This window comes from Jaculus jaculus, chromosome 5 (genome assembly GCF_020740685.1).
Source record: "Jaculus jaculus isolate mJacJac1 chromosome 5, mJacJac1.mat.Y.cur, whole genome shotgun sequence".
Lineage (NCBI taxonomy): Eukaryota > Metazoa > Chordata > Mammalia > Rodentia > Dipodidae > Jaculus > Jaculus jaculus.
This window is the reverse complement of record NC_059106.1, coordinates 144,847,446-144,991,624: the sequence shown is the minus strand read 5'-3', so window position 1 is coordinate 144,991,624 and position 144,179 is coordinate 144,847,446. Positions and strand designations below refer to the sequence as shown.

The window sequence follows — 144,179 nt, the reverse complement described above, 5'->3', positions numbered from 1 at the left end:
AAATTCATTAGATAAGATTGTAGTTTAGGTACTTCCATAGTACATACAATGAAGAAAACACCTTAATTTTTAAGACAAGTTAAGAAGGTTTTTCATTAAAATAAAGATGTATTTCAGTTAGGACAACAAATATAATCTGTTCCAAGGATTGACATATTGAAGCCCACTGGACAAGTTTTGGCCACTTCTTATGCATTATTTTCTGTATCATTAATGGCTGAATTTATGCTAAAATGACAAATTAGAGTAGTTGTAACAGAGTTTTCATGCGACAGGAGACTAAGGTAGTCTATACTTGGCTCTTCACAGGATATTTTATTAAATACTACTCATCAGACATTTTAGCTTATGCCAGCTAGAACATATACCAATCCATTTGTTTTAAGTAATATTTATAAAATGAAAACATTTGCTTTTATAAATAACTGATGGGGCTGGAGAAATGGCTTAGCTGTTGAGACATTTGCCTGCAAAGCCAAAGAATCCCAATTTGACTCTCCATGAACCACACAAGGCAGATGCATAAGGGGGCATATGCATCTGGATTTCATGTGCAGTGGCCAGAGACCCTGGCATGGCCATTTTATTTCACTCACTCTCTCTCTCTCTCTCTTTCTCTCTCTCTCAAATAAGTATGTTTTAAAAAGAAGTAATTTATAAATAATTGATGTAATGTTATCCTACACATTTGAAGACAGCCAAAATAAAGATGGTATAGGGTACAGGTCTATCTTTTTTGTTAAATGTGGACATATGTTGACTCAATCTTGAAAAATCTTAATTTTTATTCATCTAATGGTAATTAATATTAGGTAACTTGTTAAATTCATAATGATTTTTCATTGTGTTAGAGTAATAAATTACACATGCTAAATGTAATTAATTCCATCTTGTTGTTGACTTTTAGTTAAATATTTTAATAAACATATTTAAAATTGATTTTGAAAGACTGTATTTGATAAATTTTGAAACACAGTTTCCCTGTAGCCTTGGGTGTCTTGGAAATCACTCTTTGGCCCAGACTGATTTATAACTCATAATCCTTCCCTTCCTAGTGCTGGGATTACAGGCAAGCATGAGTCATCCCAGTTTGAGTGTTTTAACTGTTGTTAGAATATAACTCATAATCTCTTCCCTTCCTAGTGCTGGGATTATAAGCAAGCATGAGTCATTCCAGTTTGAGTGTTTTAACTGTTGTTAGAATGTTGAGTAAAATTTTACTCTCTTGTATATGCTGAGTTAAATTGAATTGATTATTAAAAAACATCTTGTGTTTCTTAATTATCTGCTCTCTCATATCAAAAGAAAGGGAGAAGTCCTTATTTCCACTTGCGTTTCATCTTGGCTCATCTTGTTGTTTGAACATTTTAACCTGCTTTTGTGCTTCATCTTCAACCAGTTCAAGTTATGTACCTTTGGACAGATACCTCAGACGTGGTGCTGACTGCTTTGGAGCACACTGTCTGAAGACAGACAGCATCAATTCATTGCATTATGTTCACTTTATCATTCAATTAATACATCAAATACATCAAGTAGGTTTCTTCAGTATTTGTTAACTCTTATCCCGAAAGTTAGTTACTGTTTCAAAAGGATATAGTCTGTCATATCAATTTTTAGGAAACTAACTTCTTGATTGTTTATTTACATTTTCAATGAGTTTATTTTTTCAGTGGATCATACTTCGCAATTACTTATCTCAAAACTCGAATTATACTAAATGTAGTCAATGTTAGCATTTTCATATTGGCTTCTGTGTCCATTCAATGTATTCCCACATATCCTTGCTTTTGACGCAAAGTGATATTTTTCTAATATGATTTTCTTTTCTTTTTTTAAAATTTTTTTATTTATATATTTGAGAGTGACAGACACAGAGACTTTTGTCCAAAAGTCTTTGAGAATAGGATTTAGTAAGGTATTGTACATAATATGACTCTGAGATATCTAACACATGTTGAGTTATGTGAAAAGTGTTGAAAATTTGCACAAATATGCTACAATAGATTAGTGATCTAATTACATGTTCTATAAACTTGTAGTAAAATGCTGAGGAAATATATATTTATATACATTGGAGCACGAGTTTTGACAATAAAATGTGTGGATATATATATATTACCATGTGCTTTCACATTTGCATGGATTCTGAAGGGAGTGTGTATAAGAGACAGAGGTAGTAAAAGAATGATGAATAGAGAGGAAAATAGACACAAAGAACTAGTTAAATTACAATATCAGTTTAACATCTGCTATTTGTATGGGAATTGAAACAGAATTACCATGATGACTTAAAAATGTGACAATTCATTTATTTCCCATTTTCTCTTCATCCATTAGGAACTCTACTGCAAACTGGATGTTATTTTAAATTCCATAATTGTAAAGCCAAATTGTCAACCAACTCAGTGTGATGTTTGACTACATAAAAAAATGTAATTAAGATGTAAGAAACTTTATAAAAAGTTTCCCATACTTTCCATATATTTGTATTTCTGTATAGTGTAATAATTTATCCTAGTATATTGAAACATAAAGATGATCCATGTAACTATATATGTATATGTATATTTATATATGTATGTATATCTAAAGTAGTATAATTAATTAAAATTATAAAGTACAGAACTGAATTCAATCATTACTACTTAGAGGTTACTATTATGGGAAATACAATTGAACTAATATCAGTACTTAACAGCAATATCTGTTGTTTTGATTCACATAATTTTTTGTCTTTTTTTTTGGTTTATTTTTATTTACTTATTATTTGACAGCAACAGACAGAGAAAGAGGCAGAGAGAGAGAGAGAAAGAGAGAGAGAGAGAGAGAATGGGCACGTCAGGGCCTCCAGCCACTGCAGACGAATTCCAGATGCGTGCACCCCCTTGTGCATCTGGCTAACGTGGGACCTGGGGAATGGAGCCTCGAACCGGGGTCCTTAGGCTTCACAGGCAAGCGCTTAACCGCTAAGCCATCTCTCCAGCCCTGATTCACATAATTTTTGATTGTGCAACTCTTAAGTTTTCTAATTTCACACTCAAATTTAGTTAATTATACATAATACATGGCAATAGTGTTTTTAAGTAAAACTGAGAACTGTGTACTTTGGTTATGATTTGTCAAGATTTGAAACATTAATGATCCTCAGGTTCGTATTACAAGTAGAAAAGTAATATAACACTAAACAGACAACTTAGAAATTAAATGCAAGAATTTCTATAGTAAAATGTATTAAATATATCTTATAATTAAAACAATGTCTTAGACCTTGCTTTTCAGACTAGTAACATTTTTTTTAAATTTATTTATTTATTTATTTGAGAGCAACAGACACAGAGAGAAAGACAGATAGAGGGAAAGAGAGAATGGGCGCGCCAGGGCTTCCAGCCTCTGCAAACGAACTCCAGATGTGTGCGCCCCTTGTGCATCTGGCTAACGTGGGACCTGGGGAACCGAGCCTCGAACCGGGGTCCTTAGGCTTCACAGGCAAGCGCTTAACCACTAAGCCATCTCTCCAGCCCAAGTAACATTTTTTGTTAGGTAATGATTTTAGTTTTGTTTGTTTTTATTTTTTGGTTTGTGTTTGTTTTTTGTTTTGTTTTTTGAGGTAGGGTCTCACTCTGTCTCAGGCTGACCTGGAATTCACTATGTAGATTCAGGGTGGCCTCAAACTCTCGGTGATCCTCCTACCTCTGCCTCCTGAGTGCTGGGATTAAAGGTGTGTGCCACCACATCCTGCTTGGTAATGATTTTAGTTTTATTATTCCCTATTACAACCGTAAGAAATCTAACATTGTAGTACATGGCAAATATCTACTAATATTTCAAGAATATATATATATATATATATATATATATATATATATATATATATATAAATAAAATTTCTACATATGTTCTTACCAATGCCAAAACTGGTATAGAAGTTTTCATATAAGAATGATCACTTGGGAAATTTGTCCTTGTATTGTCCAGTGTTTAAAGAAGAGGAAGGTTAAAGAGTCTAGGAAAGTATAGGATACTTTTACAATCTTAGGATTTAGATTTCCCCATTCTTGATATTTTACACATATATTTCATCAAACTCTGATTAAATATTATTACTATTTTTTTCTGATCTATATAAAGGATGCTAAAAATATCACAAACATTTTTTTTTTACTCAGCAATTCAGAGGAATGTCGAATGTAATGTTAGACTAAATTCAAAAAGTACGTATTTACATTCCTCAAACAAGTTAGGTAAAAATCACAGAATCTTGAAAATCCTATCTATAAATTATAATTATGTTATGTTTTGATTTTTCAAGTAAATTTTTCTTTCCTTTCTCTCTCTCTTTCTTTACTTCTTTCCCTCTTTCTTTCTTTCTTTCTTTCTTTCTTTCTTTCTTTCTTTCTTTCTTCCTTCCTTCCTTCCTTCCTTCCTTCCTTCCTTCCTTCCTTCCTTCCTTCCTTTCTTTCTTTCTTTCTTTCTTTCTTTCTTTCTTCCTTTCTTTTTTCTTTCTAAGGTAGGGACTTGCTGACCTGGAACTCACTATGCATTCTCAGGGTGACCTCAAACTCACGGCAATCCTACTACCTCAGCCTACAGAGTGCTGGGATTAAAGGGGTGTACCACCGTGTCTGACAAATAAATTTCTTGTATTACTCAGTTCTGCTTTCCTGTTTTGCCCCTTGGAATACGAAAGACCCTTTAGCATGTCTTTGAGCAGGCTTTGCTGTGATTTAGTGCTCATGATTATACTAAAGGTACAAATTTATTAACATGTACACTACTCAGGGCATTAGTTTTACTCATTAAGTACATGAAGTAGAATATAGAATGCCATTTTCCTTGAAGAGTAGAATGCTGCTGTGCCTATTATCATAATGCAATAACTTTGTAGATAGATACCAACCAAATTCTCTCTGCCAGCTGCTGATGCAGGCCAAGCAATACCTTAGGAATGGCTGTATTTGTTTGAAATGGCTCTGAGGTTCTGAACATGCAAAATACAAAAATACCGTTATACCAAAGCAATGGATGCTGGCTGAGTGATGTTCAGATAATATGTGTATACATGGTGCACGTTAGTATGAAGGCCAGAGGCCTATCTCAACTGGTAATATTTAAGCACCATTCACGTTTTTTTTTTTTGAGACAGGTTTTCTCCTTTCTCATTGTTTTAGAATTGGAGTACACTAGAAATTTATTTGTCTGTATACTTGAGCACTGTGCTTGGATCACAAGTTTGCCAACTTGTCCAGCTTTTTCACATGGGTTCTGGAGATCAAACTGAGGTCCTCATGCTTTTGAGGAAAGAACTTTACTGACTTAGTTATCTCCCTATCCCTAACACCATCACCCTTGAGTTCTTATTATACGTAGATGGTATTGCTCTTCTGTCCAGGTGACATTTCATACCTTTTAGAACCCTTCACTTCCCTCTGAAGACAGACTTATCAATGGTATTACATCTACTTATACCCACAAGCCCTTGTAAAAGTAGCAATCGACTTCCACACCAATATTTAGTTTCCTTGCTTGTTTTGATAGCAGAGAGATAAATATCTTGGAGGAAGGTCATACCAAAAGCATAAGGGTTTCTCCTCTCTGGCCAAAAGGTCTACGTATATTACCTCCAATAGTGAATCTCCACCATCGTACCAGCAGTGAGTAATCTAGTGGGTTAGAGAAGACAGATATTTCTTACACCACATTTTTACCCTTGGAATATAGATTTTGTGTTTGTGGATTTTGCCAAAGTTTTCCTTTTCTCATTATTTAAAGACTTCACAAAGGGATCTTTGCCTTTTCCTAGCATTTTACCTGAAACTCTATTTTAGGATTTGTTGTCTCTTGCATAAATCTAGACATGAATATTTCTTTAATATATCTAATCTCAAACTGTTCCTTGTTATAACATTATTTACATCTTTTCAGGATTCTCAATTCTTCCTAAAGCCATGTGTTTCATGTTAAGTATCATATACATAGAAAATCAGCAAAGTGATGGGTGACACTAATTACCTTTTTTCCATCAAATTTGCTGGTATGTCTATAAATACTTCAAAAACAAGGTTAAAGGAGCAGGTTAATTGATGAACCCTCTTCAAATTAATTGCCTGAAAGTTGCTTTTAGGTTAAAAATATCACATGAAAAATACTGTATAAAATTCTCTCATAAAATTGAATATATTCGTAAAATGTTAGACTAATTTGAAAGCATAGATGAAGATATAGAAAATAAATGTATGTATTTGACATGCTATTGAAAGTACTAAAATGCAACCACATGTTTATAAAGGAAAAAATTAATTTGAAAGGACAAACAATCCCTGAGTTACATAAACTCTTCATAAATGAAACGAACAAATATGCAACAATAGCAACTTTCCAATAAAACTAATATTGATACTCAAGAGTAGGATAGAACAGAAAAGGTAAGTTAAGGGCTGGAGAGATGTTTCCGTGATTAAGGTACTTTCCCACAAAACCTAAGGGCAAGGATTTAATTCCTGAGTACCCACATAAAGCCAGATGCACAAGATGGCACATGCATCTGGAATTCATTTCCAGGGTCTAGAGGCTCTGGGGCACCCATTCTCTCTTTCTCTTGCTGTCTGCCTCTCTCTTTTTCTCTGACTATCTCTCATGAAATAAAAAAAAAAAGAGACAGAAATTATAAACTCATCTTCTAGGATCATTTGAGCAATATTAAGCTAACTTTAGACAGACATCTTATGGTAATTTAAAAAATAGTATTGCGGAGATCCTTCCCGCTCAGGTAGTGCCGAGGGAAGGACCAGGCCTGCTGGTTCCTCCCTAGGGGTTGAGGGGATGATGAGCGTCGGACGACTCAGAAACCTCTCCTGGCCACCAGAGAAAAACCACACTGAGTCGGGAGTCTTTTCCATGCAGAAACAACTTGCAGAAACAACTAAGTATAATTTTGACATATTATTATTCAGGCATATATATGGATCCATGATGACTCAGGAGACCATAGGTTCCTCCTACATGAGGAACTTCCTACTGAGAGGAAGACTCCTTGTTTCATTTCAGCCCTGTCCTAAACTGATGACTTAAGAGCCAAGAATGATACTGTGGCAGGTCAACTCTTCTCCGCACATTACAAGTCAGGACTACAGATGAAAATTTAGAGAAAAACATGTGCTGACTTAAGGAAAAGAACATAACTGCTTTAAAAGAAAAAAAAAAAATCATTAAAGTGCTTATATTTCTGACAATTATTTTGATAATTGCATCAGTGTTGTAGGATATTTAAAATGTGGTACTTTCAAAAAAGAGAAAATTATTTAATTTTTGTAAATACACACATATTTGTGCATGCCAAGGAAAAATTTGAAACCATATTTTTCTTTTTATCTCATGTATATAACAATTTTCAAAAATATGTCAAAATGTTTGTAGCTAAAATTCAGTTTATCTTCTTATATAGGCTTTCATTTCACTTTTAAATGTAAAAGTAAAGATTATATCATCTTTTAATTTGTGAGTCCAGGAATTATGCATTAATACAAAAGTGTCTTTGCCTGAAATACTTTTCAAATAATATTACTAAAATTAATTGACACATTAAGTAGATGAATTGAACAGAAAAGTTATAATATTCTTTTATATTTCTCATAATTCTTGTCTAAATAGGTGACATTCCCATTGTAGTAAAACCCTAAAAATCACCTAAAGTAATAAATCTAATAGGATGTATATATTATACCATTATTTTAATGTAAATTTTAAAGCTGGAAACTTTCTACCAGAATCTGCCAGTCTGCCACATCCTAATGTAGACTATTCCTGAAAACCTTAAAGTTCTGAGTAGCATTCTTTTCATTACATAAAGTATCTTATTCTTCTCTTCACAAGTCATTTTCCTGACAAGTCTGACTAATCCAGAAGGTATGTAAATGATGCATGTACACACTGGTGTGCATGCAACTATATCTAAATATTTATATGCTTGATGCTATATTGAAAGCAAATGCTAGGAGAATTTATGTTTTGCTATAAACACATATGCACATAATATAAATAATTAGCTATTTGGGAATGAATGTACTTAGACCTAGGAATGTATAAAAGATTGAATTTTGTTACCCCCCCCCAAAAAAAAAGGTATATTGGAGTTCAAAATAAGGTGTGGTTAATATGACTGGTGTTCTAATAAAAAGGAAGGTTTAGACATAAGCAGATATGTATCCTAAAGGGGTGAAGAGACTCAGGAAACAGAAGGAGCTGGAGTTGATTTCCTTCACAACCCTCAGGGGAGCAGCTCTACAGACACCTTGATTTCTGACTTCTGGTCCTCCGAGCGTCAAAACAATCAATTTCAGTGAATTAACCCATTCCCTTTATTTCATTTGTTTTATGGTAGCACTTTTCAAATAAACTCAAATACACATAAATTCAAATACATAAGACAAAATATTACATTATTATTATTATTACCACCCTTGGGATCTCTGCATGACTTTCTTTCACAATGGAAATGAAATAGCTATTTTATGTTCTAATAATTGTTGCAAGTATAGCAAATCAACTTATTTATATTTCATATTCAGCAAGTTCTAGAGTAGTTAAATATGAAAACATGGTCTATATATAAAAAAAAGTAGATACAGAGAACTCAACATTAAATCATACGTCCCATAGGCCAACCATGGATCAGGAAACATTGTGGAAGAGGGGGCTGAAAAATTGTGTCAACTTCCTGTAAAGACGGTGGTGTAGGAACCACGCCAAAGCATCCTAGGGGTAAAAAGCCAAAACAACCCAGCAAAATAAATTCTTCTACTAAAAAGTGCGGTGTAGAAGAAATCAACTGCAGCAGAGAAGTGGGAGGGATTTAGAGACCACAGAAGCAGGCAGAAGCAGCTCCAGCAACACCGCACCAGGTCTGCAGAGCCCCAGCGGCAAGGCCCAGCCTGAGCAATAGAAAAAACCAGGTGAGGCCATTTTCCACTGACACCAGCCTTCTCACAACCTCAAGAAATGTGAAGGGAGGATGGTAGGGACCAATAGAGCAGCTTGTAAGGAAGATAATTGTGAGGAGCAGCTGAAGAACTTCAATCATCATCCATAGCCTCCCCTCCTCCACGACCAGCACTAGAGCCAGCAAGCACCAGAGACCTGGGGAAGGGAGTTCACCTACTCAGCACACAGCAAATGCAATCAGAGTAGTGACCCACTGACCCAACAGCCTACCTGAGCCCAAAGCACAGCAAAGAGGGACCCAAGTGGGTGCACAGCATAATTGAGATGAAAGCCATTCCAAAAGATAACTGAGATTACACCAGACCAGTACCTGCTAAATAAGCCAGGTACATAGGCTTGAATTGGAAATGCTAATTGCACCTAACATGTCAGGGATTATGGAAGAAATTAATGAAATAGAAACAAACAAAAAAAAATCCAAAGTATCAATGAAACAAGGAGTTGGTTCTTTGAAAGGATAAACCAGGTTGATAAACCCTTAGCAAATATGACCAAAATAAAAAGAGAGGAGACACAAATTAATATTTTTCCTTTATTAATCCAAATAGTCAAAGAAGTCTCTCCTAAAAGTTTTTGTTGGCATTTGATTTATTCCAAGGGCTATTTTTGTAATTTTTTTTATTAATTAGTTTTAATTTATGTACTCAGTGAATTTACTGTACTCAGTGAATACAGTTAAGTTGGTACCATTGTTAGCCTCCTCCATGTCCTCCCCTGACTACTCTTTGTTAGGCATATGGGTCATGCATTAGGAAATGTCTCTATGTATCATGACCCAACATGTGGCTCATATATTCTTTATGCTCCCTCTTCCACAAAATTTCCCTGAGCCATGTTGGGTTCATTTTAGGTCTGCTTCAGTGGCAAGGTCTTGGGAGCCTCTGTGTCTCTGGATATCTGATTTGGTAGGAGTTGATTGTTCTCTGTTTTGACCTCCTTTACCCTTGTGCTGGTACCAGGTTCACCAAGAAAACAGCACCATTGCTTGTTTCGACAATTATTCTTAGTTTAAGCTGGGGCCCTTTGGAAGTATGATAGGGTGCTTCTCTCCTTAGGATCTGCTTCTATGTGAAAAAGAGAAGCAGATTCTCCAACAGAGAGTAAAGTTAGTACCAGATAAATGGGATAACCCTTATTTTTTCAGAGAGAATTTAATAGGTGTAAGCCCTCTTTTAGCCCGTGATTGGTGGTAGCTTGACAATGGAGAGTGGGCTCATTTGGATATGGTTCTGACTTGTTTCCCAGCTCTAGCTATGGGTTCCATTCCTCTGAGCAGATAAGTTAGCCAAATCAAGTACAATTGGTTTCCCACCATGGCTATATACCACTATTGCACTTGTGTGAGCATCACAACAGGTTATTTGCTGCTAAGTAGGTTATACCATGAGTTGCTTGGACAAACATTGGTCATTTTCCCCCAGTCGCCCACGTAGCACCTTCTGACACTAGATGCACTGACAGTCTGGGGACTGACTCTCTTCCAGCTTCCAGCCATGACACTCTATGTTACGTGTTAACTGCATATGGTATCTTTAGCAGTAGGGTCTTACCACTAACCTTTGGGTGGTCATCATGTACTCTGACAGAAATCTTTCATTCTTTTAGGAAACCTTGTAGATCTTTCTGATGAAAAGCTCATTGTGGATGATAGAAAATTAGAGATGAAAAGGGCACCATCAAAACAGATACCAGAGAAATTTTAAAAAATCACAGGGACCTACTATAAGAACATATACTCTACCAAGTCTGAAAGTAATGGATTTCCTTGATTTATATGTCCTATCTAAATTAAATGAAGATGAGATCAACCACTTTAAAAGACCTATAACAAGTATGGAGATCCAAGCATTTATAAAAAGTCTCACAACTAAAAAAAGTCCAGGCCCATATGGATTCACTGGGGAATTTTACCAGACATTTAATGGAAGAACTAACACCAAGGTTTCTACACTTTTCCATAAAATAGTAAAGGAAGGAATCCTACCAAACTTTTTCTATGAAGCCAGACAAAGCTAGAAAAAAAAAAAAAAGAAAGAAAGAAAAAAGATAAGAAAATTACAGACCAATCTCCCTCATGAACATAGATGCAAAAGTTCCCCCAAAAATATTGACAAATTTGGCAAACAGAATACAAGAATATATCAGAAAGATCATTCATCCCAGCCAAGTAGGCTTTATCCCAGAGATGCAGGGATGGTTCAGCATATACAAATTGATAAATGCAATATATTATAAACATGAACTGAAGGACAAAAATCACATGATCATCTCATTAAATGCAGAAAAAGCATTTGACAAAAATCAAACATCCCTTCATGATAAAAGTCCTACAGAGATTAAGAATAAAAGGAACTTATCTCAACTTAATAAGGCTGTTTATGACAAACCCACAGCCAACATAATACTACATAGAGAAAAAATGAAGATTTTCCACTAAAATCAGGAAGATGAGGGTGTCCACTATCCCTACTTTTATTTAATGTAGTACTGGAAGTCTTAACCATAGCAATAAGGCAAGAGACACACACAAAAGGGATACAAATTGGAAAAGAAGAGATAAAGTTATCATCATGTGCAGATGACATTATTCTATACATAAAGGACCCTAAAGATTCTACCAGAAAACTGTAAGAGCTGATAAAAACCTATAGCCAGGTACTAATATACAAAATAAACACACAGAAATCGGTAGCCTTTCTATGTGCTAAAAGAAAAGAAATGTACACAGATATGAAATCAGAAAATCACTCCCATTCACAATTGCATAAATAAAATAATATGCCTTGGAGTAAACCTAACCAAGGAAGTGAAGGATCTCTACAATGAGAACTTGAAACCACTGAAGTGAAAAATTGCAGAAGACACTATGAAATGTAAAGACTTGCCTTGTTCTTGGATTGGAAGAATCAATATTGTGAAAATGGCAACCTTACCAAAAGTAATCTACACATTTAATGCAATCCCCATCAAAATTCCAATGGCATTCTTCACAGAAATAGAAAAAATATTTCAAAATTTCATTTGGAAACACAAAAAGCCCCTAACATTTAAAACAATTTTGAGCAACAAAAATATGGCTAATGGTATCACTATACCTGATTTTAACCTATATTGCAGAGCCACAGTGACAAAAACAGCATGGTACTGGCAGAGAAACAGACATGTAGATCAATGGAACAGAATAGAAGACCCAGATGTAAGTCCAGGTACCTATTGCCACTTTATCTTGGCTAAAATGCCAAAAATACTCATTGGAAAAAAGACAGCCTCTTCAGCAAATGGTGCTGGAAAAACTGTATCTTTAGAAGGATGAAAATAGGTCCTAGTTTATCCCTATGCACAAGAATTAAGTTCAAATGAATCAAAGACCTTACTCTCAGCTCTGAAATTCTGAAACTGCTAGAGGAAAAAGTAGGGGAAACCCTTCAACATATTGGTATTGGCAAAGACTTTCTGAATATAAACCCACTTGCTCCAGAAATAAAAACACAGATCCACCACTGGGACCCGATGAAGTTACAAAGCTTTTGGACAGCAAAGGATACTGTGAATAGATCAAAGAAGCAACCTATAGAATGGAAAAAAAAAAAAATCTTTGCCAGCTATCCATCTGATAGAGGATTAATATTTAAGATCTATACAAAGAACTCAAAAAAGTAAATAATAAACAATCAAACAACCCAGTTAAAAAATGGGCTATGCAACGCAATAGAGAGTTCTCAAAAGAAGAAATACAGATGCCAAGTAAACACCTAAAAAAAGTGTTTCACAATCTTAGTAATCAGGGAAATGCAGATTAAAACTACACTGTTGCTGGAAATACAATCTGGTCCAACCATTGTGGAAATTAGTGTGGAGGTTCCTGAGACAGCTAAAAATAGATCTATCATATGACCCAGCTGTACCACTCCTAGGTGTATCTTAAGGACTCATGTCATTCTATTCACAATAGCTACAAAATGGAGCCAGCCTAGATGCCCTTCAACTGATCAGTAGATAATGAAGATGTGGCACATTTATACAATGGTGTTCTACTCAGTGGTAAAGAAAAAATGAAATTATGAAATTTGCAGGAAAATGGGTGGATCTGGAAACTATTGTAATTTAGTTAGGTGTCCCAGGCCCAGAAAGGCAAACATCACATGTTCTTTCTCATATGTGGATCCTAGCTACAAATGATTGGACTTCTATGTGAGTAGGAATAAAACTTAGTAGCAGAGGCCAGTAAGCTAGAAAGGAGATATAAAAGGAATAGAAAGAGAGGAAATGTACTGAATACATGTAAGTAGAAGAAGAGATTAATGGGAGGAAAGGGCCTAAGTGAGGTCAGGGGAAGAGATTTAGTAAAGGAAAGGTGGAGGATGGGCTAATAAAAATCTAAGAGGATATAAATAAGTCATATGGAAACCTACTTTTTTGGACAATGGAATAATCAGAAGCCACTGATTGTTGCTAGAAAATGTTCAGTACCAGGATTGAGATACCTTCCAGTGAATTGTTGGCCAAAGAGGTCCCTAATATCCCCAAAACATTACAGACCATTGCCAAGGACCTTGGTTTCCCACCAGGAATAGATGGTAAGTCCCTATTGCTGAAGACTCCACATACTTGGGCTGAAAGGTCACTTAAAATCCTGCTGGAGCTGAGCTGAGAACTTCCTCCATGTAGACCAGCTGACAGAAAGTAGAAAAAGGTATGCTGTATTCTGTTCAGTGGGAGAGAGAGAAACCACCAGTGAAGATACTCAACAGTGGACACTGGAAGCCTTATATTTGGCCAACAGGTGCAATAATGGCATGTCTGTTATGGGGGAAACCAAGCACCATATAATTGAACTGGAGGCCCACCCCATGAGAGAGAATACATCCTTCATAATGAAAACCAACAACACGGGTAGTCATGAGCCCCAGGGGCGTAACATCACTGGTGTCTGGCAAAATGTACATAATATGCTCACCAAACTTCCCAGTAAGCACTTCTCTTAATGTTCATACCAATATATTAATGCTACTCTCACTTTTGGTTAGAAAATCTTCTCTTTTCAGATGTCAGTAACCTTGGGATGACTCAAAATGCACCATGGTGCTGAGATGAAGTGACAGCAGAGTGCTCAGCTCTGAAATATCTCTATTACACCTTCCAAGGCTCAGGGTCCATTGCTGAAGAGGTGGTGGAAAGAATGTAAGAGTCAAAGGAAGGGTAAGACTCCTTACAATGTGCTCCTCTAGACACAAAATGGCCTGAATATCCATGACCTAACAGTGCCTGACACTACCCACACAAGACCATTATAATAGGAAGAAAAGATCATGAAATCAAAATAAAAGAAAGACCAATAAAGAGCAGGATCTATGATGGAGAGTAGAGTTTCAAAGAAGAAAGTGGGGGGAGGGAGGGAATTACCATGGGACATAGTTTACAATTATGGAAGTTGTCAATAAAAAATAAAATTAAAAAATTGTGTTACACAGTGGCTAGTAATACTCTGAGGTTCCATGTCCCTGTTACCACATAGGAATGGACTAAGACCTGCAAGACTCAGCAGTGAGTGCCATAACCCCTACTCATGGAGATTCTGAGGGGATTAATTTAAAAGAATCATCACTCAATTATAAAAGGAGGGCCAAATGGAAATAATGAAGGGAGAAAAGAAGGGAGGGAAGGAGGAAGAAGGAGGGAGGGTGTCAACTGCTGACAAGGAGTTATAATTCTAAATATCTGTCTCAAAACAATTCTATGTGGAAATAAATGACTTCTATGAGGAAATTAAAACTAAAATATTAAAATGTTAAAAAATATAATGCCAGAATTTTTTTATTTGGGGCAAAATTCTTTCCTGATATCATCATTTGCACTAAGAAAAGGAGTGCAATCTTCTAAATCTTCCCCCATCCTAGAAAAAAAGAAGTCTTGCACACCTCTCAGAAGGTAGTCATGAAATCAGTATAATCAGTCTGTATTTAGTACATGTTGAAAATTTAAGAACTGATCAGTTTTTCTTCTTTAATAACAAGGACATTTTAGACAAAAATAATTTCATTTATGAGCAAAGAACATTGTTCATAATTTTCATATATCAAAGGTGGCTATTGCTTATCTAGGATAATACTGTCCATGATTCATTATATATTGACAAACTGACATATGTATTGATAATTTTATATATTATGTCTGTTCTGTTTGACTAAACACTAAAATCTACTGTGGACACATTGCAGGTATTTGAATGGGAGCAGAAGTCATAAAATCTATATACTTAAATATGTTTACTTTTAAAATTGATTTCTAATTAATTTTTAATAATCATCACTAAAAATTGTAATCTACTTGTAATTAACCCATAAAAATCACAGCACTAAAAGATGCTTAAAAAATAAGTATTTGGGGTGGAGAGATGACTCAGCAGTTAAGGTGATTGTCTGCAAAGCCTAAGGACCCAGATCCAATTCCCCAGCACCCACAGAAGGCAGAAGCACAAGGTGGCACATGAATCTGGAGTTCCTTTGCAGTGTCTGGATACCCTGGAGTGCACATTTCCTATGTGCCTGTGGTAGTCAGGTTCACATTGTTGGTCGAAATTTCCTGACCAAGAGCAGCTTGTGGGAAAAAAAAAAAGAGGTTTATTTTGGCTTATGGGCTCGAGGGGAAGCTCCACGATGGCAGGGGAAAATGATGGCATGAGCAGAGGGTGACATTACCCCCTGGCCAACATAAGGTGGACAATAGCAACAGGCCAAACACTGGCTATAACACCTATAAGCCCACCCCTAACAATACACTCCGTCCAAGAGGTGTTAATTCCCAAATGTCCATCAGCTGGGAACCTAGCATTCAGAACACCTAAGTTTATGGGGGACACCTGAATCAAACCACCACATTGCCTTTCTCTCTCTATTCTTCTCTCTCTTTCAACTAACTGTACTAAATATTTGTTTAAAGATGCACTAAAGTTTGTCTCTGAGTAACTTTAATGTTTATTCATTGCTGCCAAATGAAATTGTACACATTTGGACTATGGATGAGAAATAACCACAAAACATTACATTTTTTTTCAAAATTTTATTTCATCAATGTGTACTTCGGTGTCATAAAGTCTAATATTATAGGAATTGTTTTCATACATACTTTGTCACAGGCTGAAGAGATGACTTAGCATTTAAGGTGCTTGCCTGCAAAGCAAAAGGACCCAGGTTCTACTCCCCAGGACCCACATAAGGCAGATGCACAAGGTGGTACATGCATCTGGAGTTTGTTTGCAGAGGCTGGAGGGCCTAGTGTGCTAATTCTTTCTCTATCTGCTTATTTCTCTCTCTCAAATAAATAAATATAATAAACGTATTTTAAAAATACTTAATTACTGGGCTGGAGAGATGGCCTAGTGGTTAATCGCTTGCCCGTGAAGCCTAAGGACGCCGGTTCGAGGCTTGATTCCCCAGGACCCATGTTAGCCACATGCACAAGGGGGCACACACATCTGGAGTTCGTTTGCAGTGGCTGGAGGCCCTCGCGTGCCCATTCTCTCTCTCTCTGCCTCTTTCTGTCTGTCACTATCAAATAAATACATAAAAATAAGCAAAAAAATTAAAAAAGATACTTAATTACAAATGCCAGTGCTTGATAAATACTTTATTTAATGGACATAATCACTGGTATTCAAGAATATCTGGAGTGCTTATTCACAAATTTTGCAATCATTATAATTTTCAAAATTAGAATGCAGGTATGTAGAATGAAATTAAAATGCTTTTCACATCACCTGTTGAAAAATTACACTTCTTGTTGGTTCTAAGAACATGATCTTAGATCTAATAACATCTTATAATCTTTGAATTCTTTATTTATAATAGCTCTGACAGAATCAAATTTTAAAATACTATTCAGTAGTACGTAATTGTTTAATATTTAATATTTTTGGATAATTTAACAATAATGGAGGCAAGAGATAGACTATGTTTGACTGTGTACCTAAAGTTAGATGTAGAAATACAGAAATAAAAAGTACAACAAGAGGAATCAAATGTAAACAAGGATGCAGTAAGTTGAGAATGGTATTAATAATAAGCTCCTTAGTTTAAAGTAAGGCTGTTTCCATACTTTCCTAAAAATGTAGGCTTAGATACATTATTACAAAGGTTTGCCAATCTATAAAGGAGAAGAACTTTTCTTCTAACTTGGTACCAACATGGTACTTATTTTATATTTACATTTAGACAGCACTCTAGGATAGGCAAAATGTACCTTGGCAAGAGACTCTCTTACTCTTTAACTATTAGGTTCTATTTAGATTTTTAGTAAACACTAGGTAAAAGGGAGGTCCAGCAAGAAAGCATTTTATTTTTTTTCTTTTTGGTTTTTCGAGGTAGGGTCTCACTCTAGCCCAGACTCACCTGGAGTTCACTATGGAGTTTCAGGGTGGCCTTAAACTCATGGCGATCCTCCTACCTCTGCCTCCTGAGTGCTGGGATTAAGGGTGTTTGCTACCATGCCCGGCAAGAAAGCATTTTTATCCCAGAAATTAAGGTAAACTGTAATATTTTGGTATGGCATTAATTTATTATTTTTAATACATGTTCAACTTTCATGCTATTTTTGAGTTGCTAAGGAATAAAAACAGCAACCACTTATATGCTAAAATGAACCTTATCACTGGGTTATAATGCCAGACTTCCCCAATATTATTTATGTATTAATTTATTAGACAGAGAGAAAAAGAGAGAGAGAGAGAGAGTGAGAATGGGCATGCCAGGGCCTCCCGCCACTGCAAACAAACTGCAGATACATGTGCCACCAAGTGCATCTGGCTTACATGGGACCTGGAGAATCAAACCTGGGTCCCTAGGCTTCACAGGAAGCGCATTAACCACTAAACCATCCATCCAGTCCCACAATATTATTTTTATGATTTTATATACGTACTTATTAATAATGTCAATTCATCGTGTATATGGTCAGGCTTAACTCCATTCTAGTTTACCTTGTATCTTTATATTTTTAAATACAATTTCACTGAAATTATTTTATACTCACCTTTGCCAGCAACATTTGATTTTATTGGCTATTAAATATTTATAAAATATTTAACCATTTAAATACCACTGTGAACATAAACATCCCTTGTATTGCATTAGCACAATGAAATACTTGAGGGAATTAATAAAGGCAAATGGTTTATTAAAGACACATTTGTATTGTTCAAGAAAAAATTGGGATGTGCTTGTTGGTTTGGGCCTCTAGTGAAAAGGACCAAAACCCATAGATCTCCCTGAGCAGAGGATGGGCATATGGTCTTATAATATTCTTCATGTGAATAATTCCAGAAACCTAAGGACGTCTCATTTGGCACGACTACTATGGAATGTCCATTTTCCATTCTACTACTACAACTCAGGGAGTAAGCACATGCATAAAGATATGCACACTTCCCACAAAATATTGTACTAATATACTCATAATTTCAGAATGACAATACTAAATTTTATATTACAAGATGTGAAAGGAGTATATATCATTTCTCTAACTTTCTGATTAGGAGGAATTTTCCCACCTCTGTGTGCCTTAGTGGGTGGGCCTGACCTGCCTCCAGAGACCTGTAGCAGTGCTGGATACACTATAACCAATCAGGTCTCTCACCGTCACTCAAGTTGACCAATCATATTCTCAGGATGGGCAGGCGTCCCCCTTTCAACAAAGATTCAATTCTCACAGAAAAGAGTTTTTTACAGCTCTGGAAGCGGCTCTCTTCTGTGCGGAGGTCACTTTCTACCCCCTTTCACCATTTTACTCTACCCTTTCCTGCCTCTTACTTCCTTAATAGGCAGAAAACATGGACCCGATATCCTTAGACTGTATCATATTGAACACATCAAAACATAAAATTAACAAGGAATCCATTCTTTGTATATTTGTATGTAATACAGAATACTTACATTCTGTAAAATAGGAGATATACAGATCAGTAGCTGTTATTTTTTTAGACCTAAAAGTCTTATATTAAACCTAAATATTTCAGTCATCTGTTATTTATTTTTAGTTTTAATTTTTTTATCTCTTTTTAAAAATTTTTCATGTTCCAGATGCTGAATTTAAATAGGCAAGCCAAGTGCTTGGGTAGAAGTGGGACAATTAAATATCGATGAATGTGTTTGTGTACACGGTGCATATATGTGTATATTATATGCATTTTTCATCTTTGCACATACTTAATGAACTATGGAATTTCTCTCTAACATTTTTGTTGTTGTTGTTGTTTTGTTTTTGTTTTTTGGTTTTTCAAGGTAGGGTCTCACTCTGGTCTAGGCTGACCTGGAATTAACTATGTAGTCTCAGGGTGGCCTAGAACTCTCAATGATCCTCCCACCTCTGCCCCCAAGTGCTGGGTTTAAAGGCATGCGCCACCACGCCTGGCCTCTCTAACATTTAAAAAGAGGACAGAATCATGAGCATAGGGTGTTTATTTCTAGTCTTCATTTATTAAAGCATATTACTTTGATTTTTCCCACTAATAAATTGAAGTGTTTATATTTCATAAGTCTTGTATTCTATTTCTAGAGTTTTGGCTCAGCAAGAGTTTATCTGAACACATAGAATATAAAAACACAAAATATGGTTGCATTATCAGATAAATTAAGTTCATATATATTTGGTATGGCAATAATACTTTCCCTTCTTTCTTATTACCAAAGCTTGAATTTTTTGCCAAGTGTCTATAATACACACAATAATAATGGTTTATGTACTTCAGCATAGTCAAGATTCCTGGAAGGTACCAGTTTGATGGAAGCAATGTGTGGAGGTCTGCTAAGAAGTGGTTTAGCTTTCTTTAGAAGCCCTTTTGGTCTTAAAAATGTAAGACCATACAATATTTATCCTCCTCTACAAATGACTATGTTTTGATCTATCATCTTGCAAACATAATGAAAAATAGGCTGAAGCTCAAACCAGCACATTGAGTGCAAAATAGTAAGAATGTTTGGAAACACTCTTTATTATATCCAAATACTAACAAAAAGTACTTTTTGTGACTAAATACCTGAAAAGAGGCACATGAAGGAAGAAAAGGTTTATTTTAAATTACAGTGCCAAGGGCTGCTTTCCATGATGTCAGGAAAAACATGGAAACTGGTAAGAGTGGACAGATGGTCACATTGCACTCATAGTCAGGAAAGGGAGAAATCAGTAGAAGAGTTTGGGCTAAAATACATCACAGTGCACCCCCAGTGAATCACTTCCTCCAGCAAGGATTCACCTCATAAAGGTTCCCTAATCTTCCAAAACAGCTCAACCTATTGAGGGCCAACTCTCTTACAGATGAGTTTATGAGGGCCATCTCAATTTAAACCACAGTATCTTACAATTTTGGTTAATGTCAATGTTAATTCTTTTTCTTTGCATTTTCTGCTACATGCAGATAAAATTCTGTTGTTGAAATATCTCTTCTATATACTAGTGAATTTCTTGGTGCAAATGTACAGGTAGCATACAGAGCCACATATGTTCTGTTTTTAAAGATTCATTCTCTGTATGTCACTATATTCTAATGATTAAGTGAACATGACCCAAAATGCCATCATGAGAAATAACTTTTGAAAATGAGAAAAATAGAGACCAATATGCCTTTAATTCCAGTGATCTGTGAAACTGAATTCACTGTGAGTTCAAAGCCAGCCTGGGCTACAGAGTAAGTTCTAGGTAAAAATGGACTAGACTAAGACCCTGCCTCAAAAAAAAAAAAATAAAATAAATAAAAATAAAATAAAATAAAAAAGAAACTTTAAAAAAAGTTATAAAATATTTCATTGGTTGTACACTGATTTTGAATAAAAATAATTTGGGCCCAAAGCAACCAATTTTTTTTTAATGTTTTGTTCATATTTATTTATTTATTTGAGAGCAACAGAGAGAGAGAAAGAGGCAGATAGAGACATAGAGAGAGAATGGGAACGCCAGGGCCTCCAGCCACTGCAAACGAATTCTAGACGCGTGCGCCCCCTTGTGCATCTGGCTAACGTGGGTCCTGGGGAATCAAGCCTCGAACCGGGGTCCTTAGGCTTCACAGGCAAGTGCTTAACCGCTAAGCCATCTCTCCAGCCCCGAAGCAACCAATTTTGAACCTGCAGCCGCCAGACTCAGCGACTAGATCTCCGTGGCCGTGCTCCCCAAGCCTGTAAGTGGAGAGGCGGGGTGTTTATTCTTCCTTGCTCGCAGTGTTCTGCCTTTACGCTGTCTTAATTCGCGGCATACTTCTGCTGACCATGCGAACTGGGTGGAACGTCAGCATGAAATACGGAACACAAACTTGTTTTCGAACTTTGCTCCATAAGGCTTTGAAAAATTAAAAGTACTTCCTGAAACCGTAAGGAATAAAAATGGCTGTAACATTGCATACAGATGTGGAGATATCAAAACAGAAATCTTCTGAGAGGACACCCAAAACACGTGAGAATTTCTTGGCTCTTTGTGCCATTAATTCCTACACTAGCTGTATATTTCATAGGTATATCAAGGGATTCATGGTTCAAACAGGAGGTTAACAGGCACTGGAAGAGGAGATAACAGTATCTGGGTCAAGAAGTTTGAGGATGAAGACAGTGAATATTTGAAGCATAAGGTTCGAGGTGTTGTATCTATGGGTAATAATGGCTCAAATACAAATGGATCTCAGTTCTTTATCACCTATGGCAAGCAGCCACATTTGGACACGAAATCCACAGTATTTGGAAAGGTAATAGATGGTCTGGAGACTTTGAATAGAAGAAGTTACCAGTAAATAAGAAGACATATCGACCTCTGAATGATGTGCACATCAAGGAAATAACTATTCATGCCAACCCATTTGCTCAGTACTGTAATAGACCAGGATAGATACTTGGCAAACTCTTTACTAGAACATGCATGTTATGGGTACCCCAGGTTTTCTTTTTTGAGGTAGGGTCTCACTTTAGCATTATGAGTGTATTTATTTAATGTTAACATAACATAGTGCCTTATTGCCTGTAAATATTCTTGTGTTGTTTAAATGTTTTTATTGATTTGTGGGCAGAGAAAGTGAATATGGGCACACCAGGGCCTCTTGCTGCTGCAAATTCCAAATGCATGCACCACTTCATGCATCTGGCTTTACCTGTATACTGGAAAATTGAACCTTGGCCAGTAGGCTTTGTAAGCAAGTGCCTTTAACCACTGAGCCATTCCCCCAGCCCCATTTACTATGTTCTGTTTATTTTCTGAGGAATGATGCCAATACATTTGCTTTTCAGTTCTTTTGTTTGAATCAGGTTCTCACTTTATCCTAGGTTGACAAGGAACTCACTTTATAGTCCAGGTTGGCCTTACAATCAGAGATCCTCCTGCCTCAGCCTTCCATGTGCTGGGATTAAAGTATGAGCCACCATGCTTGACTGGCATTTTGGTTCATAAGAATTTATTCCTGAGCTGGAGAGATGGTTCAGTGGTTAAGGTGCTTGCCTGAAAAGCCTAAGGATCTATGTTTGATTCCCCAGTACCCACATAAGGCAACATGCCCAAGGTGGTACGTACATCAGGAGTTTGTGGTGGCTACAGGCCCTGGCACATTCACCCATTCTCTATCTGACGCCCTGTCCCTCTCTCTCTCAAATAAATAAATATTTTTAAAAAATAGTGAAACTTACATTAGCAAAACATGCTGTTTTTAGTAAACACTAAATTATTTTTTATGATCAGTTACTATTTTTCTAGTTATAAGAGAAATACCCCACAGCCAAAGTTATAAAAACAATATAACCATTAGAGCAATTTAATAAGTGTTTCTTGAGTTTTATTTTCTTCTTACTATGTAATAACACAGCTTGACTAACTTTTTTTTTTCTGTTTTTCATTTACTATAAATTATTTTATAAAAATTCAGATTCTTTGTCCTCTGGGTAGTTCATATCCTTATCACAAAATCCTCAAGAGTGGAGTAAAGGCTCATTTGTCAAAATCCTTGCTATACAAACATGAGGACATGAATATGCATTTCTAGACCCATGTAAATGTTGGGTGAGTGTTATGCAAATCTGTAATCCTCCTGCTGGGAATGAGGAGGTGGTATTGTTGGAACAAAATGAACTGGAGGGCTCTGGGCTCTAGAGAGAGACCTTGCCCTAATCAACTAGGGGAAAATAATTAAAGAAAACACAAACACCATCTACCTCTGGCTTCCATCTGCATGTACACATACAGGTGAACAAGAGTGCACAAATGCATACATACCATGCAATATGCACATATACAGGCAAAAATTGAGACCCTCAATATTCCTCGAACTCCATAATTAGTTCTCATTTTGCATGTTAAATTTACTCATATAATGCTGCATTTATAGTAATAGGACCACAGAAGCTTTTCAAAACATCATAGAGGGAGCCAGGCATGATGGCACACACCTTTAATCCCAGCACTCGGGAGACAGAGGTAGGAATTCAAGGCCACCCTGAGACTCCATAGTGAATTCTAGGTCAGCCTGGGCTAGAGAGAGACCCTTCCTAGAACCCCCCTTACCCCAAGAGGAAACATAAAACAGCATAGAGGACTGCAGAGATGGTTAATCAGTTAAACATACTTGCTTGCAAAGCCTAACAGCCTGAATTCAATTCCCTAGTATCTATGTAAAGCAAGATGCACAAAGCGGCACAAGTCTGGAGCTTCTATGTAGCAGCAGGAGGTCTTAATGTGCCAATTCTCTCTCGCTCTTGCTCATAAAAAATACATTTTTAAAAGCTTTGTAGAGACAAAAAGAAGCCTTTTAGAGAATGATTGTTTAAAGATTTTTAAAAATATTTAATTATTTATTTATGTGATAGAGAAAGAGGGAGAGAGGGAGGGGGGGGAGGGAGAATGGGTGCTCCAGGGCCTCCAGCCATTGCAAAGGAACTCCAGACACATGCGCTCCGAGTCCTGGAGGATCGAACCTTTAAAATAATACCAGTATTATTATTATTATTGCTAAGTTATTTGTAGTATTTCACTCCATGGGAACTGCATAATTTTATTACAGCCTTAAAATCTTCTCATTCCATTCCTGTTGCTTCACTTTTGTCATATGACATGAGGAAAGCAATATATATCTTAAATGACAGTCCTTCATGTGTCAAAAATCAGTTTCATATTTATCCTTAATCTATATTTTCTAGAAAATTCATCAATACTATTACTAAATATTCGTCTACAGAAACAGTTGACCAAAATTATTCTGAAAGCCTTTTCACATGAATTGCTTTATCACCTGCTTATTTTATAGAACATCATTTGTAGATTTTCCACAATTCTGCTGTTTCCAAAAGGTAGTTTACATTTCCTACATAAACCACCAATGTGTTTTTAATATTTTATATATTATTTATTTATTTATTTATTATGAGGGCTGAGAGAATGGGTGTGCCATGGCCTCTAATGACTGCAAATAACTCTAGACACGTGGGCCAACTTGTGTATATTATTTACAAGGGTACTGGGGATTCAAACTTGGGTACTTGGTTTCATAGGTAAATGCAGACCTCAATATTATTATTAAAGAGATATAATACAATGGCTCACTTAGCTACCAGCTTATGAAAGAATAACATTCTAGGGCTGGAGAGATGGCTTAGAGATTGAGTGCTTGCCTGTGAAGCCTAGGGGCCCCAGTTAAAGGCTCGATTCCCTGGACCCACATTAGCCAGATGCACAAGGGTGCACACGCATCTGGAGTTCATTTGAAGTGGCTAGAAGCCCTGGCCCGCCCACTCTCCTCTCTCAGTCTCTTTCTCTCTCTTTCTGTCACTCTCAAATAAATAAGTAAAAATAAACCAAAAAAATTTTAAAAAAAGAAAAACATTCTCCCTTTGAAAGTTTATCCATACTCTTTATCAAACCAGGAGCACTTTCTCTTTTTTCTCCCATTTTGTGAGCCCATATATCCTGACACACCAGACCTGTAAGACCCATTGTTCTGAAGCCTGGATGATGCCTTCCTTTTTGTTCTCATTTACATCTCATATTTACCTCTAACTCTTTCTTCTTCTCCCTCTTTCTTCATGAAAACAAATTTTATAAAGGGAAACAAGCTCATGTTCTCTTCTTGCCTTTTTAACTCCATGTAAAAATCCTACAAATCTTGGCATGGACTATGTACAGAGACTTTAGCTAGTATAAACACAACTAAAAGCTTCTTCATTTATGGACAAAGGAAGGACATTTCAAAAACAGGGAACACTGAGAAAGAATATTTATCTGTTGTCCTAGACTATTACTTCCAAAACCTTGACATTTAAAAAAATCACTTATCAAGCAAAAAGAATTACCTAATGTTTAGTAGAGAAGTGATTAAACTCTAGAGTCTGTACATTCTGTAAGGTAAGACCTTTCTTCCTGACCCAAATGTATTGTGATCAATAAACATGATGCCTAGATACAGGGATCACCATACTTAAGTACCCTTTCCCATTTATGCCATCATTTATGTGCAACGGGATCTATGCTCATTTGCTAGATGGACCCTGTTAACTCTATATTTAAGTACAAACGAAGAGCCAATTTTCCTAACCATGGGGAAAAATCAATTTATATTCATAGCATAAGAACTGCTAATAAAGTATTTTCTGCCTGGTAGATGTCATGAGTTAAGTACTGTATTGCGTGTCCCTCATTAAATGCCACCACCTCAAATGTCATTTATGTAAGTAGTGATATTGGAAATCCTCCAAATTGTAAGTGAAGCTATCTGTAGCTCATACCCTGCATCCTGTAAATGTCAGCATCTTTGCTGAACCTACAGAAAGCTGATGCATTGTGTTTGATTTTAAGATGTGTCCTAGGTCTGTCTTATTTGTAGTTCTACTGAACAATCGTAAGTTAAGTGATAGGACATTGTACCTTCCTTTGATTTTTGAAACTTACTTTACTGTTTGTAAAGTGGAGACAATTTTCAGTATTTTATCCATGTTGGTTGACTAATTGTAACACTGACTTGTTATGAAACATTTCGCGGTACATATGTAGGCTGAATACTATGAAAATTTGTATATTCACATACATATTTTAAGGAAATTGAGAAGATATATAATTTGAAATATTACACAGAAGAAAGACACTAAATCCCTCATAGTTAGCCTATCGCTAACAGAGATTATATGGTAGCTTGACTATTCCACCAGAGAAGTATGACAGAGATCATCATTTAAATTTCCTGGCAATTCATATATAATTTTGGAGTCTTCTCTGAGATTGTGGTGAATTTTATTTTTATTTCTCTGTATCTGTTTACCAAATTTATTTGAATTTCCCTTTTTTTATCACAGTTCCATCTTTCTTCAAAGGACCTATAAAAATTGCATTGTAAAATCTACAATCATATCCTGCAGAGATTTGGTTGAGGCCATTGTACATTATGTCATTCATTGTCACTGGAAAAAAACAGGAATAGTTCTAGGAAAACTTATTGTATTCAGAATATGACATCTTTACTCTTTGAGCAATCTAAAAAAAATTTTTTGGAGTTAAGGTCTCACTCTAGCCCAAGCTGACCTAGAACTCACTATGTAGTCTCAGGGTGGCCTCAAACTCATAGCAATCCTCCTACCTCTGCCTCCCTAGTGCTGGGATTAGAGGCATGTGCCACCACACCTGGAGAGCAATCTAAATTTTATTAATTTTTTTCTGAACCTTTACAGTTAGGGTCAGTGACATAAAACTCAAATATGTGACTCAGTCCTAGGCATCCTAATGCTCTCTGATTGTCACTCATGGTAAATAATTGAAGCAGTGATAGGTCAACTTGTTTATAAATTCACTTTTTCCAGAAGGAGACAATTGAAACCCCAATGTCACAAGACGAAGTCTTCTGGAAAAGTGAAGCCAAGCCCAATGGGCAAAGAACCACAGGTGATGCATTAGAGGGTGGAAACTAAGGTGCTGTAATTTCAGGAGCACATGGAGCTGTTGGTTTCAGTTGCTAGGATTGTGTCTCTGACCTTCTTCCCCCAACAAACACACCCATTTTTGTCATGATACATGAACTTCTGTTTCACCCTTAGATAAGTTAAAATTGCTACATGTCAGTGCAGATGGTTAGACACTGTCACCCTTCATGTGACTCAGCGCCTGGCATTACTCCAGATATGCCCTTAAGTGTTTTGTTTACTGAGAGTTCTGACTATTCTGACTTTCTCATTCTTTCCTTCCATGTTATATGTTATCATATAAAATTTGACACCAAATTTTAAGTTATATATTTTAGCATTTTTATATCATTTGCAATCACTCATAAAACTTTTTATTCAATTATGTTGTTAATATTCTTGATGTAATATTTCTCACAGATGATTGATAGGTAAAAATCTATACTATTATTTCCTGGCTGATCTGTTTCTGTCTCTATCTGTAACATTTATTTTCACATAAATCCATAGGTTATGCCTGATCTCATCCATGAAAGTCCTGTACTTTAAGTAGTCACATATTGCTGACATTTTGTTCATTGTAATATCTTTGTCATGTTTTACTTTTTGTTACCCTTGGCTAGAACATCTAAGTAAATTTGGTTTAAGTCTTCAAGTCATTATTTGTGGAAGATCTTTTTACTTTTTCTACCCTCTATTGTCACCATATATTCTCTTAATATCCAAAAAAGATAAATTTCTTCATGATATAGCTTATAGCTTATTGTTTTATAGTCATTTCTGACATTCCCTTATGCCACTTTGTAGATTATTAATTCCCACTGTAACAATGCCAAGTCTGAAATTTGGTTATAATACATAGACAAATGAGGCAAATACCAAGACAAATGATAGTACTAAAATGAATCTTAGTTATTTGAGTGTAAGTTAGGAATAATATAGGTGTTTAATTTCTGATAATATTTTTAAGCACTGTTAAGTATATGAAATAGATATGTCAATTTCATAGTAAGGAAACTTCAACATGACTTGGCAATTTAATACCTTGGCAATTTAATAATTACATGTTTAATGTTATTTAATCTGAACCAGATGCTGTAGAAAATATACACATGCACATGTTCAGAAATCCAAAATGAAATTATACAAAAAGATGGAATCTCTTACCCCAACATGTCCAGAGGCTGATCCTGAAAATATGGCTCTGTTATGTTTCATGGAGAAAGGAACTTTACCAGTCTATAAAACAGGGAGATTTTCCTGCATTGGGTTTGAGGGAAAGATCTAACTACAGAAGTTTTTGAACACAGGCAAATTTTTCCAGGTAGAGTTAGCAGATACGAGGCAGGAGATCAACAGAGAAGATGCATGAAGAAGAAACTAAACCCAGTTTTTCTGGCATTGATGGTGACAGGCAAACTGAGCCATGGAGCTCAAGATATTTCAAGAGAAAGATTACCCTCAACAATACACCTCTAAAAGGAAAGAGCCTCATTCTTACAGATGCATGAAACTGAAATCTGCCAGTAACCTGAATATGTGGAAGCATGTGAGTCTACCAAAACAAATGCAGCCCTGCTGATGTATAGACCTCTGCCTTGTGAAAGTACGCAGAAGAACTGGTGAGCCAAGCCCTAAATGGGCTTCTGTTCTTCAGATCCACAAGCAATACGTTGGTATGATTTTAAGTTTACATTTTTTGGTAATTGATTAGAACAATGATTTGTGCATGTGATAGACCTATTGGAGTTTACATTCTTATGGAAAGAAAAAGAGAGGAAAGGGATGGAAGGATGGTGAGGAAAGGAAAAAGGGAGACAATTGATTTTGGTATATAAAAGAAAGCATTATGATTGTCAAAAGGCATAAATCTAAAGAGAGGTTTATGGAAAGTGATTAAAGGCATTTGCTTGCAGAGCCTTCTAGTCTTGGTCCAATTCCCCAGCACTCATGTGAAACCAGATGCAAAGTAGCATATATAATTGTGAGCCCAACAGAAGCCTAAGACAAGGGAAGGTAGAAGCAAAGAATCTGATGCTCCTGGGATAGCTAGTTTGACTTTAGGTTGAAGCTGGGAAGTTCCTTTGCAGCAGCTACAAGAGACCTTATCTGAAAGAGGATGTAGCGCACACCTCAAAGTTGTTCTCTGTCCTCCACACAGATGTCGACATGTACACACACACACATCATTTTTTTCTAAAATCTAAGGACAATAACAAATGAAAGAAGAAAAAGTTAAATGGGGTATGAGGGAGGAGTCAGGGTAGAAAGCCTCAGCAGAGTACAGAAAAGTGTCTGATAATTGAGGAATGCTCAAATGGATATTTTTGAAAGAGTATGTTACTCTAAATCTTCATGATGGATAGGGTTATGAAAAAGTGAGTGAGATCACTTTAAACGTTTCCTGTTGGTGCAGTGAGATGGCTAAGTGAAGAGAAAAGAGAAGAAAGGAGTGACTAGGAGATGCTAGGTAATTTCTACAGCAGCCATGCATGAGACATAATGGAGGGGTTAGGCAGTCTTCAGGCCGATGAAAATGGAATTAAAGGTGAGATCTGTAAAAGTACATACCGAATTCTTGGAGAGACAACATGTGATGGAGGAGAAAGTATTTAATGATGAATGTAACATACTTGGACTGAGGAACCTGGAAAATAGAATATTATTTACTTGAAAAATAAGGCAGTGTGGGAAGTGAAACATTATGGAACTGATAAGGATTCAAATTTTGCTCATGATGGTTAATATGGATATGATGGGTTGGGCAGAAGAATGAGAAGACTATGTGATATTTGAGAATAAGATAAGTAGATGCTATAAAATTATCTCTCTGAATAAAGTGCTAATTGTTTTTTTTAATTAATTATTTATTTATTTGAGAGCGACAGATACGTAGAGAGAAAGACAGATAGAGGGAGAGAGAGAGAATGGGCGCGCCAGGGCTTTCAGCCTCTGCAAACGAACTCCAGATGCGTGTGCCCCCTTGTGCATCTGGCTAACGTGGGACCTGGGGAACTGAGCCTCGAACTGGGGTCCTTAGGCTTCACAGGCAAGCGCTTAACCGCTAAGCCATCTCTCCAGCCCGTTTTTTTTTTTTTTTTTTTCTTAAAGAAAAAAAGTGCTAAAAAGGAAGAGTAGTGTCTAGGCTCTTCCACTGATTCATTGGGTTATGAGGTCAACAATGTAACAAAGAAATCAACAAGACATTTAGAAGGTCTGGTCAAACAATGAATCTCATTATACATGCAAATGTGAAGTTTATAAAAAACCAATGAAAAAAGTTTTATTTTGTTATTTATATTATTTTATTCTCAGTATAACTATTTTAACTTGAAATATTTGAGCATGTAAAATTAATTAATTTATAATGTAAAACATGTTAGAAATACTCTATAACTTCACTATTTTACCTAGAGAAATTACTTATTTGACTGAAAATTCCAAAGCAGATACCTGCTAAAAATCCAGGAAATTTCCTGTTGATATTAATACTCATGTTCCTTGCAGGGTTTTTTTTTCTTCAATTTTTAGTAGATTAAGCTATAATATTTTTCAAATATTGAAAATTCTATTATATTGTAATGTGTTCTCCAAAAATCAGGCAAGTCCTCTTATGTCATTTGTAATGTTAAAATTGAGAAAAAACTACTAATGACTCTCATACCCTTTGATTTAGTATATAATGAAAAATAGATCAATTAGATGACTTGAAATAACTATGGAAATATAATAGCTAAAAGAAATGTAATATGTTCAAGAACTGCAAATGACATACAGAGATTAAAAATCCTGTTAAAATGTGAAGACATTCAGAATTAAAGCAGCTGTTGTTTTATTATGAGAAAACATAGTCTGAGAAATATTTTCTACATATCTCTCAAATACTTTGCTGTTATTAATTTAATCTGTTGCTTCTCGTTTTTTTAAATTATAAGGTTTCCAAATCTAGACCCAAACGGCAATGGTACCATAAAATTGTACTTCCTAAAAGGCAGACCAAATGGCTGAACCTTCACCAGGTCATTACAGGGAACACGTGAACCACAAGACACTAGAGAGGATAGGATCAAGACTAACCTAAATCTTCTACATCTTCCCTCCCTCTCTCTCTCTCTCTCTCTTCTCTCTAACTCTTGTATATTAGTTATCTTTTTCCTCATTTTCTTAGTGGGCACTAACCTATAACTCCCAGTATCAGCATGGGGCTATAATCCACAATGAGCTTTTGATCAGAGAGACCTACAAGGTTTCCTAAAAGACAGATTTCTGTCAGAGTACTTGATGACCCACTAAAGGTTAGTGGTAAAACCCTACTACTGAAGACACCATATGCAGTTGACACGTAAAATGGAATGGCATGGCTGGAAGCTAGAAGAGAGTCAGTCCCCAGTAAGTCAGTGCATCTAGTGCCAGAAGGTGCTACATGGGTGACTTGGGGAAAATGACCAATATCTGCCCAAGCAACTGGTGGTCTAACCTACTTAGCAGCAGATAACCTGTTGTGATGCCCACACAAGTGCAATAGTGGCACACAGCCATGGGGGTGGGGGAACCAATTGCTCTTGATTTGACTAACTGGTCCCCTCAGTGGTATGGCACCCATAGCTGGATCTGGGAAACAAATCAGAACCGTATCCAAACATAAGCACACTCTCCAATATCAAGCTACCATCAATCATGGGCTGTAAGAGGGTCTACACCTATTAAATTCTGTATTAAAAAAAAAAAAAGTAAGGGTTATCTCATTTGTCCTGGTGCTAACTGTTGGAGAATCTGCTTCTCTTTTTCAAATAGATGTAGATCCTAAGGAGAGAGCTACCCCATCATACCTCAAAAGGGTCCCGACTGAAACTAAGAAAAATTGGGGAAACAAGCAAGGGTACTGTTTCCTGATGAACCGGATACCAGCACAAGGGGGAAGGAGACCAACATAGAGAAAAATCAACTCCTACCAAATCAGAGAGCCAGAACCTCAGAGGCCCCCAACACCTCATCACTTAAGCAGACCACAAATGAACCCAACATGGCTCAGGGAAGTTTTGAGGAAGAGGGGGTAAAAAGAATGTCAGAGCCACATGTTGGGTGATGATATGCAGAGACATTTATCTTACCCATAACTGTGGGCTAACTCCACAATGCATGACCCATATACCTCAACAAGGAGGGGCCAATAGGGAGGGGGTAGGTCACAGATGAGCCTAATAATGTTACCAAAGTGATTGTATTTGCTGAATACAAAACTAATTAATAAAAAAAATTAAAAAATTGAATTATAAGGTTTCAAAAACATATTTTCTTATAACTATTTGCCATTTTTTCATATAAAAATAAATAAAATGGAGAAAATACACATCTTTATACCTGTGTGCTTGAATAATGCCAGAATGCCATGTTTTCTTTACCAATTTAAACACAGCTTACATTCACTAAACATTGGGACATCAGAATTCATTTCAATACCTCGTCAATACCTCAAAATTAGAAAAATATGCCACTTATTTCTGAGTTTGTCCTGTGATATATATCCTTTATCATAGATAGTAGGTGCATTTGTCTTAATTAGAGTCTTCATGTAAACAGAACTCTAGCAAAGAAAATATATTTATACCTTCTATTATTCTGATTTTTTCCATCAATGGAACATGGTTTCTCTTTAGCGTTTTTATGTGGACCATCAACAGTTACCCCCCTAACACATATCTCTGGAAAGGGACAATATCCCCATCACCAAGCATCTACATAATGAATTCTTGACTGGTCTTTATCAATATGGGAAGTTGTTCAAACATTAAAATACTGATATTTGTATTTTGCAATAGAAATCTTCTGGATTTGCTTTAATAACCACACATGTTCTTTGGATGTGGTGTCCTTGCATTTGAACTCCACTGAGTGTCTGATGATTCAGTATGTGAAGGGTAATGCTGACAGAGCAGAGCGTACCGGCACCTTGTACTGCCACCATGACTTCCCTAAATGGTGTCTCTGTTGGAGCCAGGCATACATATGTGGAAAACACTTAATCTATTAGCAAGAAAAAGACTATGAGAAAAGCCATCCCTTGGCTAAGTAATTTGTGCATTTTCTTTCCAACACTTTTTAGAAGTCAGTTACATGTTTTGAGGCCTTTACTAAGAATACTGTGATTTAGATGATTTCACATATCAGCCTAAGGTCTATTCAGGAAAGTATGATTTCCAGTGGAACCCGTATACTACAGAGTCTTCCACCCAGTTAAGAGAAATGAGCAAGTCAAATCACTTACTCTCCCCTTAAGATATCCTTCAATTCTTACTGAATGACTCCAAATCTTTACTTTTGGTAGTTCAGAAGTTGAAAGGAATCTCTTGCATTATTTATATGACTGTAGTGATATAAATCCATCCACTTCTACTTTGAATCACATGACAATCCCTGAGTCAGGGCCCAGGTACCTGCACACTAAAAGAACAGAAGAGATGCTCTTAGCTCACATTAGGGCCTGACACTCTGGCAGTTAATCTTGATTGTTAACTTCACTGGATTTAGAATCACCTAGAAGAGCAAGCTCTGGATACCATCCTCTATGTGGGTAGCTGCATTCCATTGGTTAGGGTCCCATGCTAAATGAACAAGCAGAAGGGAAAGTGGAACTCCAACATTCATTCCTCTCTACTTCTTGATATCATGTGGACACCTACCATTCTGACCCCTTGCTTCTCTCACCATGATGGACAGGCTCCTCAAACTAAGGGTCTACATAATGGCTTAATTTCTTAAGTTATTTTGTCAGGTATTTTGTCCTAGTGACAAGAACAGGAATTAATATAGACATCATGCCATCATAATTTTTTCACCTTTAAAAAATGAATTCAATTTTGCCTCATTTTTCATGCAGCCTAATGTTCTTCAAAAACTGCTGCTTCTTTTTCACTTAGATGTCCCTGTCTTTCTGGATTAATTCACAAGCACACATTCAAACACCCCATGATTGGCAGATTAAGCAATTGATTTAAAGACACTGGAAACCTAGAAATCCTTTTCTCAGTTGTTCTGCTTAAGTATCTGTTTAATGTGAAATGCTGTGCTCAAGGGTAGATACAATATGCACTAAGGGTTTTAAACAGAAAGAAAACATGGAAAGAAGCAAATTAACCACAGGAATTTCCAAATGTTAATGTGAATAGATATAAATCTAATCTAAAACATGCCATGCAAGTATTTCCAATATTTATTTCCTATTGTATACTGCACTTGGTTATTATTTATTGGTTGATTAATTAATTTGTTCATTTATTCATTCATTCATTTATTTATATTGTATTTGCTCACCCCATAAGTGTTGTAAAGTCCATGAAAATAAATTAGAGTAATTTTTAGAAAAGGGATTTTAGAATGAAGGATATTAATACATGAACATACTGTAAGTTGGTCTTATTACTATCAGGTTATTTTGACCCCTGTCCCCCACATACATTCCCCTGAAGGCCCTCCTCACTTTAGTGTGGATAATTACTGTGAGGTCATGAGTGCATGAGTTGTTTCCTGTTGGGGGACAATTGTCACACTACACATTCCTGCCAGTGGGTCTTAAAATTTTTGCCACTCTCCTTTTCTCCTGTACTACTTGAGCCTTGGAGACACAGTAGAAGTCTCCTTTAATGTTGAGCTCTTGGCACCCTCATATTCTATTTTGATGAGTTTTTATTCTTTGGTTCTTCTTAGCATATACCACTATCTCCATTAAGAAGTTTCTCGTGGGGCTGGAGAGATAGTTTAGCAATTAAGATGTTGGCCTGAAAAGCCTAAAGATCCATGTTCAATTCCCCAGACCCCACATAAGCCAGATGTACAAGATGGTTCATGCATCTGGAGTTTGCTTGCTGTGGCTGGTAGGCCCTGGCACACCCATTCTCTATCCCTTTCCCTCCCTCTCTCTCTTTCTTTCCCTCTGTTGTTGCCTCTTTATCTCTCTTGCTCTATCTCATATAAATAAATAGAACAAATTACTTTTAAGGAAGAAGTTTCTCTAGATAGCAGCACTCATATTTAATCCACCACTTCCCTTGCATGGATTCCTGGGCCTTGGTGGATTTGGTAGACATGACTTATCCAGTACTAATTACATCAAGTGTTCCAGTGTTTTCTCAACAGACAGGTTATACTGTAAGTGATGGAATTGGAAAGGTATCATTGATGAGAAGACTTTCATCACTCTCTCTACCACATGCAAAAACCCTGAAAACATGAAGTTACATAAAAGAGGCCAGACATCTAAGTCTACATATTATATTGTCTCATTTTGACAAATGGTCCGTAATAAACCAATCAAAAAGAATATCTCTGGTTTACAGGGCCAATGGAGGGATTGGATCTGGAACTGGGTTTCTTTCTTTTTTGTGGGGAGGGGCCTTGTGGGGGTAGGATGGTTTCAAGTTTGGGTCTTGTTCTAGCACAAGTTGACCTGGAATTCACTCTGTTGTATCAGGCTGACCTGGAACTCACAGCAATCCTCTGACTTCTGCCTCTCAAATGGTAGGATTAGAGGCATGTGACACCATGCCCAGCTGGAATTTCTTTGAAAATGTCGAAATTCAATTCCAGGGCTTCTCTTGTGATCTCAAAGAGCTCATCAGCTGAGCCTCATCCTTGACTTAGTTTTCAAGCATTAAATAAGTCTTAATATGGAATGGAATAGTGATGATTATAGATTTTATATTATATTAAATTATTTTTAATATATGTATATTATATTTCATGTATATGAACCTATTACCAAAATAATTATATAAAGTACTGCAAACTAGTTTTTGATGAGTGGCAAATATTGTATGTCATGTGGGCCCTGCTTACACACCAAGCACTCCCTCTGGCTCCTTTGTTTATGCAGTCTTTTTTATTTTAGTTTTTATATAACATCTCATTAATACTATAGGCATTCTTACTGTGCAGAATTTCTAAAACACTCTTTCTCAGTGTATGTTTGACATTGGTTATCTTGTCTTAGGTATATATTGTTAGCTCTCAAGCTTTTTGAGAACTAGAATCACCCAGAAAGTTAAATGTATATGTGCCCAAACTTCACCATGGTATTTCCAAGCAAAAGGAAAATAGACTTCAGAGGTCTTTATGACTAATTGATATTCTACAGGTGTTCATGAATACATACAGACACACACAAACCTAGAAAAATAAATCTGTCTATACATACGTTTATTACTTTCTTAGTGTTATAAATCAGTTATCAGCTCTGGATAAAATTGTCTCCATAATGGTTAATAAATTAAATATAAGTATTAAGGAATCATATCTTCTACTAATCACATAATACTTCAGGATTTTAATGATATATACTATTTTTATGCATTTTCCACAAACATATTTTTCTAGTTTTAAGAATTGCATTAGAATTTATACAAATTTATACTGTAACATGTAACACTATATTTCAAATAAACATAAATAATGTTAAATAATGAATTTTCAATATTTTATTTCCAATAACCATTAGCAAATTAGAATATTTTAGCTATTTTCCAGGAAAAATATATCTAACTTCCATGCAGTTTTTCTTCCATCTTATTTTTTCTATCTATAGGCAGCTAATTTGCTGAAGGTTTATGATTGCCTGAGAATAAACTTTGAGAAATCCTTTTCATAGGTTATTTCTTAATAATTCTCTATCTTAACCTATCAGACATTAGCAGCTATAGATGTTATTAAGATAAAAGTTGTCAACTTAGCATTCATGAAGAGTGCTAGAAAATAAGAAATTAATAAAGAGCACACTCATAACAAATTAAACACATAAATATTAATCCTCTAAGGCCAGATCCAATTCATTTATATCTCAATAGGAATCTATGAATTTAAGAGGATACTAAATATTTTATGCTTCACTGAATAAGGACATTTTCTTCATCATGAAAATAATATAGAACTGAAATCCTGGTATATCACATCTTATTAAAGCAGAACATAATCAGTAAAATTCTCCCAGGGATTATTCATTATCAAGAGTGTTGCTGCTTGGATACCTTCAATTTTAGATAAAAATAATAGAAAAATATATTTGAATTTGGAACAATGCAGACCATGAAATAAACCATGGACACTGTTATAAACCTAAATCAGCAGGTTTTAGAATTTGCATAGGTTGGTTCAGATCACCAAAATAACTTTATACTATTGAGATTCTTATTTAAAATTTATCTTACATCATGAAAACTATAGGAAAAATATATTAGTTACTATTTTGTTTCAATGTCTTTTAATATATTTGTAGAATAATAACAAATGTCCTTCTGACACTTTTGTTTTTCATTTTTTCTAAAATTTTATTTATTTATTAGAAAGAAGAGGGGCTGGGGAGATGGCTTAGTGGTTAAGGCACTTGTCTGCAAATCCAAAGGACTTTGGTTGATTCCCCAGTAATCCAGATGCACAAGTTGGCACATGCATCTGGAGTTCCTTTGCAGTAGCAAGAAGCCCTGGTGAGCCCATTCTTTTTGTCTCTCTCTCTCTCTCTCTCTCTCTCTCTCTGTCTGTCTCTCTCTCCCTCCCTCCCTCTTTCACTTACTTTAAATGAATAAGTAAGTAAAAGGAGAAAGAGAGAGAATATGAATATGGGTACACCCGGGCCTCTAGCCACTGCAAACAAACTTTGTGCATCTGGCTTTGTGTGGGTACTGGGGAAATGAGCCTGGCTCCTTTGGCATTGCAGGCAAGTGTCTTAACTTCTAAACCATCTCTCGAGACCATCTTTTGACATTCAAAAAATATTTTTTAAGAATATCAACTGTTTCAGATCTACTACTTTGCCAAACATCATTCAGTAGAGTTTTCCTGAGCAAATGCTCAAAGTTATCATGAAGATCTATACAGGGCCATGTAAAAATTTCTCAGAGAACATATTTTGGAGTTACTACTTGTACAAATAGTGCAGAAATAGTGGAATACATACCATGCTATTTACATCACAGATGTCTACTTTTAAATTAAGGGTTACTTTGATATTGTTATTGTTCTGTTAGTACTTGATGTTGGAATTGAACCCAGTGCCTGTGCTGGCTTAGAACACACTGTCGCTGAGCCAGCCCACTTGTTCCAACAATTAAGGTATTTCATGACATCAGAATTATCAAACTTTTTATTTATCATACTTAAAACATGATATAGAATAAAGGAATCTTTCAGGCAAAGTTATTTCCTGTCATCCAGTTCATCAAGGGCTGGAATTAAAATATATAACAGGATCCATATGACCTAAATCATCCTTTATTTCCTCTTGTATTTAGTATTATTTCAGTGTTTCTGACAATATGGGAGATTTGCATGGCCTTGTAATGGGAGGCTGGGTGTTCCTTGCCAATACACCAATTTACTCCAGTGCACTAATAAATTTGTGGAGTCCCTGGATCCTTGTCTTATGAATTTAAAGAATTAAAATCAATATACCAGATAGTAAGACTTAGAGAGGCTTTGTTAAATTAAGAGAAGGAAGTAGAGAGAGCTCTTGTCATGTAGCAAACAAGGAGTAGAGGATCCACGTGTGAGTAGGGGTCCCCTGCCCCATTTCAGCACAGGGCTGAAATGAGTGGAGCTCCTGAGAGCAGAGACCTGGAGGTTCAAATGAACAGCCAATAAGATGTCATATCCACCTGGTAAGCATCTATTTATGATGTCACTATACTGGGCCTTACCCCCGGGCCAAGTGAGTCTGAGAGAGAGCTGATTTTTTTGGGCTCAGGGGGATGGCTTAGGAAGAGGGCAGCTTAACTGAGTAGGGGGCTAAAGAATTGATCAGATGCTGTACTCTGGTTCTGCTGAAGCATGCAGGTATAATGTGACATCTCTTTGGGTCCTTTAATTAGCTACCTGAAAAAAAAAAGAAAGCTACCTAACTAATTGCCCAACACTCCTTCCTATCCTGAAAAGAAACCCTTACCACTGTTAGAGGATAGGGCATGATGGTTGTCCATTAGCTACTTCTGGCTGGATAGAGTCATGGAGTATAATATGGAAGCTAGAGTCTGTACCAGAGTGGAGGTTATTTAAAAACCAATTCCCCCTCAAGCTGAAACCTTCTTTTATTTTACCTAAGACTTAGCAATTAAATTAAGAAGGTTGGAGAGATGGCTAAGTAGTTAAGACTCTGCCTACAAAGCATAGTGACCCTGATTCCTTTTCCCACTTCTCATGAAAAACCAGATGCTCATAGTGGAGAACGCATCTGTGTGAGTCATTTTTTTTTTTATAAATTGATTTATTTATGACATTTTCACACATATACTTAATGTATTTGGATCATCTTCATTCTTTTATTTTTTTAAATTTATTTATTTATTTATTTGAGAGCAACAGACATAGAGAGAAAGACAGATAGAGGGAGAGAGAGAGAATGGGCCAGGGCTTCCAGCCTCTGCAAACGAACTCCAGACGCGTGTGCCCCCTTGTACATCTGGCTAACGTGGGACCTGGGGGAACCGAGCCTCGAACCGGGGTCCTTAGGCTTCACAGGCAAGTGCTTAAACACTAAGCCATCTCTCCAGCCCTGTGTGAGTCATTTTTTTTTAACATGTCTGCATTAAATTTTGTTGTTTGCTTATTTATCACTACATATTCTTACAAATAAAAATTTCAGATATATTTCAATTTTCCAGAGAGAATTTGTAACTTTTAGACTACTGTCATAACTTTGTTTAAATTATTTTGTAATCCCCTTTAATGTACCATTTAACAATGAGAACAGTATGACACAATAATGTAACTCATATGTTAATTAAAATTTCCTCACATCCTCACTCCTCTGCTATCATAATTTCTTGAAAAGTATTAGATTTAGGCTAAGCTTAACAAATAAGTACGTTTGCAAACACTAGCTTACGTTGTATTCCCAGTGGGATTTCAGCTGCTTTTATGTGTATATTAAATATATGTATATATTTAGTAAAACACAAACCTTATTTTTTTCCTATAGAATAATTTAAGTTTTAAGAAGTGTCATTGTATTGATTGATTTCCCTCTACAGTCTAGTCATAATCTGCATGTGGTTTTTTTGCCTAGAATTATTTCAAACATAACACAACTAGTGGTTTTCCTCTTTACTTTCAGATTGCTTTTCTTTTTCTTGTCTTGAACTTGAATTTAGATATGGCAGAATCTCAATAGAAGTACAGGGTAATTTCCCACTGGACCTAGCTAATTTATAGCTCTCAACACACCAATGACCCCTGCAATTTGACACTTGCTTCATTAATTCCTCTACACCTGCTCCATTTATCTTGTAAAAAATGAAAAGAAAGACAGAGAAAAGGCAGTTTGTCCTCGGCACAGCTATGGTGAGAACAGTTCCCATGTTTTCCTGAGGTAAGTGGCACCCACGCCATGCAGGTGAAATGACAGCTGCATCAGACCCGTGCTTCCAGTGTGTCAGTGGGACGGGAAAGTACAGTGTGAAAGTCCACACATTCCTGGGGGAAATTCGACTTTACTTATATATTTAGTAGTTATTCAGTTGCTTTTCTATCCTTGGAAAGTGATCCCTTTTAAAGGAAAAATTCAGTTTTTATTTGGTGCTGACATCTGATTCTTCACACAGCTTTCCACCACCTTTGGAATATGGCTTTATGTGGGTTCTAGGGTATCGATGCCAGTCCATTAGGCTTTGCAAACAAGCACCTTTAACCACTGAGCCAGCTCTCCAGCCATGATTTACACAACTTTGGAATTTAAGAAATAAACAAAAATATTCTGAGACTTTTTTGGATACATATTTTTCATGGCTTAAATTTATATATGTTCCTTTTCTTTCTACAAGTCTATATGCTGTTCTACCTACTACCTATCAATCTATATGTCTATTATCTAATTATACTTATAAAATTTAAATACGGTTTTAGATGACTAGTATTTTGCATATTTCTAATATTAAATATTCATTTTTGTCAAATATAAAGTATAATTTACTATTTCAGGCAGGATGAAACATGATTTTTTCCATCCATTAGAGGTTGCCTTCATTAAAACAAAGCATTTTATGTTAAGCTTAGTTAGTCATTCATGTAACTATCTGGCTATGAAACAACACGTTTTCTGTCTGTGGTGTTGTGCAGATAGTTACACCTTCACAAAGCAGAGGCTCCATATTTTGAGAATTTTTGTGTTTATTAATTTTCATGAAAAACAGATTTAGTTTTGGAATTCACTAAATTTTACGAGGCTAAGAAGATAGTTCAATGGCTAAAACCACTTGTCCCACAATCTGCTGGCTTGAGTTTGATTCCCACCATCACTGTAAAGGCAGGTACAAAGTGGCACATTTGTCTGTAATCAATATTTGCCTATGGCAATGAAGTGCACCAGGAGAATCTCAAAGCTAAAGAGCCAACTTGACTGGTATCCATTCCCATTGACTAAACTAAAACAAGAAAGACCTCATCTTAAAAAAAAAAAAAAAAAAAAAAAAAAGATGGCAAGAGAGAATCACAGCCCCAAGATTGTCCTGTAACTTCTACTCATGCACTGTGATAAACATGAATATATGATTACATATGTAATTAAAAGTTAAGAAAGTTATCATGATGTCTTGAAAAAGTAATTAAAGGAATTGGCAAAATGTATTTAGATTAAATTTGAAGACTTTCTATTTATGATATGTTTATAGATATAACCTAAAACCATATATAGACTGTTTATCTCCAATATTATTTCTGTTAATACATATTGTTAAGGATTCCTGATTATGTCAGATTAAATGTTTAATTCTTTGGTAAAATCTGCATGCCATCATCACTAAGAAAAATTTTAGTAAGTAAATTTTGTAGGAAATTTGTAATTTGTAAGTTCATAGAAAGTGCTTGCATCTTTTTTATAATTCCATACAGACAGATTCATGCTGTTGCTATCAACGGAGTAATGAGGAAAGAATAATAAAGCGCTTTACTCCCTAATCATTGAAAATAACATTAAAAACAGTCTTCACTTGGCTGATATATTTGTATTGACAGTTTCACATAGTCCAGTTTATATTACTTAGTTATAGATACCAAATAAAAGGTTTCAGATTCTACTCAATATGAATTTTGTGTTCATTTGAATTTTTCTTTCTGTCTTTTTTTGTTTTGTTTTGTTCTTGTTTTTTCAAGGTAGTGTCTCATGTTAATCCAGGCTGACCTGGAATTAACTATGTAGTCTCTGGGTGGCCTCAAACTCACAGTGATCCTCCTAACAGCTTCCCAAGTACTGGAATTAAAGACATGTGCCACAATGCCAAGCTTCTAATTTTTTTTTTTTTTAAGTCTTACTAAATCAGTATAGTCTGGCCTCAATTTCAGCCTCTCAAGAGCTATGAACAGAGATGTGTACCCCTATGTCCACAGCTGTGTGTGATTTTTAAAATAATTTAGAGACATTTGCTGTCTTATGTTCATTAGGATAATTTTCATAATAGTCAAGAAGCAGAAATAAATTGTGACCATCAACTGATGAATAGATCAAGAAAATATGGTACCTGTCCATAGCGACCTATTTTTAAACATGGAGATGAAATACAACTTAGAGAGAACTTCAGAACCTTGTGTAAAATTAAGTAAGCCAAACACAGAATGACAAACTGCATGACCTCCCTTGTACAATCCAATAATCCTTATTTAACAGAAGTGGGTATAAAGTTGTGGATACTAGGGATAGAGAAAATATGAGTAAGGGAAGGAAAAAGTTGACCAATGGAAATGAAGATACACTTACCTAAGAGCATGTCCTTCTGGTATGCTGTGGCTTAATAGATTAACCACAGATAATAACAATGTACTGCACATTTTAAAATGCTAGAAGAAAAGACAATGAAAATATTATTATAAAGAAATAAGTAATAGCAGAAGAGAAAGATATTTTAACATTATTTAAACACTGCAAAATGCATTTATCAAATTACCAAAAAGGCACCATTAAAATACACACATTAGTATGTCAATTAAAAATTTAAAATTAATTAATTTTTGGATAAATTTATTAAAATTGAAAAGTAATCCCAGAGAGAAAAATTATAATTTAAATAATTAAGGACTATAAGAAAATAATATAAGGAAAGATATATAGATAGATGATAGGAAGATAGATAGATAGATAGATAGATAGATAGATAGATAGATAGATAGATCGGTATTTTGTTACTCTCATTTTACTATTTTGGGTGAAATGTTACTACCTAATCTTAATAAAATGATATGTTAGATATGGTAAGTTTCACAGACTACTGAGTGACATAGACAAACATCTTTCTTTTGAAAGTTTAACAAGATTATGACATATACATCAACAAGTAATATTCTATGCCTTATTTAATCATTTAATTCTATAAGACATTTTGATTTATACATAATATGAAAAGCAAGTGGGTGGTTTGTTTTTAAAATATTTAATTAGATTATTTACTTGAGAGAGGGGGAATGAGCTGCCAGGTACGCCAGGCACTGGGGAATCAAACCTGTGTCTTTAGGCTTCTCAGGCAAGTGCCTTAACCACTAAGCTGCCTTTTCAGCCCCCACATTGTCTTTTTTATGTGTGATTTTTTTACTATTTCTTCAAAAATATATATTTATTGGTGAAATGCTTAATATTTCTTGTGAAATATTTGGCATTTCATTTTGTTATTTCAAAAATAGTGCATTTGCTATTTAGAACAAGATTTATTAAAATATTTACAAGGTGTTAGGAAGATTTCTCAGTGGTTATAGATACTTACTTGCAAAGCCTACTGATCAGGATTCAATTTCCCAATATTCCTGTAAAACCAGCTACACATAGTGGCCCAGCTTGTCTGCAGTGTTAGGAGACCCTGGTGTGCCTATCCTCTCTCTCTTCCTCTCTCTTCTTTTCTATCTCTCAGATATATGAATAAGTAAGTAAATAAATAAAGATTTTCAATATCTAATTTTCCAAAAATAGTAGACCTTGTAATTAAAGTTCTACTTTCCAAATCTTTTAACTAGAAGTCTGTGCCTCTTTCTCTGTCTCTCTCAAATAAATAAATAAAAATAAACAAAAAATTAAAAAAATAAATCTAGCATCTATAACTCTTTAAATAGGTTTATCTGGTTAATTATTTAAAGTATTGTTTGTTTATTTATTTATTTATTTATTTATTTATTTATTTATTTATTTATTTATTTATAACGCAAGCTCTTTGAGTTATCACTGAACTTGAACTAGAATTAAGTCTAGTATCAAGAAGTGAGAGCAAAGAAACATACCATAACTTACTGCTATTTAATAATGTCTCCTAAAATTTAGTAGTTTAATATATGAAAGAAAAGAGCTCAGTGGTATTACATCTCCTTCAATTCTTACCTTATAAGTGTTTCAACTTTCCTCATACATATGAGATTTGAAATGTTTGCTTAGATTTCTGTAAATGGATCCAATAAGACACCTCCCTTTGGTTTGTTTAACCAGTTTCTGTAGTTGTATATAGTGTTTGTCTCCCATGGATTATTTAAAAATTTTACATTGCATTTAACTTTCATCTAAGTTTCTTTTCTAGGATAGCTTTATAGTGAGATCTAGCAATACTGTCTAAGACTGGCTTTCTCTTCCTTCATAGCTCTTAAGGTTTGAGTGCTGAGCAGTGAAGCACACTAACAATTCATTTCTTTACTTCCTCAGAAAAGGAAATAACATTCAATTTTGAACTTCATGTGAGCTTGTTTTACTAGAATTCTGCAGAATAATATCATTTTTACATTAAGAATCAGAAGGCAGTATGATCCTAGCCATGGCAGAAGCAGATTTACCAAGTTAAATTTTAAGTTGCTGTGTATGGACTACAATGCCATTCTCCCTCTAGGATTCAATATTTTGGGCTTCAATCACATGAAATTTCATGGATCACAGAAGTGTTAATTTCTTATGATAACTTAAATCTGTTTATATATCAATTACTAGTTTTGTTTACCAGGTATCTGTATATTTTATCATTTGTGATCTATTTATCTATCATTTATCTGTATCGTTACTCTTTTATTCTCTTTAAATGCATTTTCTTCAGAACATAGGAAAGGAAACATATCCTTAGATGTCCACAGAAAACTTTATATGAAAGAGAAATTGAGGGTCAAATCATTTACTATTTAAAAGAAATATATATATGGGTTTACAAGTGATGATTAGGGATAATAAACATTGATCTGCATATCTATTTGACTAAAGTTTATTTTTATTTTTTAATTTTTTTCTGTTTTATTTATTTATTTAAGAGGGACAGACAGAGAGAGAATGAGGCTGATAGATAGAGAGAGAGAGAATGGGCACACTGACTAAAGTTTTAAAAAATATTTTTTATTGACAACTTCTATACTTACAGACTATAAATTATGATATTTCCATCCCCTCCCTCATTTTCCCCTTCATAACTCCATTCTACATCATATGCCCTCCCTTTCTCTGTTAGTCTCTCTTTTATGTCATCATCTTTTTATCCTATTTTGAGTATCTTGTGAAAGTATTGCTAGGCACTATGAAGTCATTGATATCAAGGCCAATTTATTTCTGGGCAGTTGCATTGTAAGGAATGGTACCCTTCCTTTGGCTCTTACATTCTTTCATCCACCTCTTCCTCAATGGACTCTGATACTGGGAGGGTGTGATAGAGATGTTTTTATTTTTTAATTTTTTTGTTCATTTTTATTTATTTATTTGAGAGTGACAGACAGAGAGAGAAAGAGGCAGATAGAGACAGAGAGAATGGGTGTGCCAGGGCCTCCAGCCACTGAAAACGAACTCCAGATGTGTGCGCCCCTTGTGCATCTGGCTAACGTAGGTTCTGGGGAATCGAACCCCGAAATGTGGTCCTTAGGCTTCACAGGCAAGCACTTAACCACTAAGCCATCTCTCCAGCCCCAATGGAAGAGATGTGTTAGTGCTGAGCACTCCTCCGTCCTTTCTTCTCACTGCTATGTTGCCTCTTGGGTCATCGCAGTGATCACCACCATCTGAAAAGGGTAGCTTCTTTAACCAAAAGTGAGAGTAGCATTAATATATGAATATGAACATTAAGTGTAGTGCTTCAGGGCAGTTTGGTGAGAATAATGTATGCTTTTAGCCAGACAAGAGTAGGCTTTATACCCCTAAGCACATGACCTTCCTGCCATAGTCTTTTGATTAGGTATGTATTCCCTCCCATAAAGTGGGCCTACAGTCCAATTAGAGAGCAGTTGGTTTCCCCCAGAGCAGACATGCTGCTATTACATTCGTTAGGTCACTTGGCCTGACTGGCCAAATTTTAGGCTTCCAGTGTCTATTGTTTTCACTGATGATGCCTTCTGTGTCTCATAGGGCTGCATTCAGGGCAGGTTTTTCCAGCTTAATGTTGGCTAGTCTACAGGGAGAAGGTTTACACCTCAGCACCAGCTTGAATTTTCAGTGATTTTGCTGTCCACGCGGGTGGAGTCTTCAGCAATAGGGTTGCACCATCCATTACTCTTGGGAAACCAAAGGGGCTTGGCAAAAGCTTGTAATGTTTTGGAGGGAGTAGGGACATCCCTGGCCAATAACTCCCATCCCTGGCACTGAAAATTTTCTAGTAGCAACGAATGGCTTCTGGATGTGCCATTATCTAAAGAAGTAAGCTTACATATGTCTTATTCAGAATATCTTGAATTTTGAATGACCCTCCCCCCACCCTTCTCTGACTCGGTCTCTTCCTCTGGCATCAATTAGGGCATTCCATTCCCTGTAATCAGTTCTTCTACTTATATATACAATAGCATCCCCGAAAATCCTTCCTTCTCCTCCTTCTGTTACAGTCTTGTTCCAGCTTACTGGCCTCTGCTACCAATTTCTGGTTCCATCTCACAAAGAAGTCTCAACATTTGTAGCTAGGATCTACATAAGAGAGAGAACATATTATGTTTGGCTTTCTGGGCCTAGGTTATCCCACTTAGTATAATCTTTTCCAGATCCATCCATTTCCCAGCAAATTTCATTTTTCTTTAGGGCTTAATAGAGTTCCATTGTGTAGATTTGCCACATCTTTATTATCCATTCATCTGTTGAGGGACAGCTAAGCTTGTTCCATTTCCTAGCTATAGTGAATAGAGCAGAAATAAACATGATTGTGCTAGTAATTCTAAGGTAGTGAGAAGATCATTAGGATATATGTCTAGGAGTGCTATCATATGATCATATGGTCAGTCTCTTTTTAGCTCTCTCAAATACCTCCACACTGATTTCCACAATGTCTGTACCATATTACATTCCAGCCAACAGTGTAGGAGGGTTGCCCCTTTTTCTCATCCTTGTGAACATTTATTGTTATTTGTAACTATTCTGACAGGAGTGATATGGAATCCAAAGTATTTTTAATTTGCATTTCTCTGATGACTAAGGATGTAGAATACTTTTTGAGATGATTATACATCAGCTGTATTTCTTCTGATGAGAACTCTCTACTTCGTTCCACAGCCCATTCTTTCATTGGGTTCTTTTGTTGGCTTTGTAATATAGCTTTATATCAGGTATGGTGATGCCTCCAGAGGTATTTCTTTTGTTGAGGATATGATTGTATATCCAAGGCCTCCTGCCTTTCCATATGAATTTTGAGATCATTTTTCCTATCTCTGTGTAGAACAATGTTGGGATTCTACATAATGGAATTCTACAAGGCAGTTAGAAAAAAAATGACACAATGAAATTTGAAGAAAAATGGTTGAAGCTGGAACAGATCATTCTCAGTGAACTTACCCAATCACAGAAAGATAATCACTGCATAGTCTCACATATCTAGCACCTAACCTGAATCTACCCAAGATGCTGACAGGGGAAGGGAGGGGGTGGGGGACACAAATCTGGACCCAAAAAGCAATGGTACCTTAAAATTCTACATCCTAAAAGGCAGACCAAATGGTTGAACCTTCACCAAGCCCTTAGAGGGAACACCTGAGTCACAAGGCACTGAAGAAGGTATGATGAAGACTGACCTTAATCTTCTACAGCTTCTCTCTCTTTCTCTGTCTTCTCTCTAAATCTTTTATATTACTTATCTTTTTCTTCCTTCTCTTCTTGGGCACTGACCTGTAACTCCCAGTACCAGCAGGTGGTTATCATCCACAATGAGCTTTTGATCAGAGAGACTGAAAAGCTTTCCTAAAAGAAAACAGATTTCTGTCAGAGTACTTGATGACCCACCAAAGGTTAGTGGTAAGACTGTACTGCTGAAGATACCATATGTGGTTGACATACAACATGGAGTGACATGTCTGGAAGCTGGAAGAGAGTCAGGCCCCAGACTGTTATCATGTCTAGTGCCAAAAGATACTACATGGGAGAGTTGGGGGTGGGTAATGACCAATATCTGTCCAAGTGACTCATGGTCTAACCTACTAAGCAGCAAATAACCTGTCGTGATGCTCACACAAATGCAATAGTGGTACACAGCCATGGTGGGAAACCAACTGCTCTTGATTTGGTTAACTGATCCACTCAGTGGAATAGCACCCATAGCTGGAGCTGGGAAACAAGTCAGAACCATATCAAAAAATGAGCCTGCTCTTCATTATGAAGCTACTATCAATCATTGGCTACAAGAGGGCCTATACCTATTAAATTCTCTCTAAAAATATAAATGTTATCCCATTTATCTGGTGCTAATTTTACTTTCTGTTTGAAAATCTGCTTCACTTTTTCACATAGAAGCAGATCCTAAGGAGAGAAGCACCCCATCATACCTCAAAAGGGCCCTTGCTGAAACTAAGAAGAATTGGCAAAACAAGCAAGGGTGCTGTTTTCTTGGTGAACCTGGTACAAGCACAAAGGTGAAGGAGATCAAAACAGAGAACAACCAACTCCTACCAAATCAGATATCCAGAGACACAGAGGCTCCCAAGACCTCATCACTGAAGCAGACCTCAAATGAAGCCAACATGGCTCAGGAAAATTTTGTGGAAGAGTGGGCAGGAAGAATGTCAGAGCCACACTTTTGGTCATGATACACAGAGACATTTCCTCCTACCTATAACTGAGGGCTAATTAAACAATGCATGACCCATATACCTCAACAGGGAGGGGTCAGGGAGGGGAAAGGGCAGAGAGGAGGCTAATAATGGTACCAACTTAGATGTATTCACTGAGTACAAAACTAATTAATAAAAAAAAATGTCTATGAGGGACTGGAGAGACTTCTCAGTTGTTAAGGTGCTTGTCTGCATAGCCTTACAACCCTGGCTCAATTCCTCAGTACCCATTTAAAGCTGATGCACAATATGGTGCATGTATCCACAGATTTTATGTTGGCTAGATGACCTAGTGACCTGTTGTGCTGATTTTCTCTCTCTCTAACGCTCTATGTGTGTGTGTGTGTGTGTGTGTGTGTGTGTGTGTGTACACTACTGCTAAAATCACACACACACACACACACACACACACACACATTATAAATACATTAATACTAAAAATAATGGAAGAAAAATGAGTATATTTTACAATAAAGGGCTTCCTGGAAAGCATCCAGCATTTTTATATGCTGTCTCTGTAATGTACGGGGCAGAACAATAATTTAGTTAAAACTGTAAGGGTTATGAAATTATTTCATGAAGAAAATCTCTAAAGTTTTGTAGTCCAAAATAGTCATGATACAAGATTCTAATTCACAAAGTGCTTAGCAAGTTTATGAACTTCTATAAATTCCTTTTAGAAATACAGAATATAAAGTGAAAACATTATATCATATGTGACATTTTTACTTTTAAGAATATTTTTTCTGAGATTTTCTGTAATAATTTCATAGTTAAACAGCATCATATGTTGCTTAAAATATTATAAATTCAAGCACATAATTGTGAAATACATATTCAATACATAAGCTGTTAGGAACTAATTTATTTACTAGAATTGCAGAGGGAATTTGGCTTCGAACAATCAATAAATGCATAACTCAGAAAGAAAATTATAAGGTCCATTTTCTTTCTTAAAATATACAAGACTAGGGACTAGATAGATACATTAGTGATTAGGGCTCTTGCCTGCCATGCCTAACAACCTGGGTTCAATTCCCCAGTCTCTATGTACAGCCAAGTGTACAAGATGGGGAACATATCTGGAGTTCATTTACAGTGGCTAGAGACCATGGCTTGCCCATTTTTTGTATTTCTCTTTGTTCCAATTCCCTCTGTTTTCAAATAAACAAGTAAAAAATATATTTTTCCCTAATATATGATCTAATTTGGAAAAGGTTCCATGGGCTTCTGAGAAGAATGTGTATTCTGTAGATTTGGGGTAGGATGTTATATAGATGTCCAATAGGTCTAATTGATATATGGTATTGTTGAGCTCTCTTACTTTCCTGTTCATTTTCTACTTGGATGATCTGTCTATTGATGATAGTGGAGTATTGAAGTCCCCAACTGTGGTTGTGTTGGTATTTATTTCTGTTTTGATGTCAAGTAGGGCTTTCATTATAAGCTGTGGTGCACCTGTGTTTGGTGCCTAGAGATTTATGATTGTCATATCCTCTTACTGGATTGGTCCCATGGTGAGTTAGAAGTGGCCTTCTTTGTCCTTTTTGATTACTTCTTTTTTGAAGTCTATCTTATTGTGTATAATACAGCCACACCCACTTGTTTTTTATTTCTATTTGCTTAAAAAATCATTTCCCATCCTTTTACTCTGAGGAGGTGTCTGTCCTTAGTAATGTGGTGAGTTTCTTGAAGATGGAAGATAGATGATTCTTTTTATTTTTTTTTTTTAAATCTACCTGGTTAACTTGTCTATTTTATTTTATTTTATTTTATTTTATTTTATTTTATTTTATTTTATTTTATTTTTATTGTCAACTTCCATATTTGTAGAAAATAACCCATGGAAATTCCCTCCCACCCCCATTAACTTATGACTTTTGATGGGTTAGTTAAGACTATTAATATTTAAGGTTATAACTGTGAGGTTCAATTTAATCCTTTTTTATGCTGGAGGCTTTATTATTGTTCTCTTTTGGGCCCTTGAGACTGGTTATATGACTCTTCTTTTTTTGTAATTATTATTAGTTATGTTTACAGTGTGTGTACAGCCTTGTTCGTACAATTTTTAGCCTCTTCCTGTCCTCCCCGCCTCTGCAGGGACCCTCCTCCCTGGGGAATGTGGATGGTGCATTGCAAGGTTAGCCATCAGCTATGAGTAAGAGGCAATGTCTATGTGCATCTGTCCCAACATGTGGCTCTAACAATCTTTCTGCCCCCTCTTCCATGAATTTCTCTGAGCCATGTTGGGTTTGTTTTAGGTCTACTTCAATGATGAGGTCTGAGATCCTTTGTATCTCTGGATATCTGGTTTGGTAGGAGCTGAGTGTTCTCTGTGTCTATATCTTTCAACCTTGTGATGGCACCAAGTTTATGTGTGTTATTCTCTGAATTATTCTTTGCAAAGTTTGGCTCTGTGTTCATATGATAGAGCTTGCTTTTATCATGAAAAGTTTTCCTTTCACCATCTGTTATGAGGGATATTTTTGCTAGGTTTTACAGTAGTGTGGTTTGGGCCTTGAGGAAGTATTCCATTGAGAAATCTCAGGCACTTCTGGTAGGATTTCCTCAGTATGTAATGGGTTGTTCCTCTCTTGCTGATTTGAGCACTCTGTTTTCACTGTTTAAACAATGATGTGCCTTGGAGAGTTTCTTCTTTGGTCCTGTCTTAAATTCTGTAAACTTTTTGTGTCTGAATGGTTCTTTCTTTTTAAAGGACAGGAAAGTTTTCTTCAATAATTTTATTGAATATTTTGTCCATGACTTTAACCTGTATTTCCTCCCCTTCTGGTATATGATGATCCAGATGTTTGGTTGCTTTCAGGTATCTCTCAGGTCCCTCATGTTCTGTTCATTTATTTTTAGTACTTTTCAAAGTTTTTGGACTCCAGAACTGTTTTTTTCTGTCTTGCCTTCCAGAGCTCATGTCCTGATCACAACATGGTTAACTCTGTTTGTGAGTTATTCTAGGGAAGCTTTTATAAGTTCTATTTGGTTTGTATTTTCTGTGGCCTTTTCCATGCAGTATCTAACCATTTTTTCTAGTTCAAATTTCAAATCATGGTTGATTTCCTTGATGGTTCTTGGAATTCATTTAATTATGTCTTAATTTAGCTTAATCAGCTTGTTATTGAGATCCTATATTTTTTATCTGGTCTGGTAAAATTCAGGAGTGAATCCATCTGGGCCAGGACTTTTTTATTTGGGAGATTTTTGATAACTGATTGGATCTCCATACTTGTTATAGGCCTATTTAAGTTATTAATCTCATCTTGATTTAATTTAGGTAGGTCATATAAATCAAGGAAATCATCCATTTATTTTAAATTTTCATACTTTGTGGAGTGTATGCTTTTATAGTATGTCCCTATGATTTTTTTAAATTTCTTTGCCATCTGTTGTGATATTACCTTTTACATCTCTGATTTTATTAATTTGTGTCTCTTCTCTCTTTTGGTAAGATTTGCTAAGGGTTTATCAATCTTGTTTATCATTTCAAAGAACCAACTCTTTGTTTCATTGATTCTTTGGATTTTTTTGTTGTTGTTGTTGTTTCTATTTCATTAATTTCTACCCTAATCTTTATTATTTCATCCTGTCTACTGATTTTTGGTTTGCCTTGTTCTTCTTTTTCCAAGGTTTTAAGGTGAAGCATTAGGTCATTTACTTGCAACCTTTCTAATTTCTTAATACAGGTGCTTAAAGCTACAAATTTACCCCTTAGAACTACCTTCTTTGTGTCCCAGAGATATTGGGATGTTGTGTTCTCATTATCATTTGAGTCTATGAATTTTTTGATTTCCTTCTTGATTTCTTCATTGTACATTTCTTCATTCTACATTTAGTAATGTATTGTTTAGTTTCCATGATTTTTTGTATGATTCTTAGCTTTTCTTGCTATTGATTTGTAGTTTGATTACAGTGTGGTCAGATAGAATGCAAGGAATTATTTCAATTTTCCTGTATTTGTTAAGATTTTCTTTGTGTCCTAATATATGGTCTGTTTTAGAGAATGTTCCATGTGCTGCTGAAAAGAATGTATATTCTGCTACATTTGGGTGAAATGTCCTGTATATATCTGTTAGGTCCATTTCTTCTATGATCTCATTTAGTCCAGATGCCTGTCTGTTTATTTTTTCCTGGGATGACCTGTCAATTGATGAAAGTGGGGTGTTGAAATCACCCACTACCACTGTGTTTGGTGTTATCTGTGACCTTAGTTCTAGTAGTGTTTGTTTGATGAATTTGGGAGCACCCGTGTTAGGTGCATATATGTTTAGGATTGTAATGTCCTCCTGTTGGAGTGTGCCCTTAATCAATATAAAGTGACCTTCCTTATCTTTCTTGACTAACATTGGACTAAAGTCTATCCTGTCAGATATTAGGATAGCAACCTCTGCTTGTTTCCTAGGCCCATTTGTTTGAAACATCATTTTCCAAACTTTCACCCTAAGATAATGTCCATCCTTTGTAGAAAGGTGAGTTTCTTGGAGACAACAACTTGTAGGATCTTGTTTTTAAAACTCTTTTTTTTTTTAATTTTTAATTTATTTATTTGAGAGCGACAGACACAGAGAGAAAGACAGATAGAGGGAGAGAGAGAGAATGGGCGTGCCAGGGCTTCCAGCCTCTGCAAACAAACTCCAGACGCGTGCGCCCCCTTGTTCATCTGGCTAACGTGGGACCTGGGGAACCAAGCCTCGAACCGGGGTCCTTAGGCTTCACAGGCAAGCGCTTAACCGCTAAGCCATCTCTCCAGCCCAGGATCTTGTTTTTTAACCCAGTCTGCAAACCTATATCTTTTAATTGGGGCATTGAGGCCATTGATATTAAGAGATATTATTGAAAGGTGTGTATTTATGTTTACCATATTTTTTTAGTTCCAGTTCTAACTTTGCTCTCTTGTATTAACTAGTATTTGAGTATTGTTCGTTTTTTCCAGGTTCCTTAAATGTGTGTGCTTTTCCTTCTCTTCAGCATGGAGGATTCTATCAAGTATTTTCTGTAGAACTGGTTTTGTCTTCAAATACTCCTTTAACCTGCTTTTGTCATGGAATGTCCTTATTTCTCTGTCTATTTGAATGGATAACTTTGCATGATAAAGTAACCTTGGTTAACAGTTGTTATCTTTCAGAACTTGGAACATATCACTCCAAGCCCTTCTGGCTTTAAAAGTTTGTGTTGAATAATCTGCTGTAATCCTGATGGGCTTGCTTTTGTAGGTAACTTGATTTTTCTCTCTAACTACTTTCAATATTTTTTCTTTGGTGTGTGTGTTTGGTATTTTGATTATAATATGGTGAGGAGAGGTTCTTTCCAGGTTTTGTCTGGCTGGGATTCTAAAGGCTTCCTGTATCTTCATTAGCACTTGTTTCCCAATTTGGGGGCAGTTTTCCTCTATGATTTCATTGAAGATGCTTGCTATGCATTTGGAGTGAAATTCTCTCCTTCTACTGTGACCTGAATTCTTATGTTTGATCTTTTCATACTGTCTCGAATATCTTGAAATTCCCATTCATATTTTTCCACTAGTTTGTCTTTCTCTTTGTGGGACTGTATTAGATCTGCCACCTGGTCTTCTTGCGTAGATATTCTGTGGTCTCCTTCATCCATTCTACTGGTGAGATTTTATTTCATTAACTGTGTTCTTCATTGCTAGTAATTCTGACTGTTTTTTTTTCTTTATTATTTTTATTTCCTTATGTCTTGTATTGACTTCTTTATTTCTTAAATTGGTGTCCTGTGTCTTCTTTGATTTCCTCTTTGATTTGATTTGTTCTTTGACTTCTTTGAACATATTTACAATCATTCTTTTGAAATCTTTCTCTGGTATTTCCTCTAACTCTTTCTCACTGGAGGTCATTTCTGATGCATTAATACTTTTTGGTGGATTTATATTGTCTTGCTTTTTAGTGTTTCTTGTGTTATAATGTATATATTTTTGTATCTTGGATTAAATAAATGGTTGGATTTTCTAGCTAGCTGGGTATTCTTTGCTATATCATTTGATGTGATGTTATATATCTTCAGGGTAGGAGCTTAAGGTTTTAGGCATGGCTCTTAAGACTCTCTACAAAGGTGTTCCTAAGGGTTGGGTTTGTCTGCTATGGGAGTATTCAAGTAGGTTTAGTGGAACAAAATACAGATAGATTATAAAATATAACTAAACAATGTACACATTCAATGAAAGACAGCACTGAGTATTTATGCAAGAGTGGGTATTATAACAACCAAATCCTCTATTTACAAAGCAGTCTGTTGAGGGTTCCAAGTCAGCTTGTTAACAAGTGAGACCCTTCCCTGGTGCAATCCCAGTTACCTTTTTGGATGATTTTGGGCTCAGTTATGTGTCCCTCTTTTGTGCCCTGTGGGTTGAAGTAGGCTGGCTGGATTGCTGGACTGCTGTTTTGTTTTCTGGAGCTGGGCACTGGCTTTTCCTATGGGACAAGACAATCCTGGCAGCTGTGGCCCCACAGACCTGGCACCGCCGCTGCTGGATCTGACACTGCTATAGCCGCTGCCACTGCTGCTGCTGCTGCATTCACCACTGCCAGGGCCACTGCTGCTGCTGCTGCATTCACCACTGCCAGGGCCACTGCTGCTGCCAGAGCTGGCACTGCCAATGCCAGAGCCGGAGCCGAAGCTGGAGCCGGAGCCACCACTTCTTCTGTAGCTGCAGAGCAGCCTCTGCTGGAGCCAAAGCTGCCACTGCTGGGGTTGCTTAGGCCTGCCTGTGTGGGCTCTGGATGCGCTGGATCTCTCCTACTTCTCTGCTGCTGTTTTAATTTCTTATACACCTCACTTTTTAGTAAAAGTGTGTATTTTGCTGGGCATTCATTGGCTCTTTATCCCCTAGGCTGGTTTGGTGTGTTTCCTAAGCTGCCATCTTAACCGGAAGTCCCACATTGTATTTTAAACCATGTACGGTTATCAGTTTATAGGGGCAAGGGGTGGAATGTGGTGGTTTGATTCAGGTGTTGCTAGGCTCACAGCTGATGGAAATTTGGGAATAAATGCCTCCTGAGGTAGTGTATTGTTGGGGGACAGATTTATGGGTATTATAGCCAGTTTCCCCATGCCTGTGTTTGGCACACTCTACTGTTGCTATTGTCTACCAGATGTCCACCCTCTGTTTACACCATTTTTTTCCCTGCCATCATGGAGCTTCACTCTTGAGTCTGTCAGCCAAAATAAACCTCTTTATTCCTACAAGCTACTCTTGGTTGGGTGACTTCTGCCAGCAATGCAAACCTGACTGCAACAAATGTATAGAGAGGTCAGTGGTTGGCAGATACCAGCAATCTGGGGACCATGTAGGGGAGGAGATGGTAGTACGAAGCATTGGGCTACAGAGACAGGGATGGAGCTCAGTCCATAGAGTTGGCACCATTGGGTGCACAAGCCCCAGATACACAGAGACAGGTTTCTGTCAAAATATGTGATTATCAGCCTGAAGTAAAAGGTAAATCTCTATTGATGAACACACCACATATTGCTGACACAAATAACCAAGTGACCTGGCTAGGATCTGGAAGGGAACCAGTCACCACATAATTTGTCCATTTAGTGCTGGAAAATGCTACCTGAGCCACTGGGGAGAAGTGGTCAATAATGCTGTGAATAAGCAGAGGTCACAGCTACTCAAAAGCAGCCAGCCTGACAAGACATTTGCACCTGTGAAATAGTCATTCTGATTGGCTAAGAGCTCTGCTCAGTGGAAAGGAACCCATGGCTGGAACTGGGAACAAGGTCAGAATCCCACGGAGACCAAGATTATTGCCTCCAGTGACAAGTTCCCACTAGTCTTTGGGCAGAATAGGTGCTACATCCATGAAAATCTCTAAATTAGCAATGCTTATCCCATTTAACTATGCTGACTTAATTCTCTGGTAAATAATCTGTTCTTTTTCAGAATGTAGCGAGGTCCAAGGAGATAAACCACCCCCTCACAATTTAGCCAAGGCCCAGATGAAACCACAGAGGATTTGGTGAGAAGAAAAAGAATGCTGCTTCCATGGTGAGCCTGACACTGGACCAGGGTGACGGAGACAGATGCTGATATTACTTAACACACACAAAGAAGAAATCAATAAGCTCCTGAGAGCTTAACACTGAAATAGGCTTAAAATACACCCATCAAGGCTTAGAAAATTTCAAGGAAAAGGGGAATGAAACATTGTAAGACACACAGGTTGGGGTTGCATACCCAGAGGCAACCACACAAATGACTGAATTCTGCTCTTCCAATGCATAATCTGCAACCCTATGGGGAATACCAAAAACCCCACTTAGGTGGGATCTCTACATATTGGGGGCACAGAGGAGGAAAATAATGGTACCAACACATGATGTATCCATACAAAGTACCTTTTAGAAAATAAAAATAAAACCCTTATGAATGCAATTTTTAAATCATAAACAACCGGATTTATTAGTCATATACATAGTTGTTGCATGAACTTTTCTTTGGAAGATGCAAACAGATGTCTATTCACCTCAGACAATTCCACCAATATCCAATTTGATAAACTATAAAGTATATTGGTGTTTCTTAAATAGCATGGGTGAGAAGTGGCTTACTGGGGCATACAGACTGGAACCCAACTGCCTCACCATGAAGCCCAATACTAGCATAGATGATGTTTTAATGTAAGGTATGCTATGGAGTCTTCATTCAAGTTCACCTCCCCCTGCATATATTCTCTAGCAGCCACCAAGATTACTTGTATCTGGGGACAAGGCAAGAGGGAAAGATAGGTGGAATCTCAGGAGAGGGTCTTGTGATCCTCTTCCCTGTGTGTCTACCAGGAAATTTCCATAACTCTATTACCATCATCATAGACATACATACCTCTGTATTTTTTTGTTTGATTAGTTTGCTATTGCTACCAGGTGAAGGAATTCCCTACTTTAAGATGACATTGTGATATGCTTTCTAGGCATTGAGGAAAAAGAAGCCCATGCTACAAAATTTGTCCAGTGTTACTAATAATTAAAAAGAATTAAAATTGCCAGACATTGTGGTGCACACCTTTAGTCCCAGCACTCAGAAGGCAGAGGTAGGAGGATTTCTGTGATTTTGAGGCCACCCTGAGACTACATAATTAATTCCAGGTCAGCCTCGGCCAGAGTGAAACCCTACCTCAAAAAACCAAACAAACAAAAAATTAAACTTCAATAGAACTAACCACTATAATCTTCAAGAATATCTTTTATAAGTAACCCAACTCTACTTGTAATTTCTGAATGTTTGATAAATATAACTGAATAATTGTACTTAGTAAAAAGTCACAATTTAAAAATTAACTTATATATGTATGTTATATGTGGGACATGTGATTCAACACTGTGCACATTTGGAAAGTAGAGTATAACTTGAATTGTATATGCTCTCCCTTCCACGTTCTTTTTGAGGTAAGGTAACTTGCATTGTTTTATTTCTGGAAGCCAGTCTGGATGGCCAGTAATATTTTGATTATTCTTTCAGCTTCATGTTACGTTACCATAGGTGAACTGGAATCACGGATGCATCAGATTCTTTACTTCTGACCTTATATTAGTGCTGGGTCAGATTCTAGATGTTTCCACTCCCTGTTGTAGAGCTGTGTCCACATACCACCAATATAAGGTACTGACTTACCTATTATATTAATAATCTATAATCCATCCATAACAACAAAGCATGAACTCCATGGATGATATACTTATATGAGATACATACATACATACACACACACACATACACACACACACACACATATATATATATATATATATATATTACATATAAGCTAAACACTGCTATATCTGCTTTTATTTGTATTTTTAAGGAACATGGATTGAATAAATTGTTTCATAGAAACAATGTGTAAAAAACAGCCAAAGATAAAAACAATGATGTACTCATATAAAATATATGTTCCTAATATAAAATTTTCATGCTAAATTTGAAAATAACTTCTAGTTATTCAAGATAATGTTTATTTGAGGAAATGTAACATGAATAAAACAGATCCTATCAGAACTGGGCTATGAGATTTTCATTTTATATAAATCTAAACCTTGATATTTGTACCCAATTCAAGTAATGACAGGATTTCAATGAACTCAAGGATTGTCCACTAAATGATAAATTACATTTTTAAATTTAGAATAACTAAATGATAAAATACAGAGGTAAATTTAGAATAATTAAGAGTAGCTAAATTTGCTGTGTACTTACTGTATGTAACACAACTGACATACAGTATCATTTCTGTCCTTCTATGACCTAAAGCTATGCATTACAGTACCATTTCATTACATGAGTAATGTGAGTCTCAGGAAATCTATATGACAGTCTATTTACCTTCAGAATATGTTTACATCCTGAGATCAAGTATCTTTATGTTCAATTCCACAAATTATTGACATATAGTAAATAGTCTTTGATAACACATGCTGATTTTTGACTTTAGAATATTCATAAGCATTTATTCCTCTATGATACTGGGACATGTGTTCAATTCAACAATGAAGAGTGTTTCTCAAATTTTGCAACTGGGGAGAACTTATTATCATCTATAAGGTATAAGTTAGCTGAAGGTCACTTAAAGGAAATAAGTACAAAATCCAAGGTCTTATGAAGTGAGATGTATACTACATAATTTTTTGAGGTCTCTGATGTCTTCTGTATTTTTTATAAATCTACCACTGTAACATACTAAAGATCACTTGCTTGCTTAGTTTTGAGACAGGCAGACCATAAATGCCTCAATAAAAATATTTAAAGTTTGGGCTGGAAAGAGGGCTAAACAGTTAAAAGTACTTACTTGCAAAGCCTGATGGCAGAAGATCAAATCCCAGTACTCACTTAAAGTCAGATGCATCAGAATTTCATTTGTGGAAGTAGAACTTGTTGTGCCTATCCCCTCCTCCCCTCCCCTTTCTCTCTCTCTCTCTCTCTCTCTCTCTCTCTCTCTATATATATATATATATATATATATATATATATATATATGATACCCTAAGTTTACAAAGTGTATATATAATTGGTAAAATAATTTATTATGTTCCAATTTTATAAAAAATCAAATATTAATAAGCTTAGATACAAGATTGTGATGTAGAAAATGAAGTGTAAAACACATATCAGGAAATTCAATAGTCATATATTCACCATTATGTAAAATATACACATTGAATATATGCTTGTTCTTATTTTTTTGCCTCTGATTCATGCTGAAAAAAAAAATCCAAATACATACATGGATTCACAAATGCACACACAGATATGAAATCAGCATAGGAATTCAAATTTCTGAAATATAATGTAGAGTCAAAAGTGGGTATGACTCAGAGATACTGTGTATGGTCTTTAGTTTGTAGAAGTCTAAATCCATCTTTAAACATTAAAAAAAAACAAACCAGGTTTTAAAAGGGAAGATTATTTAGAATATTTACCTATACATAAAAGAAGAAATAAGTGATTATGTAAAATCAGTTAAGAAGTAAAAAATCATAAATACCAATATTACAAAGATAGTCAGAAGAAATTTGTGATTTACAAATATATCACATCTTAATTCAAATAATTTACTTTTTATTGTTATTTTTTAATATATGATGATGTTTTGAGATATTCACTTAATTTTAATTTTAACATCAATCCCACTGCCTCTGGCTTAAGAAAAAGACAAAAACATTTTATTCAAAGCAAAATGCTGAACTGAATATAGCCTACATTTTTCCTGATGTTCTTACAGTATCTACTTCTGATAGATTGTTCCCAGAACCATTTGCTTGTTTCCTGCATACAAATTATATAAAATCTAGAGTGGAGTTACATCTGAATGCTCATCATCTTCTTTTTGAAGTTTCTGATTCTCAATGGAAATGAAGTCATAGAGAATTGTTTTCCAAATCCAATCTAAGCTAGTGACTATCTCAATCTTTTCAGGTTCTCAATATGCTTAGACAAAAAACAGAAAGGGAAATATTTAAAAGACCTACAGGGCTTTGCTGTATTACTTCCTACAACTTTCTTTTTCTTTTAAAGCTCAGGTACCTTTAGAGAACTAAAATGGAAATTCACCCATTTCTTTATTCATACCCATCTATATGAATATATATCTTAATGACTGAAGTGACACTTCAATTTAAAAGAATAAAAGAATGACTCGATTTTTAAATATACATTCATTTGTGTGTGTGTGAGAGAGAGATAGGGAGAGAAAGAGAGGGAATGAGTACAGGTTTACCAGGGACTCCTGTCCCTGCAAATGACCTCCATACATATGTGCCACCCTGTACATCTGCTTTACATAGGTACTGGAGAATTGAACCCAGGCTTTCAAGTTTTGCAAGTAAGTGCCTTTAACTACTGGGTAGTCTCTCCAAACCTACATTAAATTTTGAAAGAGGATAATTATGTACTCCGTTTAATAGGAAACAATAATTTTTAATTGGCATTAACAGATAAAACTCTTGAAATGTGTTGATTTATGTGAATTAAATATTAAACAATATTCTAACACTTTTGTGTTCTTTATTTTTTTATTTCCGATATATGATTTTATTAGAATGGACAATATACTCATATAGCGTCATAAAAAGCTTTGTTAAATATCTTTTTCTCATCATAATGTTTAGTGGATCTCTGTTGACTACATTAAGATTCTAATATTCAATTATCAGCAACACAACACTAAGGGAATAGAATATTGTGAAATTCACTCTGAGGAATCTAACGTAGGTTCTTGGGCTTTGTAGGCAAGTACCTATAGTATATCTTTAATCTTCTTTCTTCCCTTTATATTTTGATAAATACATTACAGTGCACTGGTTTGAATATATATAGTCCCCATAGCCTCATGAACTGATATAAGAAATAAAAAAATAGATGCACTCACAAAATATATGAAATATAATGTAAAAAAATAAACATATGTAAGAAGAATTATAAACATCCAAACAGGTGTATGCTCTACCATAAGTTTACATGTTAACAAAAATTATGCCACAGAGTCAAACCTATGTGGGTGAATTCTCTTAAATCATGACAAAATAACAAATTAATTATTATATGGATGAATACACAAAGGTCTCCACATATATACAAAGGTCTAAAATCCAGAATAAATCATGATTTATGGAATCAGAAAGAAAAAAATGATAAATGTGTCAAAATCTTGATTGAAAAATCCTTCCTTCCCTGTAAAACACTAACCTTAATCGGCCATGAATATGGGGGAGGGGGAAGCTTGCACTATTTAATTTTTGTGGAAATACAAAATGAAACATCAATGATATTTAGCTACAGGACAACCAAAGCAAATTATGAAATGTGTTGCATTTATAAATAACATGGAACTTAAGGAGTAATGAGTGGTTTCCAAAGATCATATCACAAAGCTGGCTAACCACCTTTCCTGAAGAATCTGGTTTTATGTTACAAACCAGCAATTTACTCCTGTTAATAAACTTATTTACATTCATTCAAAAATGATTATGTGAAACTTATGGGAATAATAGAGTGCATTAATATGAGAATGAATATTCTGTTCACATAACACAATACTGTATAATAATGAGAACAATAGAAGTCTTAAACATAGATAAAGTTGAGTAGAATATGCAGGTAGAATGGGAATGCATAATGTGATTCTATTTAGTTTTAATGCAAGTGATATGATTTAATGAAGTCAGCTCAGCATTTGAAATGACTTTTCTGGGAAGAAAAGGAAAACGGGGCTAGAGAGATGGCTTAGAAGTTAAGTGCTTCCCTGTGAAACCTAAGGATCCCAGTTCGAGGCTTGATTCCCCAGGACCCACATTGGCCAGATGCACAAGGGGGCACATGCATTTGGAGTTCGTTTGTAGTGGTTGGAGGCCCTGGCGTGCCCATTCTCTCCCTCACCTCTCTGCCTCTTTTTCTGTAACTTTTGAATAAATAAATAAACATAAAACAATTTTTTTAAAAAAAAAAAAGGAAAATGCCCTGAACTTTTGCAATATTCTGCTTTGTACCTGGATTCAGTGAATAGCACTGTAGTCACATAGTATTGGTTTATTGAACTGCACATACAAGTTTTAGATGTTTCGCTATGCATGATTTACAACATTAAAAATTGATATAAAAGTTATCATCCTGTATGGTGAGATTTTAAATTTTTAATTTGGCCTTGTTACCTCCATATATTTCTGTGTGACTTGCTTTATAAAGACCTTATTCATCCTCAATAATACATCTATATGCTATGTAAATTTCATTAGATATTAAGAACTATAAACATCTTTTAATTCATTACTACTTACTTACTGTAAATTTTAGGTTTTACATTCCTCTAGTTTTATGTTTGATTTGTATCTCTGATAAAAGGAATATAATTTCATTTAGTTAAATCCAATTTTTAAAACTATGCTTATCATGCTCCTTTTTTTTTTTTCTACTTGATGCAAAGGGCATATAAAAAATATCCACTGTTCAGTCATAAAATTAGAAATTGGGCCAGGGGGCTAGAGACATGGCCTAGCATTTAAGGTGCTTGCCTGCAAAGCCAAAGGACCCAGGTTTGATTCCAAAAGACCTACATAAGTCAGGTGCAGAAGGTGTTGCATGTGTCTGGAGTTTGTTTGTAGTGGCTGGAGGCCATGGTGAGCCCATTTTCTCACTCTCTCCTAGCTTTCTCTCAAATAAATGAAAAAAAAATTGGGGCCAGGGAGATTGCTTTGTCTGTGATGTGCGTGCTTACCTAAAATGAGTCGTCAGTGGGGTCCCATGTATACCATGCCAGAAGTGGTATTCCACACTTCTAAACGCAGTGCTGAGGAGGCAAAGGCAGCCATATAAACTCAATTTTCTCATAACCATGCATTTCAAGCAACTTGATACCTATTTCAAATACAGAAATATGCTACTTATGTGTTTTACTTCAAATGAAATCCATATTTTGTAAGGTTTTGATATGTGCTCATGAGGGGTTGGAAGGATGTTTTCATGCTAGAGGTCTGAGCTTCATTTGTTGATTTGTGTTGATTCCACTTTCTTTGACACAGGGCCTGTCTTATTTATTTATTTATTTATTTATTTATTTATTTATTTATTTATTTATTTATATTAATTAGTTTTGTACTCAGCAAATGTAATCAATTTGGTACCATTGTTAGGCTCATCCATGTCTTACCCCTTCCCCCTGGCCCCTCCTTGATGAGGGTTCTGCATTCTGTAGTTAGCCCACAGTTATAGGTAGGCGAAATGTCTCTGTATATCATGACCCAACATATGGCTCTGACATTCTTTCTGGCCCCTCTTCTGCAAAATGTCCCTGAGCCATGTTGGGTTCATTTTTGGTCTGCTTCAGTGATGAGGTGTTGGGTGCCTCTGCGTCTCTGGATATCTGATTTGGTAGGAGTTGATTTTTCTCTGTGTAGCTATCCTTCACCCTTGTGCTGGTATCTGGTTCTCCAAGAAAATAGCACCCTTGCTTGTTCTTAGTTTCAGACAGGGCCCTTTTGAGGTATGATGGGGTGGCTTTCTCCTTAGGATCTACATCTGTCTGAAAAAGAGAAGCAGATTCTCCAACAGAGAGTAAGTTAGCAACAGACAAATGAGATAACCCTTACTTTTTTTATAGAGAATTTATTAGGTGTAGGCCCTCTTGTAGCATGCCATTGGTGGTAGCTTGATAATGGAGGGCAGGCTCATGTTTGGATATGGTTTGGACTTGTTTCCCAGCTCCAGCTATGGGTCCCATACCACTGAGGGGTCAGTTAGCCAAATCAAGAGCAATTGGTTTTCCACCATGGCTGTGTGCCACTATTACACTTGTGTGGGCATTACAACAGGTTATTTGCTGCTAAGTAGATTAGACCATGAGTTGGTTGGACAGATATTGGTCATTTTCTCCCAGTCACCCATGTAGCACCTTCTGGCACTAGATGCACTGACTGTCTGGGGACTGACTCTCTTCCAGCTTCCAGCCATGCCATTCCATTTTACATGTCAACCACATAAGGTGTCTTCAGCAGTAGGGTCTTAGCACTAACCTTTGGTGGGTCATCAAGTGCTCTGACAGAAATCTGTCATACTTTTAGGAAAACAAGTCAGTATCTCTGATCCAAAGGTCATTGTGGATCATAACCACCTGCTGGTACTAGGAGTTACAGGTCAGTGTCCATGAAGAGAAGGAAATTAAGATAAGTATCATAACATAGGTAGAGAAGAGAGAGAGAGAGAGAGAGGGAAAGAGAAAGGGAGGGAGGGAAGGAGAGAGAGAAGCTGTAGAAGATAATTGTCAGTCTTCAACATACCTACTCCAGTGTCTTGTGGTTCAGGTGTTCCCTCTAAGGATGAAGGAGATCAACACAGAGAGCAATCAACTCCTACCATATCAGAGACCCAGAGACCCCCATCACCTCATCACTGAAGCAAACCAAAAATGAACCTAACATGGGAAATTTTGCGGAAGGGGGGTGGAAAGAATGTCAGAGCCACATGTTGGGTCATGATATACAGACACATTTCTGCTACCTATAACTGTGGGCTACCTCCACAATGTATGACCCATATACCTCAACAAGGAGAGGCCAAGGGGCGGGGGTAGTACATGGATGAGCCTAACAATGGTACCAACTTGACTATATTCACTGAGTACAAAACTAATAAGTTAAAAAATTAATAAATTGAAACAAAATTAGAAAAAAAAAAGATTTGGTCTGCCTTTTAGGATGTAGAATTTTATGGTACCAAGCCAGGCTGGTCCATGAGTTTTGGGATTCTCCTGACACTGCATCCCATCACTGTATGTGTATTGGGATTATAGACACGTATGAGGCTTGCATTCAAATTTACATGGTTCTAGGTTTCTGAACACCAACCAAGTTTCAATATTATAAAACAAGTATTTTTAAACACTCAGCCATCCTTCCATCCCCAAAGCTCTGAAACCTTGATTTTTGATTCTGTAAGAAAGCTAAGACAGATGGCAAGAACATAGAATTTGTGTCAAAATAGTGGCCAATATGGATGTTTCTTCAGAAGCACATGGCAATGTGAACACTGAACCATTATGCACCTGTGTATTCTGTATCTACCACTGAGACACAACCACAATTGCTCTACAATGGACATAGTTGCATAAACAGAATCATCTCTCCCAGGAAAATCAATATAAGGTGTAGAATAAGTAAAAGATTCAGCAGATATAGTTTATTTACTTGTCTGGGTAAAATATTTTGGATCTGTCCATTCAATTATATTTGCTATTAATGGCTTTGTTTCTAAAGAACAAGACCTAACATTTACATGTTTGTGCGTTTTGAAACAGACATTTTCAAAGCAAAATAGTGGGCTGGAGAGATGGGTCATCAGTTAAAAGCACTTACATGCATAGCCTTTCAGCCTGGGTTTGAGTGCCCAGTACTGTCTAAAGCAGATGAGCAAAGTGGTACATGCATCTGAAGTTCATTGCTGTGGGAAGAGGTCCTGCAGTGCCCACTCCCCTTCTGTCATTCTCTCTCTCTCTCTCTCTCTCTCTCTCTCACTCTCTCCCTCACTGTTCTTTGGAATAAATGCAAAAATAAATAAGTTATCAGAAAAAAAAAAAACTGAGGTAAGTGGTTATCCTAGAAAACAACAGTTGTCATACACTTGGGGGTGGGGGGCCAAGATGTTGAATTAACACTCAGAAGCAAAATTTAAATGATGCACTTTAAACAAGGGCAATATCTGTATATTGAATGATAATTAGTCCTAAGGGGAAAAAATCTGACAAGCACATGAATAAATCAAGACAGACACTTTCAGATTACAATACTGTATTATTGTTTATTTAGACATTGGAAAATTGCAACAGGATCTAGAAGAACAGAAAAAAAAAAAACCTAGCTTGAAGCATAAAATAGAGCTCTTCATATTTTCTTCTGCAGGCTGTGCCTATATCTCAGAGTCTAGCAGCATTAGCTGTGCAACCCTGATGACCTGAGTTCATATCCCCAGAATGCACATTTATACTGCATGCAATGGGGCATGTCTGTAATCTCGGTGTACCTACAGTAAAGTATGTGGAACATAAAGACAGGCAAATCTCAAAAACTTCATGGACTACCTCATCTGTCTTTCATAGCAACAAACAATGAGTCCCGCCTCAAAACAAAGTGGGGTTGAGGACTTATACCCAAAGTTGTCCTATAACCACACATGTGCAAGTAAAGTGGGTTTACAAACACGTATATATATGCACATAGCAAAAAAAAAAAAAAAAACCAAAACAAAAAAAAAAAACATTCTGGTCTGGAAAGATGGCTCAGTGCTTAAAAATATTTGCTTGTAAAGCCTAATGGCTTGGTTTCAGTTTCCCAGTTTTCACAAAAAGCTAGATGATCAAGCTAGATGCTCAAAATGGTGCATGTGTCTGGAGTTTATTTGCAATGGCAAGAGAGTCACTTGCAGACCTGTACTCACTCTCTCTCTCTCTTTTTCCCTCTCTCTAATAATTAAATAAAAGGGTTTTAAAGATACATTGTATAATGAGAAATAGACAAAGCTATTTTTTAATGTTAGAGTTTGTCAGATTAGACACAGATCAGTATTTTAAGGAATGACTTATAGGTACATTATTTCCATTAGAGAGGATAATTTCTAAAAATGATTTTAAACATCACATAAAGATAGCAAAGCAAGACATTCCAAGTAATTAGAAAGCAGTTGTGAAAATTAGAAAGGAATATATCAGGTCATCAATGTGTCAGTGTCTTCTGCATAGAAGCAGATCCTGTAATGAAGAATCCTGTAATGTGATTTTTTTTTTTTTTAAGAAGCTCATAAAGTGTAAGTAGGGACCAAGGCCAGACTTAAGCAGAAAGGAAACACAACCATGATAATATATCAAATATTCTTGCTGAGGCCATCCTTAATATGTACTTCGACAGAATTCAGGAACATGATCTACTTCAACTGTGGGTGCTCATAACACTGCAACAAGAATTAGGGTGCTACATCCAATCTTATGCAAAAATTATCATTGGTGGTAGGAACTTATAAATCATGAGATAAAATAATCTAGTTAATTCAAATGTATCTCACCATTGAGTTGCAAGCATACAGAAAAGGGAAATCTTGTGTATTTCTCACTTTGTGGAGATGCTGTGACTAAAATCTAGCTGCAACATTTTTACTGTCTATATAGCAAAATCCACACTGTGTTTTTTAATTGTTAGTACACATAAAAGTGGGTTTTTTGGCTTTAGTTTTTCCTATGGCATGCCTCACAGTATCAAACAAATATATATATATATATATAATTAACATCTGAGGTTGAGAATATGGTACCTTAATAGAAGGAAAACAATTCTTATATCTCAGAAGTTGACAGAAACATGTAATGCATACAATAATAACTTTATTAAAAGCTTTTAAGCTGGGCGTGGTTGTGCACGCTTTTAATCCCAGCACTCGGGAGGCAGAGGTAGAAGGATCGCCATGAGTTCGAGGCCACCCTGAGACTACAGAGTTAATTCCAGGTCAGCCTGACCAGAGTGAGACCCTACCTCGAAAAACCAAAAAAAAAAAAAAAAAAAAAAAAAGCTTTTAGTCACAGTACTGGCTATACTACTTACTAATGCGTTATCACTAACAGAAGACTCACAAAGGCTATGCATATATAGCAATACCCTCATGGAAGACAGGTCTACATAGAATGAGGCATTGTTTGAGGACAGGTAAACAAAATTTGATACCTCTTCCAGTATGTTTTATAAAGCCAATGGCACTATGGAATAAAATGAAAATATTTTGATTCATGTTAGATTTTTAAATTTAATGTTAATCTAACTAAACAGAAGAAAGAACAAATAATATATAGTATTATTTATATGCCATGTAAAATTAATTATAGACCTTAATTCCAATGTACACGGCACTTTGGGAAACTTTGAGTTAAAGAGTAACAATTTTTCTTCTTTAACAAGAGAGGTGACCTCAGCCTTCAGTAAGTGCTTGGAAGAAACATTTAGCACAGCAAAATTGTAAGTGCTTCCCAGGAGAAAATGAACTGCCATTGATAGCAATGCCCTCTATAGAATAGGGACTTCAAAATATACTTTTACCTTAGTGAAAGAATGGAGATAGAACTGATTAACTCCAAACCAATCAAAAACCTGGCCCAAACACTAAGTGGGATAATCTCAAAGCTTTTTAAACAAAAGTAATCATGAATCTGTCCCACACTAATGACTTTTATCATAAGATTCTGAAATCTCTGTGCACTGTTAAAGGTGTTATTTCAAGATATAGGCTGTCCTTAGCAGCTATTATGCTATGTGCTTGCTTACACAATGAAACTGATGGAGAGTTCTATTCATGCTTTTCTAATGTTGTCTGCTATTGAATTATAGATGGTGTTAAAATGATTTTAAGACAAAATATCAACAGCCAAAAATATCATAAAGTTTTATAAATATGCTTGTGCAAGTCATTGATTTATTCATGTTCTGCTGTAATCTGGAAAACGGATCCCTAAGAAATAAATTGAATCAATTTAGTTCTCAAAGCCTTTGCCATCCAAAACTAAAATCATGTTATATTCAGAATATTCCAATAAAACTTAAGCACAAATTGTTTTCTTGTTTCATGTTAGTTAACAGTTTTGCCATACTTGTTCTCAGAAAATAACTCTGACACATGTAAACAAAACCATCACATGAAATATATGTGAATTTCAACCTAAGTTAATTTTTAAAAGAAAGGTATATACTTTTTAAAATATGTTTATTTATTTTAGAGAGAGAAAGAGGGAGAGAGAGGGAATGAACATGCCAGGGCCTTCAGCCATTGCAAGTGAATTCCAGATGCATGCACCACCCTGTGCATCTGGCTTATGTGAGTACTGGGATATCAAGCCTGGGTCCTTAGACTTCACAGGCAAGCACCTCAATTGCTAAGCCTTCTCTCCAACCCTGTGTTTGGTTTTAAATGATCATGTTGAATAGCACAGCTTACTTTTATCCTCAGTACAAGAAGAAAAAATGAAAATAAAGCTCAATATGAGAATGAACCAGGTGTTATCAATCGATGAAAATCCCATTAGCATTGTTTAGCTTCTCTGCTTTTCCATATGCATGCTCTGAATTGCAGGGTTCTTTTAGGTCTATTACCACAGAACAATACACTGTTTGAGAAAGGTCACCAGGTATTGTGAGCTTCTTGTAGATTATGCTGTCTTCATCTCCCATAGCAACATAGGAACACTAAGAATACAGAAGCTCACCGCCAAGGCTTCTGATTTTTACATGGGTGCTAGGGACTTGAACTCAAGTATCTGTGACTGTGTAGCAAGCACCTTATCCAATAAGCCCTATGTCCAGCCCTATATTTTAAGATTTGCTTAAAAGTTCTAAATTTCTATAATGCTTTCTTATACCTCCTAAGATTTGGTTCCCCCTCACTCCCATCCCTTCCTCTGCCATATTAATCTGCCTTCATCTCTGTTCACCCCTATAAAACTTTAGTACCCCCACTAGTTATTTATAGCTAGTGTTCCATTACTGATCTTTACTTCAGACCTCTTTTTACCCCTCTCATTATCCTTTCTCAGCTTGCTGATCTCTACAGGCACTCCAAGTTAGACACGAATATGGGATTCAAATTTAGGACTCCATATATGAGAGAGAAGTGGTGTTTTTATTTCGGAGCCTCTGTTTTCTGAGGATATTTTGAGTTCCATCTATTTACTTCCATATTTTGCAACTTGATTTTTCTTTACAGCTGAACAAAATTATACATGTGTATATAACGTTCTTACATCATCTATTCATCAGTTGGTGTACATCTATATATTGTGAACAGAGCAACAATGAGCGGGTGTGCAGATGTCTCTGTGGTAGATTAAGGACTCCTTTGGGATTTATACTGGGCCATTTGTGGATACATCCATGCACAATATATCTGGGTCATATGCTAACTTGTTGAGAAACCTCACACTAAATTTCACACTTGGTACACAAGTTTACATTGCAACCAACAATAAATAAGAGTCTTCTTTACCTATATCTTTGCCAGAATTTGTTATTATTTGGTTTCTTAGGGTAGCTATTCTGATAAGGGGAGTTGAATCTCAGTGTAGTTTCAGCTTGAATTTCTCTGATGGCTAAGAGGTTTGACACTTTTATAAGTATTCATTATACACTTCTATTTTTAAGGGCTCTGTGTTGAATTCCATAATCCACTTTTTGATTGGGATTGGGTTATTGGTTTACTTGATATTTAGCTTTTTGAGTTGTTTATATATGCTAGATACTAATTATTTGTCCACAATATACATGAAAAATATTTCCCTTTTAAAAATTTTTTCTGTTTATTTTTATCTACTGAAAGTGATGGAGAGAGAAAGAGAGAGAAAGAGGCAGATAGAGAATGGGTGCGCCACTGCCTCTGGACACTGCAAATGAACTCCAGATGCATGTGCCCCCTTGTGCATCTGGCTAATGTGGGTCCTGGAGAATCGAGCCTCGAACCAGGGTCCTCAGGCTTCATAGGCAAGCGCTTAACAGCTAAGCCATTTCTCCAGCCCTTTCTTCCATTATCTAGGCTGCTTATTCATTCGAAGGATGGTTTTCTTTTCTGTAGAGAAGGTTTAAAAAAAATCTGATGTCCCATTTGTTGATTGGTCTCATTTCCTGAGTGACCAGAATCCTATTCAGAAATTCATTTCTTGTATCCATATTTTGAAGTATACTTTCTACATTTTCCTTTGGTCAACTAAAGAGTGTTAGATTTTGTTAGGAACTTAATCCTCTTAGAGTTTCTTTTCGTACAGAGAGAGACAAAGATCTAATTTCATCCTTGCATATATAGAAATTGAGTTTTCCCAACATCATTTGTTGAAGATGCTTTCTTTTCTCAACTGTATGTTTTTGGTTTGGGCATTATTGTCAAAGACCAGTTGGCTATAGTGACCTCTATTCTTGCTTGGAGCCTCTATTATATTCCATGAGATTTATATAGTTTCATACATGTGCATACACAAGTTCATGCCAGCACTATACAGTGTTTCATTACTATGGCTGTGTAGTGTAACTTGCAATCAGGCATATTGACACCTTGATACCTCTAGCAATATTCTTTTTGTTCTGGGTTGCTTTAGCATTTTTTCTCTCTTTCTGTGTCTGTCTCTGTCTCTCTCTCTCTCTCATGTGTTCCCATGTGAATGGATATTTGATTGGAATAGCATTGAGTCTGTAGATTACTTTTGGTACATTGCCCATTTTTCTAATATTAATTCTTCCAGTCTATGAACATGAGATGTGTTTTCATCTTATAGTATCTTCCTCATTGTTTTATTTATTGGTTTAATTTTACAAGTCTTCTATTTTCTTGGTTAAGTTTACGTAAATATGTATTTTTGGACACTGTTGTGAATAGAATTTTTTTCCTGATTTCTTTTTCAGTATGTTTATCCTTGGACTATGAAAAGACTAATGAGTTTTGAAAGTTAACTTTGTATACTGACACTTTGCTGAAAAAAATAATTAATCAGGTCTAGGAGTTCAGTGGAGTATTTAGAATATATTCTAGTTGGAATTTTGTATTTTGCATGTAAGAAGTAAGGTCTTCTTTCTTTCCTACCTTTATTTATTTTATATCTTTCTCTTGTATTTTTACTGTATATTATCTTCATTAATTAGTAGTTTTTCTATAAACTGAGTAGCGTTCTGAAATACAATTATCAGTTTGTGAAGATTTATTTTGAAGACATTTTAATTAAAGTCAATTTATTAAAAAGTTTAAAGAAAATTTTAGTTAACTGATAAATATTTGTATTTTAAGAGATTTTTACTTTCAGTTTGTATGTTAAGAAAATTGTTACCCAGTGAAGGACTTTTTTTATTCATATAAGTATTCATGGCATTATTTTATTACTATTATAGTTTGTTTGTCTGTATAACCACTGCTCTACAATTTTTATTTCATTTTCTATTTTGTTTCTCTTGCTAAAAGTTTGCTAAGGTTGTCTTTTTTAAACAATCATGTTGTTCCTTTTAATTTTCAATATTTTTATTCTTAAAATTTCCATGACCACTGTTTTTTATTTTTTGGTATTTCCTTTATTATGCATGCATTGGACTCATTTTCTTCTTCTATTCCTAGCTTCTTTAAGTGAAATATGATTTTAACGTCTTCCACTTGTTAAATTACATTTTATGGTACATTAAGTGGTCTGCAAATGTAGGAAGTATTTCAGAACAAAAGCAGTACTAAAACATGTTGGCTATCTTAAACCTAAAGACAAAAAGAGAAACCCAGATTATTCCTTTAATGACAAAAACATCATGTACCTTCTTTTTTTTTTTTTTTTTTTGGTTTTTCAAGGTAGGGTCTCACTCTAGCCCAGGCTGATCTGGAATTCATTATGGAGTCTCAGGGTGGCCTCGAACTCATGGCTATACTCCTACCTCTGCCTCCCGAGTGCTGGGATTAAAGGCGTGCGCCACCACGACTGGCCCATGTACCTTCTTTTACCTACTATTAGTATGTTTACATTTCCCTCTGTTGTTGTTAAATTTACTCATCCTTTTACATAGTGCACAGACATATTCCAAGTACCTCAAACACTTGGAGATGAAGAACATCTTTCCATCTATAGGCCAAGAAACAGAGAGTTGAATGACTACTAGACTGGCATTTAGATATAGTGAGAAGAAACTGAAATCCCATCAAATTCCACAGAAAATTGTGAGTGCTACTTAGAGTTTTGATGATTCCATTTGGAACTGTGACCATCAGAATTGGGTTTAGCAACATCAGTGTTATGTATTGTGCATTAAGTAAGCATATTAAATTATTAATGGGCTTTTATCCTACTGTTCAAATGTAGTCAGATAAATAGACTTATATCAGTTGATTAACCTTTTTTGCAATTTGAGATTCAATTTGTCTTTCCTTTGATTTCAAAACATAAGAGCATGTTAAAATGTATTCTTAAATCTGTGTTGTATACTTATATTTAAAATTTTCACTTTTAGGGCTGGAGAGATGGCTTAGCGGTTAAGCGCTTGCCTGTGAAGCCTAAGGACCCCGGTTCGAGGCTCGGTTCCCCAGGTCCCACGTTAGCCAGATGCACAAGGGGGCGCACGCATCTGGAGTTCGTTTGCAGAGGCTGGAAGCCCTGGCGCGCCCATTCTCTCTCTCTCCCTCTATCTGTCTTTCTCTCTGTGTCTGTTGCTCTCAAATAAATAAATAAATAATTAAAAAAAAAATTTTCACTTTTATAAAGTTTTTGAATTCTTGAACAGAGTATGCATTTAAAACGGGAGAGGGGAAAAAAAGAAAACTTATTTTAGCCATCATGTTATAAGAAAACTATATTTCATACTGATGGATCATAACAGAAATACAGTTTCAAAATGATTTAAGAAAAACCCTAAGGCATGTTTGTTGTGATTAAAAGGACTAGGGAGTACAAAAATGGAACAAGGGTCATAAATGGTGGTTGATATACTTTTTGAGGCCAGAATTCCTCTGAGGTGTGTATCAGAATTTCTACACAGTAAGTTGAAAGTCAGAAAAACTTACTATCATGAAATGCTAAAAAAAATGGCTAAAAATTAGGAAAACCTTTATTTGAATGTGAAGTTCCTTTACTACCCATGATATTTTAGGTATTTAATTCTTGGGTATATAATTTACAAAGTTAAATAACCATCACATTTCTGAAAATGTTATTTGGAATTTTATATTTAAATTTACAAAATGAAAAATGTGTATTCAAACATTTTCAATATGATGGGAAGAGTGAAGTTGTTAAACATTAAATAGAATAGGACACTTAGGGCGTATCTCCATCAAGTTGCAAAACGTACAAAATGTGTAATCTCATGGGGGACATTTATAACAATGCGGCGCTTTTCATAGCATGGTAAACTGTGGCTTCATAGAAGTCTTGTCAATTTTTAGAGCAATGACACTTTTCTCAGCCTAGCTGGAGTACACTAGAATGGCTAAGGTTTGGGACAACTCAGTGATCACCAGAGCCAGTGCCAGCCAGGTGCAGTTGAGTTTGTGCTACATGCCACAGAGAAATTAAAGAGTTCCAACATCAGGGTGAGCTGAGCAAATGTATAAGAGTGTGAGTTCTGTCTAAGAGAGGGGCTGTTTAGTTTTTGTGTTTAAATCTGGAATATGAAGGTGGAAAGTCCTAAGAGTCATGTTGAGCATGTTTGAGATTTTGGATAACATCCAAAGAAGAGAAAGAAAAAAAAAAAAACAATAATTAAATAAAAGGAAAAGTTATACTTTTTAAGGTAGAACTCAGAAAACCAGGCAAGTTTCATGAAATTCTGTGAGCAGTTGTTGTAAAGGAGAGGCTTCCTGGGTGAGTGGTGCATTGTCTCATAAAAGGGATGACTCTTTCTCAACTCTTTAGCATACCTGTAGGTAAAGCTGTTCTCTTCATCAAGGGAGTGATTGTCAAGGTCCAATTCCTCTGGCTCCTTTCTAATATTTCTGACAAGAAAACAATACTTGTAGTCTTCAATGACCACCAACCTTAATGTATTGCATACCTATGCAACTCCTTATGAAAGACTGATGAAATTCCTTAGTAAAATTAAATTCTGTTATCAGGAAACTTTATTTGATGATAAACCAATCTACATATCTTGTATTTCTCTACTATGTTCTCAGTGCTGAAGACTGAACCCAAGGTTTCAAGGCTAGCCAAGTACTGCCCAACTGAGCTATAGCCCCAGACTCTCCTCCTCCTAAAAAGCTTAAGTATATAAAGTAAGAGAGAAGTCAAAAGTTATTATTCATCCTATTATATTCCTATATCCTCAGCTCAACAACATACTGGATTTGATTTTTTTTTTCTTCCATCATCTACTTCAGAATAAATCTTGTTTAATTTGTCATTGTCAGAAAGATTATGCAAACCTGGTATGGTGGTTTGATTCAGGTGTTCCCCATAAACTTAAGTGTTCTGAATGCTTGGATCCAAGCTGATGGAGATTTGGGAATTAATGCCCCCTGGAAGCAGTATATTGTTGGGGGTGAGCTTATGGGTATTATAGCCAGTGTTTGGCACACCCTCCCCTTGCTATTATCCACCTGCTGTTGGCCAGGGGGTAATGTCCACCCTCTGCTCATGCCATCAATGGCCCTGCCATCATGGAGTTTACCCCTCAAGCTTGTGAGCCAAAACCTCTTTTTTATTTCCACAAGCTGTTTTTTGTTGGGTGATTCCTACCAGCAATGCAAACCCTACAGCAACACCTGGGTATCTCACAAGTCACTGAAAAAAACAAAAAATGATTTATTCCTATGGATTTTTACATGAAGGGTCAATTGGTATGGATTGAGATTAGTGAGGGAAGCTATATGTACACTTCATGACCTTTCCATGTGTGTGTAGGTGTTAGTAGACATTAACAAGTCTCCATCTGAACAAACTGGTACTCAGAGGTATATTTATAATTATGTTCTTTGAGTCTTTCCCCCTTCATGAAAACAAAAGAACAAATGGCTATTTTACTCTGAATGTTTGTATTCTAAAACAGATACAATAGTACAAATATGTTTTTATTTTGAACCTGGGTTTTCTTTTTGAATGATCAACCCTTAAATAAAAGGAAAAGCTGATTTTGAGTTTGAGAGTGTGGACTTATGCCCAACTGTTGAAGAATGAATGTTATGAGTGTTTGACCCTTTTACTAAGGGTAGAATTTTTTTTTTTTCTCAATGACTCATTTAACATAATCCCCCAAACTTAAGAAAAAACTACATAGCAAACATGTTTACATGTTTTATGGTAGATACACCAAAAAGTGTCACATACACATTTGTAAAATTTTCTTTAAATTGTGAAATTATCAGTAGTGTACAAAATAAAAGTGTAAAAATAAATTTTCTATTTTAGGAGGGAACCATACACCAACTATGGTGATACATTCATTATATATTTGCTCAAAGTACTTTGCTCAACAAGCTTAGGATATTCAAAAATATTTTTATTTATTTAATTGTGTGTGTGTGTGTGTGTGTGTGTGTGTGTGTGTGTATGTGTCAGAGAAAGAAAGAGAGAGAGAATGGATGCACCAAGGATTGTTGCCACTACTGAACTCTAAAAAGATGTTCTACTTTGTGAGTCTGGTTTTATGTAGGTACTGAAGAATCAAACCCAGACTGGCAGGGTATGTAAGCAAGTGTGTTTAGCCTCTGAGCTATCTTTATAGCCCCAAATTAAGAAATTTACATAATGTACTTTTTATTATATACACAGTCAGTTTATATGCCAACAATTTTTTCCATCAGATTCTAATATACCTAAATCATTACTTACTCTTGCAAAGTATTGCAATTTTAGTTTACTTGCTAGATTAGAGTCATTATACAATTGGGATTGAGAGTAATTAGCAAAAAAATTCTGAAGGAATTACATGGAAGGCAATTTTGACCTTATTAAATCTGAATGCAAAACAAAAAAAAAATGCTAGAGTTAGTGTACCACATTTAAATAGCAAAATAACTAACCTAAATGTCAGTTTGAATGCTAACATGGTAGGCTCAAAATAGAAAATCTATGATTAAACAGTGCTGGCTGGAACCACACTTGCCTCAGGTATTTGTGTAATATAGGGCAATATAATCCTTGTCAGAAAAATGATACTCTATGGATAAGAAATATATCTTTGGAAGAATGAACTATACATTTCTTTACCTTTCAGAAAGAGAAATATTTTAAGAAATTTGACCTTAACTAAATTTTCATTGAAATTAGAAAACCATAAAAAACATATGAAGATGATATATTCAATAAGACTTCCCACACATAGCACTTATTCAAATGAGCATAAATCAAATGCTAAGAGGAAGATCAAACTCTTTAGTGATGAGCACGGCAGGTTGCTTATAAATTTAGAATCTATGTCAAATATGAAAGAAAAGAAAGACAATTTTACACGTAGTTAACTGAATGAGAAAGTGCGCTTCTGAGAAATGGTATTAACTGCAGGACAGTGGTTATCACATGAGAGACGAATCATTCAGAAGGCATAGGGTCTGTATTATACTGGTGCTAGTTCTCAAATACCAACTAAGAAGTAGAAATTGCATTTTCAGAACTCCCCAGAGTGTTGTTACTTCTATCACTTGGTTTAGGCTTCACTGACAGTGGACCTCTGCAGTTCTCTGTTTTATGAAAAGCTCAAAGAGGGTAATTGAGTACAAGCAAAGAAAAGAATTCACTTCAAGGTTATGTTCAAACTATTTGCCATTGAATCTACCAATGAGAAATGTGTTGGTTTCAAGCTAAGCAAATAAATGAGCTCTTTGAAGTGAATGGTAAAGGCACAGGGATTTTATAAAAGTATGGTTGATGCACACAGACAAGCAATGGAGACCGTTCTTTTAGCTTAAACAATATCTAGAGACAAAGTACTGCAGCAAGAATGAGAATTCAAGGGGAGTATATATTCAACCATTAATACTAATATTTAATGAATTATTATTGATCAATTCTTTATCTATATGAATCAGCTTGGAAAAGTTGTGTAAGATACCTTTGAAAAAGTGAACAGAAATGCAGTAAGCAGCTACCTTATTTAGTTACTGTCCTACAACAAATTCAATACTCTCATCTAGAGAAGAATCTGTCAATGTGAGTGTGTATGTGTGTGTGTGTGTGTGTGTGTGTGTGTGTGTGTGTGTGTGTGTTTGTATACAGAGAGAAAGGGAGAGAGAGAAGATGTAATTCTAAGTATTTTGTTTCATTTTAGGCATCAGACTTCTAAACTTCTAGCAAATTGTTAACATGACATTCAGGAAATTTTTCCTATGAACTAAAGTCAATTTCTCAATCAGCAAGCACAAATAGTTCATGTAACTTATTTTTTTTTATCATATTTGTCCATTCAGATAATTGAATATTGAAGGACCTATTTAGATAAACTTAAAATAATAGCAACAAATTGTAGTATGCTTTGTAGAGTATGGAATAAATACAATTGTGCCATTGGAAAAAACATAAGTAAAAACAGAAGTCCTTACATATTTAGAAGATAACAATCCAAATACAACTCACTCATATTTTATGTTTGGAGGAATGAGCATTTGTCCACAGTAGTAGTACAAACTCACACTTTACAAGTAAAAGATATGTGGAGCAATTATCGCAAGTCCTTATTAGTGGGTTCAAGTCAGATGGTGTGATTTTTTGTGTTCTGTTAATAATTTGAGCATATTCAAAAAACAGTGCCAAAGTGGGCAGTTTATCCATTACACCAAAATCCCTAGTGGTAAAGCCAGTATGAGTCAGATATTTTGATTGAATGTGAATGTCATAATAACTAAATAAAATTAAATGAACAAATACATAAATGTTCCTCATGTTTCATTCACTTCATAGTTCCTATTTATAATGTTTTTTTAAATTTTTTTAATTATTTATTTATTTGAGAGTGACAGACACAGAGAGAAAGACGGATAGAGGTAGAGAGAGAGAATGGGCGCACCAGGGCTTCCAGCCTCTGCAAACGAACTCAAGATGCATGCGCCCCCTTGTGCATCTGGCTAACGTGGGACCTGGGGAACCGAGCCTCGAACCAGGGTCCTTAGGCTTCACAGGCAAGCGCTTAACCACTAAGCCATCTCTCCAGCCCAATTATAATGTTTTTAACACTGATATCTTTATATAGATCTGTGATAACTCAGTGTGTGCACACACTATGCATTGTTTGTGCCACTCCATTTTGTAAGTTAATGCCATAATTAAACTTTCAGCGACAAAAGTTAAATTGTTTGTGGTGGTTTGATTTAGATGTCCCCCATAAACATATATGTTCTGAATATTTGCTCCCCAGGTGATGGCAATTTGAGAATCAGAATGTTGCTGAGGTGTGTTGTTTGGGACAGGCTTATAGGTGTGATAGCCAGCTTCTCCTTGTCAGTGTTTGTCCCACACTTCTGCTGCTGTTGTCCATCTGATGTTGGCCAGGAACTGATATACAGCACTTTCTCAAGTCATAATTTTCTCCAGCCATCATGGAGTTTCTCCTTGGGCCTGTAAGTCAAAATAAATCCTTATTTCCCATCAGCTGCTTTTGGTTGGGTGCTTTGTGGCAACAACATGAGGCTAACTGTAACAATGTTCAAACCATTTCAACTGAAAAAAAAAATTACATTCTCTCACATGGGGACTTTAATTTTATTGAGTTTATGCCAGAGGAATAAAACAGAGCTTATAACATTGGTATATCATATAATAGTAACAAACTTGCAGTGATATGGTATGCTAATTTCCATATTACTAGATATTGAAAGAATAAAATATAAGAATTAAATTTGAATTATTCCTTCATTTTTGTGGACAATGTTTATTTAATGTTTATCAAAGGATATTGCAAGAACTATTTGTTCACAGTTGGAAGGATTTCAGATGTAATTGAAGACATATTAGATTGTCATTAGAGAATTAACCTGTTTCATCTCATTACAGAAGGAAGCATAGACAAAGTGATAAGTTTAAGAACATCCTCTTAAAGTTAAATTTGTTATGGAGATAATAAGTGAAAAGAGAGACCTTGTTTCATTTGCATAGACTTTCAGCTTGGGTTATATTCCTTTGTAACTAAATGAAGTCAATAATACAAAGTGGTGCTTGTACCTAGTTTGTTACAGTGTCAAGAGGACCTAATGTACCCATTCTCCCTCTCTCTCGCTCTCTCTCTCTTTCTCTCTCTCTCTCTCTCTGTGTGTGTGTGTGTGTGTGTCTCTCTCCCTTCCTTCTTGAAAATAAATTCATACTTAACCCATGTACTTCATGTCTTAAAAAATGCAATAACTGGGCTGGAGAGATGGATTAGTGGTTAAGTGCTTGCCTGGGAAGCCTAAGGACCCCGGCTCAAGGCTCGATTCTTCAGGACCCATGTTAGCCAGATGCACAAGGGGGTTCACACATCTGGAGTTAGTTTGCAGTGGCTGGAGGCCCTGGTGCACCCACTCTCCTCTCTCTCTCTCTCTCTGCCACTTTCTCTCTCTGTCTGTTGCTCTCAAATAAATAAACTAAAATAAACAAAAAAAATTAAGAAAAGGAACACAAAACACTTCCAAATTATCTTATCAATATCCCATGTAACTTAAGGAATAAGATGAGATGGTAAGAATGGTATTTTTCTCTTTGTATTTTGTTTTTGTTGCTACATCTGTGAGGCAACACCTCATCATAGTTCTGTTAATGGTGTTGTAAAATATTTGTAATGATAACTGAAACAAAACTTTAAAACTTTATTAACTTCTATCAAAAATCACTGCTGGTTGTGCACCTGCAATTTATAATAATACTTATTCAATTCAAGAAATAAATACTATGTACAATAGGACAACTAATTCAACATAATATTTTACACTTCCATTAAAACATCAACCAAATGTAGCTGAAAGCATATAATTACAGTGCATTTTAACATTGAACAATAGGAGAACATTTGCTTAGAGTTAACATCAATTATGTAGGAATCACCTAGGTAGAAAACCCTCCCCAAATAAAGAATGGAATATAGAAAAGCTTTCTCTTAAATACCTGAAAAGGTCTAAAGTTAAATGTTTCTGATTTCCTTTATAAAATTTAAGTTATATATTTTACTTTTTGAGTATTTATCTGTGAGCAATATATATGCACGTGTGGATGTTATGCCCAGTTCTCGGCACCCCCAGTGACCACCAAGGAGAACCAAACACTTATGCAAGGGTGTCGCGAGCACTCTCAAAGATGATTGGTTGAGAGGATTCCGCCCACGAAGGTCAATAATACTCAGACGCTGGTGTACTCGCAAAGGAGTTTACTGGGATGAAAGTCACACACAAGCAAGTCCAAACTATCACAACTAATATTATAGCTAATATAATATATATCCAAATTATATTCATCACTACTAACACAAGAATATTTCTAATGAGTCTAACATGTATACAACCTGATATCGCGAGACTTGGTCTCAATGCGAGACTCGGTCTGTGAGATTTCTGATGTCACAACCTGGCGACGTGGGGTCCGTGCTCCGACTTTCTCTCGGTTCGCAGTTTTCAAGGCGAGTCTCAGTCGTCTCGGTCGTTCGGACAGCGTGTCGGGCAGATGAATTCGGATCAGTGATGCGTCTCGCGGAGGTCTCAGTCCGGACCGCTGAGCAGCCGTTCAGTCAGTCATAGTGTCGGGAGGACTGGGACAACGGCTGCTAAGCAGCTGGGTTTTTTGTATTTTCCACTACTTATCTAGGGTTGCACACACACCTTCTGGTAATCTCTTACTATGTCATTGTACTCAGCTTTTTCTTAGATTTTTGCTTACAAAGGTTGACTTTGCAATTTTACTCTCACACACAAAGAAAAACAAACTTATTTATCTAAACTGTCCCTGGACCATATGCTGGTCCTTACATGCTCATAACAAAGGGCAAGGAGCATTTTTCAATATTTGGGCTTAAGCTCGGTCCCTTGACTTCACCAACGCAGTAGGGTTTTTATACGGATTTGAACATAGAAAAGGGGGATGGGTACATGATTGATTGATTTAAACAATATTTTTCTGATTGGCTTGGGATTTCTGAGGGCAAGGTTGGGGAGAGGGCGGAGGTGGGAGCTAGGGGAACCCCAGGCAGATGAGGTAGTCTTCATTGTGATTGGCTGGGGAAGAAAGAGCAGAGAGGAAAGGCCTCAGGCATGTCCTGGGCATGTCTAGGCTAGGGGTGACTCCAGTCTTTGGTTGGGCACCTTCCCTAACCATATGTCAGGGCAGTTGCTTTCTGCCTAAATGGAAAACCTGAAAGTTAGGCCCAACCAGGGCAGCACCTTACTGAATCCCTTCATTGCGTTAATTTAGTTACTGGGTCTTTCAGTGGATACATGTGCACATGTGTATGTATATGTGTGGTGGCCAGAGGACAGCATAATTTCCTTGTATTCATCTCTTTTTGAGTCATGGTCTTTCATTGGCCTAAAACTCAACAACTGGACTACATTGACTGGCCAGTGAGCTCCAGTGCTTCTGCTGTTTCGGCCTCCCAGAGCTGGGCTTACAGGCACACAATGCCACAGCTGGGTGCATAATGAAGATTAAATATGTCTCCTCACACTTGCAAGGCAATCTCTTCTTTCACTAAGATACAACCCCAGACCCAGTGCTAAATTACATACATACTTTTCTTTAGAACAAAAATAATTCAATAAGGCTTGTTTCCCACAAAGATTGCAAAATCTGCCAAATAAAATAATAAAAATACATAATTTTTAGGATATATCAAATCTTAAATCAAGTTATAGTTCTTCCATGAAACAGTTTTTCAGCTATGTGTCACAATAAAGCTCATCTCATATTCCCTGTGTGGGCCTTATGGCCTCATTTGCTAACTGATAACATCTGGGTGGGTTGTATGAGGTGCATGTTAATACAAATTGTTATTTCAGAAGAAAGTCAATCATAATAAGAGGAAACAGGAAAACGCAGTTGAATCATGCATTTTTGTTTTTAAATTTTGTTTATTTTTATTTATTTGAGAGCAACAGATACAGAGAGAAAGCAGCAGAGAGACAGAGAATGGGCATGCCAGGCCTCCAGCCACTGCAAATGAACTCCATATGCATGCACCACCCTGCGCATCTGGCTTACGTGGGTCCTGGAGAATTGAGCCTTGAACCAGAATCCTTAGGCTTCCCAAGCAAGTGCTTAACTGCTAAGCCGTCTTTCCAGGCCCATGAATCATGAGTTTTTATTGAAAAGATCTCATTTCCAATGACGGGACAGGAAGCACTTGCAAGAGTGCTATCTAGTAACAAAATAAAATAAAATAAAGATTTTAATGCTGAAACCACAAACTCACTGGTTTCATACATTATGTGCTAGATATTACCTGTGAGTTTTTTCATTTAACATTGGATTACTGTAATGAATATCTGGCTTGTTATACAACAAAATAGGATTATATGAGAAAGATTAACACAAAACATTCTTAATATTATTAGAGTTTGTTAGTCTTATACTCTTTTTTTGGGAGGCTTAAGATAAAGAAATCTGTTAAAATTTCAAAAGTAGGGTTGTGTTTAGGCATGCCATAAGAAAGGAATTGAAGCTCTTATTTGAAATGAAGACTGTAAGGCAGGATCTGCACCTAGCCTGCAGTCTTCTTAAAAGGTATAGCAAGATTCAACTTTTGAATAAGTGAACAGTTCTTTTATTGTTATGACCCAACTTGCTCCTGAACTGAAGAATAATGGATGGATTTTATGTAGCTTAAACACATAACTGTCTTCAAACTCATACCAATGCAGCTTTGTTTATCCCACAATATTAAAAATGCACTCATAGTTTTTATTTTATGGAACATTGCATTCTGAACATAGTACTCGTGTTTCTCTTTCAGAAAGGGCACATGGTGTCAAGTGTTAGAAATAGAATGTTATTGAAGGAAGCAAAGGTTATGATGTCACATTAGCCAGTGTGGGTTTGTTGAACTGTTTAGCACTTTACACAGGAGAGGTGAGCTATGTTCACACTAAGTAGCATTATAGAATTCTGAATTCTCTTAAATGCAATTAATAAGGTAACAAAAATATTTTTTTTTTTGTTGAAGAGTAGTGATTGTTTTAAATATTGATATAATGAAAACAAAAAATTCATCTAATTTAATTGGGAATCAGTAAGTAATTAGAAAGCACATTCCTTACAATGCACCAAAGCTAACAAAATAATGTAATTGCTGTTAGGATTCTATAAACATTTTGTGTGGAGGAGTGTTACTGTGTATCTAATTACATTTGAAGATATCTTATTACATGCAACAGAGCTTCTGAATAATTAACTGTAATCAGATATGAAACTTTAATAATCGGGGTCAGGAGTTCCAATGTGGTTCACATTGTGCCTAGCATCTCAACCATTGGAAGATGCATCAACCAAAGTGGGCTTTCCATTTTACCCTTGAAATTAAAACATGTTTCCTTATGTGGGTTTCGATGGCTCATCAACCACAGCAGAACTCCCTTGTATTTAAAAAGTTAAGACGCATCAATCTAGGAGCACATCATGTCACGTTCACATTGTAATGTTGGCTGCTTGTGAAGAATGGTCAGTGTGCTCAAAAATGGAAGTGTGAAAGAATACTAGTTTACTTAAAAGCTAAACTGCTAGGCACTTTAAATTTGCATTAAATGATATGATATGTGAATTTTGTAAATAATGGATTTTGTATCACATTGCTATCTACAAACTGCAGGAAATACAAACAACTAAATCTATGTAGAAGTATCCAGATGCATATACACATTAATTTTGATTTATTTCTCACATATAACTAATTAATAATATGAGGATTGGCCACATAATTTAGTGATAAATCATTTGCCTACTATTGACAAGGCCTTGTGTTAGATACATGGCAAAATATAAATATCATTTTATAAAATATTTCAAATTAGCTTATGTATACATCGCTAAATCAATAAAGATTATAATTATTTATATTACTATATTTATATTGGAAACTGGGTAGCATGTGGACATTTCTAATACTATTGCTATGAGTATTAAAAAAATTTATATAACAATATTATGCTGGTATCTAGAAATGATAGACTCATTAATTACATATGAATAAGCTTATTGAGTGTGAGAAATATGTACTTAGTGACATTAATCTGAATTGGGTATATTAAAACAGTTATTTCATTAAGTCCTTTACATTATTTCCTTATACCACTAAAACTTTTTTTTTTGGAAGGGATTTATTTTTTATATTTATTTATTTATTTATTTATAGTTTTAATTTATTAGTTTTCTTTTCAGCAAATACAGGCAGTTTGGTACCATTGTTTAGGTTCATCTATGATCTACCCCCTCCCATTGGGCCCTCCTTGTTGATGTAAATGGGTCGTGCATTGTGGAGTTAGCCCACAGTTATTGGTAGGATAAATGTCTCTGCATATCATGACCCAACATGTGATTCTGACATTCTTTCCACCCCCTCTTCCACATAATTTCCCTGAGCCATGTTGGGTTCATTTTTGGTCTGCTTCAGTGCTGAGGTGTTGGGGGCCTCTGAGGCTCTGGCTCTCTGATTTGGTAGGAGTTGATTTTTCTCTGTGTTGGTCTCCTTCCCCTTTGTGCTGGTATCTGGTTCACATGAAAACATCACCCTTGCTTGTCTTGCCAATTGTCCTTAGTTTCAGTCGGGCCCCTATTGAGGTATGTTGGGGCAGCTCTAAAATTCTACTTCCTAAACGGCTGAACCTTCACTAGACCCTCACAGGAAACACCTGAACCACAAGACACTGGAGAGGGTAGGATCAAGACTAACCTAAATCTTCTCCATCTTCCCTCCCTCCCTCTCCCCTCTATCTCTCTCCCCTCTAACTTTTGTATATTAGATATGTTTTTCCTCAATTTCTTAGTGGGCACTGACCTGTATGTAACCCCCCACTTCCAGCTTGGGGCTACCATCCACAATGAGCTTTTGATCAGAGAACCCTACATGGTTTCCCAAAACAATGACAGACTTCTGTCAGAGTACTTGATGACCCACCAAAGGCCACTGGTAAGACCCTATTGCTGAAGACTCCATATGCAGCTGACAGGTAAAATGGAATGGCATGGCTGGAAGCCAGGAGAGTCAGTCCCCAGATAGTCAGCGTGTCTAGTGCCAGAAGGTGCTACATGGGCAACTGGGGGAAATGACCAATATCTGTTCAAGCAACTCATTGTCTAACCTAATTAGCAACAAATAACCTGATGTGATGCCCACACAAGTGCAATAGTGGCACACAGCCATGGTGGGGAACCAACTGCTATTGATTTGGCTAACTGATCCCCTCAGTGGTATGGGACCCATAGCTGGAGCTGGGAAACAAGTCAGAACCATACCCAAACATAAGCCCACTCTCCAATATTAAGCTACCATCAATCATGGGGTACAAGAGGGCCTACACCTATCAAACTCTCTATCACAAAAGTAAGTGTTATCTCAATTTTCCGGGTGCTAACTTACTCTCCGTTGGAGAATCTGCTTCTCTTTATACCACTAAAACTTGCATGCACATTTGGAATTTTCTGTATTCTACCAGCCACTTCCCTTACTAGGGTATAGCTAGATTTGAAGCCACCAGCACCATCAATTTGCATTCAAAGCCTGTCTTAATTACTTTATCCAAAGCTCTAGGCCAAAGTTTATGCCCACATCCTTTAAGTTGCAATGCCTACTCAAACTGAGCCCCACATGTCAAATCCACCTCGGGGTATTGGGTAGAGACCAACATGCTTGAAAAACTTTTGACAGTCACAGAGGACAGTTTTGGGCCAAACAGAACTACTTTCCAACCTTGTTTTTCTTCTTAACTTCTAGAACTCTTAACTAAGGCACTAAGGACATATGTCAATGACCAATGGTACTTGCTTGCCAAGTCTAGATTCAATTTCCCAGCCACCCATGTTGAGTTGACTAGAAATTCCTTTATACTAGCAAGAGACCCTACCCCTTTCTTACAGACTTGTATAAATAATTAAATAATTTTAACAAGTCAAAGAATCCCAAACAGATTTTTCTTATAATTTCTTCAAATTGTTTTCCACACATCCGAATAGCCCATTCCTTGTGTCTTCCTTGTATTATCTATTACTTATTAAAAATAAATAAGAGCAAACCTGATGTTGCTTTAACATATTTAGTAATAGATGTTTCACTTATTTTTAATAAGTCTATTTCCACTATTCTCTACATGTTGAAATTGTTACTCGTTTAGCCATCATAGTTACAGCAGATGCTTCCTGGTTCTTTGTCCTGCTGAAAATACTGAATGTAAAATATTTCTTAAATTATTTACTGTGCATGAATAATGGCTAGAGGCAGGATACTTCTGCTGTTGATTGAAAGCAGATTAATTGGCTAATTTTAATGGTAAATGAGTATAATATATTGAAGGCACACCAGGCTGAGCAAAATAAAGACAGCTTAAACTGGACTGCTTATATTCTATAAAACTGAAATTGAATTCTTTTGTTTTTTTTTTCCTTGTATGAATATGGTATGTGAGTATTTAACATCTTTGAGTTCTATTTTTTAAATTTTTTTGTTTTTATTTATTTATTTATTTATTTGACAGCAACAGACAGAGAAAGAGGAAGATAGAGAGAATAGGCACGCCAGAGCCTCCAGCCACTGCAAACCAACTCCAGACACATGCGCCCCCTTGTGCATCTGGCTAACATGGGTCATGGGGAAATGAGCCTCGAACCGGGATCCTTAGGCTTTACAGGCAAGTGTTTAACCACTTAGCCATCTCTCCAGCCCAGAGTTCTATTTCAAATATCAAGTATTCTAAAGTGAATATTTTCCATGTTTTAATATTTCAGACAAGTGCCACACCACTGCCAAAGTTAATACCAAAAGTTTTTCTCTTCCAAGTTCAGTTCCTGATTATAATTAGCACCTTAAAAGCTGAATTTTTCCATTGTGTGAATAATGTTTTGCCTTTCCAGATACAAACTGAGAATATCCCATCAACATAATAGTTACCTAATAATATAGAATCAACTGGAAGCATATGCCATTTCTGTAACCATAATTTAAGGGTGCCTGTATATCTTAGGAGCACCACCTCCATCCTTCTTAACTGATTCATAAATTTGCTGTGCTTAATTATGTTGGAGGCCATGGTTTATGACCTCTTCACAGTAATGTGGTTCTCCAAGCATTAATTTGCATCTAAACTTATGTCTTTAGATATATCTCTGTACTTTTGTAACTGTGAACTTATTTTTTCACCTTTTAGTAATTTAGGTTAATAAATTAATGTCAACAACTAAAAAACATTTTACCTTTTTTCAGTATTATTATCAATATAAACTTACTTGATATTATTAATGATAACAAGCCCATTAGACACTACCATGGTATCAGAAGCACATTGTAGGATTAGTTTTAAAATGAAAAGGACTTAGGAATCATCACCCATGACAGGCATGGTGGCACATGCCTTTAATCCTAGCACTTAGGAGGCTGAGGTGGGAGTCTCATGTGAGTTTGAGGCTGCCTGAGACTACATAGCAAAATCCAGGTCAGCTTCAGCTAGAAAGAGGTCTTACCTCAAAGAAAGAAAGAAAAAGAAAAAAGAAAGAAAGAAAGAGAGAGAGGGAGGGAGGGAGGAAGGGAGGAAGGGAGGAAGGAAGGAAGGGAGGAAGGAAGAAAGAAAAAAGAGAGAGATATCCTTACATGAAAATATCAAGCAAATGACAAATAACTTCTTGGACCTATCAAAAGTCACAGGATAAGATATCACCAGAAATAGAAAAGGGCAAGGAAAGGGAAGGAATGCAGAGAAGAAACTCCAAGGCAGGGTGGGGAGGGGCAGTAGGAGCTAGAGAGATCTGTGTTGGTATAAGCAATAAAAGAGTAATGATAATGAGAGTGTAAGGCAGCAGAGAGATGTAACATAATCACTCTTACTCTTTCATAGGATTTAACTTTAGGAACTATAGATTCTGTCTGTGAAGAGCTGAAGATGATGTCTTGTTAGAAGAAGGAGAAGAAGGAGAAGGAGAAGGAAGGAGGAGGAGGAGGCAGCGGCTGGTGGCGGCGGCAGAGGAGGAGGAGAGCTTCTACTGTGAAGTTCCCAAGGCTTCTTTCTTACAAAAGGCTGATTCAGTAGACATTAAATCAGAGCCTGATCCTACCTTCTAGAATGTCTGTCTTAAAAAGACAAGAAAAAGACGCTCTTCCTGTTTTCCGTGCATCTTTTACCGCGGGCCTCGAAGAGGGCATCTACCAGCCGTTTGGATGCTCTCCCAAGAGTCACGTGTCCGAACCATGCAGATGCAGTTTTAGTAGAGGACTACACAGCTGGTGACGTGATCTGTCCTGAGTGGGGCCTGGTCGTAGGTGAACGGCTCATCGATGTGGGATCTGAATGGAGAACCTTCAGCAATGACAAAGCAACAAAAGATCCATCTGGAGTTGGAGATTCTCAGAGCCCTCTGCTAAGTGAGGGAGACTTGTCTACCATAATTGGCAAGGGCACAGGAGCTGCAAGTTTTGAAGAGTTTGGCAATTCTAAGTATCAGAATCGAAGGGCAATGAGTAGCTCCAACCGAGCGACGATGAACGCCTTCAAGGAGATCACTACCATGCCGGACAGAATCAACCTCTCCCGGAATATAGTCCAGCGAACAAATAATTTATTTAAGCAAGTGTGTGAGCAGAAGAGCATAAAGGGAAGAGCTAATGATGCTATTGCTTCTGCCTGTCTGTATATTGCCTGTAGGCAAGAAGGGGTTACTAGGATATTTAAAGAAATATGTGCTGTATCCCGGATTTCTAAGAAAGAAATTGGTCGAAGTCTTAAACTTATTCTGAAAGCTTCAGAAACGAGTGTGGATTTAATTACAAGTGGGGACTTCATGCCCAGGTTCTGTTCCAACCTCCGTCTTCCTAAGCAAGTGCAGACAGCGGCCACCCACATCGCCCGCAAGGCTGTGGAGCTGGACTTGGTTCCTGGGAGCAGCCCCGACATGGCCTCACAGGCGTCCGCCGAGAAGAGGACCCAGAAAGGCACTGGCGACATTGCTGGCGTTGCTGATGTTACAATCGACAGTCCTACAGACTCATCTATCCCCGAGCCCCAGAACTGTTTCCTTCAGACTTCAAGTTTGACACCCCAGTGGACAAACTACCAAAGCTACAAACGGAGGCAGCCGACGTCACATTCTTCCATGCGTGGGACTTTGCCTGTTGCACACAGCCTGTACAGAGCGCTGGGTGGTAGAACCTTGATGAAGAACACGAGAGATGGTGCGCGTTCCAGGGCTAAATACTATTGCTTATCATTCTGTATGCATATAGTAGTGGAACATATTCAATCATTTAACTTTCTTACAGAATTTGCTTTCTTTTTCTTTTTTTGTTTTATAGTGATCTAGGAAACTGCATTTTGGAAGATATTTGAAATTATGTAATTCTCAAATAAAGCATTTTTTAAAACTAAAACAAAAAAAAAAAAGGAAAGGAAAGAAAAAAACAGCTACTAAGGAAGATTTGAGACGCTTTTGAAAGATAAATTCACTCCTATAGTGATAGCATTTCCCCTTTGCTGTCCAGAAAAAAATAACTGATATTAAAAAGAGCTGGAAGTAGATTAGCAGTTAAAGGCTTGCGAATCCTCATAGTCCAGGTTTAATTCCCCAGTGCCCATGTACAGCCAGATGCACAAAGTGGCACGTGAGTCTAAAGTGCTGTTGCAGTAGCAAGAGGTCCTGGCAAGCCCATTCTCCACCACCCTCTCTGTTTTTTTTCTCTCCACTCCCTCAAATAAATAAATGAATCTTTAAAAAAAACTAGGATGACAGATGGTTCCTTAAATAATACTTAGGGAAGTCCAAATTCAACAATGAAACAAAAAAGACATGGAAGAAATTTAAAACCTCTGATGAGTGTATCAACAGATATATGATGGAGAAAATCATTTTATGCTAATAGTTATCAAAGCAAAATTTGAATATCAAACTTCATGTGTAGTAGAGATTAATAATTTTGATTACCACTATATAAAATTACCACTATGTATCTATCTAGGAATTGTATAACTAAGTAAATGATGTTAGCTGAAGGAGGTCAGGTTTCTCAATGTTAGGGTGGAAATAAGCAAAGAAACTATCTTAGAATAATCCTTGTTGGAAAGGAATGAAATAAGAGATCTCGCTATATAATTTTTGTTTGCTTGTTTCCATATACGTTCACCTATAGCTATATATTAATATATACAGACATAGTTTCCTTTTTGTCAAATAAGAGGGTTTAGACACAGTGCCATCTTATTGACAAGTGTACTGGTGCCCCATCTTAGTTTTCAGTACAAAAAACAAGAATTGAGAATTGCTGGGAATTACAGATACTAGGCAATAAAATATGCAACATGAGGCAAACCTAAATAATAGTCACAGCAATACTAAAAAAATGTGAAAGGGACAAAAACGTTAACCTGTCAAAAGTTCATAGGAGCCATATGGACAATCTACAATGCTCAACTATTTGAGCAACAAACTAAAGAGGCATTATCTTGAAATATATATATATATATATATATATATATATATATATATATATGCACCCATGCATAACTTTCTTGTAATGGATGTATAGCAGATAGTCAGAATGAGGTAAAAGTTGAATACAATGGAGCCAATCTGTCATTATGACACTTGAGTGATGGAGGCAGGAGGATCATGAGTTTAGGACATTCTGAGCCCCACATTTAGTCTTTTCTCAAAAATAATAGAAAGAAGAGAGGATAAGACAATTCAGAAGAGAGAGGAGAGAGAGAAAGAGAGAGGTGTAATTTCCTGGTGTATGCCTTCCAAAGAATGCTGTACAGAATGGAGAATGAAAGACTATCTATAATGTAGATATCAGGTAAACTGATCTCAACCAGGTGATCAAAAATACCATGGTGATAGTATATATGTATACTGTCATTTGCTAAATGGCTCAGTATATTTGCTTTCTTCTTAAATCAGTGACATTAATCTAGTAATGATAAAAATTAATTGTAAACAAAAATCTCATTTCAGGGAGAGCCTATTTAGTTCCATTTTATCACTTACTAGAACTATCAACAACATTAAAAACAAAAGTCTGAGAAAAGTTTGCTTGTAAGAGAAGCCTAAGAAGATATAAAAATTAGTATTAACATTAAGGGGTGCAGGAGGACAAGACTTGGGAACTGTCTCTAAACTCTTTAAGTCTGCTTCAAATCCAAAACTGTTGTGGAATAAATGGTCACAGGTTAGAATGAAAGTAGAAAAAAAAGAACAGGTAACTAAATAATATAAAGAAATGAAGCTTTATTTGCTTATGTTGTAGAGAGAGTAGTATTTTGGCTTTCACACCCTGATAATCATGACAGTAAAGGTAAAATGAGTGTGGCTAAACCTTCAACTTCATGCTACAATATTCATTTTGTTAACATGTAACATGGACTGAGGAGAGGCTTTCTTTGCAGAAAATCATTCTGTTTTCCTGCTACCAGCAACATGAATATCTTTGTACTCTTCTGCCATTTCCATATAACTCCCAATTTATCTGGCTTTCTATGCTTACAACACTAAAACTTAAAAAGGGCAAATAAAAAAAGCAAGGATTTTACTTTACAGTTCAAAACCTCAAGCACGGCTGGAGAGATGGCTTATCAGTTAAAGTGCTTGCTGGCAAAGCCAAAGGAGCCATGTTCAAATCCCCAGTAGCCACATAAAGCCAGATACACAAGGTGGGCTCATACATCTGGAGTTCATTTGCAATGGCTAGAAGCCCTGACATGCCCATTCTCACCCCACCCCTTCTGCCTCATTCTCTTTCTTAAATAAATAAAGTTTAATTAAAAACAAAACAAAACAAAACACCTCAAGCATCTATGGAGAGGGTGCAGTGAGTTAGATACTTGTTCTCCAAGCCTGACAAACTGAGTTCAACCCCCAGCACCCAGACAAAGCAAGTTGAAAAGTGGCACATGCTTCCATAACCACACTCCATCCAAGATAATGGTAGACAGGGGCTGGAAAATATAGACAATATCAGGCCAGCTAGACTGATTTTGCCTCTTTAAGTATCATAGTTGAGCAGCACGAAATCCATAAGATAGCATTATAAAACAATTCAAATGATTTAAGTTTTAATTAACTTAGGATGAGATCTACAAAATTAAAACAACAAAACAAAAAATATTTTAAGTCAATGTGAAATAGAAAGCACGGGTGACAATTATATTAGTAAATATTATGGTATAGGTTTCCTTAAAAGTTATGTGCAGGGCTGGGGTTTCAGCACATATCTGCAATTCTGTATTCCGGAGCCAGAGAAAGATGGTTCAATAATTCAAGACCAGCCATGGCAACATATCAAGTATCTGTTATTAAAAAAAGTATTTATATGTTATAGTATATGGCTTAAGCATTTTAAAAAATTTTTGTTTATTTATTTTTTATTTATTTGAAAGTGACAGACAGAGAAAGAGGCAGAAAGAGAGAGAGAGAGAGAGAGAGAGAGAGAGAGAGAGAATAGGTGCACCAGGGCCTCCAGCCACTGCAAACGAACCCCAGAAGCGTGCACCCCCTTGTGCATCTGGGTAACGTGGGACCTGGGGAATCAAGCCTCAAACCGGGGTCCTTGGGCTTCATAGGCGAGCGCTTAACCGCTAAGCCATCTCTCCAGCCCAACTTAAGCATTTTAATGCATGTTGTAATTAATACATGAATATAAAAGAAGTACATATTATGTTTTGCCTGTGGTCTTTAAACACATGTAAATTATCTAATGATTCAATTGAGTTAAACATATCTGTCAACAAACATTTGTCATTTCTTTGTAATAACTTCGTAAAGTCTTTCAAAATACTTACTCTTTGAAATGTACCATCCACTATAATTATCTCCAGATTTTGTATTTTTTGTTAGAATTGCTATTTCAAGTTATTATAGGGGAAACAGTGGAAATTATAATGATTTTAGAACATATAAAGTTCAGTTAACATTTTTTCCCATATGCAATTGAAAAAAAAAAAGCGGAACAAGCAAAAAGTGCTGATAATAATCTGCAAAAGGATGTGGTTTGAGGTCTAACAGGAGATAACTGCTGGGGCCTGAAGGACAGAAATGTCAGGGAAGTGGCAGACCGTGGGTGGGATTCGAGCCACTTGTGTCCTGCTTCTTTGTGATCAGAAGAGCAGCCCAAAGGAAACTTCCATGGTTAATTGCCATGAACTATGTTTAATTTAATAAAGTCACAGCTGCAGTGCTCTCCAATAGGGAAACCTCCTGAGTCGGCATTGCTGGAGGGGACTGATATCCACAAAACCACAGCATTCTTCTGCCTGCACATTAGCTTGAAGTATCTAGGAAAATGAATGGAGAATTTAGCTTCTGAAAGCCCCGAATCTTATTTTACATGAACATTAAAAAGCTGTCTAATCTATACTATTTCTTTGTATAATAGGAAATATGTATTTTAAATTTTGATGAGGATAATGTTAGTATTATTGAACATACTGATGTTGATATCATTCCAAATATCCCAAAAAGTAGATACAATCATAGCCTAACATTTTCTCTCTACTTTTATTATTGTTCTGGACCTAAAACAATGTCTGTATTTGAGTAGGCATGAAATATAATTTCAGGCTGGTCTTTAACTCAGCCTTCCAAGTACTGAGGTTGCAAACATGCCCACCCTCCCTGACAATATATGTTGCTTAAATGAATAAACTCAAGAAAGTGAAGAAACAAAAATCCTTTATTCATACCTATGTAATGTATCTCACTAATAGTAAATGGATAATATCACTGAGGATTAATTTTATTTATTATATTCAGATACAATAATACTTAATTTTCTAAAAACTATGTTTGTAAGATTGATGCCTAAATGACATGCAATATGCTTGGGAAAAAGTGGAAGATTTAGTATGTCCTGCTTACATGAATTGAATTCTTTCTCCTCAATATTATTATGTTCTTTTTTTCTCTTTGGTTTGGTAAAAGTTGTCATTGAAATTTAAATGGCAAATAGTTTAGAAAACTTTGGCTTCTTAAAAAAAAAAGTTGGCGGCTGAATTTTGTCTATTGTAAGTATTATATTATGATACGATCTACTCGAAAGCGTTTATTTCCAAAGTTGCATAAGATTCAAAACCAGTCATTATCCCCACAAACGTTGATTTCCATAGAGATGAGAAAGTATAAGACAGTGTTCCACAGAACTATTGAAAGAAGAAAGCATGGAGGTGGTGAAATAGGCCTCAGTGCTCAGAGAGCATTAGTTAAAATTGAGTGCAGTGTTCTGTCTAAAAGGTTAGTGCAGGAAGAATTGCATAGGAAGAAGACAGTAGACAGAAAGTTATTCCAGTAGAGTTTTCAATGTTATGGAGCAGGATAATTTGTTGGATAATAATGTCTCTTCCCTATTTATCTATTATATATAAAACATAAGAAGGGGCTGGAGAGATGGTTTAGCAGTTACGAGCTTGCCTGTGAAGCCTAAGGACCCTGGTTCGAGGCTTGATTCCCCACGACCCAAGTTAGCCAGATGCACAAGGGGACGCATGAGTCTGGAGTTCATTTGCAGTGGCTGGAGGCCCTGGCTCTTCCATTCTCTCTTCCTCTCTCTGCCTCTTTCTCTCTCTGTCTGTTGCTCTCAAATAAATAAATAAGAATAAACAACAACAAAAAAATAAGGAGGAACAATTACAGAAGTATGTTTAACTATTCAAGTTCATAATATGAAATAACTTTGTTACTAAAAATTATATCTTAGTGGAGCAAGCATGTAATCACTATTAATTTTTTGAAAATATGTTAATCGTTTCTAACAAGACCAATGGTCAAAAGTTAATTTCAGTTAAATATGATGTAACTTATATTTTATAATTGTCTGAATGTGGGCACTTTGGACAGTATTATATACTACTGAGACTGAGGCAATGCAAGGCAAATCACTTAAGCAAATGCCATTTTTAATACATTTATGTTATCTGTCTATTGCCTTGTTTGAGAATGCAGTTCTGTTTGTTGTTTACAGAGGAGACAAATTGTAAAGACTGATGGTATATGTCAACTGTATTAAGCCAAGGTTATCAAGTGATTTGGTTACATGTTTTCACTGGCTTTATTTGTGTGTTCCCACATGAGATCTTCATTTGGGTTCATGAACGAAGTCAAGCAGTTGGACTTAACCAAGTGTAAGTATGTACCACTCAGGCACTGAGAATGTGATAAGACCAGAGAAGTATAGGAAGGATATGTTTTTGTGTGATGAACTAATTGAGCAGAACCTGGACTTTCTCTTGTCCTAATGTACACCTTGATTTTTCTGATTTTCATGCCTTTGAAATATGCCTCTGGCTTTGCACATGTAAACTCATACGGTTCCAATATATATTGTACATACATACATATAGATGTATATATATGTATACTTGCATATGTTCTAATAGCGATGCTTTCCTCAGGAGCCTTTACTAATAGTCTCGAAGCATAATTCAGGCTTTATTATTACTAAAAATTTTAAATTAGTTTTTAGTAATTGTTGTAGTCAGTTCCATGTTGCTGGATGTACATTCACAGTTAATAGGAGGGAGGGGTTTTATTTCAAATTTACAAATCCAGGGAGGATGTTCCATCAGTGGCATAAGAAACAGAAAGGAGAAACCAACAGTCTGTTAGAATCAAAAGCAGCAAACACTAATGGACAGCAAGTAGAAGTAAATGTACCAGAGCTCAGAAAGCTGTGCATAACTTTGGGCTAAAAATCAGATCTGCCTGCAAATCCCCTTTAGGGCTGGATCCCCAAATTCTCCCACAGTGACACCTCTTTAACCCAGTTGACTGGAGATCCAGGATAGAAGCTTCAATAAAACATCTAGGTCTAAAGTGAACATATATTCAAAGTACTACATTAATGGAATCATTTGCCACATTGTATTTTTCCATTTCTTTATTTTATTGCATATTATGTATAGTTAAATTTCTCCATTCAATGAATTATCATTTGTAATCAGTATAATCATTAGGAATGCTTTGATTATACTGGAAAATACTTTTTTCCAACTCATATATCCAGAAGTAGAAATTAAGGACAAAGGATTTAGACAAAAAGAGTGTTTGTATCCTTCTATTCTTTATTTAAAGAATTTACTTTAGATAAGGTTTTTATAATGCCTGCCTCTAACTTAAAACTCTTCAGAAGATAGTTCAATTTTCTTTTTCTACCAATAAATGTAGGAACAATTGTACATGATCGACAACATACAATAAACATGTAAAATATTATAGTTCCTGAAACAATCTTACACACCAAAGTATGAAAGTAACTTACAAGACTATCATAATTTTAAATAAAAATAAAAAAAGATTACCTTATTTATAAATGAAATATAAAAATCTACTCAGATCTTTATGAATGTGTATAAGTGTAAAAATTTCTTCAGAATTGCCAACAATACTTTTTACTTCTCATCATGTTGGTAATATGTGGGAGAAAGAGAAATTGGTTTAGAAACTAACTTCAAAAAGCTAAAAAGACTGCTCATTTGTTAAAGGAATTTTCTTACAAAGTCTAATGTCCCAGGTTTGATTTCCCAGTACCTACCTAAAGCCATATGCACAAAAGTTGTATGTATCTGGAGTTGTACTGATTCTCTCTATTTCTGTCTCTCTACCCTTCTCCCTCTATGCTTATAAATAAATAAATAAAAGTATTTAAGAAAGTAAATTAACTGACTCCAGATGAAAAAAAAAATGTATACGAAAGAGGCAGAGAGAGGAGGGAGAGAGAGAAAGAGAGGGAGGGAGAAACAAAGAGAGAATGGGCATGCCAGGGCCTACAGCCCCTGGAATCAAACTCCAGATGTATGTGTCATCTTGTGCATGGGGATTACATGGGTCCTGGAGAATTGAACCTGGATCCTTTGGCTGTGCAGGCAAGCACTTTAACCATTAAGCCATCTTTCCAGGCCTGACACCACATTTTGTAGATTTCTTAACATGATTTTAACACAGAACTCCAAAAATCAGTAGCAATAGTTTTCCTTTCCATTGAGAGGTGTTCAGAATTTCCTCAGGATGCAAATTACAGAGAAATGTATCATTTTGAACTTAGTTGTCCACAGTAGGACTGTAAGGTTCAATCACTTGTTTTCATGTCTCATGTTTCTTTTCAGAATATTTGATAACGTTTCCAATAAAATAATATATTAACTATTTTTTTCCTTGCAGTTTTAAAATGTTTGACAATAAAAGCTCATAATTTATAAAATCATATTCACCTTTGTTAACACATGTATGAATGAAGTCAGTCTTACTGATAAAATATTATTTGACTTTGATTCAGATATTAGTATTTAAAATAACTAAACAGTGACCATTTAAATCTTCATATATTCATCTAGAATAACCATATAGCTATGATCCCTAGTTTAAGAATTAAACTTCACTTGCAAAGAAAGAAAAAAAATTCAATATATGATAATTACAAAATGACTGCGGAAGTTTAAATGTAAAGTGTCTCCCATAGGCTGATATGCTTAAAATACAAGTTCTCAACTGGTGCAATTTGAGATTATTGTGGGGCCTGTTGAAGTGGGAGACATGTGTTGCAGGAGGCCAACCTTGGGTTTTATTAATCCAGTCTACTGGGTATTAGTTAGGAGCTCAGCCTTGCTGCTGCCTTCCAGCTGGCTTGGCAAGATGTGACTCCCCAGCTGTCTGTGTGACCATGCTTTCAAGACCATGGTCAAGCTTCCCCTGAAATATATATAAACTGAAATAATTCCTCTCTTACTATCAGGTACTTCTGGTAGGCTGTTTTGTCCCAGCAATGAGAAGGTAACTATACAATTATCAATACATTTTGGGGTTTAATAATTTAAGATAATTCTGTTTTATTTCAAGCTAAGAAATGTATTTTTTGTCTCTTTTTTAAGTTAACATTCTGCTTTTTATCTCTCAAATGCATGCCAATTTATCGCACTAATTGATGTGCTTTCCCTTTCTCCTTTCACAAAGAACAGTTTGAAAATTTTCTGATTTTTATAAATGCATCAAGCATACAACCTCATTGTTCAAGGTTTCCATAATTTATGAGAAAAGATTAATAGCTATGATTCATTATCTTCTACATTTTTATAAACAGAAGTGAAAATAGTAAAAATCACAAAATATTTTAGAAATATATTAATTTTGTAATTAATGCAATACTGAGTTTAAACACAGCTATAAGCATCTTAGAAAGTAATGGAATTTTTGTCAAATTATCTGAAGTTAAATCATGAAAATGAACACCAGGGAAAAGGAGACATACTGTTTGTCCTGGTTGTTCATGACTAAATTCCATTTGGAAGGTTTTTCCTGTTAAGAATAGGAAACACAAGTACACAATCTGTATCTTAAAAATGTAGTCAATTAACTTTCCAATAGTACTGCATCAATTTACAGGTTTTAGAGTATTAATGACATAAAGTAGACAGATTTTTTAACATTTCAAATTTTTGCCAACATCGTCCATGAGAGATTCTTGAGCTAAAACATCAAGTTTAGATGTATTTCATACAGTAACTGCAGCAGAAATCATATATAATATTCAATTTTAGTACACATAGTGTTCTTTAAAAGGACTTATAAAAAATTAATATTTCCAAATTTAACCAACAGTGCCACCAGGTGGTTACATTATTGCAGAAAAACATTATTGTTTAAATGATTTAAGTTAAACAATTTTCTTGGGGCTTATATTTCTCAACAAAGTAACATAATTGAAATTGAGTATTTATTATTAATGCAAAATCATCTTTAGCTTACTATTGTTCTGTTACAATAAGTCATTATTAATTACAAATGTTCATAAGGACTTGGTTAGCCATGTAGACCTAACTAGTTACTTGTGACCCTTCTTCATTAGGAAGCTCAAATCTCATTTACTTCCATTCTGCCACTTGACATAAGATGTTGCTTGAACAGGTAATAACTAACTTTTGTATAGAACATGTCATTAATAATGTAGCATAATATGTAGTTAATAACTTGCCAAAGTGTACCTTGTTAATACCTATGATATTTTAATTTAAATAATATTCTTGTTTCCTTGAAATCCAGTCACTATATTTTTTGTCAATATAAATATTGGTGTGTGATGCTTATCGGAGCATTCACATACATTATTTACCTTCACTGAATGTCATGTCTCACTTCGCCCTTCTGCTTCTTTGTCTCTGGTACTTTTTCCTTTAGTGTTGCTGCTGAGGACTCTGCCATTCTAGTCACAAAAAGAGGGACAGAGCCAATTTGTCATGTTTGAATGAGAATGCCATGAATTGGGCTGGCTTTTTAATAACTTTACTCTTCTGAGTGGGCTTTGCCTTAGCTGAAGACAACCATTTCTTGAATTCCCAATCATTGGAATATATATGCTTGAGATCATCTAGAGGTACTGATGATGAGATAATCAAGTTTCCAGAGAAACTAAGAAACATACAAGGCAAAGAATACAAGTTGTGGGCTGGAGAGATGGCTTAGCGGTTAAGTGCTTGCCTGTGAAGCCTAAGGACCCGGGTTTGAGGCTTGGTTCCCCAGGTCCCACGTTATCCAGATGCACAAGGGGGCGCACGTGTCTGGAGTTCGTTTGCAGAGGCTGGAAGCTCTGGCGCGCCCATTCTCTCTCTCTCTCCCTCTATCTATCTTTCTCTCTGTGTCTGTCGCTCTCAAATAAATAAAATAAAAAAGTAATAAAAAAAAGAATACAAGTTGTATTCTATCATTCAGTATTTCAATAGCCATTATTTTTGTATTTTTCTTCACATTTTCTATTTATTTTATAATTGAACTCTTCCATAGGAAATAAAATGCAGAGGACTATGTTTCATGTGTTTACATGAATAGATGCACATATTACGATGAGGCTGGTCTCAGCCATTAGCTGGACTATCCTAATATAGAATTTGAAATACGTGGGTGTTATTTTAAGCCACTAAATTCTTAGATAATTATCATTAGGAAGTATACACTTAATACACCCACATACTACTGATTGAAAATTCTAAAGATTTTCCAGATAAACTTGATAAAGGACTGGTGAAGGAGTCCAAAGTGTCCAGCACCATAAGCTGAATTTCAAGCTCCACAATGATTATATAACCAACTTGAACTAGTGTGAGGACAAAAGAAACTCTGTAAGAATCATGTAATTTGTACCAATCACTTTTCTATACAAGGGAAACATTCCAAAGAGTGAAAGTTTGGCATCCAGTATCTTCAGATGTTTCCAAGATAGAGCAATCAGCTTTAGTTTTTGATATATGGGCCTACTTGGATTATCCACCTACTAGTATATTATTTTTCTCTCTCTCCCTTGATGCCTCCTTTCTTTATTTATTTCAGGTTAACTGATATCACATTGCCCCCAAATTGTAATTCAGTTTTTTGCTTAAGCTGCTATTTTATAGACAATCTTTTTGGGAGAAGATATACATCTTAATTATATTCTTCAAAGTAACAGCTAATGTAAAAAATTCACCAAAAGCTAATTTAATTGTGCTTAATGGCTACAAATTTATATTTATCTTATTTTAGCCCCAAGAGATCTATAAAGAGTATGATATTTCCTAGTGTAAAGATAAATGATTACCATGGCTATTTTAAAATTCAAGCAATATGGAATGAATACTGAGGTGAGATATTTAAAAAAAATCACATACCTGAAGATTATCTACATATACAAAGTAGTCCAGTATATCCATGTTGATATTGAGATTGAAGTGTATCCATCATATACCAGCTTTTGGGTTTAATTTAAACTTGTCAATGAATTAGTTGGCAGCAACTCTGGTGTGTATATAAATTTTCATAAGAATGCACATCTGTGATTTCTGTGCACTAGTGAATGCTAGTGAAATACATGTAAGAGTAAGAGTTGCTACGTGGCAGGCAAATTTATGTCTATAGCAAAAGAAATTAGACATTCTTTTCTTTTCTTTTTTTTTAATTATCTTTCTATTCAGCAAATACAGGCAGTTTGGTACCATTATTAGGCTCATCCATGACCTATCCCCTCCCCATTGGCCCCTCCTTGTTGAGGTATAGGGGTCATGCCTTGTGGAGTTAGCCCACAGTTATTGGTATAATAGATGTCTCTGCATATCCTGACCCAACATGTGGCTCTGACATTCTTTCCATCCCCTCTTCCGCAAAATTTCCCTGAGCCATGCTGTGTTCATTTTTGGTCTGCTTCAGTGATGAGGTGTTGGGGGCCTCTGAGGCTCTGGCTTTCTGATTTGGTAGGAGTTGCCTCTACCAAGCAGATGCTGACTCACATCACTGGCTATGTACATATTAGAGCAGACTGGAAGGACAGAAGATGGATGACTTGAGAATATAACATATGGCAGGCACAGCATAAAGCATGAGAAATATCAATGATAGTGAACTTAAGGTGACTTGGAGGTCCAGCCAGTGATACGCTAAGTCTAATAGGAACGGTCTGTAAGCAAATTCTGAAAAAAATGAACTCAAGGAAATTAACATTTTCAATGTATGAATTAATCACTGAAAAGTGTCAATAAATGATAGGTGTAAATACAATTCTGGTTCTAGTAAGAGATGAAAGCATTATATCCATATATTCACACAAAAATTGCCACTGAGGACATATATTCAAGATTATCTTGAAGGTTTATAAGCAAATTAAATTCATAAATACATAGTCATCATAAATCAGTATTTAATAGCTATTCAAATCCTAAATATAATATTGATAAGTTCTAATATATATGTTTTAAAATTTTACCAGTGTGGCTGTACAACAAAATTACATATTGTATCTAAATTCAAATGTATTGGCTTATTAATTTAAGTTTTTATGTATATACTTTGCATATCAAGCCTTCTACAGGACTTTGAAGAATCAATTTTAGCATTGCTTAGCTAAATCATGCTAATAACTATTATAGAAGTATTATATATTAGTTATACTAGTTATAATTAAATTTAAAAAAATGATAAACAATTTATAGTGAGGTATGTATCACATCAATGTTCTATTAGGAAAAAAAGTTTAATTCATAGACTTTATCCATATAATGTGGGTCACTGGCAAAAATAATAACCCTGATGGCTTTATAAAATTAAAATGTTCCAAATCATTAACATACAAAATTAATAATAAAACATTTAACATAGACCCTTGAGGGAGACCAGATGTTCCTGGCTAATTAGAGAAGACCTGACCCTAGATGACTGTATATTTCCATCACTTCTTAAAATAAGCATAAAGCCAATTTAACAGCCTTAGCAGAGTCAATAACTACACACATAGGGTTAAGGAAGATTCAATGAAATGTTAAGACCATGAATAAGTGTTAGGTAAAAAAATAATAATAATAATAATACCACCATAAGGACAGTACCAATCTTCTTGTCTAGAGAAATATCAAGGTAAGTTTACAAGAATGAAAAAAAAAATCTAGAAATAAAAGTAGGAGCTATAAAACAAAGGTGGTCTTTAAAAGCAATATCTAGTATCAAGTATAGATCCCAGAAGTAACCAGAAATGCTATAGTCTCTGTGCTAAAATATTATTCAAGGTCAGGAAGGAAATGAATTAAAGGACAGTGGTAAGAGAAATTGAAGTAGCTTTTTAAAAGAAATGAAAAAACAAAACAGAGGAATGACTACAAGGAAAGGGGTGGGTTCTCTATGGCTCAGTGGAGTGTATGTGGGTGGGAGGAAGGGGTCAAAAGAGGATAACAGAACAGGAATATGATCACTTTATAGTATGTTCATATATTAAAGTTGTCTATAATACACACACACGCACACACACACACAATTGGTTTTGTTTTTTTTTTTTTTTTTTCAAGTAGGGTCTCCTTCTAGTCAAAGCTGACCTGGAATTCCCTATGTAGTCTCAGGGTGACCTCAAACTAATAATTTTCCTACCTCTGCTTCCTGGGTCCTGGAATTAAAGACATGAACCACCATGTCCTGCAACTATTTTTCAAAGTTAAAAATAATCTAAAGGAGCATAAAAAGAACTTAAGAATAATGAAAATGATTAAAACTATCTTCCAAACCATGAAGTAGAAAATATTAAATAAATAGGAATGTTATCAAAATTATAAAGTATATTAAAATTACAAACCTACTTGAACTTTAATTACAAAATAGAATTTAAAAAAACACATAATAGTAGATATTATAGGGTTTGAGGACATTGCTCAGTGGGTAAATTACCTGTCCTGTTTGCCCCACAAGCATAAGGTTGCAACTTTTGATTCTTAGCACCCATGTCAAATACAGGCAGGATGACATGCTGGTACAATCACAGATGTAGGGAGTTGAAGACCTGAATAATATGTTCCAGGTTCAACCATTTTTCCTCAAATTTAATTTTTTTCTTACTGCTGTATAGAATTCCGTATCCAAACATGAACCCACTCTCCATTATCAAGCTACCACCAGTTGTGGGCTACAAGAGGGCCTACACCTATTAAATTCTCTCTAAAAGAATAAGGGTTATCCTATTTGTCTGTGCTAACTTTACTCTCCATTGGAGAATCTGCTTTGCTTTTTCAGATAGGCGCAGATTCTAAGGAGAGAACCACTGCATCATACCTCAAAAGGGCCCCAGCTGAAACTAAGAATAATTGGCGAAACCAGCAAGGGTGCTGCTTTCTTGGTGAACCTGGTACCAACACAAGGGTGAAGGAGATTGACACAGAGAACAATTAACTCTTACCAAATCAGATATCCAGAGGCCCAAAGGCTCCCAAGACCTCATGAGTGAGGCTTACCCAAAATGAACTCAACACGGCTCAGGGAAATTTTTTGTAAGAGGGGTCAGGTAGAATGTCAGAACCACACACTGGGTCATGATATGCAGAGACATTTCCTCGTACCCATAACTGAGGGCTAACTCCACAATGCGTGACCCATGTACCTCAGGAAGAAGGGCCCAGCAAGGGTGGGGAGGACATGGAGGAGGCTAACAATAGTGCCAACTTGACTCCACTCACTGAATACAAAACTAGTTATTTAAAAAAGTTGCATACATGTATGACAGGGTCACAAACAAAAAAAGTAAAAATAAAATGAATGCCAGTATTTAACTTTCTTCTTTTTCACCATATCCCATAGCTCTTTTTTGAAATCATGCCATGGAAGATTTTGGAATTTAATATGATAGCATATGTGCACATCTTAGTGTGTTTTAGTCAGGCTGAGTAAGATGTCTAATTTGCTAAAAGCCTATATAATAAACCCAATAGTATCATATTATAACATTTTATTAGAAGATTTTTATCTACTGGAATTATTCTGTTAATGTCATGAAAACCATGGTTAACTTCTGCACACCAATCTACACTGATTTCTGGGATCAATGATCCTAGGCATGTTGTGTTATATTTTTGAAGTATTGCTGGGTTTATTTTACTATATGTTGCTTTGAATTTGATATTTATATTGATGGAAGTTATGAGCATTTAATTTTGTTTTCCTGCAATTCCTTTAAGTATATTTTGCTTTGTATATTTTTCAAAAAATAAAATAAAAAATTTGGATGATTCTTATGCAACAATTCTTGAAATATTTACCTCAAACACTTGTAACGCACTACACCTTTGATTATCCCACATGTTTGTTATGCCATAAGTTCAAGTAACATAGAGCATCAGGCAGGATATCTTTTGAAAGAAAATTTTGGACACAGTTTTTTTATTTGCAGACCTTTATTGTGATGACCAATTATAAACACTCTTTTAATATAATTCAACAAAATATAGCTGACACAATAAAATTGGTGGAAGACGCTTTACAAACTTAGGTAGAACATGATGGATAATGGTGGAGTATTTCAGGTGTTTTGATATATATGATGTTAGATGATATCTAAATATGAAATATGAAATATAGATCATCTTTCACATATGAATAAAATTGTTTTTTCAAGAGTATTTAAAATCTGTATTCATGTAGTCACACTGAGGGCTGATCATCTGATTCATTCATTTATTTTTATGCTATAGTATTATGTAGTCTTCCAAATGAACGTTTTTAAAATTATTTATTTATTTATTTATTTGAGAGCGATAGACACAGAGAGAAAGACAGATAGAGGGAGAGAGAGAGAATGGGCACGCCAGGGCCTCCAGCCTCTGCAAACGAACTCCAGATGCGTGCGCCCCCTTGTGCATCTGGCTAACGTGGGACCTGGGGAACCGAGCCTCGAACCGGGGTCCTTAGGCTTCACAGGCAAGCGCTTAACCGCTAAGCCATCTCTCCAGCCCCAAATGAACGTTTTTAAAAGTACAAACTCATCTTCAGTTTATTTTATACAATTTTCAGGATCTGACATAGCAGTATAAACATTATACTAAAAGCAAGTTGACATGAAACAGCAGCCATTGTTTCTTTCATTCTTCAGTGGCTAGTATAGTTTCTTTGCAGTTTGCCTTGTTCCACTCTCAATCCCATCTGAACATGAGAGAGACAAATTCTAAATGGTAAATGATTAATACCACATCTTTCTTGACAGGTAACTTTTGTAACCAGAGACTGAAAAACTGTCTCCCTGGTTTTCCAAGAGACAATTCTATAGATAGTGGAAGAAGCATTCCCTTTTTATTATCAACCACAAGTTCTAAACTGAAGGAGTGAGAGCTGTGAACTTGTGAGATTAATTTTTGCAGATAAATCATTAAATACAAATTTAAAAGAGAAACTCATCCTAATATGTTTTGATGTCTACAAAAAGGGAAAAAAATGCACCATAGTATTGTTATTCAGAGGAGAGAGACAATTATTCTAATGGTTTCTGCCTGTTTCTTCCTCCTGGCTACAGTAATTGAAGCATCTGCAGATTATTTCAGAAAAGTCCTCTCAGGATGTGTTGAGCAGAAACGTTGGTGCATAGAATTCTGAAGAAATATAAGTAGCATTAAGGAAATCCATATACAGTTTTAAATTAAGAAGCCAGAAGAAAGAGTTCTAAAGTATCTTTTATTTTTATCCAGTGAGAACAACTTTTTTCCATCTTTAGAGGGGACATATTATGTACAATAATATTACTACCAAATACAATTGCTTTTCATTCTCTTAGCCTAGATAAGCGGAGAGACAGATTCCCGTTAATGATAAAAGCCACAAAGGAGGTATTCATGTAACTCTACTCCATTTGCCTCCTGTCAATAGCCAGTGATCACCCATGATGGTGGGCATGGAAGGGGTGCAGAGCAACTGCTCAGCATCAAGTGGAGAATCCTCCTGTGCATTTTTACCATTAAAAAACCTGCACTGTGGGAGCTGGGGGAAGAGCCCATTGATAGAACACTGTGGAGCATGTCGAAAGCTCGAGATTCAGTCCCTAGTACCACAAAAGAAAACAAAAGAACCACAGTGGGTATTTTGTTGAGCATTCATACTGGAGAAAAATTTCAAGCTCTCAGACTGGAGTTATTAAAAAAGAACTACCTTCAATCATCTTCTCCAAACCTCTTTGTAAGGAAATCTCTGCTTCTTTTCCATCAGTCAAGTACTTCGTTGAGTTATTACAGTAATTAGGTATCAGATCAAATAAGTGTAAATCAATATCTAGTTACTTTTTTCAACAAACATAGCATGATGTTTAAATTATATGAGGTGCTTTTTTTTTCTTCCTTGGTTCTGGAAGAAATGTATTTAAATGACTTAATCATGCAGATAACAATACTTCTTTCTTTTTGAGTAACAAATGTAAAACTGTAGCAACCAGTAGTCTTCCCAGAGTCTGGGTTTGCATGCAGGCTCTGGGGCTATTATTTCTTGTAGCTAGTTTTCCTTTTGCATGGCCCCATCCTGTGGTAGGTCACAAGGAGATATGAAAGTACTTGCTTGCAATGAAGTTACTGTGTCCCAGTGCAGTGCTTTTGTTCTGAGACATCATCATTTGTAAGTGTTACTCTCAGAAAGTGACAAGTATTGTTGAAAATTATGTAAGCAGTCATAGTTGTGTTTGCCTTTGCTAAGAGCTTTTAATAAGGAAGCAGAGTTGAGCAAAAAGATGAATTTTATTTCAAACCTCGAGTCGATTAACTATTTAATTTGACATGTACTTATTGAGTGCCTATTTTTGTTAATTGGGAGTCGAACAGGGGATGAAATTCTCTGTCCTCCTGCAATCAGCACACTCGGGGATGGATTTGGGTATGGGGAATTTGGGAAGTGTATTAGTCAAGGTTCTCTAGAGGAACAGAACTAATAGACTGAACTATATTAAAAGGGAATTTATTGAATTAACTTATTGCAGTCTGACAATAACAGTTTGCCGGCCCAAGAATCAAGGAACCCAGTAGCTGTTCAGTCCACAGGCTGGATGCCTCAGCAATCCCAGTCTAGTACTGAAGGCCTAGAGAGTTCCTGAAGAGCTGTTGCTCTTCAGTCCAGGCTGGCCTTCACTCTGTGCTGGAAGTAAGCAAGCAGCACTGGCTGCCAGGTGGAAGTCATTCTTTTCTCCCAGCATTTCCTTAGATAAAGCCCTCTTTGAGAGGGGCCACTCACTCCAGGGAGAAGGACTCACTCTGTAGGAAGGACTTCCTCCTTCAATTATTCCTTCCTAGAATCAACTCAGAGACCCACTCTCAAGAGGAATGTCTCTGGGTTCCTAAACAGATCAAGTTGACAACAAAACTTATCCATCACAGTTGGTGACATCGAAGTATATGTCCATTGTCATATTTTATTTTTATATGGGGATGATACAATGCATATTTTTATGCTACACAATGGCCCAGGACAGGTTGTTTTTGTTCTTATGCATGCACCTACCCAGAAAAGACTGATACCCAATATCCACATATTATTTATGTATTATACTTACTTTGTAAGCAATGTAATGACAATAAAATATACTTGTTGATAATTGATGGATTAAAGAAAAGTATCACAGATTTATCACTACTCCTTAAACTTAGTTTTGTATAATAATTCTCTCATGTGTTTCTGTTACACTATTGTTTCAGCTCAGTTTTAGAAGACCAGATGCATGTGGAACAGTATTCAATGCAGAGAGTCGTGGCCAGAGCTCAATTGAGCTGAGACAGATGTAATGTATCGTGGCCTTGAAGAAGCAGATGGAGCCAGAAGAATTCAGTGTGATGAGAATCTGTGGAGCACAAAATCAGTAACACGTGTTGCATACTGAGAGAAAGAAGGAAGTGGTAACAATCACTAGGAAAGGGCCCTTTTAAGCACATTTGTGATAACTTCTCTTTTGAAGTTATTAACCCTTGAATGTTTATCTTTTACGGAGATGGATTACAAAAGATATAGTTTATTCACATTAATTTTTTTTCAGAATCAGTTCTACCTGAAATTCTGATGAAAGTATTCTTTCAATGTAAGTTATGAAGCCTCCTATAGTAATGTAGTCTTTACTTCAACTTCAGAACTTACCTTTTGAAATATAAAAATTATCAAAAAGCTTAGTTCTTCATTGAGTATATATTTTTCCAAACTTTTGTGTAAGGATACAAATGAAGTGTATTCAAAAGAGTTTACTTTTCCTTTCATCCTTTTATTAAAGCATTTATATTTCTTAACTAAGGCTGTGGATAGAATTTTTAATTTATTTTCTAAATTAATAGTTTCAAATTAGTCATTAAATGCTATTTGCTAAATTAGTTTCTAATTAAAATTAAACTGTTCCATGTGATTGGTGAAAGCCAATATAAGCACTTGTATTATACTAAAATATTTCCTTTTTACACAACTGAGAATTTTGTTTTGCTTTATTGTATTTTTTATTTATTTATTTTTAATTTAGAGTTAGGTTATATCTAACTATATAGTTCTGGCTGTCTTGACACTGATTATGTTGCCCAAACTAGATTCAAACCAATGACAGTTTTCAAATCTTAGCCTCACTAATTCTAAGATTGTAGTTTTGTGTCAACAAGCTCAGCTTACAAATGTGCAAATATTAAATACAATATATTTTCAAAAAAAACCTACATTCAAAATTGCTATATTTTTTTTAAATAGTAAGGAATAAAGGGGGAAATGGATATAATATAGTATACTAAGCAACCAAGAAAACAGAACATTTAATTACTATAAATCAAGATTAATGTAGGAAAGATACTAGAGTGCCAGTTTCATGCTGTTTTAATCACTATGTGATCCAACTGGATAGTGTTATACTGAATCAGGTAACTCAGATTCAAAAAGTGCAACCCTGTATTTTCTTTCTCATATGCAGGCCTTAGATTCAAACTTTTAGACTTTTATTCAATTTGGAGGTGAGGGCCTACAGGTGCTGGGAAACAAGAAGCTATTAGAAATGGCATGAAAATAAAAGGAGGTTTGTCAGAGAAGGTATTAAACACATATAATACAAAAGTGAAAGGGAGGCACAGGGAAGGCAAGGTTTTAAACACTGATGGAGTGGGGGGCAAGGTGGGTAGGGGAAAATGGGTATAGGAAGAGAGGAACCAAAACCAAGATTCTATGAAAAAGCCATATATAAACCTACTAAAAACTGTTACAAAAATATGAATAAAAGTGCTTGAATGGAGAGAATCTCTCCCCCACCCTCTAATATTATCCATTTATGTATAATTCTTTTTAAATTTACTAATGTACTCTCACATAATTGAGAAGTTAACCTCTTTAGAAGGCTACATGATATTTTATGCAACCTTTGATATGCAATTATATGTCATTTTTATAAACTAAATTATTATTTTTTGCATTTTGGACTTAATGATTCATATATTGATAAAAAAGCACACTTAAAAGACAATAACATTTTCCAGAAATTGAAGAAGTATGTGTATCTCTGTGAACATGGTTTAATGATATTATATATTTCATTTTACTGGACACAGCAGAGAACAAACCATGACCTCTACCTTAAAGGTAATTATGGTTCTGTCTCCATTTGCATTTTTAAAATGTATAATATAAAGTAGCACTGTGTAGTTATTAAAAGAAAGCACCTGGGGGCTGGAGAGATGGCTTAGTGGTTAAGCGCTTGCTTGTGAAGCCTAAGGACCCTGGTTCGAAGCTTGGTTCCCCAGGTCTGACGTTAGCCAGATGCACAAGGGGGCCCATGCGTCTGGAGTTCGATTGCAGAGGCTGGAAGCCCTGGCGTGCCCATTCTCTCTCTCTCTCCCTCTATCTGTCTTTCTCTCTGTGTCTGTTGCTCTCAAATAAATAAATAAAAAATTAAAAAAAAAAAAGCATCTGGGCTGAAGAGATGGCTTAGTAGTTAAGCGCTTGCCTGTGAATCCTAAGGACCCTGGTTCAAGGCTCAATTCCCCAGGACCCACGTTAGCCAGATGCACAAGGGGGCACACGTGTCTGGAGTTTGTTTGCAGTGGCTGGAGGCCCTGGCGTGCCCATTCTCTCTCTCTTTCTCTTTATCAGCCTCATTCTCTATCTGTCTGTCCCTCTCAAATAAATAAATAAAACAGAAAAAAAAATTTAAAAAAAGCAAGCATCTTCACAGAACTATTTGCAAAAGTTTAACCTCAAAATACTGTGTAATATTGTACAAACATTTAAATGTAGAAAAATGACATAGAATATTGCTTCTGCACTGAGGTTACTACCCACTGCTTTCCTGATAGAATGTCCCTTTGAAATGCAGTACTGCTGATACAGGAAATCTACCTTAGTTTTTATCCTTATCAAGCATTTAAAAAAATCTTGTGTAGTAGTGGGGAAGGAGGAGGGGATAGTGTGAATGCAGATGCACATGATGCAGTGTTGAGTAAAGTCAGAGAAAAACCTCTGCTGCAGGTTCTTGCCTTCTACCATGGCAGAAAGATTAGCTTGCCGGTGAGCTTCTTGAGATTCTCGGTGACACTGTCCTTCATCTGTCCGTGGGAGTCTTGAGATTACATGTGTCTGCTACTAAGTCTGGCCTCATGTAGGTTTTAGGGATCAGAACTTAGGTCATTGCACTTGCACAGCAAATTTTCCTATAACAAAATTAGGAAAGTAATTCAGAGAGCCATTTCACTAGTCCCTTGACCAGCTATTGATTTTCAAGATTGTCCAGTAACCCAGAATCAAACTACTTAATAAAAAGTTATTTTGAAAGCATGATAGCTTTTATTTCCAAAATTAATTTTTATTTAATAACACAAAATAAAAATATTTCAGGTCTTACATTGAGGTCTTTCCTCCATGTATATAAATGAAATGAGTGGATCTAGTTTCATTTTTTGACATATAGTTATCTAATTTGTCTAGCACCACTTGTTGAAGATGCTGTCTTTTCTCAAGTTATTGGCACCTTTGTCAAAGATCAAGACCTAAAATTCTTCTCAAGAACTCTTCACAAGGTAGGAGTGGGGAAAGACTTCCTGAACAAATCCCTAGTAGCCCAGAAACATAAACAACCGGTCAACCAATGGGATCCCATGAAGTTACAAGGCCGTTACACAGACAAACATACCATAATCAAAGCCAATAGATTGCCCACAGAATTGGAGAAAAGTTTTCGCATCTGCATCACTGACAGAGGCCTAATACCTAAAATCTACAACAAACAAACAAACAAACAAACAAACAAACAAAAAACATAAACAACAACAACAAAAAAGCATTGAATAACCCACCTAAAAATGGGGTAGAGAACTGAATAGGGAGTTCTTAAAGGAAGAAAAACAAATGACTAACACACACTTAAGAAAATGTTCAACATCCCTAACCATTAGGGAAATGCAAATTAAGACAACTATGAGATTATGCCTTACTCCAGTATGGATGGCAATCATTAAAAAATCAAACAACAACAAATATTGTCAAGGTTGTGAAGAGAAAGGAACTCTCATAGACTGTTGGTGGGAATGTAAATTTGTACAAACACTGTGGAAATCAATATGGAGATTCCTGAAAAGGACAAATATTAGAGCTGCTAAAAGACCCAATTATTCCTTTACTGGGCATTTACCTTAAATGCTCCATGCTTCACAACAAAGATATTTCCTCAACCATGTGTATAGCTGCTCATTTAATATTAGCTAAGAAGTGGAATAAACCCTGATGCCCATCATTGCATGAATCAATATCAAAGTTGTTCTATATTTACACAATGAATCTATACTTAGCAGTAAAAAAAGAAAACCGACACAATGAAATATGTAGTAAAATGGACACGGTTAGACCAGATCATACTGAGTGAACTCCCACAGTCACAGATCACATGGTCTCACTCATCTTTGGGGTCTGAGTTGCTGATTTACCTGATAGCAAACTAGAATCCTAGACAATAGGGATGGGAGGGTTTGGGGGAGGGCTGGGGCAGAATGGGGAAAAATTTGCAAAACTAAACCTAAAATCAATTGGTACCACATAAGCCTTTATCTATGAAGATAGACTGAAAGACTGGACCCTCAACAGGACTATGGAGAAAGCACCTGAAAAGAAGGGTCATGGAGAGGGTGGGATAAAGCTTTAATTTTATGTTTATTTTGTTGTTGTTGTTTGTTTTGTTTTTTGTCTCCAGCCTGTAACTCCCAGTATCAGAAAGTGGTTGCTACCCACAATAAGCTGTTGACCAGAGAGACCTGCAGGGTACCCCAAACATGAAGTGCTTCTGTCAAAGAACTTGATTTCCACCTAATGTTAAAGATTAAGACTCTCTTGCTGAAAGCACAGAACACAGAAAGACCGAGCTGGAATCCAGAAGAGAGCCATACCCCAGACAGTTAGCTTGTCTAGTGCTGGAAAGTGGCACATGAGCTACTGGGGGAAAGTGCCCAACAGTCTAAGCAACCAGTTGTCTAAGGTACTCAGAAGCACACACCATGACAAGATGCACATACCAGTGTAACAGTGGCATAAAGACTAGATGGGTAACCTAGTTTTCTGGTTGGCTAAGAGATCCACTCAGTGGAAAAGAACCCATTTCTGGAGTTGGGAACCAGATCAGAATCCTATGAAGACAAAGATTATGCTCTTCAATGTCAAGTTCCCACTTGCCTTTGGCCAGAAGAGGGGCTACATCCATCAAATTCTCCCCAAACTGATAATGCTTATCCCATGTAACCTATGATGACCTCAGTCTCCAATGGAGAATCTGTTTTTATTTTTCAAAAGATAGCTAAGACCTAAGGAGATAAACATTTCAGCCAAGCCACTGATGAAATCAGAGAGAAATTGGTGAGATAAGCAAGCATGCTGCTTCCATGGTAAGCCTGACAATCAGCACCCCGGTGAAGGAGACAGAACACATACTCTCTCTCTCAAATAAATAAAAATAAATTAAAAAAATCAACAAATTAATTTCCTGAGAATGTACTTTTATATAATTTTAATGTTATTAGTTTCTTGTTAGAGTTAGTATTCTATAATTTTTCTAACTCTTAAAATGATATTTCACACTTCACTTTTATTTAGCAAATATCTGGGTCTTAGGCCTCTTCTCACATTTTAATTTATATGTATTTGTAGGAAAATATAGCTTATAATATCTCATAAAAACATAAAAATAAAGTAACTTGTTGCACTCATTTTAAGCAATCTATAATTGGTGATACAAGTTTTCTTCCCTTTTCTTCTTTCCTTTTTATTCTTTTTAAAAAATTTTAAAAAATTTTTAAAATTTTCTTTCCTTTTAATTCTTTTCCAACACTAACTCCAAAGAAATCTACAGTCAGTAATGTTTGTCATACATAACAGTGTTTCAAAGGAACATATTCCAGAGTACTTTAAATTTTAAATATTCAGAATCATAATCCAATGTCTCATTTTGTAAAAATCTCAACACTTAAATATAAAATGTGCATTAAATAAGAGCAATTTGACATTTCCATATGGAGATGAGCTTTACAGATACTCAAGCTAACAGAAAAATTTGACTGAAGGACTGTGCACTTTTGTCATTATAACTGTGAAAAAGTTAGCAATAACATGATTTTCAAAATTAATTTAAATTGAAATATAACATCTAGTATTCTTATAAAAATAATAGATATGGTTGCTGGTTGCTATTATATTATTGAGGATATATTGCTATATAAAAATGTTGCTTTTACATTACATGCATAATTTAAAAGACAGAAAAAGTTGAAGCCAAAAATCAAAGCTTATATGTTTTAATATGCACTTAACTATAATAATTTGCTCCTAAACTATATTATAAATTATAATTTTCATCTAGCAAATATAAAATATGGAAAGGCAAAGTGGGTCATGGCAAACACATGTAAGCATAAAGGAGTTTTAGTGCTAATTAAAATATTAGTATTTGATGCATGTCAGAAATTAGTACTAATTATCTTTTACTTTTTCTATTAACACAAAAAATACTATTGCAAATCATGACATTTATTGTCTTACTTTAGTATTGATATCTTTTTCTTTATTCTTGATGACACACTAAGTAGAAACATTAGTAAATGATATTGAAAAGACTATCTGAAACTATTTCCATTTTTTATTAGATATGTACATATTTTGCATGTAAACAACACATGTTGGTATCATCTTTTCCCTCCTCCCGCCATTCCCCTTTTCCGAAGAGGCATTCCCTGTTGGGGATGTGGCTCAGCCCCATGGAGGTTGTGGATCATGCATTATGGGATGGAGAGGCAATGTCTCTATTCAAAATGTCCCAACCTATGGCTCTAGCAATCTTTCTGCCCCCTCTGCTGCAAAATTCCCTGGACCACGCTGGGAGCATTTTAAATCTACTTCAGTGATGGGCACATAGGAGCTTCTGGATCTCTGGCTTAGTAGGTGTTGAGGATCCTTAGTATCTATCTCCATCACCCTTGTGCTGATGTCAGATTCATTAAGAAAGCTTGCTCATTTTTCCAATTCCTCTCTGGTTTCAGCTGGGGCCAAGGTGGGGTGCATTGAGTCCTTTATCTCCTCAGATGCATCTCTCATTTGAAAAGGAGAAGCATATTCTCCAGTGGAGAATGAAGTCAGAACCAGTTAAATGGGATAAACATTACTTGTTTCCCAGTTCCAAATATGTTTTCCTTCCCACTGAGAAGATCTGTTAGCCACTCCAAGAGCAGTTGGTTACCCACCCTGGGTGTGTACTACTATTGCACTTGTGTGAGCATCACATTAGGTTGTTTGCTTCTGAGTCACTTAGACTTTGAATTGCTAGACAGATGTTGGCCACTTTCCCCAGGTAGCTCATGTAGTGCCTTCCAACACTAGATGGGCTAATTATCTGGGGACTGTCTCTCCATTGGATTCTAACCAGGTCTCTCCATGGTCCATGCCAACAACATATGGTGTCTTCAGCAGTAGGAATATACCATTAAACTCTGGTGGGTAATCAAGTGCTCTTACAGAAGTTTGTCTTGTTTTGGGAGCTCTAGTAGGTCTAGTAGATCAACATCTCATTGTGGATGTAGACCACATCCTAGTTTATGGAATTACAAGTCAGCATCAAGACAAAAGAAAAACAGAAAGAGAAACAGAAGAAATTTGATGTTAGGTTTCATCTCACCCTTTCCAGGGCCCTTTGATTCAGGTACCCCACCAAAGGACCTCTTGAGGGTTCCTCAAATTAGTCAGACTTCCATGATATAGAATTATATGGTACCAGTTCAATTTGGGTTCAGTTTTATGCCTCCTCCCCCCACCATTTCCCTTCCTCCAAGCCCTACCCTCCCTATTGCCCAAGCCTCAAGATGCTATTCACTTATGTCAGAAATTTGGGCTGATCCAAGTTAGGAACTGCAGAGGAATGAGATCATATGATCTTTGTCTTTCTGTGATTGTGTGAGTTCACACATGCTTTGTTCCAAGTTTGACCATTTTTCTACAAATTTCAGTGTGTCACTTTTTTTTCTTATTGCTGAGTAGAATTCCATCATGTAGATAAACCACATCTTGGTTATCCATTCTTCCAATGATGGTCTCCTGGGTTGATTCCAGTTTTTAGCTATTACTAATTGAGCAACTATAAACATGGTTGAGCAAATATCACTGAACTGAGATGTGGAGCTTTTAGGTAAATGCCTAATAAGGGAATAAAATGGTCCAATGGTAACTCTATATTCATCCTTTTCAGGAGTCTCCATATTGATTTTCACAGTGATTGTAACAGCTCACATTCCCACCAACAGTGAATGAGTGTTCCTATTTATCCACAGCTTTGCCAACATTTGTTTTCCTTTGATTTTTTAATGCTTGCTATCCTTCCTGTGGTAAGGTGGAATCTCACAGTTGTTTTAATTTGCATTTCCCTAATGATTAGGGTTATTGAAGATTTTCTTAAGTGGGTGATAGCCATTTGTAATTCTTCCTCGGAGAACTCCCTATTTAGTACTCTGATCCACTTTTGGAGTAGGTTGTTTGATTATATATATATATTGAAATCTATAAGGTATGCTCTTTATTTCTTTTTCCTTTTTTTGCCTGGAGGGTTTTGAGATAGGGTCTCACTCTAGCCCAGGCTGACCTGGAATTCACTTTGTAGTCTCAGGGTGGCCTTGAACTCACAGTGGTCCTCCTACCTTTGCCTCCTGAGTGCTGGATTTTAAAGCATGTACCACCATGCCTGGCCTCATATATATATATTTATGAACTGCCATAGGATTATGGATTACTGTTTACTCATTCCCTGATGCTTGCCTGTGCCCTTGCTGTGATTAACATGTTCATATTTATGTGTTTTGATAAAACTTATCTTGCTTGAGCATTTTCTGCTTCTCTTTGAGTTCTTCAGTTCTTCACATAACCGAATAGACATACGTAAGCTTTGGACTGTGGTTCCTCAGATATTTTAACCTTCAACCATCTTGATAGTAATTACTTTGAATAAAAGTTTTCTTCAGTTACTGAAGCTGACATGACAGGGTGAAAGTCACATATTGCTGCTGTAACTTAAGCTCATGCAAAGCACCTTAGCAAGTGACAGTCTTGCCTTTGATAGCTAATCCCTCTTAGTGGGTACTGGACCCTGTCTCACCAGTGGCAGCCACAAGGGTTTCCATATTCCTGGCTTGTTAGTCCAGAGTGCTTTGAGTAACCCCATTCCCTTCAGAGGGCATAAGACAGAAGCCAGTTCAGCTTGAGAAGGCATCTCGATTCTTTGTGGATCCTCATACAAACCGATCCTGATACAATTAACTTTGGATTCAGATAGGAATTATAATCTGCATCTTAGTTTTTATTAGTTTCAGCCAATTACTTAGCTGTGTCTGATAAAAATTGCTACTAACAAACCTTGTTAGGCTTACCTAATGTAGTTCATTTTTCTTGGTATTACTTTTACTTATTTTATAAATTTTTTGATTTCCTTCTTGATTTCTTCATTGACCCATTCATCATTTAGTAGTGTATTGTTTAGTTTCCATGATTTTGTGTATGCTCTATAGCCTTTCTTGCTACTGATTTGTAGTTTAATTCCCTTGTGGTCAGATAGAATGCAAGGAATTATTTCAATTTTCCTGAATTTGTTAAGCTTTGTTTGTGTCCTAATATATGGTCTATTTTACAGAATGTTCCATGTGCTGCTGAAAAGAATGTATATTCTGCTACATTTGGATGAAATGTCCTGTATATATCTGTTAGGTCCATTCCTTCTATGACCTCATTTAGTCCAGGTGCCTCTCTGTTTATTTTTTCCTGGGATGACCTGTCAATTGATTAGAGTGGGGTGTTAAAGTCATCCACCACCACTGTGTTTGGTGTTATCTGTGACCTTAGTTCTAATATTGTTTGTTTGACGAATTTGGGAGCCCCCATGTTAGGTGCATATATGTTTAGGATTGTAATGTCCTCCTGTTGGAGTGTGCCCTTAATCAATATAAAGTGACCTTCCTTATCTTTCTTGACTAACGTTAGACTAAAGTCTACCTTGTCAGATTTAAGGATAGCAACCCCTGCTTGTTTTCTAGGCCCATTTTCTTGAAACACCGTCTTCCAACCTTTCACCCTAAGGTAATGTCTATCCTTTGTAGAAAGGTGAGTTTCTTGGAGACAACAAATTGTAGGATCCTGCTTTTTAACACAGTCTGCAAACCTATGTCTTTTTGTTGGGGCATTGAGGCCGTTGATATTAAGAGATATTATTGAAAGGTGTGTCTTTATGTTTGCCATTTTGTGTGTGTGTGTGTGTGTGTGTGTGTGTGTGTGTTTCCAGTTCCACCTGTGCTCTCTTGTGTTAACTAGTATTTGAGTATTGCTTGTTTTTTCTAGGTTCCTTATATGTGTGCTTTTCCTTTTCTTCAGCATGGAGAATTCTATCAAGTATTTTATTTTTATTTTTATTTTTATTTATTTATTTATTTATTTATTTATTTATTTATTTATTTATTTATTTGAGAGCGACAGACACAGACAGAAAGACAGATAGAGGGAGAGAGAGAGAATGGGCACGCCAGGGCTTCCAGCCTCTGCAAATGAACTCCAGATGCGTGCGCCCCTTGTGCATCTGGCTAACGTGGGACCTGGGGAACCAAGCCTCGAACCGGGGTCCTTAGGCTTCACAGGCAAGCACTTAATTGCTAAGCCATCTCTCCAGCCCCTATCAAGTATTTTCTGTAGAGCTGGTTTTGTCTCCAAATACTCCTTTAACCTGCTTTTGTCATGGAATGTCCTTATTTCTCCGTCTATTTGAATGGATAACTTTGCAGGATAAAGTAACCTTGGTTGACAGTTGTTATCTTTCAGAACTTGGAATATATCACTCCAAGCCCTTCTGGCTTTAAAAGTTTGTGTTGAATAATCTGCTGCAATCCTAATGGGCTTGCCTTTGTAGGTAACTTGATTTTTCTCTCTAACTGCTTTCAATATTTTTTCTTTGGTGTGTGTGTTTGGAAGTTTTATTATAATATGGCGAGGAGAGGTTCTTTCCAGGTTTTGTCTGGCTGGGATTCTAAAGGCTTCCTGTATCTGCATTGGCACCTCTTTCCCAACTTGGGGGAAATTTTCTTCTATGATTTTGTTGAAGATGCCTACTATGCCTTTGGAGTGGAATTCTTCTCCTTCTACTATGCCCTGAATTCTTATATTTGATCTTTTCATAGTGTCCCAAATATCTTGAAATTCCCACTCATACTTTTCTATAAGTTTGTCTTTCTCTTTGTTGGACTGTATTAGATCTGCCACCTGGTCTTCTAGCTTAGATATTCTGTCCTCTCCCTCATCCATCCTACTGGTGAGATTTTCTACAGTTTTTATTTCATTAACTGTGTTCTTCATTGCTAGTAATTCTGACTGGTTTTTCTTTATTATTTCTATTTCCTTATTTATGTCTTGTATTGTCTTCTTTATTTCATTAAATTGGTGTCCTGCATCTTCTTTGATTCTTTTGATTTCCTCTCTGATTCTTTTGATTTGTTCTTTGACCTCCTTGAACATATTTGAACACTCATTCTTTTGAACTCTTTCTCAGGCATTTCCTCTAACTTGTTCTCACTGGAGCACATTTCTGATGCATTAGTACTTTTAGGTGGACTTATATCGTCTTGCTTTTTAATGTTTCTTGTGTTATAATGTATATATTTTTGCATCTTGGTTTAAGTTAAAGCTTGGATTTTCTAGCTAGCTGGCTATTCTTAGCTGTATCAATTGATTTGATGTTATATATTTTCAGTGTAGGAGCTTAAGGTGTTAGGTGTGGCTCTTAAGACTTTCAGAGTAACTACAAAGGTGTTCCTAGGGGTTGAGTTTCCCTGTTATGGGAGTATTCATGCAGGCTGAGTGGAATAAAATACAGGTAGATTCTAAAAGTTAACTAAACACTGTACACTTTCAATCAAAAACAACCCCAAGTATGTATGCAAGAGTAGTTATTATAATGACCAGATCCTCTATCAATATAGAGTTTAAGATTTCTGGTCTGTTGAGGGATCCACGTAAGCTTGTGACCAAGTGAGACCCTTCCGTGGTGCAATCCCAGTTACCTTGGATGATTTTGGTCTCAGTCAAGTTGCTACCTGGGTCGTCGGGCTTCTGTTCTGATTTCTGGAGCTGGGCATTGGCTTCTCCTGTGGGGCAAACTGAGCCTGGCAAGTGTGGCCCTGTAGATCAGCACCCCCACTGCTGGAATTGCTGCTACTAAAGCTGCCACTGCTGGGTCTGTTGCTGCTGCTGCTGAAGCTGTGTTGCTGGGCCCACTGCTGCTGCTGCCTCTGCTGCTCCTGCTGTAGCTGCCACTGCTGGAGCGACCACTGCTGCTGAAGCTGCTGCAGCTGGGTCCACTGCCGCTGCTGCCACTGAAGCTGCTGCTGCTGGGTCTGCCGCTACTGCTGCTACTGGGTCTGCTGCTGCTGGGGTCGCTGTTACCAGTGCCGGAGCCACTGATGTTGCTGCTGAATTCTGCTCCTGCTTGGGTCCCAAGGGTCCCAGGACTGCTGCTCTGTTCGCTGGAGCTGGACTCAGGTGGTGGGGGAGGGGAGGGAGCTGCAGCTGCTCTGGTTCTCTTGCTATTCCACACGTTCTTCTACCTCATGGTCTGCTCCTCCATTGCTCACATTTGCTCTCCCTTCACATTTCCTGAGTTGCAGAGAGCGCCGGTTCGAGGGGAAGCTACTGCACCTGGCTTTTCCTGTGGCTGGAGCTGAGCCTGGAGGCTTTCTGGTGCGCCGCTGCTGCCGCGGTTAGCAGAGCTGCTGGGTCCACTTTTGCTGGCCTGTGTGGGCTCTGGATGCTCTGGATCTCTTCTACTTCTCCTCTGCCACTTCTTTTTCCTATACACCTCACTTTTTAGTAAAAGTGTGCATTTTGCTGAGTTTTTTTGGTCTTTTTTCCTCCCTAGGCTGCTTTGGCGTGGTACCTACACCGCCATATTAACTGGAAATCACTTTTACTTATTTTTATTGTTAATATTTTGTTGTTGTTGTTGTTTTCAGTTCTTTGTAGATTCAAGGTATTAGGTTTCTGTCAGTGGTATTCCTGGCAAAAAATTTCTCCCATTCAGTGGGTAATCTATTAGCCCTGATTATGGTATATTTGGGCTAAAACGTTCTAGTATTGTGGATCCCATTGGTTTAGGGTTCATTGAATGTTTTTGGCTATTGGGGTTTTGTTCAGGAAGTATTTTCCCAGTCCTATATTGTGAAGAGTGCCTCCTATTTTTTTCTTCCAGTAGTTGAAGATTTTCAGGTCATATATTGAGGTCTTTAATCATTTTTGCTTGGTTTTTTAGTATGGGGTATGAGCGTGTCTAATTTCATATTTCTACAGATGGTCATCCAATTTGTCCAACACCATTTGTTGAAGATGCTGTCTTTTCTCCAGTCTACACTATTGGCACCTTTGTCAAAGATCAAGCAGCTGTAGTTGTCTGACCTAAGGTTTGGGTCTTCAATTTCGTTCCATTGGTCTATGTTTCTGTTTTTATTCCTGTACCATGCTGTTTTTATCAGTATGGCTTTGTAATATTAGATCAGGTATGGTGATTCCAGCAGAGGTTTTTTTTTTTTTTTTTTGAGGATATGTTTGGATATCTGAGGCCTTGTGCCATTCCATGTGAATTTTGAGATCATTTTTTTTTTAAATCTCTGTGAAGAATGATGCTGGTATTTTCTTATTGCCATTGCATTAAATCTTTTTACTGCTTTTGATAGAATTTACATTTTCACAATATTAATTCTATCTATCCAGGAGCATGGGAGGTCTTTCCATCTTTTCATCTTCTCACATCCTCCTTAGTTTCTTTCTTGAGTGTTTTCATATTTTCATTACATAGGTCTTTCACATCCTTGGTTAGTGTTATTCCAAGGTATTCAATTTTTTTTTTGTTGCTATTGAAAATGGGACAGTCTCACTGATATCTTTATCTGCATATTTGTCCTTTGCACATAAAAAGCTACTGACTTTTAAAAAAATATTTATTTATTTGAGAGTGACAGACACAGAGAGAAAGACAGATGGAGGGAGAGAGAGAGAATGGGCATGCCAGGGCTTCTAGCCTCTGCAAATGAACTCCAGACGCGTGTGCCCCTTTGTGCATCTGGCTAACGTGGGACCTGGGGAACCATGCCTTGAACCGGGGTCCTTAGGCTTCACAGGCAAGCGCTTAACCGCTAAGCCATCTCTCCAGGCCATGATTTTTATAACCTTTATTGTGTTAATATAAACCCTCCATGCCTATCTTTCCCAGTGTTCTGATCATGAAGTGATGTTGTATTTTGTCAAAGCCCTTCTTTGCATCAATTGAGGTGATCATGTGGTTCATATGGTTCTGTTTATTAATGGCATATATTATGTTGACTGATTTCCTTATGTTAAACTATCCATTTAGGGCTATGAATTTTCCCCTTAGGACTGCCTTCATTATATCTCATAAGTTTTAGTAGGTTGTGTTTACATTATCATTCAATTCTAGGAATTTTACAATTTCTTTGTTGATTTCTTCCACAGCTCCTTCATTGTTTAAAAGTGTGTTGTTTAGACTACAGGAGTTGGTGGAGTTTTTGTGGTGTCTTTTGTTAATTTCTAGCTGAAAAGCATTGTGATCTGACATGATGCAGGAAGTCACTTCAGTTTTGAGATTTACAAATGCACAATTTATGGCCTAATATATGATCAACTTTGGAGGTTCTGTGGGCAGATGAGAAGAATGTTAATGTTGTACAGTTGGGATAGAAAGTTCTGTAGCTGTCTGTTAGCGCTAGTTGGTCTGTGATATTGTTCTGCTGTATTATTTCTCTGTTGCTTTCTGTTTGGATGATCTGTCTACTGATGATAGTGGAGTATTGCAATTTCCAACTATGATGGTGTTGGTGTTTATTTCTGTTTTTTTTTTTTTTTTTTTTTTTTAACAAGGTGACTAAACTTTATTCCACTTCTTTTTTTCCCCTCAATTTTATTAAACATTCTCCATGATTATAAAAAATATCCCATGGTAATAGCCTCCTTCCCCCCCCACTTTCCCCTTTGAAATTCCCTTCTCCATCACATCCACTCCCCATCTCAATAAGTCTCTCCTCTATTTTGATATCATGATCCTTCCCTCCACTTATGATGGTCTTATGTAGGTAGTGTCAGGCATTATGAGGTCATGGATATCGAGGCCAATTTTTTGTCTGGAGGGAGCACATTGTAAGGAGCCCAAACCTTCCTTTGGCTCTTACATTCTTTCCGCCACCTCTTCTGAATTAGACCCTGAGCCTTGGAAGTTGTGATCGAGATGTTACTCAGTACTCTAGTTAGTTCTTTCCAGCACCATGATACCTTCTGAGTTGTCCCAAGGTCACTGCCATCTGAAAAGAGAAGATTCTCTATCCAAAGTGAGAGTAGCATTAATATAAGGGTATGAATATTAAGAGAAGTGATTACTGGGCAGTTTGATAAGCATAGTATATACATTAATCCAGACATCAGCAGATGTTACAACCCTAGGGCTCATGACTACCCCTATGTTAATTTTTCAGTATCAGGGATGTATTCCCTCTCATGGAGTGGGCCTCCAGTCCCATTGGAGGGCAGTTGGTTTACACCGTGACAGACTTGCCACTATTGCACCCACTGGCTCATTTGGCCTGGCTGGGCAATTATAAGGCTTGCAGTGTCCACTGTTGAGTATCTTCACTGGTGGTGTATCTTTCTCCCATTGAACTGCATGTAGAATGGCTTCTTTCAGCTTTCTGTCAGCTGGTCTACATGTAGGAGGTTATCAGCTCAGTTCCAGCAGGATTTCTCAGTGGCCTTGCAGTCCAAGGGCCTCAGCAATGGCCTATAATGTTTTGGGGGCATGAAGAATCTCCGTGGCCAACAACTCACTGGAAGGTATCCCATCATTGGCACTGAAAATTCTCTAGCAACGATAGACAGCTCCTGAGTGTTCCATTGCCCAAAACTGAAGGATTCAATTTGATTTATTTATATCCTCTCAGATTTTGATTAGCCCTCCTGTATTAGTCAGGGTTCTCTAGAGGAACAGAATTACTAGAATGAATTATTTTATAAAGGGAATTTATTGGATTAGCTTACTGTAGTCCAATAGCAGTTGCAGGCCTGAGAATCACCGAACCTGGTAGCTGCTCAGTCCACGTGGCCAGATGCCTCAGCAGTCCTGACCCGGCACTGCAGATGGTGCCAGAAAGCCTGGAGGCTTCCTGAGGAGCCGCTGGGTTTCGATCCACGTGGGTCTTCAGTTGATGTTGGTATTTAGTCCGTACTGGTCTTCAATCCACGCTAGAAGGTAGGGAGCAGCTCCGGCAGCCAAGTGGAAGGAAGGAAGGAAAAGGGAACTCTTCTACCCAGAGCTTCCTTATATCAAGTCCCTCTCTGAGTGGGGCTGCCCACTCTGGGGGAAGGGCTCACCCTGGGAGAAAGACCTCCTCCTTTAGTTGATCCTTCCTAGAAGTAGCCTGTGGATTACTAAACAGATCAAGTTGACAACACCTTAACTATCACACCTCCCTCCACCTTTACTTTACTCAATCTCCTCCCCTGACCTCACTTTGGGCCTTTGCATCCCCATTAATCTATTCTTCTACTTACATATATACAATACCAACCTATTAAGTACCCTCCTCCCTTCCCTTCTCTTCCCTTTGTATCTGATATTTAGCTTACTGGAGTCTGCTACTGTGTTTTTCTTTTCACACAGAAGGCCAATCATCTGTAGCTAGGATCCACATATGAGAGAGAACATGTGGCACTTGGCTTTCTGGGCCTGGGTTACCTCACTTAGTATAATCCTTTCCAGATCCATCCATTTTTCTGCAAATTTCATAACTTCATTTTTCTTTACCACTTAATAGAACTCCATTGTATAAATGTACCATATCTTCATTATCTATTCATCAGTTGAGGGACATCTAGGCTGGTTCCATCTCCCAGCTATTATAAATTGAGCAGCAATAAACATGGTTGAGCACGTACTTCTAAGGAAATTAGATGAGTCCTTAGGATATATGCAAAGGAGTGCTATAGCTGGTTCATATGGTAGATCAATCTTTAGCTGTTTTAGGAACCTCCAAACTGATTTCCACAATGGCTGGACCAGGTTTCATTCCCACCAACAGTGTAGAAGGGTTCCCTTTTTCAACATCCCTACAAACATTTATGTTCATTTGTTTTCATGATGGTAGCCAATCTGACAGGAATGAGATGGAATCTCAATGTAGTTTTAATCTGCATTTCCCTGATGACTAGTGATGTACAACATTTTTTAGATGCTTATATGCCATCTGTATTTCGTCCTTTGAAAACTCTCTATTTAGCTCCATAGATCATTTTTTAATTGGCTTGTTTGATTTCTTAATTAACTTTTTGAGTTCTTTGTATATCCTAGATATTAATCCTCTATCAGATGTATAGCTGGTGGAGATTTTTTTTCCATTCTGTAGGTTGCCTCTTTGCTTTATTCACAGTGTCCTTTGCAGTACAAAGTCTTTTGTAATTTCATGAGGTCCCAGTGGTTAATCTGTGGGTTTATTGCCTGAGCAATTGGGGTTGTATTCAGAAAATCTTTGCCAAGACCAATATGTTGAAGGGTTTCCTCTACTTTATCCTTTAGCAGTTTCAGAGTTTCAAGTCTGATATTAAGGTCTTTAATCCATTTGGACTTCATTCTTGTGCATGGAGAGAGAAAAGAATCTATTTTCATCCTTCTACAGATACATATCCAATTTTCCCAACACCATTTGCTAAAGAGGCTGTTTTTTCTCCAATGAGTATTTTTGGCATTTTTATCAAATCAGGTGGCTATAGCTGCTGGAACTTACATCTGGTTTCTGTATTCTCTTCCATTGATCTGCATGTCTGCTTTTGTGCCAGTACAATGCTGTTTTTTGGTTTTTTTTTTGTTGTTGTTGTTGTTTTTACTATGACTCTGTAGTATAGGTTAAAATCAGGCATGGTGATACCACCAGCCTTATTTTTGTTGCTCAGTATTATTTTAGATATTCGAGGTTCTTTGTGATTCCAAATGAATTTTTGGATTTTTTTTTATATTTCTGTAAAGAATGCTTTTGGAATTTTGATGGGGATTGCATTAAATGTGTAGATTGCTTTTGGTAAGATTGCCATTTTCACAATATTGATTCTTCCAATCCAGGAACAAGGGCTGTTTTTTCCACTTCATAGTGTCTTCTGCAATTTCTCACTTGAGTGTTTTAAAGTTTTCATTGTAGAGATCCTTTACTTCCTTGGTTAGGTTTATTCCAAGGTACTTTATTTTCTTTGATGCAATTTTGAATGGGAGTGATTCTCTGATTTCATCCTCTGTGTGTTTGTTGTTAGCATATAGGAAGGCTACTGATTTCTGTGCATTTATTTTGTATCCTGCTACATGGCTGCAGGTTTTTTATCAGCTCTAACAGTTTGCTAGTAGAGTTTTCAGGGTCCTTTATATATAGAATCATGTCATCTGCAAATAATGATAACTTGATTTCTTCTTTTCCAACTTGTATCCCTTTTATGTGTGTCTCTTGCCTTATTGCTATGGCTAAGACTTCCAGTACTATATTAAATAAAAGTGGGAACAGTGGACACCCTTGTCTTGTTCCTGATTTTAGTGGATAAGCTTCCAGTTTTTCCCCAATTAGTAATATGTTGGCTGTAGGCTTGTCATAAATAGCCTTTATTATTTTGAGATATGTTCCTTCTATTCCCAGTCTCTGTAGGACTTTTATCATGATGGGATGTTGGATTTTGTCAAATGCTTTCTCTGTGTCTAATGAGATGATCATGTGATTTTTGTCCTTCAATCCATTTATATAATGTATTACAATTATATATTTGGGTATATTGAACCATCCCTGCATCTCTGGGATAAAGCCTACTTGGTCAGGGTGAATGATCTTTTTGATATACTCTTGTATTCTGTTTGCCAATATTTTGCTGACAATTTTTGCATCTGTGTTCATGAGGGAGATTGGTTTGTAGTTTTCTTTTTGTTTTTGTTCTATCTTTGCCTGGTTTTGGTATCAGAGTAATGCTGGCTTCATAGAAGTAGTTTGGTAGAATTCCTTCTTTTTCTATTTTATGGAAAAGCTTAAGAAGCAATGGTGTTAGCTCTTTCTTGAAGGTCTGCTAAAATTCAGCAGTGAATCCATCTGGGCCTGAGCTTTTTTTTAATTGGGAGATTTTTGATAACTGTTTGGATCTCCATGCTTGTTATAGGTCTATTTAAGTGATTAATCTAATCTTGATTTAATTTAGATAGGTCATATAAATCAAGGAAATCATACATTTCATCCAGATTTTCATACTTTGTGGAGTATAAGTTTTTATAGTATGTCCCTATGATTTTTTGAATTTCTCTGGCATCTGTTGTGATGTTAACTTTTTCATCTCTAATTTTATTAATTTGTGTCTCTTTTCTCTTTCTTTTGGTCAGATTTGCTAAGGGTTTATCAATCTTGTTTATCCTTTCAAAGAACCAACTCTGTTTCATTGATTCTTTGGATTGTTTTTTTAGTTTCTATTTCATTAATTTCTGCCCTAATCTTTATTATTTCTTCCTGCCTGCTGATTTTTGGTTTGCCTTGTTCTTCTTTTTCCAAGGCTTTAAGGTGAAGCACTAGGTCATTTACTTGTGACTTTTCTAGTTTCTTTTTTTGTTTTGTTTTGTTTTCTTTTCTTTTTTTTACTAAGGCTGGTCTCACTCTAGCTCAGGCTGACCTGAAATTCACTATGTATTCTCAGGGTGGCCTCCAACTCTGGGGAATCCTCACACCTCTGCCTCCCCAGTGCTGGGATTAAAGACATGCACAACCATGCCCAGCTTCTAGTTTCTTAATATAGGCACTTAAAGCTATAATTTTACCTCTTAGGACTGCCTTCATTGTGTGTCAGAGATTTTGGTATGTTGTGTTCTCAGTATCATTTGACTCTATAAATTTTTTGACTTCCCTCTTGATTTCTTCATTGACCCATTCATCATTTAGTAAAGTGTTGTTTAATTTCCATGATTTTGTGTATACTCTATGGCCTTTTTTCTATTGAGTTGCAGTTTGATCCCATTGTGGTCAGATAGAATGCAAGGAATTATTTCAATTTTGCTGTATTTGTTAAGATTTGCTTTGTGTCCTAATATATGGTCTATTTTAGAGAAAGTTCCATGTGCTACAGAAAAGAATGTATACTCTGCAGCATTTGGATGAAATATCTTGTATATATCTGTTAGGTCCATTCCTTCTATGACCTCATTTAGTCCAGGTGCCTCTCTGTTTATTTTTTCCTGGGATGACCTGTCAATTGATGAGAGTGGGGTGTTGAAGTCACCCACTACCACTGTATTTGGTATTATCTGTGACCTTAGTTCTAATAGTGTTTTTTTGATGTCTTTGGGGGCCCCCTTGTTAGGTGCATATATGTTTAGGATTGTAATGTCCTCTTGTTGGAGGGTGCCTTTAATCAATATAAAGTGGCCTTCCTTGCCTTTCTTAACTAATTTTGGACTGAAGTCTATCTTGTCAGATATTAGGATAGCAACCCTTGCTTGTTTTCAAGGTCCATTTGCTTGAAACACCATTTTCCAACTTTTCACACTAAGATAGTGTCCATCCTTTGTAGAAAGTGGGTTTCTTGGAGGCAACAAATTGAAGGATCCTGCTCTTTAACCCAGTCTGCAAACCTATGTCTTTTGGTTGGGTCATTGAGGTCTTTGATATTAAGAGATATTATTGAAAGTTGTGCATTCATTTTTGCCATTTTTTTTGTAGTTCTTCCGGTTTTACCTTTGCTCACTTGTGTTAACTAGCATTTGAGTAGTGTTTGTTTTTTCCCGGTTCCTTATATGTGTGCTTTTCTTTTTCTTCAACATGGAGGATTCTTTCAAGTGTTTTCTATAGAACTGGTTTTGTTTTCAAGTAGTCCTTTAGTCTACTTTTGTCATGGAATGTCCTTATTTTTCCATCTATTTGAATGGACAGCTTCCCAGGATAAAGTAACCCTTCTTGACAGTTGTCTTTCAGAACTTGGAACACATCACTCCACACCCTTCTGGCTTTTAAAGTTAGTGTTGAGTAGTCTACTGTAATCCTGATAGGCTTGCCTTTGAAGGTAACTTGATTTTTCTCTCTAACTGCTTTTAATATTTTTTGTTTGGTTTGTGTGTTTGGTAGTTTGATTATAATATGGCTAGGAGAGGTTCTTTCCTGCTTTTGTCTGGCTGGTGTTCTAAAGGATTCCTGTATCTGCTTTGGCACCTCTTTCACAATTTGGGGGAAGTTTACTTCTATTATTTTGTTGAAGATGTCAATTATGCCTTTGGTGTGAAATTTTTCTCCTTCTACTATGCCTTGAATGCTTATGTTTGATCTTTTCATAGTGTCCTGAGTATCTTGAAATTCTCACTCATACTTTTCTATAAGTTTGTCTTTCTCTTTGTTGGACTATATTAGATCTGCCACCTGGCCTTCTAGTTTAGATATTCTGTCCTCTCCTTCATCCATTCTACTGGTGAGATTTCCTACAGAGCTTTTTAATTTCAGTAACTGTGTTCTTTATTGCTAGTAATTCTAACTGGTTTTTCTTTATTATTTCTATTTCCTTATTTATGTCTAGTATTGACCTCCTTAATTCATTAAATTGGCATTCTGTGTCTTCTTTGCTACCTTTGAATTCTTCTTTGAGTTCTTTAAGCATATCTATAATCATTCTTTTGAAATCTTTCTCAGGCATTTCCTCTAACTTGTTCTCACTAGTGGTCATTTCTGTTGCATTAATAATTTTTGGTGGATTTATATTGTCTTGATTTTTGGTGTTTCTTGTGTTATAATGTATATATTTTTGCATCTTGGATTAGTTAATGATTGGATTTTCCAGTTAGCTGGGTATTATAAGATGTATCAATCAATCTGTTGTTATATATCTTCAGGGCAGGAGCTTAAGGCGCTAGCTAGGTGTGGCTCTGAAGACTCTCAGAGTATGTACAAAAATGACTCTAGGTGTTGGGTATTCCTACTATGAGAGTATTCAAGTAGGCTAAGAGGAACAAAACACAGGCAGATTCTAAAATTTAACTAAACAATGTACACTTTCAAGGAAAGACAGCTCAGAGTATTTATTGAAGAGTAGGTATTATGACAACCAGATCCTTTGTCTGTACCTTAGGCTGTGTGGTGCTTCACCCACTCCCCTAATCCTGACAACAAGGTGGTTAAGATTTCTGGTCTGTAGAGGGTGCCAAGTCAGCTTGTTATCAGGTGAGACCCTTCCCTAATATATAACAGAAGAGTGAACAAAGCCACTATAATTCAAGAAGCAACAAATAACACGCCCAAATTACAGTTTATTTAATAATGGCAAATTTGACCATCCACCTTATTTAACACATAATTTATCCTGATATGGAAGGTACAATTAATACTTCTGGTTCAGGCATATATACCAGGTTTATTAGGTGGGTACTGACCTGGTGTAAGCCCAGTTACCTTTTGGGATGATTTTGGTCTCAGCTGTGCTCTTGATTGGTTCTCTCTTTGGTGTTTTCTCAGTTCAGTAGGTGTGGCTGGGTCCCTGGAACACTGTGCTATGCCCCCTGGCTGGGCACTGATGGTGGGGAGGGGAGGGAGCCGATGCTGATCAGTTTGCCAGCTGTTCCACATTTTCTTCTACCTCATGATCTGCTCCTCCATTGTTCACTGTGGTTTTCCACATTTCTTGAGTTTACAGAGAGCTCCGGTGTGAGTGGAAAATCCCCTTGCCTGGCTTTTCCTGTGGCTGAAGCCCAGTGCCTCCACTGGTCTGTGTGGGCTCTGGATGCTCTGGTTCTCTCCTACTTCTCCCTGCTGCTGTTTCAATTTCCTATGCACCTCCTCACTTTTTAGTAAACGTGAAGTTTGCTGTTTTTTTTTTTTTTAATTTTTTAAAATTATTTATTTATTTATTTGAGAGCGACAGACACAGAGAGAAAGACAAATAGAATGAGAGAGAGAGAGAATGGGCACACCAGGGCTTCCAGCCTCTGCAAAAGAACTCCAGACACGTGCAACCCCTTGTGCATCTGGCTAACGTGGGACCTGGGGAACCAAGCCTCGAACCGGGGTCCTTAGGCTTCACAGGCAAGCACTTAACTGCTAAGCCATCTCTCCAGCCTTTTTTTTTTTTTCACCCCTACACTGCTTTGGCATGGTTCCTACACTGCCATCTTAACTGTACTTATTTCTGTTTTATTGTCAAGTAAATTTTGTTTTATAAATGGTTTGTACCTGTGTTAGGTGCATATATACTTATGATTGTGATGTGCTCATGTTGGATCATTCCCTTGACGAGTAAGAAGTGGCCTTCTTTGTCCTTTTTGATTACTTTTAGTTTCAAGTCTATTTATCATATATTAATATAGCAACATCCACTTCTTTTTATTTACATTTTCTTGGTATATAATTTTCCAACTTTTCACCTTGTGGAGGTGCCTTTCTTTAGTGGTAAGGAGGGTTTCTTGAATATAGCAGATAGAAAGGTCCATTTTTTTGTATATCCTGATAACCTGTGTCTTTATTGTGACCTTCTTCTTGTTGGCTTTTGAGATTGGTTGTTTGACTATTCTATGTGAAGTATTCCATCAAGTATTCCCTGTCAGTGCAAGGAAGACCTATTTTAATATTTGTAAGCATGAAAAACTGAAATGTTTTAGGCAAACTAAGGCCTGTTCTATCTTATAATATTGAAAATTATTAAAGAATTAAAATTAATGTTTTATATTTTTATTCAGCTGGATTATACATAAATGTGAATATTTGTGCTTTTCCAAATTTCTTAAATTTGGCAAGTAAATGTTTATTTTTTAAATCTATTTGTTATGTCCTTATAATGTGTCTATTTGTATAAGCATATATTTTTTAAAAATTTTTTGGCTTGTTAAGATTTTCACATTCATTATGAGATATTTATAGTCCCGGAAAAGAATTCAGCCACTTCTCCAATAAGTGCTGGGTTATTTTTCAGTAGATAACATCTATAATTTATATTCTCTCTATTATTTGTGCTTTATTCTTGTTTATTCAGTGAACATAACATAGGGAAGAGTTCTGTATGCATATATCCGTACTACATATATATCCGCAAAGAGAGGGCTATGAAAAATAAGGTGGTATATGGAATTTAAGTAATGAGTTTTATTAATATATTTGAAGATTGTCTAATATTTATATTTCATGAACTAAAGACATACTCTGCATTCACACTTGATTTCATGAGCCAAAGCAAAAGCTGTAATTCATTTTAGTCACATTTATTCTTCATGAACAACTCACAGCCACCTTTAAAGATATACCCATTCAAGAGCAAAGGTGAAATTCCATCTGTTATCCTAATAAGGGCCATGTGTATACTAAAATGTTTTAAAAATCTGATCACCCAGCTAAGCTTGAAATCATGGTTTAATATTTTTGCTTACATTTGAATCTATACTTGCACATCAAAGGAATGTTATTTGTTGAACTTAAGACTTCCAACGGAACTTGTAAGGATAGCAAGCCTTTCCAAGTACATATATGAGCCAGGTAGTATACTAAGGACTTGTACATGTCATCTTGTTGGTGTTCTTAAGAATTTCAGTTTCTAAAAAAGGGAAAAGAGAATTATAGTTTCTAAGTATTTTCTCATTTTACAGCTGAAAAAACAGAGGTATTGAAAAGTCTGGTGCACTAGGTTAAGGGAGTTGTCTGTCAATGCATATTTACAGTAATTTCCATTGAGTACTTTTTAGTTCACCAAAGAGATAAAGGACATACTTCAAAACACATGTTGTTCTACACTACACATGATAAAGACATGGGTAGTTAAATATATTTTGGGGAAAAATAAGATTACTACGAGACTAAATCATTAATAGTTGGACAAATAAGATAAGATAGAAAACACCATTTCAACTCTTTTAGCTTTAAGTACAAAGCATGTATAGCAAAATTAAGTTTTTGAAAGTATGTGTTTGGTGTTTTTCATAGCATTTATTATAAAAAAGACAACCATAGGCTGTGTTACCAGGAAATCTAATGTTCGAACCAAATCTGCTTATCTGGTAGTGGTGGGTGATTTTCTTTAATTTATCTTAGTCCGCCAAGTTCCCTCAGCGGGTGAAACATAACTGTACACACTGGGAAGATGTGACTAATGTATCAGAGAGAAAATGCCTTAACCTTATAAAATGATGTTTCAATAGCAAGGTAAAAGTTTGCATGGAACCATATAAATAAGAATATAAGAAAATTTTTATCTATGAAGAAAATAGATATGTTAAAACAATTAAAAGTAAGTAGATATTAGACATTTTTTATCGTAACAGATGACACGGAGAAAGATGAGCAGATTCGAGAGTATTAGGTGATGTGTTAGATATTGCTGATATAGAGCCAGGAAGTCCCATATTTGTTTGTTGTTTTATGTGATTTTTTAAAAAGAGTGTGGGGAATTTTGAGTTGGTAGTAATAAGGTACATGTTATTGGGAGCGTATTTCATTTTGAAAATTATAACTTGAAGATACCTATTAAGCATTCAAATGTAGTTAGCATGAAAGAAGTTGGCAGGAAATCTCAAGTTTAGACTCACTGAGAGTATAAACATGGAAATCTTCAGAAAACTTAGGACTATAAATATGTTAACTCAATTCATGAGCTTCTTATCATCAGGGAGCAAACTTCACCATGTGTCTACACAATCTGCCATAAAAAAACTGAACCTATATCAATGGGCTTGCAAACAACATAAAGTGGTTTTATATTCTGGAAACTAAATGGGAACATATGCCTGTAGGTTTTGTGAAAACCCAGCATTTTATATGTGTTAGATTACACTCCAAAAGCAAGGAATGAGTGAAGAGGAGTAAAAGGACAAGTTTGACCTGTAGCATCAACAAAAGCCATGTTTCTTCTCTTGAGGGGTGCTGAAAGACAGGCTGGAAAATCCCTAGAGGATCAAGGACTACAGAGGTTTCTGTATAAACTTACAGTAAACAATCGAGTTATATCATCTTCTGGATATGTGGAAAGAAAAACAAGACTAACATACAACAAGCTATTAAAAAAAGATAAAAATAGTAGTAAGCCAGTGCATTTCCAAATTAAGATATGAAGCTTTCTCATATGAAATTCATTTTAACTTTAAGTAAAGATTTTGAGTGATTGATCATGAAGAGTGTGAAATAGAAATGAAGGTCTTCATGAGTGAAACTGTGAAAGGCAAAATCTTTCACAGAGAGCAAAATAAAACTGGTCATGAGGGTTAAAGGAGATATCTGAAGGAAATATTACTGTTAAGATTTTTGAATTACAAAAAGATCATGATTTCTTATACTGAAGAAATACAAAAATGTATGAAACTGCAGTGCAATACATTCTGTTATATAGAACTCATATTGGAAGAATTAAATGTGTAAAGAAGACATTACTGAAAACTATGGGCTCCCACAGTAGAATTCATCTCAAAAAGTCAGGGAACCCCTAAAAGTTAGGGTGACCTAATGGAATTACATGCACATATATTATGCTGAATTTCTTCAAAAAGAATACTCTTGACTTTTGTCTGAGTCTATGTGGGCTGTTATAACAAAATATAATGAGCTGGATATCTTATTAACAAGAGGCTAATTTGTCCCATTTTTCAAGGATGACGGATATAAGCATAAGAAAGTGCCATATATGATGTCTTCTCACATCCATGTCCAAGTTCATAAATCGTGCCTTCTCAATGTCTTCAACTGTGAAAGAGGTAAAGGATAATTCACATATTAAAAAAATGTGACGGGCTACACAGATTGCTTAGCGGTAAAGGCACTTGCTGGCAAGCCTTACTATCCAGGTTTGAATTCCTAATACCCATGTAAAGCCAGATGGACAAAGTTGTACATGCTTTTGGAGTTCATTTGTAGTGGCTACAAGCCCTAATAAGTTCATTCTCATATTTTCTCTCATTGTCATTCTCTCTCTCTCCGTCTCCTCTGCTTGGAAAAAAAATTAAACTAAAAAGTATATCATAGGAAAGTGGAATTGCAATTTTGAATATTTACATTAAAGACTATAGCAATAGAAATATCTTGAAGTCATAGTAGGCTATGGCAAACTCTGAACAGTATTGCCCAATCAAATGTTTTGCCCTAATGCATTTATTATATAAAATAGAACATGTGGTACAGCTGTCCATTCAGTTACCAATTCTTTGTGGCTGCTGAGCACTCACAAGGTTGTTAGTGACACTAAGGACTTGATTTTGCATTCCATTTTAATTTAAATGTGAAGAGCTACTTATGAGGTTATAGCTTGGATCAGGTGTCCCACAGAATTCCATGTATGAGATGCATGATACAGTTTCGCTCTATCTGTCTTTCTCTATCTCTCTCAAATAAGTGAATAAGATATGCTTCTCTTTTTCAGATAGATGCAGATCCTAAGGAGAGAGCCACCCCATCATACCTCAAAAAGGCCCTGACTGAAACTAAGGAAAATTGGCAAAATAATCAAGGGTGCTGTTTTCCTGATGAACCCAAATACCAGCACAAGGGGGAAAGAGACCAACACCGAGAAAAATCAACTCCTACCAAATCAGAGAGCCAGAGCCTCAGAGGCCCCCAACACCTCATCACTGAAGCAGACCAAAAATGAACCCAACATAGCTCAGGGAAATTTTGCGGAAGAGGGGGTGGAAAGAATGTCAGAGCCACATGTTGGGTCATAATATGCAGAGACATTTATCGTACCAATAACTGTGGGCTAACTCCACAATGCACGACCCATATACATCAACAAGGAGGAGCCATTGGGGAGGGGGTAAGTCAAGGATGAGCCTAATAATGGTACCAAACTGCCTGTATTTGCTGAATAGAAAACTAATAAAAAAAATAAAATAAACCTTAAATGACCCAAACTAGATGGATGAGCTAATATCTGAGAGTGTAGAGAATGTCTGAGTGTGGAAAACCATAAAAGTTATACTTTCTGGAGGCAGAAGAGCTGGTATGTTTGAGGCAGACAGAAGGACTTGTGCTCTAGGCAGCAAGCAGCACCACAGTGCTGCACTGGACAGGTGGACCAGGGGTAACCATGGCGATATAGGGTAAGCATGGACCTCTGGGCTAAGAAGGCCATGCAAGATATTTCATTTGAAGAGTGACTATGAGACCTGGAGGTGAAAAGAGCGTGGCATGAAACACACAAGATAGTAGAAGGTACAATTATTTGAGGGAAAGAATGGGACAAGCAAGAGTTGGAAAGGGTGTGGAAGAGACCTGTGGTGGATCAATATGGATTGTATATATATATTGATGGATGAAAATGAAAATATCACATTGAAACCCATTACTTTGTCTGTTGACTAAAGAAAGTAATCTAAAAAAGTGGTACAGTCATTTTTCAGTATTTATTGGCAACAAATATTTAAGGAGAAAATATTGTGTATTCTGGTTTAAAAAACAAAAAAGGTTTCTTTGTATGGAAATCTATGTGAGCAAAGACAGAGGTCTTAAGGGTGTGGGATGGGCAAACAAAAGTGGGTAATGGAATACGTGTGAACTGAAAGGAGAAGGAAGGACAGTTTGGGAGATGGAAGGGAACAAGGAACTACTGTCATAAAGGCAATCATTTTTAGCCAAACAAGGTTTGAAATATTAGAAATATGTCAGGTATACAGTTGAATATCATAACACCTATGTTGTATTTTATCTCTAGGCTAAGAGTTATAGAAAGCATGGGTAAAACTTCATTTCAAAAAGGAATCAGCAATGCCTGTTGGAAGCCAAGTGACATGGGAATATAAACAAAAGATGAAGGAGCAAAAAAGAAAAAAAAAAAAGAGAAAGTGGAGGGTGGTGTAAAGGAAAGGGAAGTTGAATATGAATAATTAAAAAAAAACATAAAATGCAAAATATGTTTTAAAAACTCACCTGAGGAAACCTGTGCTGACAGTTGTTTTGTGCTGCTATTGATTTGTGGATGTCTATGGGGTTCTAAAGATGAAATATATTTCTATGTTAGGTTGCTTCATTTAAATTCATAAACACAGCCCATGACATCTTAACACACTTCTCATTCTCTATTCACCTTTTATGTCAGCATCTCACTTCTTTTAACATAGCCCTAAGTGATGTTTTGACAATTTTCTCTGAATCAGGTATTTCTGTCTTGTCTATCCACTCTTTTGCAAAGGCTTATAAAAATCAAAGTAGGTTATATAATTTGCCTATGGAAATTCTGAACTATTTTTCCCTTTTCTAAGAAAAAAAAACAGTAGTACCAAAGAAATCATAAATGTGACAAGCTATAAAATATTTTCTCTTAATTTTAACATAAAATTAAATATAAATTAAAAACTGGCACTCTTGGATTGAAATTCAGTCACTTATGCTTGTGTTAGCCAAGAAATCTTTCTGTGCACACAACCCACTTGTGTGTTTCTTCATTTTGCTACGGAGGAGGATTTGAATCATCCTTTAGTGAGGAGGACCATTATTGGTGTTTAATTATGCTTCAAGAGTTGAGTTGGAAACAGTATGATTTAATAGATTCTAGGTGTCAACTTATCTCTCTGTCAGAAGACTAGCATGTGTTTTTTTTTTTTTTTGTCACGCATACATTGTAAGAGATCTTAGAAAAAAAAACCAGCAGAAAAACAGGAAGTGGCATAGATATCTTTAAATCAGCAACTACATCAATAGAGACACAGTGTGGTTTTTTATGTAGATTTGTGATTGTCTTTACAATTAAGATCATAATGTTCTGGGATATCTGATCTTTCAGTTCCCCATTCCATCAACAGAAGCATACTACCCTACAAACTGTCAACATTCATGTGCTGGAAATATATATATATATATATACATATATATATATATATATATATATATTTTTTTTTTTTTTTTAAGTAACAAATCCAATGTCAGTGACATAAACTGTAAGGCAGGGGTAAATGCAAAACTGTTTTTGAGCAGGAGCACACTTATAACCACTTTCTAAGGACATTTTAAGGAAGTGTTGATGAATATGAAATCTAGTCTTCATTAAAATCAGTCATTAAAACAACAAGACACTGAAAACCTACTAATGGACATAAATGAATGAATATTTCTTTCTGAACAGTGAGTCACTGCCATATTTGAATTAGAATATTTTGCATATGTGCCTCAGGGACCTTAAATGCTCACGGAAGAACATGAGCAATTTAATCATTTGTAAGAGAATGGCCATTACAAAGGCACGAGAGCAGGCACAGAGAACTCGATGTGAGGATAATGCATGTCTTCAATTGAACATGAGCATCCTGGAAGGAAGGACAGCCAATGGATCCATTATGCAATGTTCTGGGTTGGAATGATAATCGGGACTCCATTTATATTCACTAATAACCATAGTAAAATATGCCCTGTATTTACCAGTGGCCTTAATTGGTCTCAAAAAGTCTCTTGGTAATTGCTTCCACCTGGAACGTTTGCTCTTAACCAGATACATTGCTTAGCTCAATGTAGCCTTGCCTTTTCATAGGTGATACATTGATAAGTAGGAGAAAATATTACAGTGATAATTAATTGTTATATTTAAAGTAAGTATTTAGTTATGTCTCTCTCAGCAAACCAATGAAACACAAAGATTAATAATAACATTTTAGGTAACTTGTACTTAATCAAGAAAAACTAGTAAATTCTAATCCAGAAGAAAGAAATTTCTTATAACTAGAAATCTCTTTTTATGAGATTTGAAAGTGACAATTTTTATATACTTTCCTCACAGCCTTACTGAGAGTCATTAATAGTACGATAATACTAGATTCTTTACAATATTTGGCTAATTAATAGTGTATTACTTAATTAGTAAATTTATATTTCAACCCAGATAATAAACATATCTCAGAAAATAAGATAACTTAATATTAAAATTAGAAATTTTCTTTAGTCTTACTCATATGAACATGCAGATTGTAACAGTAATATTTTTATGTAGAAATCATTATTTTTATACAAACAAATGAGAGATTCTCTGTACTTAATCTATTTTATTTTCTGAGCAGATAGGCAAATCTATCACACATATGACCTAGCTTTTCATAGTGTGGTGGCTTGAATCAGAAGTTCCCCATAAACTCATACATTTTCAATGCTTGCTCTCTGGCTGGTGGTGATTTGAGTGATGAAGCCTTGTGTGTGCTGTTGGGGGCCAGCTTTGGGGTGGTTTAGCCACTTCCCTCTTACCAGGGCTTGCTGCTGTTTTCTACCTGGAGTTACAGAAGTGATATGTAAGCTCTGCTCTAGGACTATCTTTTCCTACGATCATGAAGCTTCCCCATGACACAGTAAGCCAAAATAAATAAATAAATAAAACAAAGAACAACAACAACAAAAAAAAACTTTCATCTATTCTCTTTCCTCCCATTAGCTATATTTGATCAGATGTTTTCTCCCAGCAACAAAAGTTCCTGTAACACAAATTCATATTAATTTCATATTCAATACAAACCATATAGTACATATACACTAAATCTGTTCAGATCAGGGGGTAAGTACTTTGGGAATGGGGATACACAGGAGTAGTAGAAGTCAGTCTTCTTTAGAGCAAGCAGGGAGTGGTATGTTGGTTTTCCCTGACAGATTGGCATGGCCTCACCCTAAGTCTCATCAATGCACAGCTTCTAAGTTGAAATATCCAAGACATTTAGTGGCTTCTCCAATTCAACATGTAAATTACAGTTATATTGAGGCTAGGTACTTTTAATAAATTCCTATTCCTCACACTAATCTTTGTCTTTTAATGTCCTTGTAGAAGATGTGTTCTGTTTCATGGGTATTGAACTCTATCATCTTAATTTTGACCTATGTTTGACCAGTTTTTAGATAATTTTCAGAGAAAATTTGGTATATGCTTATACATTTTGATGTCTTGATTTTTGTTATGTTTTCCCACTTTCAATATTTTACTGGGACTAATGATAGACCATGTTTCTAGCCTCCATATTTACTCACTTGATTTGAAAAAATGTTTTAGCTCAAAAACAATGTGGTGGTTTGATTCAGGTGTCCCCCATAAACTTAGGTGTTCTGAATGCTAGGTTCCCAGCTGATGGATATTTGGGAATTAATGCCTCCTGGAGGAAGTGTATTGTTGGTGGCGGGCTTATGGGCTTTATAGCCAGTTTCCCCATGTCAGTGTTTGGCACACCCTCCTGTTGCTGTAGTCCATGTTATGTTGGCCAGGGGGTGATGTCCACCCTCTGCTCATGCCATCGTTTTCCCCTGCCATCGTGGAGCTTCCCCTCGAGCCTGTAGGCCAAAATAAATCTCTTTTTCCCAGAAGCTGCTCTTGGTTGGGTGATTTCTACCAGCAATGCGAACCGGACTGCAACAAACAATATTGTTAAAATTGGAGAGGAATACAATAGGATAAGCACACTGTAACTCTCAACAGCTGTTGGAGGATGGAGATATAAATTACAAAGAGTTGAGTTAAGAGCTAGGCAGCCTCAGCGATGGAGGTCAGCGTAAAACTGCATGGGTGAGGGGTCTTCAGAAAAATGGAAAAAGCCCAGAGGGTCAGGCTAAGAAGTTTCAGGAATTTTGTTGATATCAGATAAAGAGATAGGCAGACACGTGGTGGCGCACGCCTTTAATCCCAGCCCTCAGGAGGCAGAGGTAGGAGGATCGCTGTGAGTTCGAGGCCACCCGGAGACTCCATAGTGAATTCCAGGTCAGCCTGGGCTAGAGTGAGAGATAGGCAGACAAAAAGGAAAAGTTAAAATTTTTGAGTTAGAATTCTGAAAATCAGGCAGGCTTAGCACTAAAGATTGGCAAGCAAATATACCAGTAATTTCATATGTAATTAACAAGTCCATTTAATTTTTCTCAGTATGTTTTCATTTCTGAGTATTAAACACATTTTAAACAAGTCATTAACAACTTCCATATTATTATGCATCCTTTCTATCTTTAGTCAGATTTCACTTTTCCCCTATTAATTGCATTTGGATGAATATTATATAAAAGTATACATATAAAATTTTGTTTTAAAGGATGACTGTGAGTTCAATACTAAATTAGATAATACTACCACTCCCTGAAAGGCTCTGGCAGAAAGAATGTAAAAGCCAAAGGGTAGAAAGATGACCTTTGATATACTGCCCACCTATCATGAACTGACAGGTGTATTCATGACCCAACAGCAGTTTCTTATGCCCCCACTAGAGCTGTATTGTTTAGATTCTATCCACATTTTGGAATGGCAGATAGAGGCAGAGAAAAAGAAAGAGACAACAAAACAAAGAAAAAATTACCTAGAGTAAATGATCATCAGCCAGGGGAAAAAATGGTTAATGAGACAGATATGACCAAACTATAGTAGGCATGTATATTACAGTATATTACTCAATAAAAGAAAACAAAGTAATGAAAACTGTTATGTAATTCTACTTCCACATTTTATTGTATTCATAGGAATTTTTTTTTCTAATTAAACCTTATGACTCCATATATGGGGATATTTTATGCTTGCATTGTATGTATATGTAAATATATATATATACATATATATTTAGATTTCTGCTTCTAGGTGAGGAGCTTGCTATATTACCATTTAGATCAAGGCCTGAACTCTATCATCTTTAAAGGCAAGCCAATTGTAAGTACAGTCCTGATTTATAATAGGTCAAAGTTGTGGATACTTTTGTTGTTTTTGCTAAAGGGTGTTAGGGGATTTCCAATCAAGCATGAGGCAGTCAGCCTTTTCAGTTCTCCTCACTCGTGTATGGGATCATTACAGCTCTCTTTCATGTGTGACATGTAGTTCTAGGGTCTCACTCAAGTCTACCATCTTGCAGGGCCTGAGGCCTCACCTCGGGATACGTACTTGCTGAAGCACAGCCCCTGTGTTGTTACGATATGCTTATAGAAAACCTCCATAATCTGTTACCAATGTAAGTTTTGGGTCTTTTTTTTTTTTTTTTTTTTTCCATTCCAAGTTCCTGAATAAGATTGAGCTATTAAGTGGATATATTTTTGGTTTTCTTTACTTGCACTACTTTCATAGACATTTTGGTTTTCATTATTTGTACTTCTCATGTTCACTAAAGTTACTGTGAAGAATAAATTAACAAATAGTGAATCATTGCTACTAGGGAAAATAAAAGATTTGGCTGCTATGATCCTGCATTCCTAATATTTTCTTTAATTAATCAATGTGTTAACTTGTGTTTTGTGTATCTGTTTGGAGATGTCTTGTTTAAAATGTATTGTTGATTCATTAACAGTGAACTCTTGTCAACAGGACTATTTACTCATGCCTGAATAACAACCTTCTTAGAGATAATGAATTGCTATTTTGCCCTGCTTATAGGGTCTGTATTATTTTTGCTGTTAATATCTATTTTATTTATTAGAGAGAGAAACACAGAATGGGAATACCAGGACCTATAGATAGTGCAAATGAGCTCCAGATATGTGCATCACCTTGTGTATCAGGCTTTATATAGGGTCTATGGTAATCAAACCTTGGTTCTTTTTTTTTTTTTTTCTGGTTTGGCAAGCACCTTAACCACTAGGCAACCTCTTAGCTGTCATAGGGTCTATTTTAAAGAATAATGCCACCAATAAAAACACTAAATACTATTCATGGAACTCTATTTTTGAAATATAAATTATTCATTTATCTTCAAAGAGAAAGAGAGAAAGGATGGGCACACTACCATTTCTAGTTGCTACAGATTATCTCCAGATGCACCGGCCACTTTGTGCATCTGGCTTTTATGTGGTTGTTAGGCTTTCAGGTAAGCACCTTAAGCACTAAGCCATCTCTTCATCCCCTTGGAAAGAAACCATGCTTACGGAAAGAAAACGGCAACAATAAGACCACTGTATTGTTAGATCTCCCACATAACATTTCATTGTGATCTCACATTTGACCAAGAATAAATAAGGAGGCATCGATTCTA

The 144,179-nt window shown here is 36.2% G+C and overlaps 2 pseudogenes; both read left to right on the top strand.

Annotated features, from left to right (window-relative positions):
• The first annotated feature begins 21,365 nt into the window (after window positions 1-21,365).
• LOC101615045 lies at window positions 21,366-21,861 on the top strand (annotated as a pseudogene).
• A 7,538-nt stretch (window positions 21,862-29,399) lies between these two features.
• On the top strand, window positions 29,400-90,654 carry LOC101614756 (annotated as a pseudogene).
• The last annotated feature ends 53,525 nt before the right edge of the window (window positions 90,655-144,179 follow it).